General features: G+C 33.3%; 8 protein-coding genes and 1 long non-coding RNA gene across 13 annotated transcripts; 4 read left to right on the top strand and 5 right to left on the bottom strand.

The window, feature by feature from the left end:
- Positions 1-18,034: 18,034 nt before the first annotated feature.
- Positions 18,035-22,011, bottom strand: LOC146943869 (uncharacterized protein At4g04980-like). Of its 2 annotated transcripts, none has more exons than XM_085742164.1 (9): positions 21,825-21,992; positions 21,125-21,343; positions 20,937-21,032; positions 20,546-20,678; positions 19,561-20,458; positions 19,059-19,224; positions 18,802-18,966; positions 18,538-18,690; positions 18,035-18,444 (listed from the first exon to the last, which is right to left on the bottom strand). In XM_085742164.1, exons 2-9 carry the CDS (start codon positions 21,338-21,340, stop codon positions 18,265-18,267), a joined length of 2,007 nt encoding a protein of 668 aa, XP_085598290.1. In that variant the 5' UTR covers positions 21,341-21,343; positions 21,825-21,992; the 3' UTR covers positions 18,035-18,264. The 2 variants fall into 2 exon arrangements, with proteins under 2 accessions (XP_085598290.1, XP_085598291.1); XM_085742165.1 differs by having other exon boundaries at positions 18,100-18,444; positions 21,125-21,346; positions 21,829-22,011.
- Positions 22,012-23,502: 1,491 nt separating this feature from the next.
- Positions 23,503-28,354, bottom strand: LOC146943868 (disease resistance protein (TIR class)). Its single transcript, XM_085742163.1, has 9 exons — positions 28,106-28,354; positions 27,808-27,984; positions 27,472-27,599; positions 27,161-27,213; positions 27,026-27,075; positions 26,762-26,914; positions 25,923-26,158; positions 24,157-25,772; positions 23,503-24,028 (listed from the first exon to the last, which is right to left on the bottom strand). Exons 1-9 carry the CDS (start codon positions 28,162-28,164, stop codon positions 23,825-23,827), a joined length of 2,676 nt encoding a protein of 891 aa, XP_085598289.1. The 5' UTR covers positions 28,165-28,354; the 3' UTR covers positions 23,503-23,824.
- Positions 28,355-48,937: 20,583 nt separating this feature from the next.
- Positions 48,938-49,905, top strand: LOC146943867 (putative 2' cyclic ADP-D-ribose synthase BdTIR). The gene is made up of 2 exons (XM_085748777.1): positions 48,938-49,522; positions 49,664-49,905. The coding sequence occupies exons 1-2, from the start codon at positions 48,966-48,968 to the stop codon at positions 49,743-49,745; spliced, it is 639 nt and encodes a 212-aa protein (XP_085604903.1). The 5' UTR covers positions 48,938-48,965; the 3' UTR covers positions 49,746-49,905.
- Positions 49,906-55,587: 5,682 nt separating this feature from the next.
- Positions 55,588-56,905, top strand: LOC146943866 (putative 2' cyclic ADP-D-ribose synthase BdTIR). The gene is made up of 2 exons (XM_085748776.1): positions 55,588-56,131; positions 56,339-56,905. The coding sequence occupies exons 1-2, from the start codon at positions 55,695-55,697 to the stop codon at positions 56,409-56,411; spliced, it is 510 nt and encodes a 169-aa protein (XP_085604902.1). The 5' UTR covers positions 55,588-55,694; the 3' UTR covers positions 56,412-56,905.
- Positions 56,906-61,428: 4,523 nt separating this feature from the next.
- On the top strand, positions 61,429-73,372 carry LOC146943865 (S-linalool synthase-like). Its single transcript, XM_085742162.1, has 12 exons — positions 61,429-61,795; positions 62,852-63,047; positions 63,156-63,382; positions 66,383-66,506; positions 66,778-66,896; positions 67,129-67,334; positions 69,422-69,537; positions 69,813-69,911; positions 70,029-70,247; positions 71,596-71,731; positions 71,845-72,090; positions 72,567-73,372. Exons 1-12 carry the CDS (start codon positions 61,489-61,491, stop codon positions 73,011-73,013), a joined length of 2,442 nt encoding a protein of 813 aa, XP_085598288.1. The 5' UTR covers positions 61,429-61,488; the 3' UTR covers positions 73,014-73,372.
- A 3,443-nt stretch (positions 73,373-76,815) lies between these two features.
- LOC146943864 (uncharacterized) lies at positions 76,816-80,145 on the top strand. 2 transcript variants are annotated; one of them, XM_085742156.1, is made up of 7 exons: positions 76,816-77,091; positions 77,215-77,275; positions 77,388-77,453; positions 77,646-77,980; positions 78,102-78,275; positions 78,773-78,943; positions 79,064-80,145. In XM_085742156.1, exons 2-7 carry the CDS (start codon positions 77,239-77,241, stop codon positions 79,919-79,921), a joined length of 1,641 nt encoding a protein of 546 aa, XP_085598282.1. In that variant the 5' UTR covers positions 76,816-77,091; positions 77,215-77,238; the 3' UTR covers positions 79,922-80,145. The 2 variants fall into 2 exon arrangements, with proteins under 2 accessions (XP_085598282.1, XP_085598281.1); XM_085742155.1 differs by having other exon boundaries at positions 77,041-77,275.
- Positions 80,146-84,877: 4,732 nt separating this feature from the next.
- On the bottom strand, positions 84,878-86,227 carry LOC146943863 (uncharacterized). The gene is made up of 2 exons (XR_015028118.1): positions 85,991-86,227; positions 84,878-85,903 (listed from the first exon to the last, which is right to left on the bottom strand). It is a non-coding gene; the product is annotated as an uncharacterized LOC146943863 (long non-coding RNA).
- A 33,492-nt stretch (positions 86,228-119,719) lies between these two features.
- Positions 119,720-129,164, bottom strand: LOC146943861 (uncharacterized). Of its 3 annotated transcripts, XM_085742159.1 has the most exons (9): positions 129,130-129,164; positions 127,172-127,277; positions 121,892-121,971; positions 120,882-121,099; positions 120,591-120,755; positions 120,387-120,491; positions 120,227-120,296; positions 120,055-120,150; positions 119,720-119,958 (listed from the first exon to the last, which is right to left on the bottom strand). In XM_085742159.1, exons 3-9 carry the CDS (start codon positions 121,910-121,912, stop codon positions 119,863-119,865), a joined length of 771 nt encoding a protein of 256 aa, XP_085598285.1. In that variant the 5' UTR covers positions 121,913-121,971; positions 127,172-127,277; positions 129,130-129,164; the 3' UTR covers positions 119,720-119,862. The 3 variants fall into 3 exon arrangements, with proteins under 3 accessions (XP_085598285.1, XP_085598287.1, XP_085598286.1); XM_085742161.1 differs by lacking the exon at positions 121,892-121,971 and having other exon boundaries at positions 129,130-129,155; XM_085742160.1 differs by lacking the exons at positions 121,892-121,971; positions 127,172-127,277; positions 129,130-129,164 and adding an exon at positions 121,319-121,703.
- LOC146943862 (uncharacterized) lies at positions 123,259-127,277 on the bottom strand. Its single transcript, XM_085747742.1, has 3 exons — positions 127,172-127,277; positions 126,026-126,445; positions 123,259-125,722 (listed from the first exon to the last, which is right to left on the bottom strand). The coding sequence occupies exons 2-3, from the start codon at positions 126,424-126,426 to the stop codon at positions 123,259-123,261; spliced, it is 2,865 nt and encodes a 954-aa protein (XP_085603868.1). The 5' UTR covers positions 126,427-126,445; positions 127,172-127,277.
- Positions 129,165-138,291: the final 9,127 nt, after the last annotated feature.

The following is a 138,291-nucleotide window of genomic DNA, read 5'->3' as shown; positions in this document are numbered from 1 at the left end:
CCACTGGTTGACTTTCTTTCAATCCTATCACCAGCATAATCAGCATCACAGAATCCAATTAGCTTATAATCTAAGGATTTCCTATAAAGGAGTCCAAGATTGGTTGTTCCTTTCAAATACCTGAAGATTCTCTTGACAGCAGTCATATGAGATTCTCTAGGATCTGATTGGAATCTTGCACACAAGCATACACTGAATAAAATATCTGGCCTAGATGCAGTGAGGTATAACAAAGAACCAATCATACCTCTATACAGCTTCTGATCTACTTTAGCTCCTTCATCTTCTTTGCTTAAGGTGCACGTAGGGTGCATTGGAGTGTTCATCACTTTACAATCTTCAAGTTTGAACTTCTTCAGAAGCTCCTTTGTGTACTTTGATTGATGAACATAGACTCCATCTTTGCATTGATTGATTTGAATGCCCAGGAAGAACTTCAGCTCTCCCATCATGCTCATTTCAAATTCATCCTGCATTAACTCAGAAAATTCCTTGCAAAGAGATGCATTAGTAGAACCAAATATTATATCATCAACATATATTTGCACAACAAGAATATCTTTCCCAAGGGTCCTTCTGAAGAGTGTAGTGTCAACCTGTCCTCTCTTAAAGTTATTTTTGATTAAGAAATTACTTAGTCTATCATACCAAGCTCTGGGAGCTTGTTTCAAGCCATATAGTGATTTCTTCAATTTAAAAACATGGTCAGGATATTTAATATCCTCAAATCCAGGAGGTTGCTTAACATACACTTCTTCTTCTATGACACCATTGAGAAATGCACTCTTGACATCCATCTGATATAATATTATGCCATGATTAACTACATAGGAAAGAAGTAACCTGATTGCTTCCAATCTTGCAACTGGAGCAAACGTTTCAGTGTAATCAATGCCTTCTTGTTGACTATACCCTTGTGCAACAAGTCTGGCTTTGTTTCTTGTTACTTCACCTTGCTCATTCAGCTTGTTTCTGAATACCCATTTTGTTCCAATAATGTTCTTGTGCTGAGGTTTGGGTACCAGATCCCACACATCATTTCTTTGAAATTGATTCAACTCTTCTTGCATAGCTAGGATCCATCCATCATGTGAAAGTGCTTCATCAACTGTTGTAGGTTCAATCATTGAGATTAGTCCAATCATTGACTCTTCTTGTCTGAAATGTGATCTTGTTCTTCTTGGACTATCTTTGTTTCCAATGATTAGCTCTTCAGGATGTGAAGACTTGTGTTTGAATGTGTTTCTGGGAGGATCTTCTTGATGTGAGTCATCTTGTGCTTCATCAGAAGCAGCTTCATCTTGCGCTTCTGATGTGGGTTCAGCTTCTGGACTATCTTCAGACTCAGCTATCTGATCAGGTTCTGGAGTAGCTTCAGGAACCTGTATCTCTGCAGAACTTTCACCTTGCTTTGAAGTTTTATCTTCAAGCTCCTTGTCATCAAATTTAACGTGCATAGATTCTTCAACACAGAGTGTTTCTGAATTATACACTCTGTATGCCTTTGACCTTTCAGAGTAACCTAAAAAGATTCCTCTTTGGGCCTTGGCATCAAATTTCTTTAGGTAGAGCTTGTTGTTCAGAATGTAACATGTACATCCAAATTGATGAAAGTAAGAGATATTGGGTTTTCTTCCTTTAAAGAGTTCATATGCTGTTTTCTCCAAAATAGGTCTAATATAGATCCTGTTTTGAACATAGCATGATGTATTCACTGCTTCTGCCCAAAAATGTTTTGGTAAATTGTTTTCATGAATCATGGTTCTGGCCATTTCTTGTAAAGTTCTATTCTTTCTCTCTACAACCCCATTTTGTTGTGGTGTTCTAGGAGAAGAGAATTCATGGAAAATTCCATGTTTTTCACAAAAAGCTTCAAATGGCTCATTTTCAAATTCTCCATCATGATCACTTCTGATTTTCAAAATTTTTGATTCTTTTTCCGATTGAATTTGAGTGCAGAAGCTACTGAATACATCACACGCAACATCTTTACTCTTTATGAATTTCACCCAAGTCCATCTGCTGTAATCATCAACAATGACTAATCCATATCTACTTCCATATAAGGATGCAGTACTCACTGGTCCAAATAAATCAATATGGAGTAATTCTAAAGGTCTTGAGGTTGAAACAATGTCTTTGGTTTTAAAAGATGATTTCACAATTTTCCCTCTCTGACATGCACCACAGAGTGCATCTGAATGATAGTCAATGTCTGGTAGCCCTTTCACAAGTTGTAACTTACTAAGCTTAGAGATTAACCTCCAGTTAGCATGTCCCAACCTTCTGTGCCACATCCATTTCTTATCATTCACTGATAGTAGGCAAATCACCTTCTGATCAGCCAGTTCAGAAAAATTGATTTTATAGACATTGTCAACTCTCTTTCCCTTGAACACAATGGATTTGTCTTCCTTGTTGATTACTGTACAGTTGGGTTTTTCAAAAAGCACATCATAACCATTATCACAAAATTGACTAACGCTCAAAAGGTTATGTTCAAGACCATCTACCAACCATACATTATTAATTGAGGTAGAGGAATTACCAATAGTTCCTGTACCTATGATCTTGCCTGACTGGTTGCCTCCAAATTTCACATTTCCTCCCTCTTTCATTGTTAGGCTGAGGAACATGGACTTGTCTCCTGTCATGTGTCTTGAGCAACCGCTGTCTAGGTACCATGATCTTTGCTTTGGCGCTGCTCTTAGACATACCTGCATCATTGACATTTTTAGATTTAGGTACCCATTGTTCTATGGGTCCTGGAAGGTTAGTACTTAAGGCTTTACTCTTCACTTCTTGTACCTTGTGCTGTGAGTTGGGTTGCTTCTGATTAACCATCACCTTAGGTTTTGGTACTTCAGAAGCAGTAACTGTCTTCTTCTGAAACTTAGACTTCAGAACCCCAGATTTTGGTTTCACCAGACTCTGAGGAATAGGTTCTGATCTTTTCAGGATCCTAACCTTTGAAGTCTTGGAATCAGATTTGATCATAGCCTTTGACTTAGAGTTCTTTGGCTTTGAAGTAATCTTAGCCTTAGAACTAGAAGCTTCAGGTTCTGATTGAACAACAGTTTCCAATTCAGCCCCTTCTGGTACAAAGAATGTTTTCAGACCTTCCTTGATGCATTCACAACAAGACTTTAGATTGGTTTTATCAAGTTTCACTTCTGGAAAACCAATTCCTCTGCCATTGTTCTTGTAAATGCTATAAATCATAGAAGCTACTCTGCTTCTGTCAATGCCAGATATAATGAAATCTTCAAGAGCAATTTCATGATTACTTAAAGGTTTTTCATTACACTTTTCTTGTAGCTTCTGACATAAGAACCTGAGCTGATCTTCATATGTTTTACACATGAAATCAAAGCCCCTAAGTCCTTGTTCAGAAGCTTTCAGATCCAATAGAGTTGATTTTTGCTGTTGTACCAAATCAGCATATTTTTCTTTTAAATCCTTCAACTCATTGGTTCTTACTTCAAAATGTGTAAGAAGTTCTTTAAGTGACTCAACAAGTTCATCTCTGGGAATTTTGAAATATACCTCGTTTTCATCTTCTGAGTCTGAATCTGATCCAGCTTCTGAAGTTGCTGTTGCTACCAACCCAACAGCTACCTTTGCATCTTCATCAGCTTCCTCTTTATCAGATCCAGATTCACTACCCAAATCATCCCAGGTTGCCATTAAACTCTGTTTAATCTGCTTCTTGAGTTTGCTTGGTTTGAATGTAGACCTCTTTGACTTGTCCTTTGACTTTTCTCTTTGAAGATCAGGGCATTCAGCAATGAAGTGTCCAGGCTTCTTACAGTTGAAGCATCCCTTCTGATCTTCTTTCTTTGAGCTTCTGGAGTTACCCCTTCTGGAGAGAAACTTTCTGTTCTTCTTGGCCAGATATTGAAGTCTGTTTGAGAGCATGGCCATTTCAGCAGCATCTGGTTCAGAACCTGAACTTGACTGTTCTTCCTCTTCAGATTCAACCACTTTGAGAGCTTTTGATGACTTGCCTTTGGATGGAAGAGCTATTGATTTACTCTTCTTAGTAGACTCATGTTCATTAAGACTTAACTCATGAACTTTGAGAGAACTAACAAGATCTTCGACACTTAAAGTGTTTAAATCTTTAGCTTCCTCAATGGCAGTCACCTTTGGTCTCCATCTAGCAGGTAAGCTTCTGAGTATCTTGCTTACATGATCAGAAGCAACATAGCTCTTCTTTAGAATCTGTAGCCCAGAAACTAAAGTTTGAAACCTTGAGTACATCTCCTCAATAGTTTCATCATCCTTCATCTTGAATAACTCATACTGATGTACAAGCAGGAGAGCCTTTGCTTCTTTGACCTTCTTGCTCCCTTCATAATTTGAACAGAGAGAAGCAAACATAGCTTTAGCAGTGGATTTGTCACTCATCTTCATGTATTCTGCTTTGGGTATGGCCGTGACAAGAGCTCCTCTGATAATATGATGCTTCTTGTAGAGTTTCCTCAGTTCTGGAGTATGTTTCTTTCTATCCACAGCAGCTCCTTCTTCATCAAGGACTAAACCACCAACGCCGTCTTCCAGAATATCCCACAATTCTTCATCTAGGCTCATGATGTAACTGTAAAAATTGGTCTTCCACCAAGAGAACTCTTCAGCATCTCCATTGAACTTTGGAACTTTTCCAACACTGGTTTTCTTACTATCACTATAATCATGTGAGACATTTTTATAGCTAGTATCACCATCAGGAGGAGGAGTAGTCATGTTTTTCTCAGATCTTTGACTGTTGCACGGTTAAGTGATACACAACAGACCAAGGCTCTAGATACCAATTGAAGGTGAGAAAAAACACAAGAAGGGGGGTTGAATTGTGTTTTAGAAAAATTCTTCGTTTCTCCTAAAAAAACTGAACACACTGATCAGAAGCTAAGCGAGACAGCTTCTGAAGTGATAATCAGAATCTAAATGCAGCGGAATAAAACAGAGAGAGAGAAGAAGAACGACACAAAGCAATTATACTGGTTCCTTCCACAATCCGGAAGTAGTCCAGTCCCCCTTGCACTTCCAAGGAGATTTCACTATGAGTAATATCTGATTACAAATGCTCAAGCACACAAGCAAGAGACTTCCAATGCTCAAGCACACAAGCAAGAGACTTCCTTTGCTCAAGAACACAATCAAGAGACTTCCTGCTCAAGCACAACTGCAAGAGACTTCCTAACTAAACAAAATTACACAGAAAATTGTTTAAGGTTGAACACTTGATATACAATCAGAGGTGTTCACAATACAAATCAGATACAGACTCAATGGACTTAAGAATTTCTAAGATATGACTTTGAGACACAGAAATTCTAAGTGAATGCAGAACAATTTCAGCAGAGGTTTGGTACTTGTGAAAATCTTGTGAGTCTTTCGTTCAGCATTCTTACATTACCAATTCTCTAGGTCTTCACTCCTTTATATAGAGGTGTGAGAGAGACGTTGTGAAATTGCCAGCACACCAAAGAGTCGTTGTTGAAGCTTGATCTTTCACCAATAATCTTTTGCCTGATTTGGCTGTTGTCCTATGAAGAACAAATTTGAAATCCATTCCTTATCCAAAGGAACATCTATGCAGGCGAAACCGTATTCTGGAGCTGTTTTCTTGTCCTGTAGCGCGGACACAAAACAGAGTAGTGGAGAACGTGGTTGTACAATTCGTACAAAGTACAATGTCAACGCTTTCGTTCAAATTGCAAACACACGCCTTCAAACACCTTTGAAATGACCGTTGCAAACTCCACTAATCCTTTGTTTGTGTTTTCGAATCCAATAGACAGCTTTTGCATTGATAATTCTTCAATTCTTGATTCTTTGCAAATCCAGTTGATATTCAGCTTCTGGTGAAATGGCTTCTGATGATGCAGCTTCTGATGATGCAGCTTCTGATGATATGACTTCTGCAGCTTCTGATGACGCAGCTTCTGATGATGTGGCTTCTGGACCTCTTGTCTTCAGAAGCACTATTCTTCAGGAGCAGCCTACTTCAGGAGCGCTATTTCTTCAGGAGCAGCTTGACTTCAGGAGCGCTTTTTCTCTTCAGTAGCAAGTTGCCTTCAGGAGCGTCCAAGCTTCAAATTTTTGTTGTTTCCATAGCTCTTTATTTTCTCATTCAGAACCAATGATGATGTAACTTTATAATTATGGTCCTGTACACTTGAACAAATATTAGCTAGTCCAATTTACAATTTTTAATACCTTGTTATCATCAAAACCCTTTAAGGTTCATTGTTAAACATATTTTGTTCCAACATAGTTGATATAACTATTTTTCCATTAGTTGTTTCGATTGGAATTGCTTCCTCTCCTACCATTATTCCGAATTTTAGAATATTTTTTCTTGACAAAAATTCCTTAAGTTTACTAAACTTTCTTTTAAAATTTTCTTCAGCAGTTAAAGATAAATCTGCTTCTTCAATTTTATTATCTATTATGCTATCAGCATGATAACTAGATGTTCCTTCAAAATATGAAACTTCAGACATATTTTATAATAATTCTTGATAAATTCATACCTGATTTTTCTTCAGAAATATGGGTTGTTTTTGCTTCAGCAATCTGATCTTCTTCAGCAGTTTTTTCTGCTTGTGTTGAGTTTATCCCAACTCAGGGCGAATTCCTCCAGAGTATTACCTCAAGAATTCTCAGCTATAGTGTTTCACCACTATAGGACCATTAGTTTTAAAGAAAAACTAAGAGGCAAAGTTTATGAAAAACTTATATTATCTCAAAACATGGTGAATACAAATGAGCTTCGAGGCCCTTATTTATAGGATGAGAGACTCACAAGTTGGCCTTCATAGTTGGCACAACGTCTCTTTCCATTACAGCACACGGAAAAGAAATGACATGACAGAAAGAAGAAAACGACAAAGAAAATTATATTACATAATTTCCTTAGAGATAAGGCTTATCTCTAAATGGATCCCATGCCCACTAATTTTCTACATTTTCTTCGTTGTTTGGTGAAACGTCACTGTCATACAACAATTCTTTGTCTGCCACGTTATTTATGTCTTTTGCACACCACTTGCATTGGTGTCCTTTGTATTTTTGAAAGTGTCGGCAGCACTCCTGTTGGATTGGGTCGGGTAGATGGCCCAAGTCTGCTTCAAGCCCACTAAAGTTTTCTTCAAACTTTAGGATTTGCTGAAGATGCTCTTCTTTTGCTTGTTTCCTTGAATCACTATAGACTAGAAAACTTTCTTTTGCAGTAATTACCCTGAAGTTTGGTAATTTTACTCCAAATCTAATGAGAGCATCATAGAATTTTTCCATTTGATGCAGAAAACATTCTGGTCTTGGATCTACATCTCTTCCATCATTTGTTGGATATGAATGATTTGAAATGCCAATCTTGATTAAGTGTCTGGCTTTAATAACTTCATCGTCTTCAAACCATGGATAAGTTGAAGTAAAAGATAAAAAGAACTCTTTACCTTTTGCGAAGCTATTATTGAATTTATAAGCGATTTCGCCTATATCTTTTGGAAGAAGTTCTAGTTCATGAATTTTTCTTCCTGCATCTTCTTGAAGATACATTGTTTTAATCATTCCACAATCATAGAATGATCTGACTAACTCTTTACTTACGCCTGGGACTGTTACGGCTTTTACCTCTATCCCGTTGTTGCTAGGATAAAAACATTCTGTTTTTAATTCTTCTGAGTAGTTGGTTAACCATCTCCAGTTTTTGTAGTAGTCTCCAATGGTGACTTCTTTAACAAATTTGCTTTCTCCATAGATAATTCTATCTACAGATATTTTTTTCTTAGTCTCCATTTTTGACGGCTGGACTATATTGTTTGCTATTGCGACTTCCTTATAAACAGCGTTGTAGGCTGTTTTTGCTTCTTCAAGGGTCTCATACCCTTTGTATCTGACATTTTTGCCATTTGTATGTAACTTTGTGGTTTCCCAGTTTTGGTAGATACCTTTCATTGGTCCATCAAAAATTACATAAGCTTTCTTTTTACCTCCAAGTTGACTGTCAATCTTTTGACTTGTTTGTTGATCAATGGATTCTTTTTCTTTTCCATTTTTTCTTTCTTCTTCTTCAACTTTATCGGCCCAAGATGTTTTTGGTAAATCTGCATGGACAGTTGTTGGGTTTGTTGAAGATTTCCATCCTTTTGGTTCTATTGACTCAATTGGGATGTTTGACTCTTTTGGAGCTGAGTATTTTACATAGTAGTTGAATTTTCCAGAATCTTGACCTAGCAGATCCCAGTTTTCAGTATTTTTGGATTCTGAGACTGTTGATGTTTCTTTTTTGCATAGTTTTTCAAGGTTTTGAATTGTTAATATCATCTCCCCCTCTTCAGAAAGAAGAGTTTCTAGACGATTTTTTGCAGAGGCAATTTGCTCCTGCTTTTGCCTGAGAGAATTCTGTAATGTCTTTATAGCTGCTTCCATTCTCTTGTCAATGCATCTGCAAAGCAATTCTTTTCAGATTTTATATATTCAATATATGGGTGAAACGGTTGGAGTTTCATCTGCCATCTTACAAGTCTTCCATATTTATAATTGACGCGAAGGTCATATTTCCAAAATCCAGTTACATATTTGGAATCTGTTCTTAATAAAAATCTGGTTGGAATTAATTCCATTTGCCATTTTGTTAAAACTTTAACACAACTCAATGTTTCTAATTCATGAATTGGATATCTTGTTTCGGTATCTGTAAATGATCCTGAAACATATTTACAAAGTAAAAGATCTTCATCTTTTATCTTATTTTTAATATTTTCATAAGAATAATCAATCTTAGTATCTTTTGATACTAATCTTTCTGATGAATCAGATAGTTTGTCCAATTTCTCTTTCGAGCTACTAGACTTAGCGTACTGGGTTGCTCCAGTATCTTTCATTCCTTGTTGATGGGTTACATCATCAACATAGTTTCCCGAATCATCGAGATTCAGTATCGCTTTACCATTAGGTAGAGCTCTCATACAACCTGCCCAGGTTGTTTTATCAGCATCAATCTCAACAATTAAAAAATCATTTTCTGTTGGATTGTATAAGCTGGGTAAAACTTTAATTTTTCTTTTAATAGTTTTTACAGTTAGAGTATCTTGTTCAGTCCATGACCATGGAACTTTCTCAGATATCTTTTTCTGTAAAATCTTTCTTTCAGTTGCCAAATTTTTGAAAAATCCTTCATTGGCAATATAATTCAAACATCCTAAAAATCTTTGAATTTGTTTTCGATCTTTCAATTCATCAGGGAAAGCTTGGATCTTTTCCTGAACATGTGGAGATAAATCGAGGGTGCCATTTTCCTTAAAAATAAGGCCTAAATACTCGATTTCCTTTTTGGCTAATTGTGATTTCTTTTTTGAAATAACAATTCCCTTGTCTGAAATTCTGTTTAAAACAATTTCTACATCTTTAAGATGTTGTTCTTTAGTTCCTTTTGTAAAAACTAAAATGTCATCAATATATGCCAAACATATATGTTCTAATCCTCTAAGACCATTATCCATAAATCTTTGGTATATAGATGGTGCTTGTTTTAGTCCAAATGGAAGAACATTCCATTGATAGTGTCCTTGTGGACATGAAAAAGCTGTTAAAGGCTTAGTCTCTTCTGAAAGTCTGATTTGATAGTATCCTGATTTTGCATCAAAAGATGAAAACCAATCACATCCTTTTATTTTTTTGCAAAATATAATCCTTTCGTGGTAATTTATAAGAATCTCCGATTGTAGCATCATTGAGTTTCTTATAATTTATCACCATTCTAGCTTTTCCTCTTTTTATTTCATTGTGATTTGTCACATAAAAAGCGGGTGCTGAATGTGGACTTGCAGATGGAGTAATTAACTTCTTTTCTTGAAGTTCTTTTATATCCTTTTGAAATTCTAATTTATCTTGTACTGAATAAGGCATTTTATATTTTACATTAATCTCCTTATTAGGATCTCGTAATTTGATGGTAACAAGTTCATGATTTGTATTTTTCAGATTATCCAGAGGATCTTCTGAACATACAGTATCAAGTTTTTGTTCTATTTCTTCAAGATTTAAAAAGAATTTTCTATCCTCCCAAATACTCTTTAGATTTATAAGGTTTTCAGAAATTAATTGAATAATCTCATTTCTAGTTATAATTTTTGTTGTTATAACTTTTGTCTTTTCTTTGGGGTTTGCTAAATTTTTCCAAAGTAAAGAAATAGTTTTAACATTTTGCACAAACGGTGCATATAACTTTAAAAAGTTATTTCCAATGATTAAATCTAATCCTGAATCATGGAGATAAATTGTTGGTATGAAGAATTCATGACCTTCTATAGTAATTGAGATGTCTCTCAAAACAAACCATATTTGGTGTTTTGACTTATCTGCAACAATTATTTCTTTGGGTTTTCCTAATTTTTCCCAATTTCTTGATATGTTTCGTTTTCCAAAACATAATGTTGCGCCTGTATCTAAATAGGCTAAAATCTCCTTCTTACGAAGTTTTATTTTGATAAAGGTAGCACTAGGGTTTCCTTTACTCAAAATTTTGGTTTTGCTCATCTTCGGAATCTGTACAGAGTTCATAGAAACTTTGTTGCTCCCAATCAGAATCTGAATCTGATTCTACTGGTTCATAACCTATTCTATAGATCATGTTTAAAACTTGTTTCTTTTCTTTAGAAACCTTCTTTGGACATTCATTAGCATAATGTCCTGTTTCATGACATAACCAGCATGTGCATGATTTTTTACCTTTAGGACATGTTTTATTTTTTCTAGGATACTCTCTTTTTCTCCTATAGAATTTTTTCTTCCTATGTTTCTTTTTATCATAGGAAAATCTTTTAAATTTCTTTCTTCTAGGATATTTTCTTTTTCTCCTAGTTTTTTCACAACCATATGCTCCAATCTTTCCTTGGATTCTATCACAGCACAATCCTATTCGTGCATCTCGTTTTGATTGTTTCTTTAGGCATTGTTCTTGCATCCAATTTCTAAGGATAGAAATTCTAGCTCCTAAAGTATCTTTAACCTTTCCTGAAGATACTGCACTGTTAAATTCAGTTTGGATTATTTGGGACATTGCCATAGGTAATTTTTGGTAAAGTAATTCGACAACCTTTTGGTTTTCTCTAGTGTCTTTGTTTAGATCATAATATAATTGTGAGAATTCACAAATATAATTTTCTATGTAACAAGGATTACATATGGATAGATTCATTATTCTCCATAATTTTTCGGCATTAAAAGCGATATTTGAGTCTACCGTATCTTGCCATCCTTTAAACTCATTTAAAAGCCATTCAAAGACTTTATTAATCATTCCAATACTATTTTCTGCAGTTTGTTCCTCGTCAGGTTTTTCAGCTAAAAATTTATATGCATTACCTTCTGTTCTACACAAAAGATAATTAAAAATCTGTTTTGGAGTTAGATTTTTTAAATCACTGTCTAGCTGTATTTGGATAATGTTTTTATTATACCAACTTCTTATGGCTTGAGCTAGATTGTCAACACAATCAATGTTTAGAATTCCACTTCCATCATTTACACTATGTTTGGGAATATAACTCATAGGAATTCTTTGGAATTTAGCCTGAGAAAATTCTCTATGGAACTCTGTATTCCAATTATAAGAGGGTCCTCTTTTTGTTCCTGAGCTTTCGCCCATTTCTAATTGTTCTATTTTAACGAAATTTCCGTCGTCTTTTGAATCATCATCGGAACTAAAGTCGTAGACAAAATCTTTTAGATCTCTAGGTTCATTTTCTTCCTTAATGGAATCTTTTTCACTTATGTCTAGGGTAGCCATAAGTTGATCTAGTTTTTCGAGTTGGTACTCTATGTTTTCTTCTATACTCATTTTTTATAGTTAGTAAATAAAGATGCTTCAATTTTTTCCTCAATTTTTTCCTTATTCTTCCCCCCTTCTTTAAGTTGAGGAGAATGACTTTGCTTACAACAACAATTTTTTATGATATAATTAATCATATCAGTTATATTGTTTAACTGAGGATTAAAAGAATGATATATATGAGGATATTTATGATTCTCATTTTTGTTGTAGCACGGAAAATCTTTTTCCATATTTACCCAAGTTTCATGGGGTCTTTCTAATCCTTGCTCATAATCTTTTGTAAACATATTATTTTGTTTATAGATTTGAGGTAAGGTTTCAAGAAAAGAAATTTGTCTTTCAAATCTCTCATTTAATTTCTTTGTTTCGTCAAGCAAAGCTTTAACTCTGGTTGTCAGTGTATTATTTTCTTCACTCATCTAGCTATTTCTTTAAGTTTATTCCTTAAATCTTGAGCTAATCCTTTATATTCATTATATAAAAAATGATCTTCATTTTCATGGCTTTCATATAAATATTTGTCTAAAAAATATTCAGCCGTTGTATCACACCATCTAATTTGTGCTTTAACTAGGGTAATATCTTGATAATTTGGACATAATATAAAGGGTTGTAAAATACATTTCCCTGTTGGTCCTTTAATAAATTCCATTTTTTTTTATTTAGACTTTTAAAGCCGGTTTTCCACAAACTGATTTAAAATGTTTGACTTTATTGGAAAAGTCATTTGGGTGACTGTACCGTAGAATTCACCAGATATAAATTATAAGGCAAATTCAACGGCGCAGTCATCAAAAAGACTTTTCCAAAAAAGTCAAACCTTTTAAATCAGTTGGTTAAAAACTGGTTTAAAAAGTCTAAAATAAAATTTAGAATAAATCCAAAAGGAAAAATGATTTTATTACCATTTATTTTGTATCCAAATTATCAGAATATTACTTTGGTAAAAACACAAATTAGGTGGTGCGAAGAGACAGCTTGGTATTATCTAAAAGAAGATTTTGATTATTTTCTCTTTAAGAAAAATGTAGAATTAGCTGATTCTCTAAGGAAAGAACTTAAGAGAAATTAGCTAGATAAATAATGGATGGTCTTATAAATCCATTTGGAAAAATAATACCACAACCATTTATTTTGGAACCAAAATATAGTGATATAAAGAGGGTAAAAAATTAAATTAGATGGTGTAGAGAGACATCATTCTGGTTTTTAATTTTACATATTGGGAGTATGAAAACTTAGCAAATCTTTTAAGTCATAGATTACAAAAATTAACTAATGGCTAATAAAGGATTAAGTGAAAAAATACAAGATATTTTTGAGAATCTAATGGTACTTCAAGAACGATTAGATAAGATAGTAGAAACTCTACTAGAAAAAGAGTTTAAAGAAAAACTCGATGAAAAATTATCTAATCTAGAGGAAAATCAAAAATTGTTAGATGAAAAACTATGTGTAAAAATAGACGATTTAATCGATCTGATAAAACTTTTACCTAAAAAGGATAAATGTCTAACCCTAGAAGAATTACAAATCCGGTTCAAAGAAGAGGGGGGAGATATTATAAATTTTTTAGAAAAACCTGAAAAATCAGAACAAGAATTTCACTTTTTCGCTCCAAAACCATAATGGATGAAACAGAAGAAGAAATAGCCAACCAGCTACAAGAATTACAAACCCTAATGGCTACTTTAGACATTAGTGAAAAAGGGAAAAATATCAAAGAACCAGAAGATGAAAGTAAATTCATTTATGACTTCGATTCAGAAAGCTCACTTGGTAGCTTCGAGGAAGAAGAACCACAAGTAGGACTTGTTAAAACTGATGACCTAGAGTCATCAGATCAAGGTCGTAAAAGAGGACGCCGTGATGGTAAAGAAGAATTTATCGACCAACAAATCATTAAAGACAAAATGAATGATAGAAGATTTAGACATATACCACCTAAGTATATACCTACCATAAATCGTCACAGAGAAGATGATGTTTTAGACATCGACTGTAGCGACGATGCTGAAAAAGAGCTAAGAAATTGGTACCATAATAATATGGTAACTATCCAATTAGACTCTACATTAAAAAGTTTAGGTCCAAAAGATATTTTTAATTATCTAAAGACTAAAACTACAGGAAATGTTTGGAGATTCATGTCTGAAAACCCAGACCCAGCACTCCCATCAACAATTGAAGAAGTAATAAATTACGTATATTCAGTTTTAAAAAAGGAATTTGTAGGTTTTGATGCACCTGAAGCACAATCAGACCTAGAAAATATTAACATTCATAAAATCTTTAACTTAAGAATTTGTGATATGTGTCAAATCGAACCATTTATATGTGAATTCAGAAAATACTACTATGCTATCACCACAGAAAAGATTACAATATAATCTTTTAGGTCTATTTTATAATAAACTACCACCTGCGGTAGGAACAAAAATGGATAAGGTAATCCAAGAACACCTAGAGGTCATTGTAGGGCTAGAAGACACTCTAGGAACTAGGATAACTGCATTGCGAAGATGGATGTCTGAACAATGCATGAATAAAATCGCTAAAAGAGAAGCAAAAATAAACATCTGTTGCGACAAACTTCAAGATAAAGTAGGTAACTACGGTTGTAATAGGATCAGAAGAAAAAGGAAAATAAAGATCTTTAGGAAAATTGACCTATCAGAATACAAGAGGAAAAAGAAATTTCCTAAGAAATTTAACAGACAAAAATATTTTAGGAGAAAGAAAAAATATCCTAAAAAGAATTCATGCCCTAAAGGCAAGAAAACATGCACATGTTGGTTGTGTCATAAAGAAGGACATTATGTGAATGAGTGTCCCAAGAAGAAAGATTCTAAAAAAGAAACCTTAAAATTAAATTGGCAAGTAGGTTTCGAACCAATAGAATCAGATATAGATTCTGATGGAAGTAGTATCTTTGAATATACTACTGAAGAAGAATTTGAAGAATGACTAGGAAAATCTTGAAAAATGGAAATCCTAATTCAACATTTATTCAAGTTATCTTGAATAAAAAGAAAATCATGGGTTATATCGACACTGGTGCAACTCTATGTTTTGGAAGAAAATCTATATCCAATGAGTGGATTAGACTAAAAAAACCAAAAGAAATAATAATTGCTGATAAAACAAAACATAGAATATGGTTTGTTTTAAAAAATACTTCATAAAAATCGAACATAGATATTTTTATGTAAAATCAATTTATGAACATGATTCTGGATTAGATTTAATAATAGGAAATAACTTTTTAAAGTTATATAATCCTTTTATCCAAAAGCTTGGCACTATAACATTAAAATGGTTTAATGTCAATAATCCAGAAGAAAATGAACTTGTTACAACAAATATTGTAACAAAAAATGAAATTTTAAAAGCAATTTCAGAAAATCTTAACGTACTTAGATGTATGTGGGATAAAAGAAAGTTTTACCTAACGGTTGAACAAAATTTAGAACATCACTTAGATCAAGTTTGTTCTGAAAATCCATTAGATTTTGTAGTAAATAAGATACAGGATTTAGTTGTTATAAAACTTAAAGACCCTAAAAAGGAAGTTAAGGTTTTATATAAAATTCCTTATTCACCTGATGATAAGGAAGAATTCAAAAAAGAAAAAGCATAATTATTACAAGGGGCATATGTGTAAATGGTGTGCTTCATCAAAGGCGTCGGCACATGAAGACAAAGCTGAGGAAAAAGCTTGAAACGTGTCATGTAAATAGAAGAAGTGTACAGTGGAACCTTATCATCTGAGTCAGATGGGGACCACTTAGGGATAAGAATCTTATCACCTTATGTGATAATGCGTTTGCTTTTTCTTTGCATGTTTTAATTCTCTTTCTTTTTAGCTGGCTTGGAAAAGGACATGTGAACCACTTGTAAGTCCTTTCCGTCTATAAATAAGAGCTTCCAGCTCATTGTAAAATAAGAGTGAATGAACTAAGTTTTCTTTGTGTTAAATTGTTCTCTTAAACTCTTCCTAGTTTTTAACTAGTTGAGCCTTGAGCTTCTGCTCTGGAGGGTTCTGATTCTTGAGCTTCTGCTCTAAAGGAATCACGTATTTATTAGAAATACACCTTAGTTACTCAAAAATATAACCTCAGGTTATACTCAAAACAGATCAAAAGATCAAACACAATAAAAGCTTTGACCTAAAATCAGATACATCAACAAACCTTTTGGTTAATCAAAGGATCAAAAGCTTTCAAGTCATAGCCAAAACATCAGGTATGAATTTAAGTATGATTTCTAATAAAAATACTATTCAGTATTATATAATCAATTTAATTATTGTTAACACAAATAATGTTACCATAATAGTAAAATTATCAAAATAAAATGGAATTTAGCACGATAAAAGAAGCATCTGGATTCATAGCTAATGTATTGATAGATCATATAGAAAATGTAGATTTTACCTTAAAACCTGAAGAAAACTTCAGAGAAAAGCAAAAGAATATTTTTTCTTTAATAAAAGAAAAACTATCCAGAGAAAACATTCTAAAGTATGGAATGATGGTAGGAGAAGTACCCATACTAATGAAATCAACAGATGGATCTGTTGTTATAACCATGATAGATAAAGAACAAATAGATAAAAGATTAAAACATCTATCGATAGAAAAAAGGAAAAAGAGAGGATATATTCATATATCAACTATCCAAATAATCATAAAAAGTACTTTTATGACAGGAATGGATTCAGAACTAGAACTTCTAATAGAATATGCTAGAATGAATAAAAATAAATCACTAATAACAAGAGGTGAAGGAAATTTAAAATATGGGAAACTAAAATTCGACATAAATCTACAAATAGGTTTGAGCATAAATGATATAGATCTAAATAGATCTATAGTAATTCATTATAGACTCAAAGATCAAGATCTTATGAGATCAGGAAACCATCCTTTCACTATATGTTATAGGATGAATTATGCATTAAGTAACTCTCATCATAGTATAGAGTTTAGTGGAAAAGAAAAGATACAGATAGATGAACTATTTGCATCATTCTTAAAATTAGAATCACCAATTCTAAAACCATTAGAAAAATCAAAGTCAATTATGTCCATTGACAGAACTCCTTTATTGCGGAGTAATAGTCTAAAGCCAAGACAAAATTCCGTGACAAAGTTTTTGGCCCCCAGATCTTCATTTGGGAATGAAGAGAAAGAAGAGCTTAAAAAAGCTATTTTAGAATTAAAATCAGAAGTTTCAAACATTAATAAGAAATTATAATGCCAGGAATAACAATAAAAAACGAATTAAGTTTATTCAAAATAAAGCTAAAGAATTTAGCTGATAAAATAGAAAAAAAATTTCTAAGAATAGAAATGAAAAATACGCTTTGGGGAATCCGTGACCTAATAATTCTACATATTTCATATGTGGAAGAAATGTTAGAAGAATTGGAAGAAACATAAAATATTTCTACCACACAAAAAGAAAGAGCCACAACTCTGTTATGGCTTTCTCAAAACCTAATTTACCTTGAACAACTTTTAAAGAAAGTTCAAGAAAATTCCGAAAACCCCTCAAATAATTCTGCTCCCAACATAAAATGCTTGGGTTAACAATTAAAACAGAATTAGAAGTTTTAAAAGAAAGACTAAAAATCATAGTCAGTGATATTGAATGGTATTATGATTTAATAGTATTCAAACAAATTTGTTATAATGCCCAAACTATAACAAGAACCCATATAGATCTAATTGAAGATTTATTAGAAGAAATTCAAGAAAATAATCTTACAGAGATTCAAAAAAACAAGAGCGAAAATTCTCTTAGAACCTTTTCAAGCACTAACACAGATCGAATTGCTTTTAAAAGAAGATAAAAATTTGGAAAATTCCGATGTCGCAGACGCTGACCACAACCTGGTATCAGAGCCAGTAATACAATCCTAAGGGATAAAAATGAAAATAAAAATAAAAAAGAAAATAAAAATATCTTTTTTCCAAAAAAGACAAAAACTTTTTAAAATCGTTTTTCTAATTAACCGATTTAAAAAGATATCCACGTGACACTCTCTTATTAGCCCACATAAGTGACTTTTTCTAAAAAGTCATAAAAGTAACTTCACCATAGCCGTCCCCTTATTATAATCCTTCATCACATCAAGAATTTATTGGTTGGTTGAGCACATGGTTTCTAACAAACTTTAGCACATTTTGTTCTTCTTAAACTTAGTCTCCAATTTTCAATATATTCATTTTGGCTTTAAACAAAAAGGGTACAAAAATGGTTTGACATTTTTTTCATATAAAAACAAAAAACAAAAATCCGACTTTAGGTATCTCAGCACATGTCAATATTTAAATCCACACATGCACATATATATTACATGATTATTATATTGATATCAACAAGAATCATTGTAGAAGAAGATCAATGCATAGCTATGGTTGATTAGGGTCACTTTCAATTTCCTTAGCCAATTCTCTTGTGAGTTTGTCAGCACGATCATCATGTCCACCAGCAAATGTATAAACCCTAAATGCAAATTGGAAAGCCCTCCAAAGCAACTTACCACCACATTCTTTTCTTTTTCCATCACTACTATTATTAATGCGTCTTTCCTGCATTATATTTAAATGCAAATGTAATCTAAATTAAATTATCCTAATGAATATTAACCAAATGTATTTTTTTTTGTATGACATTTTTCTAACCTTAAGTGCTAACTCCATGCAATTTGAGGAAACATCCACCATTGCTTCTTTAATTTTTACAAGGATGTAGAAGTCGAATTCGATGTTATGGCCCTTGAATTTTTTCAATTCTTCATCTTTCGTTCGCTCCAAAGCATCTAATTCTGTTTTGATCTGTTTGTTTGATCTTGTTGAGTTAGTAACAACGATTAAATAAATTTATGCAGGCAAAGAAAATAGCTTATGCATTATAGCATATATTAATATGAAGGGATTGTGTATCACCTTATTGAAATAACGTTCGATCTTGTCAAGGACTTGAGTCACTGGTGTAACTATATTCACATTTTGAAGCTCATTAAGTATTGAATCCAATTTGTTGAAGAGTGCTGCTGCCATTCTTATAGCTTCTAGCTTCTTTGATGGGAAACCTTCAAACCTTGATAACACCTATGAACAGAATTGTATAATAATTAATGATTATTGAAAGAATCATTGATTGATATGATAAATGCATTAGATAGTAGTGCAATTAAGCTCACCTGTGATTCATCAGTTAGTTTCTCAAGAAGAGATTCAACATCTTTGTGGAACTTGATCAATTCTGTCATTTCCTTTGTCTTGAAATTGGTAATAGAAGATCTCAATTCCATGATGTGTTTTGTGTACTTTTGAACATCTTCTTCTATTTGTTGAAAGTAAGATGATCTAGTAAAACACAAACCAAGGAAATCAAAAATAAGAAATAGAGAGGGGTACTGATACATTTGATTCAACTTAGACATGGGCCCTGTTTGGACCAACATCTTAAAATTAAGCGTTTATCATACAAGTGTTTACGTATAAGTTATTTTTGTAACAAAAGATAAAATAAAGTCAAATTATTTTCATATGAGCTATAAGTTGCTTACAAAAATTGGTTCTCGTAAAAATATTAGTGTTATGAGTCGCCCCTACCACCCGCGCCCAGGGTCATCATTGTTTGTACCGGTAGATAAGTTCAAATAAGCCTTTAAAATACAAATGAAAAGTATATGAGCATACCTTTTTGTCATCTCTGCTAGAGCATCAGCCATTCCTTGTTTTCCACCAGTGTTTCTTGCTCCAATTGCAGTGTTTCTCCCACCAGACGATTTTCCTTTGAGGCTAGACCCTTCTACTTTTCCCTTGAGAGTTCTATACAGATTTCCTAATTGTGTTGATCTTTTCAGTTTTGTAGTTGCTCTAGGCCTTAAAGATCTCCCTGCTCCAAGTGGAGGTGGTGGTGGCGCAGATCCTCCGTTTCCACGGAGCATTGGCGGTGGAGGAGCTGGAGCCGGAGATGATCCAGGTTTCATGGACAAGGATGGTGGAGGTATTGGAATTGATCCTAAGCCTAGAGACGGTGGAGGTGGTGATGGTGGAGGTAGTGCTACTGAGCCTAAGGCTAGAGACAGTGGCGGCGGCAAAGGTGGTGGTGGTATCTTAACTGCCACTTCACTTTGTGGCAATTGATGTGTTGATGGTGGAAGTGGAGGAGGAGGTGGTGGCAGCGGCAGCGGCATTGTTTTATCCAATTTCTCAACTGTGTTTAAGTCAAAATCAAGATCCTCTGTTGTTTCCTTTTCATGATTTACAACTTTGTGATCCTTTTCCTTATCTATAGTTTGTTCTTTTTCTATCTTATTATCTTGTGTTTCAATCAATTGTGGCGACATATGATAAGATAAGCGCTTTAAATCAATCGGTTTTAGCTTTCCAAGAGCTTGAATTCTTAGAGACCAAAGTGTTGAAGTAGATGATGATATTGGACTTAGAAGGACAGATTTTGGTGTTAGAGGAGAAGATGTGATATCTGAATTGTAGGAGTTGCAAACTTTCGTTGGCGTATCTTCTTCCATGATATCAAATTTTTCACTTGCAATCTTAATTAAACAATCAAGTGTAGCCAACATAGTTTCACCTGCAAAACAATTCAAATGTTACTAGACTCAAATTAATCTGATTAATTCTTTGACAAGGAAATGAGAGATTAGTATTAATAACATACCTAATTGTTGCATATTGGTGTTATCCTTGCATGATGGTATTTGTAACTCACAATTTTTGTTGTACATAAAATCATTTTTCTTCAACCATGACTCTCCAAGACTCTTTAAAGCCTCACAGAAGAATGCCAAACCCTAATGAAATACTGTCTACATTTAGCATTTTGGGATACCAATAATCATCATTAGGATGGTTTAATTCGAGTAATGTTATTTGAACACAAAAAAAATTCAATATCATATTCTGACCCCGTATAAAAATACACCGCTTATAACCGGCAACTGTTGATGTAATTGAGAGAAATAGATAAAATAAATAATAACAAAAATCCAATAGTTTTATTGTCCAAATAACATTCCTAATTTTAATTAGGTGTAACAAAAGATTGAAACCTGATCTATAGGCTTGTCCTTAATATTTGTCAATTTCTTGATTGAGATGATCCTTGGGTAAAGCCTTTGTAGATCTTCCAAGGTAGTGATAACCATCTACAATATGACATATATATCATGAAAGACAATGTTATAAACGAGGCAAGAACATTTTGTGTTACTTCACCATGAAGAAAAGTAAAAATTACCTCACGTAAGGAAGCAGAAGTGTTCAAAGGAGCAAGGTCCATGATGTCTCTGAAGACAAAGATTTTCTTATGGACTTTCATCATTAACATCAATTGATCCATACCTATAAATGACCACTCCATTGACTCTCCCTTTACATCATTGTAAACCTTTGAAGGCTTCTTTGGTGGAGTAGAAATTCTCATTTTTTTGTTAGAAGAGTAAGAACTTCTCATTGACTGCATATTTGTGTAATTAATATTCTCATCAATACAAGAAAATGATTATTCTATCTCTTTCATTTATACATTTTTTTTAATGTGTGTGAACCAATCAATTAGATCAATTATTTTCGATTGGAGAAAAAACAATTATGTGTTAAAAAACAAACTAAATTAACAAATCTTAACTAAATACACTTGCAATTCATACTAACCACTTAACTTGTAACTACTTCATAATTAACTATCTCCAACTAATTCTTTTTGAAGGATCTCCAACTAATTCTGGTTGCTAATATTTTCTCCACTAGCAATATACTAACAACTAACATTTATCTATAAAAAGGAAATTCTAACAAATATAGTTATATATGTCATATTTTTTTAACATAAACATATGTCAAAATATTTGCACTGATTAAATGTTTCTAATTATCTTTGTAAAGAAAATTTCAGAAATGAAATGAAAATGAAAGTTATAATGACAAAAGAATATTACCTCAAAAATCACTTGATTTTCGACGAAAGATTGATGACTTCAAACCACAGAATCTCACAGTGGACATGCCGTAGTTAAGCTCTTAATTGTTTATATTGCCTTCAAACTCTTGAATAAAAGAAACAATATCATATCATGATGTGCCAACCATGAACATCACAAAACGCGTATAAGATTGATGAATTAATGTTTATTAGCTTATAGTCAAAACCCACAATGGATATTTAAAAATGTCTATAAAATAATTTACAAGAGAAACATTCAAAATCAATTATTATTATTTTGTGAAGAAAATGAAGGTTCAGAAACGAATATTCAAATTGGGTTGAAAATAGAAATATGAGACATGCATGCAATTAAGTGTTACATTTTAAAGGACCTAATGGTGGGCACCACATTTTTTTAATCATCAAAAAAGGAATTTTAATTTTATATGCTAAAAAAATAACTTAGGATGAAAGTGAAAGAAATAATCAATAAGGATTGTAAAGATACCTTTCCACTCATCTGTTGTGGATTAGGCATGATGGGTTTGATGTTTATGCTTTGAATGCAATGTTAATTCAAGAACACCACAATGGAGAAGCTAGTTATCGAGAATTGCTAGAAAGGAGAAGTTGTGTATTCTTTATAAATGAGTATTTTTGTGGGTTACTTATTCTCCATATAAAGAGGTGCCATTTTGTACCCAAAAAAAAGAGGTGCCATTAATTATAAAAACAAAATTAAAGTAAGTCAGAAAATTAACAAATTGTTTTGGGTGCTAAAACATATTACCGATACAAGGTATGGTCGTTTTTTAAACTAATTTCCTGTAACATGCTGCAGGAATTTATGGGCATGCTCAAAGATGAAAATATTTAAGAGAATATTGAACTGCTTCTAATTTCTTGACATGCCTCTACAAGGAATTGTTGTTATGTCTATTGATTTTTTCTATATATAATCAACTTCTCTATTATTCAGTTCTAACATCTAAGTATCTAACACCCCTCAAAATAAGTTTCTAACATCTAACAAACTACTTAACATTTTGGTTATTGTGTTAAATACACTTTTAGGCTCACCATTATTACCTTTCACGATTTTAATTTATCTATATCTTTTTTTGGAACTTTAGTCCTCATTTTAAAATTATGCAATTTTGGTTCACCGTATAGACTTACCATACAATATTTTATAAAAATGATGACGTGGTAATGGAGGTGTGACGGGCACAATATACGTGGAGCTGACTTGTTCATTGTATTAACATGGCGAGTACATGTGGTGCTGACTTCAGGATGAAGAAGTGGCAGAATAATTTTTATGTCTATGTAAATTTAAAAAAAAAAAAAAAAACTTATAACATTATTTACAAGGTCACAAGGTTGCCTCAGAGCCAAGTGAATGCTTGTGTACTTCTACGAAAACTAAACATATAGAACACATTTTGATACTACATACTACAAAACATGACTTCAAAATGATGTTATTATCAACTACTACTTATTTAATTATTTTCATAAAATATTCATAATGTTTGTTAAATACCACCTTTGTGTAAAGCTACCTACCTTTGGCATCAAAAGGTAGACAATCTATTTTCGTAAACACCATCATGCCTGCTCAACTTTTCTCTTTCTTTTTTTCTATTTTTAGTACAACTGAAACTTGAATCAGAACAAAAAAACACAAATTTTCATAGCTGTTTTCATAAAAACAAAGCAACAAAGGTTTCATACATTATACATTACAGAGAATAAAGAATACTGTGATATACAGCAATGAATCAAAATTCAAAAGAAATATCTATTTTGAGTAACTATATAGGTCTGAAAAAACTTTCAATAACCTAAAAGTTTATTTATACAAAACAAAATTATTCATTTCAATTTAATTTAATCACATCATCAATCTTTTAAATACACTTTACCTTGTAGATTCACCATGGCCTATACCTTATAAAAGCTGCATTGCATCCACATTGAACTGAATGACACTAATACCGACAAGTTTTTCTAAATTCCTCTGACCTTAACAGAACTGTTTCTGTTTGTCTCTTTAATAGTTTGAGTCTTATTCTTGTCAGTTTTTGAAGAAATCTTTGCTATTTGATCTTTACCAGGCACGGTTCGACCAACACCGGAAGATGCAGTTCTTTCAGTGATTCTCCTCTGTCGTTCCATCGCCTTTTCTTCCAATTGCTTCCTAATTTCATCTTCCTGTTAAACAGCACACATAAATAATCATTAAACATAAATAATCATTAAACAGAAGCTAGATTAATGAATGTTATGACCAAAAAAAAAAACTTATAAGTGTTCAAACCATAATAAAAAATTCACAATACCTTTTCCCTTTGGCTCTTTTGAACCATAGGCTTTCTTGGGAGAGATGGCTTTCTGTTTCTAGAAATCAGTTCAGGCGTGCTCTTTGACAAACGTGAGACTTTGCTTTTGATCGCGCTGGTTTTCTTTGGACTATCAGAAAGATTGTTGTTATTGACATTAACATGTGAATCATCAATAGAAGCTCTTCTATCAGGTTCTGTGTAAGAAAAGTCAATTTCATAGTCCATGGTCCTTGAGGCTTCAACAGAATCCAATCCTGAATCACGTTGCAAAACCATACAGAGGTCATTTGGCTCCTCTATCTTTGATAATGCATTCTTTTCTTTTGTGTCGGTTTCTACCTTGTTGGAAGATGTTAGATCTTCAACCATACTTATATCTGTCTTCCATTGGGAATCAGAAAGATTATTGTCTACAAACTGACCTTGAATCATGAAGGAATCATCAATGATAGGTCTATCACTTCTTTTTTCACTCACTGATGATAAAGTTCTATCACCATCAAATACTATAGGCACATTTGGGGAATCATGGCTTCTCATACTTTCCAAATTGTTATCAACAATAAACCAATCTTCTGATCCTCTTCCCTTGGGTTGTGATGAATCAGCAGCATAAGTATTTAACGGATCATCAAGTTCAATTTTGGGTTCTCTTGATGTGTTTGCTAACATCATATCTTCACCAATACTTTCCCTGATCTTTGTAACTGGGACACAGTTGTCTACATATTCATCCAGCTTCGATCCTCTTTCATTTCCTTCATCTCTTTGAGTCACAATAAATGAGTCATCCGCAATTTCACGATTCTTTGGAACTTCATTGAAATCCATGTTTGGAGCAGAACTAGCAGCGTATGACATTGTTCCTTCAGAGTTTCTCAACACAAAATGTTCATCCTGAACATCAATCGATTGCATCTGTTCTGATCCATCAATTCCAGTCTCCGCCGCATCTATCTTCAAAAGGCTCTGGAATGCATTCCAGTTCTCATTTTTGTTCCCTCCATCAGATGCATCTTCCTCAGCAGCATCATTTGATTTATTGTGTTTGGTCACTGACTTTTTTCGATTGCCACGTTTTTCACCTTTATGGACCTTCTGCAATGATTCAAGTGCATCACCAACCTTCTGTTTGATGGTTTCTTCATCGAAGATAGCATCGTCTTCTAAAGAAGATTCATCAGATACTCCACTCTCATTTCCATTTCTCCTTTTTGGAGTGATGTAGTTGATATTACGTATCACAACTGTTCCAGATGATTTCCTTCTGTTTTTTTTCCTCTTATCATCCTTCAAAGAATTGTTTGAGTCTTTCTGTTTATCTGAATCAGATTCACTCCCTGAATCAGGATCACTGGAATCTGTTTGCTGCTCTTCATATTCTTCTGATCCTTTCCTATGATGAGATTTCTCTTTTTTAGTTGCTCGTGGTTTTTGATTCACTCCCATGTTAGAAGACCAATGCATATTATTTTGAAGGTAAGGAGGATATCCTTGGTATGAAGGCATTTGCTGACTAGGATTTTGAAGATTATACATATATGGCGGTACGTTGTAAGGCCATGGCATATGCATTGGCATATGAACATTCGCCATGTGCGATAAGTTCACATCTGCACATAACATTCATCGAGATAAAATAACCATTGTGTGCAATCTATAAAAAATCAAAGATTTGACTTGGATGCTCAAAAGTTTCTATATTTCTCAGACTTCATAATACAATTAAGGTAAAAGAAAAGGAAACAAGAATAGAAGAATACCGTCTTTTTTGTTTTCTACAAATGCATTTTCGTCGCCAGAAGGAATACTGTCTGTAGAGCTATTATTCTTGTTGTTCTGGTCATGGGCGGCTATGTCATTCGCCAGTATAATTCCTGATGATCCAGAAAATGAGAGTGCTGGTGGTAAGTTTGATTGCATTGCAGCTACTTCTTGAACCCAAAGATCATCTGCATGCTTTTTCTTCCATAAATCCTTGAAATTAATGCAAGCTTCCCTACATACATTGAATACCAAGATTTAGAATTAGTTTCAAACTCTACTGAAGGTTTCATCTGGTAGAGGCAAGTTCCACCAATCAACATATATTGAATTCAAGTTTTGAATGATGTATCTGATTGTATGAAAACAGTTATATTTTATAGAAATTTCACCCTAATCTAATAGGCACACACATGCATTGCATAGTTCATTAAAATGCACTGTGTGCAGGATGACATTCAGATTTTAAGCGATGCTAAAAATTCGCACGAAAAGGTTCTCAGTTATCCTTAGATTCGCAAGGAATGAGAGAACTAACATCAAAAGTTGGTTGAACCTCCAATCCCCTTAGATAAGTGAAATTTCACAATCTACAAAGTAGGATCAATTGTCAAGATAACTTTTATGTCTGAAAAGAAAGGGAAAGGTTTTTGAAGAAAAAAAGTGCTCTCTAGAAACTGGCAAGAACAATATAAGCATATAAGAATCAGACACCTTTAACATAAAAAACACAATTTGCTGATTAAATAAATTTGCCATATTTAGTAAGAACTGAGGCTATTTTCCAATTTACAGTATCCATATAAGAACTTGTAGGTTGTATCTTTCCAGTTCATACCTTAAACGCGATGCTCCAAATGCATTTGCAAAATATACAAGATCATCAATGTTGTCAATATCAAATCCAGCAACAAGACTACGTGTATATGCCATTGCCTGCTCTTTTCGAAGTAGTGCTATTCGAGACTCCAAAAGGCGTTGCAGCGAAATCCTTAACATTGCAGCAATTGAATGTGTTAGGAACAGTTCCTAATGAACTAGTCAAACAAAGGGAGATTAGATTTCATCAACATAAACTATTTTTAAGACATCAGAAAGTTACTTTGAGTTTTCCTCTTCTTTAGTGTCAACTCCTTCAAGTGCATCATTTAACTGAAACAAACACGAATCATGAATTAACAAAAATAATCAATAGAGATCAGTAGGTAATTCTGTCATATTTTAAGAACTAAATTACCTTTGCAGAATCACTTAACCTCCTTGCGTTTCCATTTGTGTGTGGCAAGTTTCCTGATACACAATGGAAAATTTAGTAGAAAACTAGCTTCACTTAGGCATCTCATGATTAGGTGATGGAATTAAACTCTATACATAACATAGATTCATTGATTTATAGGCAAAAAGAATTAACAAGTGTTGTTTGTAGAAATTCAATTCTTTTTTTTTTTATGGAATCAAGGAATTTAATTCTAGCACCTAAAATAAACCTAATCAATTGATACAGAAACATTAACAAAATATGAATTAAGTTGCAGTTCCAAACCATACCTTCATCCGGGATTGCAAATGACATCGACAAGGCATTCGCTTCAAATTGACTTTCAATCTGCTGGATTTCTTTTTCAAGGCTAACAAACCTCTCAAGAACTGCAGGTGTGCTAACAAACCGCACAAATCTATCAAAAAAACAAAATCAGCTACACAATTAGTTTATCCCAAAAACACATATTTTGCATAAGTAGTAAATCCATAAAACAACTTAAATAAGTCAATCATATAATTGAATCAATGGTTCTTCAAATTTGATTGAAATCAAAAAACATATGAAGAATCATTAAGAAACCAAAAGATTAAATCAAAAAAGTTAAACTTATTGAAAATAACCTCTCAAAGGTGGATTTGGAGAACCAGAAAGCAGTGTTGGATGGAGGCAATAGCCTAATAGAGTATCCACCTTTAGAGATCTCATCTTTAACAAATTTGAGATGAGAAATGAAAGGTTCAAATAACCCAGAAGCTATTTTCTCACGAACAGCTCCATTAAACACCAAAAGCTCAAATCTGCAAAATTTATGAATCAAAAACAAAACAACCCAATAAGTAAATTGTGAAAAAGCACTGATTTTTAAGAAGAAAACAATGAAATAAGAGAATATAACAAAATGGGTTGTGAGAAAGATACCTTGTTCTAGTTGGTGTGAGTTGAAACAGAGCATAATCAAGAATGGTCTTGGAATCCATGGGTAGAAGATTGATGAAGAACAACGTTGGTGACAATGTTTGTTTAACAACGTTTTGTTTGAGTGATGTGTAGCGATAGTGGATGATGATTGATCAAGTGAGAGAGTGAAAGAAAGAAACAAAGACAGCAGGAATATGAAGAATCGCACATGGAGTGTGAACTGGGCAATTCTTTTATTGTTTCAACGCTATTGCCACATGCAATGCATCACTATTTTATTACTAGTAACCGTTTTTTTCATCATGTCAATATTTGTTTTTTTTTTTTTTCCTAAGGTTTCTTTTAATAGAAGTATAGACTAACAACGAATTATTTAAGTGGTATGAGATTTGATCTCCTTAGGCATGTGATACTCGTTCAATTTCTAACTTAAACGTATAGAGAAAATCTAGTTGGAAGAGGAGAATACACCTTGTGTGTTGTACATATTCTCTTACGGAGATTAATCACTGTTAAGTGACGGTGAAAATTTCATATCAATATTATGGTAACAAAAAAACTCATTTAAGTCGGAATTTGAATATTTGTTTAATATGGTCTAGGAAATTACTAGAATTTGGGTTTAATCTAATTTAATCTTATAAAATCAACTTATAAGATGATGATTGTCCTCACTTATAATAATATGTTCAAGTCATCTCTCATTGTCTTTAACGGCTCTTGCACCTGGTTATTTGGAACGCGGCCCCGGTGGACTAGTAGCAGAAAACATGATAGCAAGTGGTCCAACAGATCTTGGTGGTGCCCTATAATGTCATATTAGGATTTGAATTAGACCCAACTCTATACTACAATATCAATTTGTAAGATGATGATCGCTTCCACTTATAAAGTTTTTTTTTTTTGAAGAAATCCACTTATAAAGTTATGTTCAAATATTTTTCATCCAATGTGAGATGATAATGTTAACTAGTACCCCTACGACACTAGTTAAAGAAACAAAGAAAATGTTGATGGCCATTTATGACGTTGTACGTGAAAATATACACAAAAGATAAGTACACCACCTTATTTGAGATAGATACTTTGATGTTCGAACATCATTTTTTTTCGGAAAAAGAGATGAATGTTGAGGGTAGTAACCTCTTTTTTGGTTTTGTTTTTATATATTAATGGCGGCAGGTGAAAAAAAAAATGAAAAGTGTGTGATTATAGGTTATTTTTTGCTCATGACTTTGTTAGCTTTTTATTAATCTATGAACCATATATGTCCACAAGTATGTTTCCGTAACATTATCATTTGATAGAAGACATTTGGAAGCTCTATCTGTTTATTGGTTGGTCATATGTTATATCTTGCAAATGAGGATCATTAATTAATGAAAAATACTATTTGAAAAGGACGTCTTCATTTTATCATAAAATAGTAGTAAATACTAAATATACACTATTTGAAAAGGATAGGCAGCTGTTTGTCCTTGTAATTGCTCAATTAGCCTTAATTTTCCTATTTTCCTTTATAAAAATTGTCACGGTCAATTCTAATTTATATATATTCTCATCTAAAATACTATTACTTTCTCAATTTATTAACTTATTGATGTTAAAAATTACTAAATATAAAAAAAATGTTCAGCTAAAACATCATTCGTTAATATCTTAGTATATGTCAATGATTGTATTATTGAGTTCTTATTTCTTAATTTCTCCAACTAATTAAGGGTATATTAGAGGAAAACAATTAATTAGATAATGAAATTCTAGTTTTGAAAAGATATAGCTTTATATGCCATCTGTTTACAGCTAAAAAAATAATTATGATGGTATCCAAAATGGGTACATAGACAATTAAAGGTTTGATGAGTTTTCTCCCGGTTGATGAAAGGTTAGGTGAACGTTCTAAAATGCGAGTTAGGGCTAGTCGATTTTTTCTCAAATCTAGTATGTGGGACTTCAAGACGTCTAGCTTATTCAAAATTGAATAGAACTAGACAATGAAACATCAAATTCACGATCACAATTTATAGCGCTACTTATTGGAAATTAAGGTTGCACGTTAGGGACCATGTCAGAGGATCATGCCATGAATTGGGAAGTTGGTAGTCGAACACGGGGTGCCATGAACCCCTCAACAAGGGAAAACCAACACATTATCCACAAAAATAGTTGAGCAAGGCTAGACATTGTAGGTCATGTCGTTTCAGCCAATAGGAATAATTTGCCCTACAAATACCTATTATGTACAAGGTATTAAACAAACAGTCAATTAAACGCAAACTATTTTCGCTATTTTATACCTACATCATTTTGCATTTATCCTTATTCACATGCATTTCTTAGTCTAGTAGGAAAACACCAAAAACAACCGTACTTAAATCCCTATTAAGAAACACATGGTTGATGGATATGGTTCCTTTCTCGGCGTGAAACGTTTGAAGAAAATGAATCACTAAGAAAAGCAATTGGTACATCTACCTCTATCAACACCATCTTATGATTAAGATTTGCATGTCATATTTTCGTATCAATGTTAATGATAATCTTTTTTTATTGATAAAATAGTTTTTTTTTAGTTAGTGTTTCTCTTTTGTTCTTAATGGTTAATATGTATTTTAACCATTCATATCTTAATATCTCTCTATTGATTTGGTTTCTGTGTCAATATATATTTTTTTTTGTAAATTTATGATTGTCCCAAAAGTTATCACACCGATTGTTGTTCAAATAACACACCTCCAAAATACAAACCATTCTACTTTACGTAATAGCATAATAACAGATTATATATGCATATTAGTGAGGGGGTGGGGGTGTTGGAGGAATCCCTGTGAGCAACAACGAAATAATACTCTAAGGCTTTGTTTGAGAGTTTGGAGGGGAGGGGAGAGTTTTGGAAAAAAGGAAGGAGCAAGTGGAAGAAATAGAAGACATTAGGAGGAGAGAGCTTTGGAGGTTAATTTTTTACTCATAATAAAAAATCCCCCTCATTTGGGGAACTCAAAAATTTTATTGCGGGAGGATTTTGGGGGGTTATGGAGGGTTTATATGAATTTTTCAAATCCAATCTATGTTGTTATTATATTCTTAAAATTAAAAGTATATCAATCATAAGCATTAGTTTTTCATTCTCTAAAAAACTGTTCTTTCAAAAAATGTGAATTTTTTGTTCATTTTTCTATATATTTCCAACCCCCCAAAGCCCTCCTCTCCCTCCTCCTCCAAACTCCCAAACAAAGCCTAAAATAACAAGAGAGCAAGACGTCACCCCCTCTATTCGTCCCTGGCCCCTGGGCACTAGCAGGTTGGGACATACTCCCTCCGATTATAAGCAAAAAAATATCTTTTTAGGTTCATTCATTAAATGATGTATTTGGTCTATATTATTGACCAAATACATCATTTAATGAATGAACCTAAAAAGTTGATTTTTGCTTATAACAGTGACCGGAGAGAGTAGTTATATAGAAAACCGAAACACAATCACAAAATAAGAGGGAAAAAATAGCTGGACTAGAGAGACAAAATTCAAAGAAAAGTGAAGGTCTATTTTAATTTGTCGTAATTCTTTTGGCCAAATTTAGTCTTTAATAAATAAAAAAATACTCAAATTAATCGTTGATGTTTTTATACACAAGACAAATTAATTAGTCTCTAACTTGTCAAAAATAGTCTTTAACTCATTTATGACATGAATTAATTTGTTCATAATATGAAAATAACGTGGATTAATTTGAGTTTTATTTTGTGTCAGAGATTAAAGTGAATCGCAAGTAAATTAAGAGGGAATTCAAATTCAATTTTTACTCTTAAAATAACAAGTGCTAGAAAAAATAAATTATATGTTATAAATTTATTAATTTTTTTATTTAAAAATACTTATATAAATAATATTCCTAACCCATTGTATAATTATAGATTTATAATTTTCTATCAGATATTGTTACACATGAATTATTTTATTATAGTTTAAAAACATAGATAATTTGATATGACTCCACGAATATTGAAAAAGTGTAGAGTGGCCGTTGTATAAGATTATTAAAGGGAAATGTTAACCTGTGGCCTTAGAGCATAAGTTTAGAAACTAAACATAGAAACTTTTTATTGAAAATTGTGCATTCAATATATTAAAAGTTTGAAATTTTGTCTTTTCAATACAAAAGTTACTTTTTAATTCTATTTTTAGTTTCTTAACTTGTGCCCTTAGGGCACAAGTTAACATGACCCATTATTAAATTAGCTTTAATAATAAAAATAAAAAAGAAGATGATTTCTATTGGCTGAATTATTATTATAGAAAACAGAGGTAGATCTGAATCCAACTATGAAACAGATGTATAGCTCACTTTATTAGCTGGAAAAGGAAATGTTATGCATGTGTGGGGTTCTATGACTATGAGTTGTGCCATTGACAATGAAACACCTTCTAAAACAAGACGACAAAATTTATTCTACAAGTTTGATCATTTAATCATATAGCAGTATAGTACCCAATCAAATATTTGCTTGAAGACTCACTTTCACATAGGTAGATATTCTTTTTTTAAATCCAAAGGAACAGGGGTAGATTTATTGAAACAGGCAAATCCATCTTCTTTTAATCGGTAAATCTATCTATATATTAAGATTTTGATTTTTTATTTTATTTTTACTAACATGACACCTATATATATATATATATATATATATATATATATATATATATATATATATATTCAAATGCAGAGTTGAATAATATTTCAATAGATGATAAAACTTTTTTTTTTAAGAAATTTAATATCACAACATTTTCAGAGTTGTATTCTAGTTAAATTGGAAAAAAATTACTTATCATCTCATCCAAGTATTTATGGATAAAATATCTTTGGATTAGATTCAAATGCATGTTTCTTTTTTTTTTACAAGAGATGCTTGGAGTTCAATTAATAAAACCAAGAGAAGATATAAAATTGGTTTGATGGTTAAAACAAGGAGTTAAGAAGCGAGTTATAATAAAAAAGAGTATATAAATATATAAATCATTATTTACACTTGAATAGAAGGCAAACGGACAACAAGTTATGCCGCTAGACCTTTTTGAATGGAAAAATCAATCCTTGTGAACACAACATTCATGGAGTTATAATGAGTTTGATAATTTGATCATCGCTTACAACATATCAAATGTATCATCAAATACATATGCATATATGTATATTTGTAGCTTTCTTATTTTTACGGCAACCCTACCTAAGGACTGACAAATCCAAACAACCACTTATAATCTATTTGTTTCCACGTTTATTATTCACGTCCAAGTATAAGCTACATTTTAAAGCTTCATTTTTTTTTTACAAGATAATATATGTTATATTAATACCTCTACTATATATTGTTTGATCAAAATTTATCGTCAAATATTTTTAAACTCACTAACTATGCACATTTCGAAATCGTATTTTTAGTATAAGTTATAAAATTGAGCGGTGGACAACGGTCGGACTCGGACGGTTTCAGATCAAAAATCACGGTTCCGATCGGTTTCGCGGATGGAAAAACTGAGTCCATTTTCGTCCGTTTGAGTCATCGGTTATGTCGGTGACGGTTTGAGTCGGTACCGGTTTCGGATGGGTGGGTTCACACGGTTCTAAATCAACTGAAGTTAGAAATTGCAAGTGAAGAAAAAAGCAGAAACATCACAACAAAAGAACAAACATGATGGATGAAGATGATTCATGAATCCATTGAAACACCCTATGTATCTTTCGTTTATGTTCTCATTTTGTACAAAGAGACATGTCTAAAACATAGAAGACCAGATCTGAAGGATTTGGTGCTTGGTAAAAAAAAAAAAAAAAGAACAATTCTAAACAAGGGCAAGCACTTGTAAGGTGATAGGAAAATAATTAAAAACAAAGAAAAAAGGAACGAGAACAGATAACGTTCAAAGAAGAAGAAGAAAATATTAAAAGGAAATAATTAAATGTTTTTAATGATGGAACCATTTCAATTATAATATTAATAGGTAGGAACAAGCAACAGTTACTACTCCATTAATTAATTAATTAATTAATTAATTAATTAATAATACTTAAAAAGTTGTCAGATTTCTAGTGAGAGAAATAGTAAAAATATTGAATACAGCACTGAAAAGTCACTCAGTCAAAATTAATCAGTATTGAAAACATATATTAATGGGCAAGGTAATCACATTCTCGGACGGGTGTGGGTATCGTTGGTTCAGATTTTGACATCCGAACCGACCCAACCATGTCCACCACAACCCATTTTTTGAGACCATGCAACCCGCCGCCCGTCTGGACCTGCCCGTTTCGGTTTTATATGGGCCGGTTTACACGGTTTCGGGCGGATATGGATATTTTGTCCAGCCCATATCACCATTCTCCAATGATTATCTTTCTCAAACCATCACCACTTTATAACAACTATTTTTTTTTTTTTTGAAACAAGTTGTCCCTTTATGACAACTATTCTTTGGGAAGTAGGAATTTATATATGAACATAGTTTTTTGGCATTAGAAATTTAATTATAATATTTGAAAACTATTTTTTAAGATGTGAAAAATAAATATTTATAATGGTGTCCAAACGTCTTTAACCCAAGTATTTGGGTGTGTAACACTCGAATATGATGTCTAAAAATTTAGATTTTGAATATTGAAAATTAAAATACAACATATGAAAATTAGGCTTATAGATGTATATTCGTCGAAAAAAAAGATTATAGATGCATAAAATTCAGATTCAAATTTAAATATAATGTATGAGTCAAGTTTACAAATATGGAAACCTCAAATTACAAAATCGTGAAGAAAAAAATTTTGGACCGATGCAGAGAGCTTTGACACTATTAATTTTGCTCATACAAGGGGTGTGGATAGATATAAAAATCCCACATTTTTCTACTTTTTATATATGGATAGATAGATTGGACCTCGATGGGCCTTAATCCGTTTTTTAATATATTGTCTTTAGGAAATTGTTCTTTACACATCAAAAATTGCTCTCTCACACCTTAAAATGACCTAAATACTCTACGGTTCTTGTTATCAACAAACCGAAACCCCAAATTTAAATTCTATATTGAGATTATTTGAATTATTTCATTGCTTGTTTAAATTGAAATGACATAAGTTGAAATTGAAATGATTAAGCATCATACAAATTTAAACTCAACCAAAATCAGAACGATTAAGCATCAAACGACCCATTTGGAGTTGACCTAGTGGTTGGCTTAGGGATCTTGGAGTGCGCTTTTCTCAAGGTCTCAGGTTTGATTCTCTCTGGTGCCACTTTTGGTGGGCAAGTCCATACAAAGCTTTGCTCTGGCTTTAAACAGGACCCCTGCAAGTGAGTGGTGGGATTGGTCTCATCGGATTAGTCGGTCCTTGGATCAGATACCAAATTTTTAAAAAATAAACATCAAACAAAATTGATCCTAGAATAGACATACAATATAAGGACACAAAATTAATAGAAAAATATATAAAAACGTAAAAAAACGAACATTAGCATATGAACCTCAAGAATGCATACACAAAATACCCTTTTCACCAGTGGATTGATTTTAGGTTCTTAGGCTTCTATTACAAAAGTTTGTAGTACCCAATGAAAAGTATGAAATATGACTGCCCAAAAGATGAGATAGTTGTATTCTAGCTCTAGAAGTCTATTTATAACAATTTTAGAACCAAGTTTGATAATAGTTGGGTTTAGAATCAGCAAATCAACCTATTACATAAGACTAAGTGGAACAAAAACCTAAAATCAACTTTAATACTTTAGAGATTTGCAATTTTGAGTAGCAAGACGTCTAAACTAGGCTCCAGATGAAAAATAAAAGTTGTAGATCCATTCTTTCACTTTCTTACGCATTTTTGCACACCTTAATCATATAAACGTAGCCAAAGTTATGGTGTGCACCATTAATAGGGGTCAAAAACATATTAAACACGAAAATTAATCTAAGAATAACATTAAAGATAAAATCGTACCTAAAATATAGGAGTATGCCAACAATATGATACTAAGCACAAAAAGATCTCAAAATGTCAAAATTTCAGGCTATAAAAAAATGTTTCAATATGCACTTACCATACCTATTGGTGTCAATCCTTTGCTTCTTAGGCTTCGGATTCCTGATTTTCTTGTTGATAACTATGACCGACTCAAAGATAGTCACGTGGGTAACAAGTTTTTTCCATAAATGTCTGCTGAGGGGCATAAACGTTGCTCCACATATCTAGAACAGTCTGGGTCTCTGGTTGATCTTGAATTGTTCGTCGTAAGGAATACATGCTACATCCAACCTTCACCTTTTACCCTTACTCAAAACTATGAACATTCATCGGTCTTCATCAAACCTTTAAACGCATTCCAGAAAAAGAAAACCCACTTAGAAAGACGATATCCCAAACTCCTCGTTATACAATAAGCCATCATAAACTAGTGAAAATTCACAAATCTAGTTACCTATTTTATGCACTCTTAGCCAAGGCATTCAAAAAGATTGAAGAAAGGACAATTATGTAGAACCTAAACATAAACGTAAAAGATAAAACAGGAGAATCACGCAAAAGAGGAGAATCATGCCGTCAAAATAAGTTGAAGAAAGACAAAAGAGAGACCTAAAGTGGAGAGAATGCAAAACGCTTGAAGAGGGGATATTGGGACTTAGAGCGAACAAAAGAGGATAATCATGCCGTCAAAATAAGTTGAAGAAAGACAAAAGAGAGACCTAAAGTGGAGAGAATGCAAAACGCTTGAAGAGGGGATATTGGGACTTAGAGAGAGGGATTTGTGAAAAGAAAGAAGAATGTAAGACTTTCCCTTAAATAGGAAAAAAAAAGGGAAATTTTAGAAGCCTAGAGATCATGATCCAACAGTGGAGGATCAAGGAAAACCAAACATCACCAATCCAACAATCCTGACTGTCTTCCAGAACCAATGCCTCAAAAGCATAAACTCAATCATCATCATTAAACCTTTACGGAGAAGCGCAACTCATTTATAATATATGGTTTAAAACGAATCCAACAATCATGAACGTTGCGTCTGCACTGAACAAACACCACTCAAATGCCACCATTAGATACAATTTTCCATCAAGACTTGTCGCATCATGCATACTTGAACACAAATCTACTATTAACACAATGGTATTGTGCACATGGAGTCCACACGGGTATACGCCCAATGACTATGTGCGAACTATGTTTACCCCCATCCATTGCCCACAAGATATTCTTAGGCAATTCGATAAAAAAAATGCCTAAGACTGAACTTCACGTCACAAACTTATAACCCATAAACCAACGATACTAGGCTTGCAACCCTAGGTCCAAAGGCATGTGTACTGAAATGACGTTTGAACTGCTTAAACATGTTGGACTTCATACTCATCTCTAGCGGCTAGCTATTACTTGATTCCCTCAACTAATAACTTAGGAGGCAACTGTTCTGGTATGGCTCATGGCCCAAACTAAAACTAGGTCTGGTACCCTCTCTCGTAGGTCAAGAAGGACTATCATATGGAAATCTCCTTGGACCACACTGGAATAATGACCCCTTGGGACAATCTAGGCCATCTAGTTCAAATTCGATGATATCTTCTCATTATATACTTACGGCTATCCCTTGAGGACAACTACCCATGTAAAGGCTGAAGGTTCAAAACTCTAAACCCGCTCTATAAATACTAACACAGTGTCATTGAACCATGTACACACACATTTTATCCTAAACTACCTTATATTTCCACGACGCTTATTAACTTGAGCATTAAAGTGTCTTCGCATCTACCATCTCCCTCCGTCCAAGAAGAAGACTATTGACGAAGGTCCTACCCTCAAAGATCATTCAACACACCATCCAAAGATCTGAGGTCAGACATGATCAAGTAGACAAATCATTCTTTTGCTTTGTTATCATATAAACATCAATGAGTATGGTACTGTATTTGAACCAACTTGGTTCTAACCACAATGTGATCTTGCCTACTATCTTGGTACTCAACATTGATCTTTTACATCCAAAACTTTTTAGATTGTACCAATTTGAATTATTTTCGAACTCAATATCAACTTGCAAGAAGAAAAATAAACAATGATAGTAATAAGTATAAATAAGATCAAATAGAGGAAAAAATTCTCTTTTAATTAAAATTCTATAAATTAAACATGGAGTTTTCATAAAGCCACTATGAATTTCTAATGAGTTTCGAACCTTTATAACTAATGAAGGAAAATTAGTTTGCGTATATAGTCCTTTTGTCGACGTAGTCTTGCACAGTTACACTTTATTTTTTAATTAGTTTGCGTATATGTGAATACATATGACCGCCGTATTGTTCAATTGCATGCCAATAATCAATATTCCTTGTCCCCTCAAAAAAAAAAAATCAATATTCCTTGTGAAACATTGAATTGACGTTTGAAATAAAATATGAATAAGGACTATTTAGCTTCCTTGTGAAATTTCATAGGACTCCACTTGTGTAACATAGTGGATTTCTATGTTATATAACATTATCCAATTAGTGTATTTTGTCCTCTTAACCTTTTAAATCGGTTAAATAGAAAAGCGATTTTGAAAGACTTTTGTCTTTTCTGAAAAAATAATATCTTTATTTTTATTTTCATTTTTATCCCTTAGGATTGTATTACTGGCTCTGATACCAGCTTGGGGCAGGGTCGCCAGCGGAATTTTCTCGAACTTGTTTTAACATTTGTTCGATTCTAATTAAACCTTGAAATGGTTTTAAGAGTGTTTTAACTCTTTCTCTTTGTGTATTAGTAAGATTTTCTAAATCTTCTACTTCTCTTAGGAAGTTTTCAACATATTCTATATGGTACTGTACTAATTCTCTAGAATGAAAAAGCATTTGTCTTAGGATAATTCTTCTATGATAAAATTCTATATCAGAAACTATGTTCTTTAATCTTTCTTTAAAGAGTTCTAATTCTGTTATAAGATTTAATCCGGGCATTATTAATTGGTCACGAAGTTTTCCAAATCTTTGGTTTCTTTTAAGAGTGATTCGATTTGTGTTAAAGCTTGGAAAGGTTCTAAAATAATTTTCGCTCTTGTTTTTTGAATTTCGGTGAGATTATTTTCTTGAATTTCTTCTAATAGATTTTCAATTAATCTTATGTGAACCATTGTTATAGTTTGAGCCTTATAACAAATTTGTTTGAATACTATTAAATCATAATACCATTCAATATCACTAACTATGGTTTTTAGTCTTTCTTTCAAGGCTTCTAATTCTTTTTTAGTTGTTAACCCAGACATTATATGTTTGAGGAATTTTCTAAAAAAATTTCTAAGGATTGTTCAAATTCAACTAGTTTTTGGGATGGCCATAACAGAGTTGTGGCTCTTTCTTTTTGTGTAATAGAAACATTTTCTGTTTCTTCTAATTCTTCTATTACTTCATCTACATATGAAATTTGTAGAATCATTAAATCATGAATTCCCCAAATTGTGTTCTTCATTTCTATTCTAAAGAAATTTTCTTCTATTTTGTTAACTAGGGTATCTAGTTTTATTCTGAATAATTTTAGTTCATTTTTTATTGTTATTCCTGGCATCATAATTTTTTATTAATTTTTAAAAGTTCAGTTTTTATTTCTGATAAATTTTTATCAAACTTTATACTGTCTAATGAAGTTCTTGGTGGTAGGAACCTTGGTTCACTAGTATTTTCCTCTTGCTCTAAGAGAGGTGTTCTTTCTATTGTCATAATAGACTTTGATCTTTTTAGTGGTTTTAGAATTGGTGATTCTAGTTTTACTAATGGTGCAAATAGTTCATCTATTTGTATTTTTTCTCTTCCACTAAACTCTACACTATAATGAGAGTTACTTAGTGCATAATTCATCTTATAACTTATACTAAAAGGATGATTTCCTGGTCTCATAAGTTTTTGGTCTTTGAGTTTATAATGAATTACTAAAGATCTATTTAGATCTATATCATTTAGACTTAAACCTATTTGTAAATTTATATCGAATTTTATTTTTCCACCTTTTAGATTTCCTTCACCTTTGGTTATTAGTGAATGTTTTTTATTTAACCTAGCATCTTCTATAAGAAGTTCTAGTTCTGAATTTATTCCTTTCATAAAAGTACTTTTTATAATTATTTGAATAGTCGATATATGAATATATCCTATCTTTTGTCTTTTTTCTAACGATAAGTGTTTTAACCTTTCGTTTATTTGTTCTTCATCAATCATAGATATTACAACAGATCCATTTGTTGATTCCATTGGTATAGGAACTTCTCCTATCATCATTCCATATTTTAGAATGTTTTCTCTAGATAATTTTTCTTTTATTAAAGAAGAAATACTTTTTTGTTTGAAGTTTTCTTCTGGTTTTAAGGTAAAATCTACCTTTTCTATATGATCTATTAATACATCTGCCATAAAACCAGATGAATTTTCTTTTATCATACTATATTCCATTGTAAAATACTAAGAATTATAAATATAAAATCATACCTGACTTCTGGCTAGAATTGATAATTCTGATCTTTCGATCTTCTGGATTCTGAAATAATCTTTCGATTATTGATATTGAAAAATCTTTCGATTTGGTAATGACAACCTCAAATTCTGCGAAGTCCTTTCCCAACAACGTTTTTCACAAACTAAGGTACTTACTTCATTGATTTTTGTTGTAATTTACAAGTGAGCATCGAGGCTCTTATTTATAGGAGGAAAGGACTTACAGAGTAGGTCACATGTCACTTTCCTTCCAGCTAAAAAGAAAAACAAACAAAACACGTAAAGGAAAAAGTAAAAGCATTATCACATAAGGTGATAAGATTTTTGTCTAAATGGACCCCATCTGACTCAGATGATAAGGTTCCATTATTACAACTTTATTCCTACGGTCATCTATATGACACGTGTTTAGGCTTTTCCTTTTGCCTTATCTTCTTGTACTGTGATTGTCGGTATTTTGTTTTCTTCTACCGACACTTTCTTCTTTGCACACCATTTACAGATATTAGGGATGGGAATAGGCCAGGCCAGGCCAGGCTTTGATAGGCCTGAGCCTGGCCTACGAAAAAATTTACAGGCCTAAGCCTGGCCTATGGCCTATCATAGGCCGTTTTTCTTGGCCTGGCCTGGCCTATTTAAAAGCCTGGACTGGCCTGAAAGCCTACTTACAGGCCTACTTTATATTAAGGCCATCAAATAGTTCATTTAGCCTACTAAATAAGCTAAACAAGCCTTAAAGCCTACTTAAAAGCCTATTTAACTACAAGTAAATTTTAACTAGATTAAAGCCTACTTAAAAGTCTATAACAACAAAGCCTATTATGGGACTACTAGATAGAGAAAAAGATATTTATATTTTTAATATATGCAATTATTTTAATATAAAAAACATTTTTTAATAAATAGTATTAATAGGCCAGCCTATTAGGCTTAACAGGCTTTTCTGGAAGCCTAAGTCTGGCCTATTTAACTAAACAGGCTTTTTAAAAAGCCTAAGCCTAGGCCTATCTACTAAACAGGCCAGGCCAGGCCAGGCCAAAACAGGCCAGGCCGTAGGCCCCTGTAGGCCGGCCTGGCCTATTCCCAACCCTAACAGATATGCCCTTTGTATTTCGAGAAGTGTTGACAGCACTCCTATTGAACTTCTTCTGGGACCTGGCTAAGAGCATTTTCGAATCTTGAGAATAGTTCTTCATAATGGAGTGTTTGCTTGAGGTGTTCCTCTGAAACCTTCCTCTTTGAATCACAGACCATGAGACAGGTCTCTGTAGTGTAAAGGACCTTATAATTAATAATGGTAGAACCATATCTAATAAGGTTGTCATAAAAACGTTTCATTTGATAAATAAACGAATCTACTGTCCATCCGATACTTTCTGAATTTGGAGGTAGATAAGTTTTATTTGAAATTCCTATTTTGATGACTGTTCTTGGTTTTACAGCCATAAAATCATTTTCTTCAAAAAACCATGGATAAGTTTGTTCGAACTGGAGATATATTTCTCTTCCTTTAGCAAGGAAGTCATTAAATCTCTTTGCTGTATCACCAATCTCTTTTGGAAGATCAGCGAGTTCTTTTAATTTTTCTTTTAAAGATTTTACAGCCTCAGTATCCTTTTGTGTCCATGACCATGGCACTTTTTCAGATATCTTCTTCCGTAAAATTTTTCTATCATTTGCTAAGTCTTGAAGAAATCCTTCATTAGGAATATAATTTAAACATCCCAAAAATCTTTGGATTTGTTTTCTATCCACTAATTGGTCAGGAAAAAGTAAAATTTTTTCTTGAACATGTGGTGATAAATCGAGTTTTCCTCCTTCTCTTATAATAAGACCAAGGAATTCGATTTCTTGTTTCAAAAGTATTGACTTTTTTCTAGATAGAACAATTCCTCTATCTTTTATTCTGTTTAAAACAGTCATAACATCTTTAACATGTTGTTCTTTACTTCCTTTAGTAAAAATTAATATGTCATCGATATATACAAAACAAATATGATCAAGACCTTTAAGAGTGTTGTCCATAAATCTTTGATATATTGATGGTGCTTGTTTTAAACCAAATGGTAAAACATTCCATTCAAAATGTCCTTCTGGACAACTGAAAGCTGTTAAGGGTTTTGTTTCTTCTGATAACCTTAACTGCCAGTATCCAGATTTTGCATCTAAAGATGAAAACCAATTACATCCTCTTATTTTTTCGAAAATGTAATCTTTTCTTGGTAACTTATATGAGTCACTTATGGTTGCCTCATTAAGTTTTTTATAATTGATTACCATTCGAGCTTTTCCTCTTTTTATCTCATTGTGTTTTCTGACATAAAAAGCTGGCGCTGAATGTGGACTAATAGAAGGACTTATTAATCCTTTCTCTAATAGTTCTGCTATTTCTTTTTTAAATTCTTCCTTATCTTCTCCTGAATAAGGGATTTTGTACAAGACCTTAACTTCTTTTTTAGGATCTTTAAGTTTCACAACAATTAAATCTTGAATTTTGTTTACTATAGAGTCTAATGGATTTTCAGAACAAACTTGATCTAGATGATGTCCTAGATTTTGTTCAATTGTTAAATAAAACTTTCTCTTATCCCACATACATCTAAGCATATTGAGATTTTCTGAAATTGCCTTTAAAATTTCATTTTTTGTTATAATGTTTGTTGTAACAAATTCACTTTCTTTTGGATTATTGACATCAAACCAATTTAATGTTATGGTGTCAGTCTTTTGAATAAAAGGATTATATAACTTCAAGAAGTTATTTCCTATTATCAGATCTATTCCAGAGTCATGTTCATAGATTGATTTTACATAGAAGTATCTATGTTCAATTTTTATAAAAACATGTTTTAGAACAAACCATATTTGGTGTTTTTTCTTATCAGCAAAGATAATTTCTTTTGGTTTTTGTAGTCTAATCCATCCTTCCTTAATTATGGATCTCCTACCAAAACATAAAGTGGCACCGGTGTCAATGTAACCCATGATTTTCTTTTTATTCAGTGTTACCTGGATAAATGTTGCATTAGGGTTTCCATTTTTTAAAATTTTTCTACTCATTCTTCAATTTCTTCCTCAGTAGTATATTCAAAAATACTACTTTCATCAGAATCTATATCTGATTCTATTGGTTCGAAACCTACTTCCCAAATTAACTTTAAGGTTTCTTTTTTGGAATCTTTCTTTTTGGGACATTCATTTGCATAATGTCCTTCTTCATTACACAACCAACATGTGCATGTTTTCTTTCCTTTAAGACATGAATTCTTTTTAGGATATTTTTTATTTCTCCTAAAGTATTTTTGTTTATTAAATTTTTTAGGAAATTTATTTTTCCTTTTATATTCAGAACGATCTATTTTCCTAAAAACTTTTTTCTTTTTCTTTCTTCTAGGTTTATTACATCCGTAGTTTCCTACTTTGTCTCGAATTCTATCACAGCAAACATTTATTATTGCTTCTCTTTTAGCAGTTTTTTCCATACATTTTTCGGATATCCATCTCCTTAATGCGGTTATTCTTGTTCCTAGAGTATCGTTTGATCCTACGATCCTTTCTAGGTGTTCTTGGATTATTTTTTCCATTATTGTTCCTACAGATGATGGAAGTTTATTGTAGAATAATCCTAAAAGATTATATTGTAATCTCTCTTGTGGAGATATTGCATAATAATATTTGCTAAATTCACATATGAATGGTTCAACATAACACATATCACAAATTCTTAAATTAAGGATTCTATGAATGTTTGTATATTTTAGGTCTGATTCTGCTTCTGGCGCATCAAAACCTACAAATTCCTTTTTCAAAATTGAATAGACATGATTTATCACTTCTTCAGTTGTTGATGGAAGTTCTGAATCTGATTGTTCAGACATAAAACTCCAAGCATTTCCTATAGTTTTTGTTTTTAAATAGTTAAAAATGCCTTTTGAACTTAGTTTTCCTAATGTAGGATCTAATTGGATAGTTACCATGTGATCATGATACCAACTTCTTAGTTCCCTTTTGACATCCTCACTACAGTCAATGTTTAAAACATTATCTTCTTTGTGACGATTTATTGTTGGTATATATTTAGGTGGTATTTGTTTAAATTTTCTTTCATCCATTTTATTTTGAATGATTTGTTGGTCGATAAATTCTTCATTACCTTCTAGGCGTCCTCTTTTTCGACCTTGTTCTGATGATTCTGGTTTCTCATCAGTTTTTACAAGTCCTACTTGTGGTTCTTCTTCCATACTGAAAGAACTTTCTGATCCGAAGTCGTAGACAAATTTGTTTTCATCATCAGACTCTTCTGTTATTTGATTTTTTCTATTAATGTCTAAAGAAGCCATTAATGTTTGTAATTCATTTAGCTGATTAGCTATTTCTTCTTTTGTTTCGTCCATTTTTAGGGCAATGGCGCGAAAAAGTTAATTTCTTTTTCTGATTTTTCAATTTTTTCTGAAATTTCTACCATATCTCCCCCTTCTTTTTTGACAAAAGTTTGTAATTCTTCTAGGGTTAGACATTTATCTCTTATAGGTAAGAGTTTTAATAGATCGATCAAATCATCTATTTTAACACAAAATTTTTCATCTAACAATTTTTGGTTTTCTTCTAAGTTAGATAATTTTTCATTGAGTTTTTCTTCAAATTCTTTTAGTAGAAATTCTACTATTTTATCTAACTGTTCCTGAAGTACTGTTAGGTTTTCAAAAATATCTTGTATTTTTTCACTTACACCTTTACTAGCCATGCATAAACTTTTGTATTCTAAGGCTTAAAAGATTTGCAAAGTTTTCATACTCCCAGTATGTAGAATAATTGTTTTCAATTATTAGAAACCAATATGTTGTTTCTCTTAACCAATTAATTTGGTTTCTCATTCTAATTATATTATTATAATTAGGTTCTAATATGAATGGTTGAGGTATTATTTTCCCAAATGGGTTTATAAGACCTTCCATAGATTATTTATTTTTATTTTGCTTCGGACTTTTTAAGCCGGTTTTTATAGGAACTGATTTTAAAAGATTTCTGACATGTGTCAAAATTTGACTGGCCAATGGTACATGGTACCCAACTATTATGGTACGCAAGTGTTTTCCAATTTGATAACTTGCCTTTCAAGACCTTCACTCCTTCAAAAAACAAACGTTAGAAAATACTTATGGTATCAATTCAATTAAGAGCATCACAAGCTTGATTATTATTTATTTATAAACAAGTACTACTAAGCATTCTTCTTGGAGCACACTTCCAATTAAGACGTATCTATGCAATTACAAATGTATATACTTTTTCTCAAGTCATTTTGTGAGCCATGGTGGTACGTTAGAATATACTAGTATATTATATTATTAAGGGGTGAAAATGTACGAAGAGTTATACCAACAAGACACTCTTTAACACATTATGTTTCAAATTCCCTCAAAAAAAAAAAAAAACACATTATGTTTCAAATGTATTTAGTAAGATTGTGAAAATGAACGTGTGAAAACTATTAACGTGTTTATAGATAAAAGAAAACTATTAACGTGTGAAAATGAAATGACTTAAAATTATAATAAAAAATTAATTGGGTCGAAGATGCTTAAAGGCCAGCAAAATCAAATCACATATAAGAATAATATGGGCAACAAAAATAGAAAACAATATTGCTTAAAAAAAATAGAAAACAATATATTATTATATTTTTTGTTTTTGTTGATGTCCGGGGTTCGAACCCCGGACGTTGCATATATTATGCATTGTCCTTATCAATTGAACTTTTTCTTTAAAGAGGCTCCTTATCAATTGAATTTTTTCTTTAAAGAGGCTCCTTATCAACTGAGTTAAACTCACATGAACATATATATATTATATTATGACAATAGTACTAAGTTTATTATTTATAAATTTAATCACTTATATTATGAGAACAATATATATAGGGGCGGATTTAGACATTTGATACATGTAGGGTTAAAATAGTCTCTCAATATATCAAAATTTTAAATTGTCTCTGATTGTACATTTCATCAGTCAAAATAGTCCCTAACATTAAAATACTTCATTAATATTGTCATATTAACCCTTCAATATACTTGCTTAAGGTCACTTCAGAGACTTTTATGGCTAACAAAATACAAAATCAAGGGCTATTTTAGAATTTTAATACGTTGAGAGACTACTTATTACATATTCGAAGACTAAAATAGCCCTTGAATCCTAAGTATATAGTAACAGAAATCAACATAATTTAGAAGGAAATTATTATTGTATATTATATAAGACGACTATGCTCTGCTAAAAAAGAGAGTATTATGCTACCACTAAAAAAAGAGGGGTATACTATATTTGTTTTTAACATATAAAAAATAAGCAGTTGACTAGAACAGCACCGCCTCTTATTTATGGTTAAGTTCGGTACGGTCTTTTTTTTTTTTTTTTAAAAACACTTAATTTTTATTTTAAAAAGAAAATCTTAGAATAAACTAAAGGTGTTTGTCTAATATTTATAATATGACACATGTTAAAACAATTAAAGTATCAACTTTTTAATGAAAACAACTATAACTCTTTTTGTTCTTAACATGTGCAAATTTGCACATGATAGAAAAACCCTAAATTAAAATAGCACTATTTTTTTCTTGTAACTCTAATTGAAAATACTTTTAAATATTTGTTGTCGATTTTCTGAATTATTACATTAACAAATATAAAATTTAAATCATATTTTTCTTTATCATGGTCCATAAGCTAAATAGAATATTTAAGGTGTTAACTAGAAAGAGTTAATCAATTTGTATAAGAGTAATGCTATTTAAAGTGAAGGAATGACTTGTAAAAATTCGGATTTGTGAATAGGTGTTAAATTCGGATTTGGTTGAAATAAAGAAGGTAGTAGGGGTGTAAGGATGATCAAAGTAACGGGCCACATTATCGACACTATCGTGAAATTGTCGTGATGGTATAATTCGGAAAGTTTAGCATATTGGTAGTTCGTGTTATTTTAGTTTATCCTTAATTTTTCTTTAAAATAATATAAATCAAAAAGTGGGTTTCTACAATTTTATTAAAATGTTAAACAGTTGGGTGTTTTCACAACTGAACCATACAATTATCTGTTATTTAATATATCTTAGAGGTAGAGGTATATGAAATAATATAGAGAAGACGTGTGAATTATGTAGTCAAGAGGGTAAATCAAATGAATGACAGACATATATTTAGAGGTAGGAGTAGACCTAGAAAAACTATATGATAAACTATTAGGAAAAATTTAGAGATAAACTAATGAGTTGAAGAAAGACATAATTTTTGACAGAAGACTACGACATCGTTTGATTCATGTGGTTGATCCTATCTAGTGAGATAAGACTTTATTGTTATTGGTGTTGTTGCATATACCCTTTTCAAATTATTAGAAGAATGCATTACTTGTTATCTTACAAAAATACGTATGATTTATTTACTATCTTTTCAAATTAAAGTTGATACTTTAATTGTTTTAACAAAAAGAGTTATAGTTTTCATTAAAAATAATCTATTAATTGAAGGACAATTTTAGATAATCTATATATTAAATGGGTAAATTACCCATTTGAGATTGGTTCAGTGGTTGGCTTGGAATCTTATAGAGTATGCTCATCTCAAGTTCGATTCTCTTTAATGCCAATTTCGATCGACAAATCCATACTTTAAAAAAAAAGGACAAATTTAATATATTACTTTATTTTTGTACTCTATTAGTTAAATGATCAAATATAATAATAATAATAATAATAATAATAATAATAATAATAATAATAATAATAATAATAATAATAATAATAATAATAATAATAATAATAATAATAATAATAATAATAAGCATTTTGCTAACTAACAAGTGACTTTAAGACATTAGTTAAGAAGTCAAAAATAAAAATAAATTATAAATTTGATGTAAAAAAAGTTAATTTTTAAAGTTTTAAGACATTGAATATACATTATTTCTAAGATAAACTTCCTCTTTTGATCTTCTTAACAAGTGTCCGAAATATCTTCGGACACTTGTTAACATTTTTCAAATAATAAGGGATGTAGATAGTACTCCCCACTAATTTGATGGAAGGAGCCCGTTAATTTCCCCCCAAAATTTGATGGGAAAATGTATTTTCAACGGATTTGAATTGCCAATACCCCCATTAAACTAAATTAATTAACAAAATAGTGTAAGCTTATGGACACACATATACTTCCAACAAGAACAAGGTACGGTCATGTGTGTACGTGTAAGAAGGACAATACTCAAACATATGAACTACTCCTTGAAAGTCAGAAAATTCAAACACATGCATTCTTTTTTTTCTTTAAATTTCCAACGTATTTTCTTGGATGCCACTTATGGAAACGCATTTTCACCAAAATTACACAAAATCAATCTATTGCTATATATACCGCATAATACAAAACACAAACATAATTAAGAAACTAGCAAAGCTTATAGAAGAAGCCATGCAACGTTTCTACCGCAAAATTGTTCAACCAGCTTGTCAAGTTTTCATAAACCACCGTGGAATAGACACAAAGAAGAACGTTGCAGGGTTATTATACAAAGATTTAACAAACATGGGAGTGAGATCGTTTTTGGACAGTATGAACATGAAACCAGGAGACAAACTATTTCATCATATTGACAAAGCTATTATTGGTTGTAAGGTTGGTGTTACCGTCTTCTCTCCTCGTTATTGCGACTCTTATTATTGTCTCCATGAACTCGCTCTTCTCATGGAGACAAAAAAAAGAGTCGTTCCTATCTTCTTCGACGTAAAACCGTCGCAGCTTATGGTCAAGGACGATGGAACTTGCTCTCCGAAACAGCTTCGAAGGTTTAGTTTAGCACTAGAAGAAGCCAAAAATACGGTGGGACTAACCTTTGATCCTGTCAATGGGTAGGTCCATACATATTATAATGTACAACTACTTGTATATATTAATTCTCTCTCATTTCTTCACTTATTATTTTTTGGTTAGTTAAAGAGGTTGTTAAGTTTGGATTAATTAATTACTAATTTTGACATTGTCTTTTTCAGGGACTGGTCTGAACTACTAAAGGATGCCACGGATGCAGTAATCATGAACTTGGTGGAGGTAGAGACTAATAAGAAATGGTGAATGATAATTCAATATGTTCACCAATGGATAAAATAACAATATTTGTTTAATTTATTATTTTTTTTTGCATATAAGATCCAAATGAGATAATCATATGTTTCCGTTGACAACACTCAATTATTTGGCCTGAATTAGGGTAATTTATTGATTCAGGCATCAATTCTTTTGTTTTTTTAATCAATTGGATTGAACCAATTTAGGTTCATCTTTTGTATCTGATCCCATAATTCGGGATATAGTATATGATACTGTTTGTTTTAGAGTAAAATTCAATAAATTGTAGTTTATAAATTTACCTTCTTCAACAAATGTTATTTATCTATTTGTTTACTGACTACAATAAGGAAGTGTAGCAAAAATTATCAAAATTCCACTCATTTTGCACTGTACTTAATATGCACTCCCATGACGTCCCGTAAGTGTAGCTCAGTTGGTAGCTACCAGGGATAATTTGTGCAGGGGCCGGAGTTCGAACCCTGAATTCCCCACTTCTCCACACATAATGTGTGTGGATCTAACAACTAAGCTGCTTGACCAAAAAAAAAAAATATGCACTCCCATGACGCTAACTGAATAAACTGATGTGTTATTTACTAACTGCCATTATATATTAAAACAAATGTAGGTCAAGTCCAACTGATTTTTTATTTTTGTTTTTTTTTGTTTTTGCAAAAATTAGTGTGTAACATGTAGCATTACTCTAATAAATTTATTAAAAGAAAGTGAACAAAGGAAACTTACATAAGGGACTAGGTCAAAACCCAAAGGAAATGCCTTGTTAAAAATCTTACCTGAAAAAAGTGTAGTGCAAACAACAACAAAGTTAAAAACTAAGCTCTAAAGACTCCCGTAGTGTTGATGGAGCCTAGGCAAGTTATACCTATTTTGAAAAAAGAAGAGTAATTTTTGGAATAGTAATTTTTAGTTCATGACAAAAATAAATTGGACATATTAGTCATTATATCATGCCGGGTTTTCCTCGGCTCGCACCCGCACCCACACCTCTTGCCCTATATTATAACAATTTTTTTTGTTACATGAGAAAAGAAAAAGGAAAAAAAAAAGATCTAAATCAAACAAAAAAACTCAGTCATAATAACACACTCCTCGAGTGTTGGCTAAAAGCATCAATGTCAAAATAGGAGAAGACTCATTAACCATAATAATCAAAGAGTTTAAACAACTGGTTCTCATCTTTGCAATGATATAAACACAAGCATTCCCTTCACAAAGAGTGTGCTTCAAAAAGAAATTTCAATCTTTATTCATGAAATCTCTAATAATCTCCAACATATTAGCATAATAGTGATATAGATGTGTTCCTATAGTCACTAGCTCGATCCCATGAAAGGATTATAACAAATTACCTTTCTAAATCCCTCTTACCAACACAACTTGATTCGAATAAAAACACTTAAATCTCATCATGTAACACGTTCTACCAACGAACACTCTCATAAAAACCAAAGTGAAAGTTTCCCTCATGATTTCTCACTAAACCCCACAATCCTGATTTCCCATGAACTACCATCCACATTCAAATTGCCAATATACTTCATGAATTAAACCAAGTAGGAAGATAATGTTTTACAAATACTTGAAAAGTTACTTGCAACCGAAGAAATATAGATGTGACGAGAAAAACTTTCATAAGTTGAATATCATCAAAAATATATTTATTTCAAAAAATCCAGATGTTTCACATAAGAGAAATTTTCATAAGTTGAATATCGTCAGAAATATATTTATTTAAAAAAATCCTGATGTTCTACATAATCAAATTAACAAGGGTTCCGAAATCATACACACAAAACCGTTAAAATACACATGAAAACATATATCCAATAATCAAAGTATTTAAAGTCCAAGTCAACATGAAATCAAGCTTTTCAAACCGACCCGGTCAAGCTAACCCATTTTATTAACTCTAGTTGAAATCCCACTTTTCACATGTAGGGTCTTGCGTCATAACATGTAGGCCTTTGCATACTAAATTGGGAATCTAAATTTGTCCTTATTGGATCCAAAACTCTTTAGATATTTGTTGTACCAATTTGCATTATCTTCCAACTACCAATTGTTCATAGTGAGAAATAAACAAAGATAAAAGGGAAACCAAAACTATAAAATAAGATGAAAGAGATTATAATTACTCTTTTTAAAATCGTATAGAAAAGATGAACTTATCATAAAGCCACGATGAATTTCTAATGAGTTTCGAACCATTTTAACTAATATACGAGGGAAGTTAGTTTGTGTATACGAGGATCATTTTTCAACTTACTCTTGCACTTTAGTTTTTTATTCGAAACGCAATAGTGTTTGGGAAAGACTTTTTCATAGTGTTTAACTGCATGCCGCAGTTAAAGAAAAGATGAACAAGCACTAATAATTAGCTCCACCGTCGGCACCTCGTAACCTATGAAATTTCATGACTTGTCTTGCAAGACTTCCAATTCTTCGATATTCCGTAGCATACTAAAGAAAGAAACATTATGAAATATCAAAAAATACTTTTTTTTCCACTGATTTTACTTAAATAACAATATTCATTCTTTTAAATTGATATAATACATTGATAAGAGCAAATTAAAATTTGTTACAATTAAAAAGGATGAATATACTAACAAACTTAAACTATCCTAGTTGATAGCATGCAACGGAAAAATGTTTATAGATGTGACAAAGCTAACCAATTAAATATGATGAAATTAAGATGTCGATGACACCAAATTGTCATTGTTGAATCTGCACTGGATCAAAATTAACCAGTCGATCTGATCGAGTGAACACCACAACAAAACATCAAATCAAATTAATGGTGCATCAAGACGACAAACAAAACAACACATTGTATTGGATTTTAATACCCTTTGTTTTTGGTTTGACCATGAGAGGAGAGATATTCTAATAAAGTGTAAATGTAAAAATTAGATTTTTCACAATTTTAGTATATAAAAGGACATTAAATAAAAGGACATTTAAGTTCAAATGTGAAAGAAATGTTCTCCTCCCTCCAAATTCTCCGTATTGGAGAGGAGCTAAAATGAGCTTTCGGAGGAATTTTGCTCCCCACCCACTTTTAATATATATAAAAAGAAAAGAGTTAAGAAAAAAATAATAAAAACAAATAGTAATTTGTATAAGATCTGATATTTAGGGACAATTTTTTTCTCTTAAAAAATTGTTTATAATTAGGGACGAAAAGAGAACTTGTCTTCCGATTCTACACTTTAATTATACTTTCATCACTTCAAAGTCAATATATTTTATTGTGCATTTACAGCTGTGGGGATTACACCAAGAGGAATGCTATATAGTGCGACAGAATTGAAGCACGAATAACACACGATACATGTTGGCAGTTGTATTAAATTATTAAAATAAATAAAAGTCAAAAGAAATTACAGTTTGAGATATATCCTACGATCAATATCATTCGTTGTTTTTCGCACATGATCGTGTCGCACTAAGAAGCTTTTTCCTTACACCAATACACCATCTGGCTAGTCATTATTATAGGCAAAACTCTTCATTTATAATTCATTCGATTATATGGTCTTTATTATAGACAACATACATATATTTTTTTTAGGCGAAAGGAAAATTAACATAAATCAAACGAAAAAAGATACAAAGATTGGGGGGACATTAGACCTGACCCAGGTACAACCCAAACGGGAATACATCGTGAGAAAATAGATCAAGTGAACCAACCCTAATCTATCCTAACAAAAATTCACTAATCACGGTCGCAACCCAGCGAACCTGCGCACAGGCGCGAAACCTAGTTACAAAAAATATGAGTAGTGAACAAATGCAAGGACAGATCGGGGTTAACTGGCGAATGGATCGACCGCCAACACGGTAACAAAATCCAAGTGCCAACAGCTCCCTGAGCAAAGCAGCAAGCGTAAAAGCTCTTTCGAGCATACAACACCCGAGTGTGGCAAACATGACGACTTGAAACCTGCAGATCTCAACAGACCCGAAACATCAGAGAGTCGAAGAAGCCAGATCACCAAACACCACAAGTTTCAAACAGACGCGTAAGAACTCAGATCGAGGGATGAGTCCAATACGTTAGTAACCAAACCCTTTCGGGTTATTAACCATCACAAACAGACCCTTTCGGGTTAATGAATCGCAAACCGACTCACAAGAGGTCACGTCCAAAACCACCCAATCTCTGAAAGTACACAAAACAATGCACAAAACAAAAGCCGCCGAAGATCCACGAACAAGAACACACAAAACCCTCCGACGAGGAAGATCCGGCAAAAAACAACCGGCAACCTGCAAAAAGAAATAGAGCACAAAACACAACCATTGGAAAGGTGACACACACCACCACCAAGGCTAACAGAACCAGCCACCATCGCGGACCGAATCTGACTCGAAACAACCACCGACGCGGACTGAAATGGCCACCGGCGCGGACTGAAACTGCTCCACCATCCTCTCCAAAACCAAAACGGTGACGGCCAAACAAGCCATCACAGATCGCGACAGAGATAACACCAAGGCGGCGGCGGAGTAGAGGAAGAGAAAACCTGGTGTGAGCATGACGCAACCGGGTTGGAAGGTGGTGTCGCGAAGCCCAACACCTCGTTCGCACCACCAAGGAAAATGATCTACATTTTGAGGGTCAGATTTGGATTTTGGGTGGTAAAGACGATGGAGTTGGTAGCTTACGGTTGTTTCTTAGAGAGAAGGAAGAGAAAGTTTACTTTAGAGAGAGAAATGAATGAATCTAAAAAGTTGATTTTTGCTTATAATAGAGACCGGAAAGTGTGCACGCCAAAGGATAATTTAGAAAAAAAAAATATCATCTTCTCTCACACACATACATTTTTCTTAATCTTGTGAAATTATCAAAATGGTCACTCGGTGTAGGATGAAATTTTGTAGTGAATAATTGTTGTTTTAAATTAAAGAAATTACTATTTGTAATTGTCTTAAACTTGATAAAAATTTAATACTTAGCCATAGATCACTATATACAAATTATAGCATATCATTGGTAAAAGAAGAAGGAATAAGAAATTGTGTACATGTATATTTAGGTTTATGAAGGACAACCGTCAACAAGTATGAGAGGGATGACTACCCTCATCGTCGTTTAGGTTATCTAGGTTTTCACCATACTGTTCAGAATGCTTAACCGTCTGATGAGATGACGTTTAAATAATTAAACGGCTGAGTGCATTGACCTCTCATTGAGTTTAGCTAAATGGGACAACACATCACGGTTCATTTAGAAACAATAATCCAATCACATATATTCATCAATTGATTAGTTTTTTTTTATAAGCCCGAAGAAATTACAAACATCAATTTATTAATGCTTAACAGAATAGACCATAATTTATACAATGATTAACTTATAATAATTGATTATTTTCAATTTATAATTGATTAATTAAATAATTAATCCAACAAAACTAAGCATAGACAAACCCTAAACATTTATTAGCCTCCAAACTCAATTTCTCGTGAATTTTCTCATGGAAGCAGCCTGTTTCTTTCCTCCAAAGGTTGATGCAAAGAGGAGTGACCATTTGAGTGGATTTGAATCGCCGTTTCCCATTTAACAAAATTTAAATCAACAAAAAACTATAAGAATATGGACACACATACTCCCACAAAAAAGCCACGGGCACGTGCGCATACGTGTAAGAAGGATAGTTGCGGTTCCAAACATGACGGCCAGAAAATCAAATATTTGTACCCATTTTGTACTTTGGTTTTCTCCCTTTAAATTCTAAGTATTTTCTTGGATGCACCATACCCTTAATTTGAAGTGTAAAATTAAAATAATGAAACCCCATTTGCTCCAAAATTTACTCAAAATGATAGCTATATATATAACAACAGCGTTCAAATCAAAGCACAGCACAATTAAGAAACAAAGTTTTCAATTAAGATAGGAAGCTTATTGAAGAAGCCATGCGACGTTTCTGCCGCAAAATTGTTCAACCAGCACGTCAAGTTTTCATAAACCACCGTGGAATAGACACAAAGAAGAACGTTGCAGGGTTAATATACAAAGATTTAACAAGCATGGGAGTGACATCGTTTTTGGACAGCATGAACATGAAACCAGGAGACAAACTCATTCCTAATATCGACAAAGCCATTTTTGGTTGTAAGGTTGGTGTTGTTGTCTTCTCTCCTAATTATTGCGACTCTTATTATTGTCTCCATGAACTCGCTCTTCTCATGGAGACAAAAAAAAGAGTCGTTCCAATCCTCTTCGACGTAGAATTGTCGCAGCTTATGGTCAAGGACAACGGAACACGCTCTCATGAACAACTTCGAAGGTACCATTTGGCACTAGAAGAAGCCAAGGATACTGTGGCGTTACCCTTTGATTCTTTAAACGGGTAGGTATACATATATATTACTATATATTTTTTGGTTGCAACATATATTAGTATATATAATGCACAGTTGCACATCTAGATTATATATTAATTCTCTCTTATCTCTTCTCTCTCTATTTTTATTTTTTGTTATTTGATGTGGATTTTGAGCTTGGATTGGATGAATCAGTAGTTAATTTTGATGTTTTTTTTTTCTTTTTCTTTCAGGGATTGGTCGGAACTGCTAGGGAAAGCTGCGGATGCAGTGATCATGAACTTGATGGAGGTAGACCATGAGTAACACTCCCTCCTATCTTGTATAAAAGCAAAAGAAATTTTTAAATTTTTTAAATAATTAATATATCTGATTTATAACATAAATCAAATATATTATTCATTCATTAAATTTAAAAAAATATGATTTACTTACGTAAGAGATTGGAGGGAGTATACTAGAAATGGTGAATGCTAATTCAATGTTTACCATTAGATGTTACATATATAGCTAAAATATTGTATACATTTGTATATTTTTTTGCATATGAGATCCAAATGAGATAATCATATGTTTCCGTTGACATCACTCAATTATTTGGCCTGAATTAGATTAGTTATATGATGATTCAGGCATCAATTCTTTTATTATTATTTTTTGTCAAATCAATTCTTTTGTATTATTACTATATACACCCCCACATATGTAGTTTCTTCTATGTTAGAAAAATTGGATTGAACTTCTGTTGTATCTGATCCCATAATTCGGGATTTAGTATTTGATATCATTTCAGACTAAAATTCAATAAATTGTAAATTTACTTTCTTCAACGTATGCTATTTTTCTATTTGTTTGCTAATGGAAATCTCAATAAAATGAGATTCAACAGAATCTAATTCTAAACTGAATATTATTGAATGAATGTTTACACAGTGGCTCTCTTTATATAGATGAACTCACACTTACCGAAAACACTTACGTGGAACATTTACGGTGGTAGTAACCTAATAAGAAATGAATGTCACGCGTACACATAATTTATTTATAATTTTTTAATAAAAGTATCTATTAAGACTCTACGACTTCAATGGCAAAACACTAATAGGAACTCTAATAAAAAGTATCTTAAGGATATGAGAAAGATGAGTATCTTTAGGTTTGCAACTCAATGACTAGACTAAAACAATTTTCGAATAACACAAAAAGAAAATGTTAACGTATGAAATTACGATGAAATCGCGAACAGTGAACCCTTGATAGTGATCGAGAAAAGCTTAAACATAATAACAAACAACGAATCTAAATGTTAAAGTGAAATTGTAATTAGGGATCTAAAATTGAGATTGTAGTTTTTTTTTTTTTTTTTATAAAAGCAGACAAAATCTCATTTTCTTTCTTTTTTAAGGATTCGATATAAATAAGTACAGTTAAACCTATAATTTCAGGCTTTAAGACTCAATATATTGAATCGAATAACGGCCATTATACACATCCTCATACAAAAGTTCTTTTTTTGGTTACAATACAAAAGCTCTATATAGAGACAAAAAAATATAATACATACTAATATAATTTTTTTTTATGGACCATGACCTCTGCTGATCCCCCTTCTAAGTTCTAACTTCAACCGTGTTACCGTAGGCGGCTGTCCCTTTCTGGACCACCCCAGTTATGGATATTGTGTAGTGTTATCATACACATGTGCTTCATTGTTTTCTTTTTTGCCTGCCATCGTACTAAACATCATTTTCCGTAAAAAAAAAATTGGGACATCGATCTCTTTACGTGCTAAACCGACACTTAACATCTTGTACTAAAAAAAATGACACTTAGTAGGAAATTTCTCTGCATTTAACTCTTAAAAATTTGATTTAGCTGAAGAGATCAATCAACAACTTAAGTATACAACATATTTAGGACTCTGCACACGCATCACATTACGTTACATACATATACACAAACTATTACATGACTAGATAAAGTTCAAGTGGGTATATGACTGTGTGAATCCTCAAACATGCCTAATTTACGCCATACCAAAGAGAAATTTCAACCAATTTCTTAATATCATGTGCCTGGAAGTTTATCCTGCAAATTCTGGGCTACTTCTGAAAGATGATTTAAAAAGCAAAGTGGCCCTCTAAATGGTATAATAATGTTTAATTTTAATTTTAAAATTTAAGGTTATGGGAGATCCATTAATATACGGGCATATTCCGTATCGTATTATGCAGTGATAAAAATATATAGTTATTTTAAATATATATAAACAATCAATACTATAGTTATTTAAGTGTTATTGAATTACTAATATTATCAAGACTATATTATAAACATACATCAGTTATTCAACAAATCAAAAAAGTGATTTCTTGTTTATAATAGTAATCCGAAGGAGTATCTCATAACGGATGAACACATAGTTAATAAACTATCTGATTGAATTTTGTAATATTAGGTAAAATTAGTAGCTGAATTATCTTATAAATATAAAATGATATAAACAATATATGTTTAATTAATATTTTATTTTTTCAATTATAGTAATAAAGCTAAAATTGAAAGAAAAATATAATCAATAAGCTTTAAACTAAGCTACTTCAAGTAGCTTTTTTATTTCTTTTTTGAAAAAAAGTTATATGATATAAGCTCTTAGAGGGTCGGGGTTTCAAAGGATTGCGAAATTTAATTCGATATTTTTGGAGAAGTGGTTGTGGTGATTGCATGTTGATCAAGGATAGTTGTGGTTCAAAGTATTGGTTCTTAAATATCGGGTAAGGGTGGGTGTGTAAGAAGTAGAAGGAGTAAGGCGTCTGTTTGGTGGAAAGGTGTTAGTCAGGATGTTGACGCTAGCAGTGGGAGTTGGTTTTAGGATGGTGTGGGTTGTAGGGTCGGTAATGGTGAAAGTATTTCCTTTTGGACCGATCCTTGATTAGAAGGAGGTCATTTGCAGTCTAGATTTAGCCACATTTTTTTTATTTATGTGTTGATTGTAATATTTCTATATCTGAGATGAAGAGACTAGGTTGGAGGTTGAGGGTCACGGAGGAGGTAGAGAAGGAGTTTTATTACTTGGGAGAGGGAGCATGTAGAAGAGTGTGTTTTTTTGCTAAGAAGTTATATAATGAATAAGTTGATCTTATTTAATATATTTGAAGGGTATATTTTTTGGTATGAAGTTATTTAATAAATACGTTGAGCTTATTTAATATATAAGTTATTTATAAAACTTATATATATATATATATATATATATTTGGATATCGTAACAAATGAACAATACTTTTGGAATTTTCTTAAAAAACATATTGATAAACACTTGTGGCCAAAAACCAATTTCGATAGAAGTGGTTGATAAGAGCTATATTATATCCCTAAAAAAAAAAGAGCTATATTATATTTTATTACTCGATATGATTGCCGAACTTATTTATCAATAAACAAATCGGTCACAATAATTTTTTTTGATTTTCTCCGTGGTACGTCTTATTGTTCCAGAGATTACCAAATCTGTTCCAATGAGAAGAGTGTCAAAAGTAATCATTTTGCGTGTTGCTATTTTTCAGGTATACTGATTGTGCAAGAAAAACACCCATAGTTTGCTAGAATTTCTGATGTAAGCCCCCAAACCACCAAATTTTGTTGGAACAACAACCTTATCTCAAGCTACAAAGTCAATACCTTTATTAGTGATACCTTTCCAAATGAAGTTGTTAGTGTTTTTTTTTTTTTTTTTTGAATCAGCTTATATATTAAAAACGCCACGCACCAGAAGTGCAAAAAGGCTTTTGGCAAATACAAATGAAGTTGTTGGTTGTTCTATAAATTTGTCACATTTGCATGTAATGTATGAGTACTTGAAACCAGAGTTGGAAATGCCAAGTTGTGTTTTTATGAGGCTAATCCTGAATTAATTGCATCTTATCCTCACCAAAATTAAAAGGAAAATGCTACTTCTCAAGAAAAATAGCTTCAAGAATTTTTCAAGAAATAGTTGGCAAATTTTAATTGGATGATTTATTTGTCCACTTCCTATTTTTCAGCCACACCTCCTTGAATTGTGGCAAATAGTGCATTGTGATTGGCTATTCTTTATTCTTGAAGAATTCTTGATGTTATTTTTCTAGAGATATAGCATTGCTCAAATTAAAAATCTTTTTTTTTGGGCAGTCCTTTGAGAATTTAATAAAAAGAAAAATTCTAATTGAATACTTCTGCAGATTTATTTCAAAGCCTATAAATGTATCTCCACTAATTTGATGGCTTATAAGGTAAGAGAATCATTAAGTCGGTGATTATTGATCTTCTTCCTTTTAAAATTACTCATTCTCTTAATTCAGTATGCGTTAACTCACACATCATTTTTCAGTGTGACACTGACACTTTTAAAAACGGTTGAATCGACTAAAAAAAATGATTGAACCAATCTTTAAAAAACAAGCGTGAAATAACTCACGCTAAAAAATGTCGAACATGAATTAACTCACGTTGAATTGAAGAAATGAACAATTTTAAAAGGCATAAGAGCAATTTTCTAAGTCGGTCACTAGTAGTGGACCATAAAAATATACCATTGGATCTAGTAAAATAATTGAAGTTTCAGATCTCTTAAAAAAGGGTCTTGTTAACGAGTGTTCCCAAGGCACTCTTTAAGCATTCTAAATTAAGTAATTATTTTATAAAAATGTCAAAGTTTTTAATTTTCAATGCACTTTATTCAACAAACTTTCACAAAAAGTTACTATTTAAAGTCCTTAACCAGTGCCCCGGGGCACTAGTTAATGTTTCCCTTTAAAAAATTAGAGTATCCCATATGTCTTTCTCCACTCAATCCCTCCTCGTGTTCGTTAGTTATCAGGGCCGTTCTTTGGGGAATGCAAAGAGCTCAACCGAGTTGGGTCTCCCAAAGTGATGGGCCTCAAGAAAAAAATTATTGCTCCATATCCCCACCCCCACTCAAAAAAGAAAAAATAAACATGTTTCGATTTCTAAGTAAAGAACCATACTCCATGTTTCTATTTCTAAGTTAAAAAATACATCTTTAGTAAAAATAATTGCTAATTTTGATTTCGGTGGCTAATGATCATTATACGAGTGTTATTTTCAATTTAAATAAAAGATTAATTTTTTTAAAAAATTGTGCGATTTTTTATTAGGACCTATTTTTACTATGAGAGCCGATCCTCCACAGGGACGAGCCCTCATGGTTATCATATGCGAATGAAGTGACGTGTGAACACTTTCGGTTGTAGAATATTAATTGATGATTGATGCCAACGCAAAAAACATTATTATAAATACAACATATTTGCTTAACAATCTCATCAAGCTATAAGATTAGCAAGCAAAACTTTATTTTTCTATATCCTTGGCTTAATTTCCAATGGAACTTCCCTTATCATGCATCGAGCGTAGAGTTCAAAAAATAAAGAAAAACTTATTTTCATCGAATTTTGATCTTTATACTTTTGTATACCCTTCTACTTATGATACTGCATGGTTAGCAGTGATACCTCATTCCAAATATCCTTCACAGCCTATGTTCAAGAATTATTTAGATTGGTTGCTCAACAATCAGAAACCTCAAGGGTATTGGGGAGAGAGTGACACGATTGAATGCCTTCCAGCAACAATTGTTTCAATGGTTGCCCTAAAAAAGTGGAACACTGGCACATCAATGGTAGAGAGAGGTAAGATAAATGTTTTTCTGACACAAGTTTTTGACACATACAAATATATCTATATATTGTTTTTATGCGTTTTATATTATCTTTCTCTTTCATTTTTTTTTTTTTAGGGATTTATCTTTCTCTTTCATCTTGGGTGTTTGTTTTCTCAACTGGTGAATTGTCCATACCTAGTTAGTGATATGCAATGTCTATATACAATGTCGAAAATTGTGTATCCAAAATAACACACCTGTAAAGATAATATCTATCGATTGTTTCAGTATGAAAATACTATTGATTAGTTGACATGAAAAATAGCAAAATTATATAACAACTTTTGGATTGGGTTCTGATTTGTGTAGATAAACTAACATTAAATTTGTCACGAGTCACAATTAAAGTCTTTTATGGCTGAGGGGAACTTAAAAAATGAGGGAGATAATTTCTAATTTTAGAAGTTTAGTTAAATTTTTTGGAGTGTGTACATGAATGGAAACTACAATATTAGAGGGATGGGTATGGTTGATAGCCAAATTAATTGAGATGTATTTTGGAAACATGTATGGTTGATGTGATGTGACATGACAAAACATGTATTTTGGAAAATATAATTTTTTAGAGTTTTTTCATTTTTAGTTTTATTTATTTAAATAATACTTTATTGGTATTGGTATAGAAAATAAATAATAAGATTTGATCTACGTATCTATTGTCGCACAATCTTTTAACATCTTAGTTCATTATTATGTACATTAGCAAAAATAGGTCTCAACTTTAAAAATAGTTCATTGTTAGATTTATTTATTTCAAAAAAAAAAATTGAGGACTATACTTTTGAATTTTCAAATAGGATTAATTAAAATCATAAATCATAAAAAATAGAGAATAAAAAAATGCATATAGTCCTTTATTTTACTTGGTCGAAAATTGTGTTAGGAGATGAATTTGGAGAGTGTTGGCTAATTAATCAAATTACTTATTATTTTATATAGATAATTTTTCTTTTTTATGATATAATAATACTCTTATAAGCAAAACAAAATTAACCATACGCACTCTTCTTTCTTGAATTTGTAGGACGTTCATTTATTCATGCAAATGCAGATAAGTTGCTCGAAGAAGTGAAAGATGATTGCCCTCTTTGGCTAGCTATTGTTCTTCCTGCTATGATTGAACTTGCTGATGATATTATGGGTTTAGATTTGCTCTTCACAAAGTCATCAAGGGACACCATGTCCTACATTGCTAACCGTCGGAAATTTTTTCTTAACAAGTATACTTATACTTTATTTTATTTTTGAGGGAAAGTGTATACTTATATTATTTAATACATTACATAAAACAAATGCACTAAAACACTATCATTTCATTGCATGTGTAGGGAGGAAATTGTGGGGGATTTTCATTGCTACCCTCCATTAATGTCATACCTTGAAGCTTTGCCTCCATCATATTCATATGTTAATGAAAAAGATATATGTAAGAATTTGAGTGCAGATGGTTCATTGTTCCAATCTCCCTCTGCCACTGCAAAAGCATTCATGGCTTATGGAACTCAAGAATGCCTCGAGTATTTACAATCCTTGGCACAAAGATGCCCCAAATGCGGTTTTTTCTAGATTACCCTCTCTTGTTTAGAGGGTATTTACCCCCTCATGATATCAACCAATCAAAATGTAATATACATTGGCAACATTAAATGTCAATAAATGAGTAATTTTTTTTCTATAAAAAAAATCAATTTTAGGCAACTTTTAATACTTTTAATTTTTATTTAATTATAGACAAGATTACATTATAGGTCCTTTATCTTATTTATTTGTAACACTTTGGTCCTTTATCTTTATTTTTTTCCGTTTAGGTCTTTTATCTCTCATAAAAGCACATATACATCCTTTTTTCTCATTTTTTTATTAAAAAAATACATAATTTTATTTTTTAAAATATATTTTTATGAAAAATGAAAAAAAAATCCAGAAATATGATGAAGATGTACATCATCTCCATCTTCTTTCTTTGAATCTTCATCATCTTCATTGAATCAGAAAAATTATACACAAATATATCTCCAAATATCATGAATTAATGTTATGTTCACCTCAAATCTTCTTTTAAACACAAAAATCAAAACCCTATAGAAAAGAGATTTAGTTTCATCACAAAAAAAAATTAGTTATATAAATTGTCACACCGTATATTATTATTATTTTCTAACTCAATATTCAAACCCGGCATAAAAATAACCCCAAAATTGAGAGCAGCTTTGCACATCAATTTTGTTGTTTCCAGAACAATCTTAACTTTTGTAAAGCCTAACCCTTCCGTCAGTGACTAAGCCTCCACTATCCTCCTTGCAACATTTGTGAAATTAAGGTTTTGATTTTTGTGTTTAAAAGAAGATTTGAGGTGAATATAACATTAATTCACGATATTTGGAGATATATTTTAGTAGAATTTTTTTTATTTAAAGAAGATGATGAAGATTCAAAGGAAGAAGATGAAGACGATGAACATCTTCATCATATTTCTGGATTTTTTTTTTTCATTTTTAATGAAAATATATTTTTAAAAAGAAAATTATGTATTTTTTAATAAAAAATGAGAAAAAAGATGTATATGTGCTTTTAAGAGAGATAAAGGACCTAAACGGGAAAAATAAAGATAAATGACCAAATTGTTACAAAAAAATAAGATAAAGGACCTCTAATGTAATCTTGCCTTAATTATATTTAGGTGTTCAATCTTAATTAATTTACACTACAACACTGGCTTAGAACAATTAAAATTTCACATCAAATTTCTTTCATCTGAATGTCCTTAAATTTATCGGTTACATTCATAAAATTTCTTCTTCCCATTTTGATTGTTCAATTTTGTTCTAAACTGCCGCATTTTTCAATTTTCGTGAGAATCATCGTCGTTCGTTTGATTCCAAATATCGTGAGAATTACTGTTATTTCCAGAACCACGTCAGGTATGGTGAGTTGATTTTTCTTTTTGATTTGATTTTTCTTGGTTGTGAGGTAGTTAATTATAACAATTGAGTAAGTCATCTGTTATACTTTAAGGATTGCTAGCAGGTGTTGCCGCTGTGATGTTTTGGGAGTTTGCTAGCATCTTTTTCGGTTGCTGCTGAAATGGTTATGTCATGAGGCTTTTGTTCTTTTGTTTGGACTTAAAGGCTTTGGCTGATAGGCAGGTCTATGCGTGTTAGCAGATTTTATTAGGTTGGCTGCTTAAATAAAAAAAGTCACGATACCTGACGCGGTTCTAGAAACAACGACAATTCTCACTATAATTTGAACCTGCAGCAGTTTGGAATGACAAAATTGAACAATCAAAATGGGAAGATAACGGAAAAGAAACAAGAATTGATCAATAGGGAAGAATAAAGAAGAAATTTGAATGAAGGAGATGTTTTTGTTCTCATGTTCGGGGTTGTGGAATGGAAGAAATTTTATGAATGTAAGTGATGAATTTAAGGACATCCAGATGAAAGAAATTTGATGTAAAAATTTTATTTGTTATAAGTCTTGTAGTGTAAATTAATTAAGATTGAACACCTTAATATAATTAATAAAAGAGTAAATTACACTCTTCTCCCCTCAAAGATTCTTGAATTACACTCTCATCCTCTCATATGTTAAAATATACACTCCTCTCCCCCCTTATTCCAAACATATTAGAAAACATTTCATCCCCTCCCTTAAGAGAAGCTTGAATTACATTTCTCTCTCTTCTTATGTTAAAATCTACACTTTACTTCCTCAATATTTTTTTTAATAATCTAGCAAAAAAAAATAAAATAATCTAACACACTTAAATAAATAAAAAAGTACCGGGGGTCTATTTTAACATAATCAAAATTTGAATACATATTTTTCGCTATTTTTTATTCACAATTACATTAACATATAGTTTTAAACCCTATTATAAAATATGAAACAACCAAAAAATAAAATTACAATAATTACTAAATACAGTAAAATATGGTTATTTAAAAATTAGTTTTATATTATAAATTATAAACTTAATAGCAAAATATTTAAGTTTAATTACCATTGATATTTAAATTATAAAGAAATGAATTTATTTTTCTTAAATGGTGGTTCAAAATTAGTATATATCATAAAAATATTTATTTATGTTAAAATAGATTAAAGTGTAGTACATATTTAATTATTAAGGGAGATGGTTGTAATTCAAGCATCTTATAGGGAGAGGAGTGTAGATTTTATTTTTAAAGGGAGGGAAGTGTATATTTTAACATAAGAGTGGAGGGGAGTGTAATTTACTCTAAATAAAAATTAAAAGTATTAAAAGTTACCTTATGATTAAGATTAACTTTTTTATTTTTAGAAAAAATTGATTTATTTATTTGACATTTAATGTTGTCTATGCATATTACATTTTGATTGGTTGATATCATGAGAGGGTAAATTACCCCTTAAACAAGTGAGGGTAACGTAGTTCTCACCCCCTAATGCAGGTTTTCATATATAAGAGCTTTATACAATCATATTAAAGAACTTCAACTTCTAAATAAAGATTCTTCAAATTAAATGTTATTTATATTGATTAATATTCTTTTTTATTGTATCTTTGTAGTTCCACAGGCATATCCCATGGACGAGGATCTTATAAAGCTCTGCATTGTCAACCAACTTCAGAAGTTGGGTTTGGGTGAGTACTTTATGGGAGAGATAGAAGAACTTCTTGCACAAGTTTATAGGTAAAATCCATGTGAGCTTAAGAAAGAAATTTAGGACCAAATGCATATGCATTTGGATCATCTATGAAAATTGACTTGGCTGCAGAGTCGTCAGATCTCCGTGCAAGGTGTAACTACGTTTACTTGCACTTATATCCGACGAATTTGCAGCCAATGTATAGAATTGTAACAAGGAACATAATTGTGATAATTAGGAATATATTATTTGTCTTCACCATGTAAAATAAACTATATATTATTTAAGTAATATTTGAATGATATTTAATTTTAGGAATTATAATAAGGAACAAAATTCACGGGTACAACCATTGAATATAAATGCTTCGCAACTTCAGAAAGATAGTCTGGCATTTGAGCTCCTACGGACACATGGATTCGAAGTGTCACCATGTATGAACTTTATCGATTATTATTTTTTAATTTAAAGTTAAATTATTCTGTAAATCCTTAAACTATAAATTAATTTTTGGACAAGAAAATGAAACTGTGTCACTAAATTTTCTTCTTACATTTTATTATTACTAGCTATAGGTAAAATAAGCTTGTGTACTTATTTTTCACCGTTGTCATTTTACCCACGCGCATACAAAATTGACCATGTAAAATTTATTCATGCATGCAGTACGGTTTTGTTGGTTTCTAAATGACGATGAAATTCGAGCTGAAGTAGAGAAATATTATGAACACTTCTCAAGTGCTATGCTTCATGTCTTCAGAGCCTCAAACCTAATGTTCAGGGGAGAATATGAACTCAAGGAAGCTAGAACTTTTTCTAGGAAACTACTTGAGCAAGTTGTTTCAACAGGCAAAGGATGCTTATTACGACAGGTTAATTGTCTAAACTTTCATTAAATGATTTCCAATTTTGTGTATGTGATGCCAGTTCGTGTCTGAACAGATGATGCCAAATATCTTCTCTCTTTTTTTTGGCACATATGCCAATCATATTATTGAGACTTTTTTTTTAAGTTGAGACTTTTAATTATACAATGAATCTTCTGGCTTGGGAATGATCCAAGAATATCATTTAAAATGCTTTTTTAAACCAAATCATTGAATGTTTTTAAAGAAACAAACGTAATCTGAAAATGCACATAAAGGAGAGATTAGGGTTTGAATCCGAATAACCATCAAAAATATTCGACCTAACACGATTTTGACGGTGACAATTGATTTAGACAATATTTACACACACATAAGACTTTGGCATAGAGATCACAAGTAGTAAGAGAAAACTTGTTTTAAAATAAAAACTTCATTTAGGGGGTAATTTAGAGTACAAGCAGTAAGAGAAAACTTTAATCTAATTCACATACCTATTAATTTATTTATTATCTGGAAAACTAAAATTTAAGAGGAGGAAGTAGTGTCCTATCCAAGGAGGAGAATATATTTAAACTCAAAGAACACTCATGAAGCGATTTACATTTACCATTCTTCTTATTACAATATAGTGAGAATAAATTAGTGTTAGATGGTTGGTTAGTTAGTTAGGGAGTTAGGTACTCAAAATCACTGTAAATAAAGCTACACCATCGTAACATTTCCATATATTTTATTCATTTTTATCTTTGTGATGACTCTTAGAGAAAATTACACAATCTATCTCTCCATTGCATTTGACCAAGAACCATGGAATCCTTTGATTCATAATACTTTTAGAGTCAAACCTCCAGATCCAATCAAATACCAATTTAAATTTTAAAAAGGGGAAATAGTCACTTTGGTCCTTGAATGAGCGACGAGTAGTCACAATAGTCCCTCAATCTATCGAAATAGCAAAATAGTCCCTGATTGTGCACTTTGTTAGTCAAAATAGTCATTGATATTAAAATATTTCATTAATATTGTCATATTAGTCCTTCAATAGACTTATTTATTGTCATATTAGTCCTTATACGTACTTACTTATTATCATTTTAGTCCTTATATCAAAAGAGTTATTGTGAGTATTAAAGGGTTATTTAAGTTTTAGGGACTATTTTGACTAACAAAATGGACAATCAGGGACTATTTTGGAATTTTGATACATTGAAGGACTATTGTCACTACTTGCTACACATTCAGGGATCAAAGTGACTATTACCCCTTTTAAAAAATACCACTTTCAAATAGTTTTCTTAGACCAGTATTTTTTCTTTCTTATTTTGACCAATTTCAGATCGGTTCTCTATCAATTTGAAGACTATTTGATCTATATTTTTGGATTGACTAACGACTTGACCAGTTCACTAGTTTTTTTTTCTTATATAGTACAAGTTTAGAAAAACTTTATTAGTCTAGTGAGAAATGTAGTCTTGTTTTTTTTTTTTTTTTTTAATAGAAACATGTTAACTCTAACAAGACGAAAGAAAAGAAAATAAAAAAAACTAAAACTCCATATGATTATTTTAGGGTTACTTGTACTTTGCCTCCTATTGTTTGGGGTGAAAGTTTTTTTTTTTTTTTTTGGTTCGAACCTCAAACATTGCATATATTATGCATTGTCCCTACCAACTGAACTAAGCTCACGGACGGGGTGAAAGTTTACTGTTAGTGTTTGCCCATAATTAATAAACTTAGCTTTACAGTTTAATATTACTTTTTTAGAAAATTAACCATATTTTACTGTTAACCAAGAAAATTTAATAAAATCTGTTTGATAAGACAAAATTATCAAGACATTATTTAAGTCCAGGGTGCTCTGTTTTGACAAAAACCAAAAGGCAGGGGACCTCTGTTTTCCTACCTCTGGCTTTCAAAAAAATTCATATTGCAAACACTTTGATTTCATAGAATTATCCTAATTTTTTACAGAAATTAAGAAGAAATATATGTTGTAATGGAGATAATGTTTTTACTAGAATATTTATTGCTTCACAGTTATTATTATACCTTTAGCAATAATGTATACAGTAATAAAAATTCTATTTCAGATAGAGCATGAATTGAGTTTTCCATGGTTTGCTCGCATGGATCATTTAGAACACAGAATGTGGATAGAAGAAACAGAAGTCAATTCTCTATGGAAAGGAAAGATGTCATATAATAGGTATACATAATACAGTGGTGCAAATACAGATTTGAATTGCATCCGTGATTGTTGTGTTAAGATCAAACAGTGCTAGAAAAAAAATGATTTTGATTTTCTTTACATTTAAATATTGAGTTCGAATCTAAACTATTCAATCTTGATTCAACAACCACCGATATATTAGTGTATGAGATTCGGACCGCATGCAATCCAAATTTGGGCACATACAAGATCCTTCTAATTATTTATTCCTCATTTTGATATACAAGTAAAAGGCAAGTCTCTATTTGTAGGGTATCAAATCTCTATAACGATGAATTGCTACAACTTGCCACTCTAAACTTTGAGTTTAAGCAATTGCTATACAAAAATGAGCTGAAGGAACTGAAGAGGTATAGTAAAATTTCCAATTAATCTTTTTACATGATTGAGAAATTAATTTACTATTTTAAAAACTTGAAAATACTTAATTGACTCATAGTGGATTACATTTGATTTTTGATATGCAGCTGGGCTGAAAATTGTGAGATTAGTAATATGGGATTTGGAAGAGAAAAAACCAGTTGTTGTTATTTTGCTATTGCTGCTGCTTTAACATCCCTCCCTCATGACTCTTACGTAAGAATGCTTCTAGCTAAAAGTGCTATTATAATCACAGTGGCAGATGATTTCTTTGATAAAATTGGGTCTCTCAATGAACTACAAATTCTCACAGATGCAGTTCAAAGGTACATAATCAAAAATTGTTTTGAAGAGTTTATTTAGAGCTCATTTAGACTTATGATATAAGTATTTGTGTAAACAATGTTTTGAAACTTTTTAGAATTTTCAAAAATATTCAATCTATCTTTAGAATGTATTTTCAAAATTTTCTATAATGCCATCTTTAATGTTTAATTTATCAGTGGATAAAAGGAAATACTAGAAGTGACTCTTTAATCACCTTTTTTATAGACGAAATGACAATAACAATTTAAAACTCACACAAATGAGAGATCACATGTTTGAACTCGGATCACAACGTTCAGCCTAACAATTTTGGCATTTACCATTTGAGTCAGGACTTCCGGACAACCGCATTCTCTCTTTGATAATAGAAATAAGGGTCTTGCTAACAAGTGCCCTTAGGGCACTAGTTAAGGATTCAAAAAAGGAAATAATTGATAAATTTTATGTTGAAAAAATTACTTTTTAATGTTTAATATGTTCCATACACAGCTTCCAAGATAAATATTCCACTTTAAACTTCTTATCAAGTGACATAAGGACACTTGTTAGCATTTTCCTAGAAATAATACTCCCTCCGTTTCAAAATGAGTGTCGTTTTAGGTGTTTACGCACATATTAAGAAATGCAATAATTAAGAGAAAGAGAATGGTTATTTTACCAAATTATCCTTATTAACTATTGGTTAGTTTTAAAAGTAATACTTTGGAAGTAGTGTACAGAGTATTAATTGGAGGGTACAATTGAAAAGAAAAAGTTATTATTGCATTGGAAACTGAAAGCGACACTCATTTTGAAACAAATTTTTTTGGCTAAAGCGACACTCATTTTGAAACGGAGGGAGTAATATTAATTGTACTTTTGACATTCAAACTTTTACAAACCGATGATTTTAGCCCCCAACTTTCAAAATAGCACATTTGGCCTCCAACTTTAGATCCTTTTGCAAAAGTGACGCCTTCCATTGATTTTGACAAGCTCAAAGCCCGTGTCGGGGGCCAAAATCACATGGTTTGTGTAAGTTGAAGGGCCAAAATCGTCATTTTTAGTAAGTTGGAGGGCCAAAAGTGCAATTTAGCCAAATAATTAAATATGCATGCGATATGAGTCATTAAATTTGGGGTCTAAGTATGCGTTGATCTGGTCAAAATTAAGAGGCACGACACTTTTGCAAAAGGGGCTAAAGTTGGAGGGTCAAAAGTGCAATTTAGCCAAATAATTAACAATTATTCAATGCATAATTAATAAGTTGTTTAGCCAAAGGCACTAGTAGTTTAAACATTCAAGATGGTTGGTTAATCAAAATGTTAAAACCTCATTCATGTAAGCTCTTTCTTTTTGAAATAATAGATGGGATGCAAGAGGCCTAAGCAGCCACAGCAAAGTCATATTTGATGCACTTGATAATCTTGTGAGTGAAGCTACTACAAAATATCTCCAACAAGAAGGAACATATGATGATATCTCTGGCAGCCTAAAATATCTAGTATGAATTACCAAATTTATCTATCAATCTCTATCCATATAGTTTTCAAAATATTTTAATCATAAACTTTATAGCAAAGCAATAACATTGTAAAATGTGTTTCATTTGTGAAGTGGTATGAAGTTTTCCTTTCATGGCTCATAGAGGCAAAATGGAGCAGATATGGACACAAACCATCCCTTGATTGTTACCTCAAAACAGGCATGTCTTCAGCTGGCCCACATGTCTTGGTGCTTCCATCCTCATGTTTTGTGAAACCAAGCTTACCAACCGAGAAACTCAAGCTAACACCATATGAACACATAACAAAACTACTAATGGTCATTTGTCGTTTATTAAATGATGTTGTGAGTTATCAGGTAAATAAATTAAGTTGCCAAGAAAAAAGAACACATATTTCATATTAGGTTTAATTCAGTTTTTGTTTCTCTATTTTCACTTATTTATGGAATTGGTTTAGTTTTTTATCTCTCGTTTAGGCTTTTGATTCATAAGTGATGATGTGATAAGTTTTTTTTTATTGACATGGTATTAAATCTACCGATGTAGAATCGCTCAGAAGGATACATGCAAATTTTATGTCACGTCAGTATAAAATTTGTCAGGTCATTACTTTTGAATCTGAAAATCGATACCCCTTCCGTGTCAAAATAAGTGTCATGGTTTGACTTTCACATACGACAATGCACACTTTTGACTCTTAAATGGTCAAATGTGACACTTGTCGTGAGAAGGAGGGAGTATTTTAAAAAAGTGTGAACCATAGGGGTATTGAAAATGCAATTAAGCCCTTCATATTATTTTAACTTGGTATGATTTTCATGTTGTTCTACAGAAGGAAAAGGAAGAAGGGAAAATGAATTCTGTTTTGATAAACTTGATGGAGAACCCTGAATTTAATATTGAAGATTCAATTAACTTTGTGAGAGAAATAGTTGAGAAAAAGAAGAAAGAGTTCCTTGAACTTGTTCTAGTTGATGGATTGTGTGATTTGCCTAAACCTAGCAAACAACTTCATCTTGCATGCTTGAAAGTTTTTGACATGTTTTACAACTCCAAAAACAGATATGATTCTAATACAGATTTGGTTGAAGATATACACAAAGCAATATATCTTCCTTTGGGTAGAACTACAAAGTGTTTTTCACCTCAAACATTCCCAAAGAAGAAACATACTACTATATCAAAAATCCATAATAACTTCCCATTCAAACATAATATTAGGATAGATTTCACCAGAATGAGGTTCATAACACCTAAAGTTGGGCTTGGATTCATTTAAATCAAACAAAAGAAAGGTGAATATTGTACTATATGTATTCATGTATAGCTACCAATAATTGTTGTATGTTTGTTCACTTTAAATGTTAGGCAACTTGAAACCCTACTTGAATCAAATCGGAGCTACCATATTTGGAAGGGATTGTTTGAAGCATAAGGATCAGCTTCTTTCTTTTTTTGGAATAAATAAGGATCTTTTGCTATCGGTTAAAACGTGTATCGAAATTTGTGATTGATTGTTATCTAAGTCCAGCATTTCATCTTCAAACTATTGGAGATATATTAATTGTATATTGATATATTCTCATCGTCAACTTTGTATTGATATATTTCAAGCATGTATCAGTTTTAGTTAACAAATCTCAATAAATTCTTCAAATTAAGTGAGTAGATAACTTTGTCCCTTAATTTGTACTCACCGTTAGATTAAGTCTATGAATATTTCAAAATAGCACAATAATCTCTAAATTTGTATCACATTAAACATTTATGTCTTTCCATTAGATTAAGACGTTACGTATCCAAGAGCTTAAAAAGTAATCATAACACAACAAACTTATGTATGTTTAACGTCACACAACACATCATCATGGATAATGTCTGAAGTTAGCACACAAATAAAATTAATCGACACATAACAAATATACTAACCATTGGTTATCATATTACAGTATTTTTTTAGATTTGATGCTCTAACATTCAAGTTTCTTGTTTTTAGAAAAAAATAAATTTTGAAAAAATCACTAGGAATAGCTTGTCATTTCATTGTTAAAATATTTTTCTTTACAATTTTTTTAATCAAACACTATTAAAATAATTAAAGTGATTTTTCGGATAAACAGATAGATTTTGTTTAAAAAAAGTGCCAAACAAACGGATCCTAAATTATGTAGCCAAAAAAAATAAAAATTAAATGATGGATATAAATTTAATTTAGACTACTTAGTAAATTTAAATATTCCTTTATGATCAAAGGGGAGTAAATTTAAATATATCCATATCAAGATGTTATATTGACAAATAGGGAGGATGAAATGTGGGTGGCACTTTGGTGACATAATGTCACCGTGACATTAAATCTGGGTCACACAACACACACTTTTGTGTGGCTCAGATTTAATGTCACCCATACAGCACATCTGGACCACACAACACAACCCTTTGTATGGCCCAGATTTAATGTCACGGCGACATTATGTCACAAAAGTATTATCCATTAAATGTAGGATCTTTGAACTTTACACTACTAAAAACTGAAAGGATAAAATATTAATCGATCAAAAGCAATAGTAATACTCTTTTATTGACCTTGTCTATAAAATAAGATCCTGCGCGTACTCAATATTTTGATAAGATGGACAACCAGCATTGTCATCTCACAGCAAACATAGTACTTCATCCGTCCCGAATTAATTGAGCCCTTGGCTCATTTCATATTTATTAAGAAAAATGTATAAATAAAGGGGAAAGTGGAATTTATGAAATTAGGAATGATGAAAGTAGTATTAATTAGAGTTATAAAAGGGAAAAAGTGGAATATATTGAATTGGGAATGATGAAAGTAGTATTGAAAATTGAAATGACTCAGTTATTTTGGGACACTTTTTTTTAGTAAATGACTCAGTTAATCCGGAATGGAGGGAGTATTTTTTCTAACAAAAAAATCAGAGTAATGATTATCATTTTCTAGAAGGTAGTGACTCTCCTACAAGAAAGTAGGCACATCATGACCAGCTCCTCTAAATGTAGCAACAAGGTCTGTCTGATTTGAGTACTCTCTCCGGTCTTACATGCAAGAAAAAATTAAAAATGCATAATCCTCCTGTCACTATTATAAACAAAAGTTGACTTTTTAGGTTCATTTAACAAATGATGTATGTGGTCTATATATAGACTACATACATCATTTATTGGATGAATCTAAAAAGTGAACATTTGCTTATAATAATGACAGGAGGGAGTATCGTTTAAGAAAGTGGTCTAAATGCATATCATCATAAATAGCATCCCCTTTCCAATTTTACCCTTGAAAGAGCTTTGGAAAGTATAAGAGATTATGTTGCATATTCCCAGCAGCTTTAATTGATGGGTACATTTGGAATAATGACAATAAATTTAATAATATAGTAGATTTTTACTTATATATGAGATTATGAGAATTATTTTTTTTTCTTACATATAAAACCGTATGAAGTATAAGAAAATTTTTATGTGGATTTGGTCTGCAGTTTAATCCAAATACATCTATTTTTGGTGATCCAAATTTTTCTTATACATAAAACCGTAGGGTGTAATGTTTATACAACTAAGGTTATTTAGTATGCCCTTTATATATAGTTTAAATTAGTCTTTTTATTTCTATGGAAATAACTAAATATCATTCTCCTTAACAAATGTTTGTTAGATTCGTTGCCAATGTCAAATTTTATTTAACAAAAGTTGTTAAAAAGTCTAATAAGAAGACTTTATTTCAGAAATTGTGCTTTGATTACTTTTAAACTTTAAAACTTAACTTTTGTTTCGATAAACTTATCAATTATTATTTTTTTGTCCTTTTTTTTCCGAAGGACACATACCATTTGTTAGTATGACTCTCAATTTAATATCAATCCTCCAATATTAGAAAAATATTGATAATGGCTCTGATTGGTAACACCAGAAAAGAGCTTTTAGCTTTTAGCCCATAGCTTATAAGCTCGTCGGACAAAAAATAGCTCTGTTTGGTAACGCTTTTTACAACGAGCTTATAGCTTATTTCAGGAGCTTATAAACTATTTTTCAGAAGCTACTTCAAGTAGCGTTTGAGCTTATAGCTTTTAGCTTCTCATTTTTTCTTCCATTTTTACCCTTATTTTTCAAAGCAAAATTCAACTTTATCCTTTATAATTAATATTTTGGTAATTGCATCTAACCATTGCATTAAATTACTCGATAATTCTCCAATGTTTATTTTTTTTACGATAACGTAATAACATTGTGTATAGATTTTTTCGTACTTTTTTTTGTCTTACGATAACCTTTTTTTCACGATAACTTAACAACATGTGTTGGTAATTTTTTTTCCCCTTATGAAAGCTACATATTTTTAGATAATATTATTTATAGATAATACATCTTGGTAAGTCAATTAAAAAATATGATAATACATTAGGTGTTATTTATTATGTTTAACATTTTTTATAACGTATAAACACTTAATAGAATATAAATTTTAGCTAAGAAAAATTAATTTATATTATAAATTAAAATGTCCTTTTAAAATAAATTTATATTAATTGATATAGATTTAATTATGATTTTTTTCACAGAATAAATTTTATTATGAATTGAAAATAAATTTATTAGTATGAACTAAGAATGCCCTTTATGTTATTTTACATTTATCAGCTAATTGAACCGTTAGTGTTACCAAACACTTTAGTTAGCTTATCAGCTATAAGCTATCAGCTAGCTTATCAGCTAAAAGCTATCAGCTAGCTTATCAGCTATCCGCTATTTTTACCAAACAGAGCCAATATAATTTTCTTTAGTCGCTGTATTTGGTTTCACCACTCTTTTTGGCAACAACAATGCATGCAATACGAGCATTAGTTAGGACAAACTTTTAAAAGATCGAACAATTTTTAATCTTATACAATGTTTGATGGATATACCATAATTTTGATATTTCAGACAATTTTAGATTAAAAAGTTGTCACGTGGTTCACTTTAGAGACAAAATTTTTGGTTCTTGTCCTTAAGCCCCCAATTTATCCCGTCCCAAAACAGGAGTTTACAATATCTAACACAGGTGAATAAAGTTGTCTTGTCCAATCATATATGATGAAATGCACCCCTAGTGAATAGTGTAGGAAACATGATTTGAAAAGTTTGAACAAAGCGCATTTATTAAATTATGGTTACGGATGTGACTATCATTGTTAAATGTTTCGTTAATTATTAATTAATGGATACAAGTGGTGTTGGTATGCACTACTTTAATTGTGGTTTTTGGAATTGGAAGCAGTAATTTCATTGAAGAAGAACAAGAACAAGATGTTGGTTTGGTTTCACTTGTAGTACTTTCTCCATTGATTACAGTATTTATTTATTCCTTTTTGTTCTCTGTTGCATTTCTATTGTTGATGCTTCTTTGGATTAATAATAATAGTATTAGAAATTCGTAATGTGTTTTGTTATGTTGTTATTGTTTTGTGTTTCAGGAAATAGTTACTTGCATTTCATACATGGCTTTGAATCTATGGAGTTCATCTTTTGATCAAGGTTTCTTATTTTACCTCATCTTTGGTTATTAATTTTGTATACCAGTTTTGGTGTTATACACTTATATGATGAATGAGTTTATATCTTTTTGCATGTACTTTGCTGGTGTTAGTTTCCTATTATGGTAACTACTCCGAGAGTCTTGAGTGCCACTATGATTACTTTGGCTGTGGATATGGTATTTATTCTTATACTTTCTCACCCTCTATTTTGTTTGGCCTTTTTTAGGTGTCTCTATGTTGGTACTTTGTTTTTTTTTTTGTTTGTTGAAAATTCGGTATCCGAACCAAAGTAACGACTAATCTGGGGGCCAATCCCCCGTCCATGTTGATACTTCGTATTTACTGTGGCTTTCTGTTGAGTTTTGCAGATGAGATTGAAGAACATGCCTTGAATGTGGAATCTTGTGTTCAAGTTTTGAAAATTTTGAACACCAAGGCGGATATTGAAATTGTGAAACTTAAAAATGATCTCTTATGCCTTGAGAACGATTTGGCCTGTACTGAGCATGAAAACTGGCCTGAAATATGTTGTAGTGCTTTGACCAAAAGAATCGACCAACTTGATGCCGCGGTCACCACTTTAAAGAGTGATCATACCGATTATACAGCGATGCAGGTCCTGTTGCATAGTAAACCTGCCGAGACGCTTAATGAAATAGTGAAGGCTTTACATGAAGATCACCGGCACGATACACATGGCAAGGTTTGGCTTTACATGGAGTTCAGTGCTATAGATAACATTGGTGTTTCTTCTTGTACACTAATATTAATCTTATTCACACTTGGTTTCAAATTTAACTGAGTTTTTCTTCAATTTGAAGCAGCATCTAGATGAGAACATCTTGAATCCAATTGTGAATGTTGCTAAAGATGCGCCAGACAATGATATCATGAGGGAGGGAGGAGGAGAAGATTTTCAAACTTCAGAAAACTCTCAAATCTCAGAACTTCTTTTGGAGCTTCATGAAAAGAGATCAGATGATCCTGAAAAGACCGAGGTTGAGATAGCATACTTTGAGTTAGAGATGTATATGACAGCATACTTTTCTGCTATGATTTTATATCAAATGCAATAATGTTAGATTTTAAACCTCCAACGTTATGCTTATGATAATAAATCATAAATTTTTGTTGCACCCTTTTATGTATGTTTACTATCAGAAAAATCAAATACTCCCTTAAAGATGTAAATAAAAATCTATGAATTTAAAATTAGTGTTTATAAAAGTTAAACTTCAATTTAAAATCTATGAACTATCAAATTTATCTCTTAATGTGCTTTTATCTTGCAATGACAATCTGAATTTCCCCCCTTTCTTGATGATCATAGCTTTTCAACCTTTTTATATCAAAGACTAATTTCTGCACTGCTATATCCATCTATAGTAGAGAGGATTTCTATCTTCTAAGGTTACTAGAGGTTTAATTTTTACATAATCTGCTTTGAAAACTCTTGTTAAGTCATTGGACCTGATTAGATTTTTTTTTAATGAAGGAATTACTCGCAATATCTCCGGTGAGAAGTCCTGATGTGGAGATTGTTAGCTATGTACCTTACCATTCTGAGAAGATGGTATTATCTGATACATTAGACGAAGATGTCAGGCAAAGCCAATTCACTACTACAGATACATGTGATCAAATCTTGAATCTGGTTTTGCCCAAGGTGCAAGAAACCGTTTTCCTCTTTTAATCAATTTAAAAGTACTTGGATGTTGCAGTTATACTTTTATACTTTGATATTAATGAAGGTATTTTGTTCATTGTATTTTGTTAAATTGTGTAGGAAGAAAATGTCTGCTCAGATGATTATAGACTTGCAAATATCAAGGGGATGAAAATGTATTCTCATTCCAGATTTGGTACTGGTCAACAAGAAGAAAGCGAAAATTCTGATTTAACTAATAACCTGCATGATTTTGTTCCAAAAACTGCACGAAGAGCCTACGGGGAAGAATACAATGCTGCTCTGGATGAAGATTTGGTACCCCTACAAACTGTTTATTCTCTAAATTTTTGTTTTGCTGATACAGAATCAAAATTTGATGTTAACTTCAGTGAGTCCTACAAACATTTCCCTTCAAAGTTGAAAGCTCGCGAAAAGAAGAAACCTGAATTTGAGGCATATCCTGCCAGAGAACCACTTAACAGTCCCAGATCAGTTATTCCAAGTACATCTAAGAATGTATCAACCAAGAGGCAGCGTAAACCGGAAACATGGACTGCTGGTACAATCTTAAACGAGCCGAGGAATAGTGAAATTACTGCGAGGGCGATGCAACCGGGCCAAGATGAAATTGATGGTAATGATGTTGTAGCTTATGACAGTGACTACGTATCAACCAAGAGGCAGCGGACACTGAAAAGTTGTCCTGCTGGTACGATCGTAATTGATGATAATGCTATTGTTCTTTATGAAGGTGGCATAACAAATTCAGATAAGGTTCTGACGGATAATGGAAGCCAATATAATGGCAAGGCGCTTTCGTTGGTGGATTACCAAAATGAGAGATCACAAACCTTAATGCAAGAGACATTGGTTGTGTTGAAGTCCATGGCAAAGAAGCACAAAATAAAAGGCTACTATAAGCTTAATAAAGCTGATTTGGTTGAAGAATTAGTTAAGCAATTCAGTAGCCGTTGAACTTACCATCGTCGGGATTAATAGTGGTAGCTCATTTTGTCATGTTTTCTAGGCATCATTTTTTTGGTTAGGTAAGGTGCTTCCATGGAATTTGATTTAGGTTTCTAACATAGTTGTTGAAAATGTGTTGGCAAGCTAAAATGAATCTTGGGACAAGATTTTGTTCAACCTATTGATAGAATACTTTTTTTCCTTTTGTATATGAAAGAAGGTACAGATTTTCTCCCTTAAGAGAGTTACTGCAACTTTCTGTCACATTGATCTGCTCTGAGATCCAATATCATGATACAATTCAAAACACAATAAACAACTGAACATTTTTTGCTGAATAAGTTTTTGTGGTTTGAATGAAGACTAAATAAGACCAAGCTTGTCAATCTTCCCCAAATTTTAGACATTCACTTCTGCTCAACACAGAATAAATTAATCATGAAAGAATACCAGTTAAAAATGATTATAATTTAACTACACTTCGGTCTAGCCTAAATGGTTGGTGTGAGTGTTGCAAACCAAAAAGAAAAATTGATATTTGTACAACCATTTTGTGAGAATTTTTGGACAACCGCTTCTCATACTCTCATCATGTTTTATCTTCTCTCTTCTTTTTCTCTCTATTGTTTGAGACCATTAAGAAGAGGAAAAAATAAGGTTGTTCCAAAACTTCTCGCAAAATGGTTGTACAAATATTACAACTCAACCTAAAAATACGAAGTTTGATTCTTACTAAAAATAGTAAGGTATATTCTTAGGTTAGTTACTAACTAACTTAAGAATTTACTATTTTTTTTAGAGATCAAGAATTTACTAATTGTTAGATAGTGATAATCGCAGACAAATTTCATTCAAAATTTCATTTGATATTTAAATAATATAAAAATATGATATATATAATGATGAGTATATCCAATCAAATTTTATGGGTATCGTTGAGTTCGCAAAATAATCATCATAATTTGCATTTGCTTTTAATTTAAAAATATGTTTATGTTTTTAAATTGAATTGCTTCGAGAGACTTTGGTACCATGCACCACCTATCTCAATTGTTCACGGTAGCTATTGCCATATTTTACAATAACTTATTACATATATTTTTGTTTCTCTATAAAATTACTTTCGTTTTTCATTCACATAAAAAAATTGGCATATTGTCATTCCTGTAAAAAAAATTCTCCACCCTATAAAAAAAGTCAACATGTTATTATATATATAACTAGAACGCCGACCCGTGCGCCGCACGGGTCTTATAAGGTACTCCCTCCGGTCACATTTATAAGCAACTTTTGCTTTTTCAGATTCATTAAATAAGTGACGTATCTAGACTATATTATGTTTTAGATACATCACTTATTTAATGAATCTAAAAAAGTAAAAGTTGCTTATAAATGTGACCGGATGGAGTAAAAGTTATACTCCATCCGGTCTCAAATGTAAGAAACTTTTCTTTTTTTTGGTTCATTCAATAAATGATGTATGTGGTCTATAATAAAGACCACATACATCATTTTTTGAATGAATCTAAAAAGTGAAAAATTTCTTACATTTGAGACCGGATTTTGAATGAATCTAAAAAGTGAAAATTTTCTTACATTTGAGACCGGAGGGAGTAATATATAATTTTAAGAATAACAATAAACCGATACACCAAAAGTGTCAAATGTTTGGATAATATTGTCTTACTAAAACAACATAATAATAATATATGAAAAGTTTGAGATAGTCAAAACAACATGGATTACAACGCAATCATACCCTTAGAGTGTGTTTGGATGAGGTAATTTGAAAATTTTAAAGAATTTAGAATTCTAAGCAATTTAAATGATGCAATTAAATTACTTTTATTTCTCAAAACCTTTGTTTGGATAGAGTAATAAAAAAATTAATTGTCATCATTTTTGGGCAAATTTTATAAATATTAATTATTTTGGGCCAAATTTGAAAATTTAAATTAGGGGTCAATTTGTAAATTTCATAAATTTGAGGGGTCAAATTACAATTTTTGGGAATTTATTGGGGCCAAATTGAAAATTTTGGAAAGTTTGAGGACCAAAATGCAAAATTTGATAAATTATAACAATGAAGAATTTCGAAATTCTTAACTTTTAAGTGTCATTTGAAATTCTCTAAATTTAACTTGAACAAAATACTTCCTAAATTTCCATCATTTTGAAAATTTTTCAAATTATTATCCAAACAATGGAATTCACCTCAAAGTATTTGATTCCCTCAAAACATTACATTCCCTCAAAACATTCCCCCATCCAAACACACTCTTACATTTCGAAAAACTTATTCGTAGACTACGTTGGACGTCTCATCCGTATATACATCGTCTTCGTCAGTTATTAGTATCTTTAGCCCTTCTCTCGACGTAACTCTGGAAACAACGACATATAATTGTCCATGTGAAAATACAGGCGTTGGTAGGTATACACCAACGAAATTTGAAAGGAATTCGGACGTCTGAAGGTGATAGAGATAGTATATATACTTTGTCTCCAACATTACTATTGCATTATGCCAATTCGGCTGCTTAATATCAGCCATATTTATAGCTTTATACAATGTAAACGTTAGTCCAAATCCCATATATATAAGTTGTAATTTTACCCTATTTTATAAAACAAATTAAAATGCAGTTTTTTTGGGCCAAATTTGACATGTAAGCAGAAATAGCAAATTTTGATTAAGGAAATTGAAATTTTATGAGTAATACATTTAGCAAGCAATGACTTTCGTAAAAAATTGGAACTTAATGAGCAATACATTTTGGCCATACAAATAACAATGTCCATATCTCATTCATGGGATCACTGTAACATAAGAAAACTATAACATATATGATTTTTTGGGTTTTCTTTTAGATGCAAATTCACATAAAAATGCAAATTTCGAATAGGGAGATTGTAATTTAATGAGTAATACATTTAGCATTCATTCACTATCAGATTTATTTACACTTCATGCCTGCAGTGCGAAATTTGTTAAGGGTAATTCTCTAAATTGTGCGCAAACAGTGAATAAGCTTGAAAAATATTGGATGATTGATGTTTAATTGGCAATGTAGAAACATTGCTTGTCATGTAAAGACAGTTGCATGAAACATAACTTTGTACTAAACAATTAGAGTAATCCATTAGATTTTAACATAAAACTGGAATGTTTCCATTTCCATTTGATTAAAAGAAACCTTGATACCTCATTACATTGATAATTGGCAAAATTGAAGCATCAAAAGTTGGTAAAAAAAATTACAAAAGGGCACAATAACTCTACAATGACAACGCAAAACAGAAAGGTGCAAATTGATACAGCAGAGATCCCTCAGCAAAATTCATATGACACAAATTGAAAATTTAGTCGCGTATAACAGTAACATAGATAGTCTGGTTGCTTCCAGCAAACGGTGCGCCAATCCTGACCCTTACACCTTCATAAAGATTGCGAGCTTCAACAAACAGCTTCCACTCCCCGCCTACCTTGCAGGGCTCATAAGGAGTCGAGCCAAAAATCAAAACACAGTACCAACAGTTTCCACAATCATCCACCAGTTTCAGAGTTGTTGCATCCTTGTCAAATATCTGAGCACATATTCCTTCATACTTAAGCATCTGAAAGAGAGATGATAACTCATTAGATTTCGTTTTTTATTCGTGTAACTTAAACAAAAAGTGAAAGCATAAATTTATATACCAAGAACTCTTTGCTAAGATCATCATCAGTCAATTTTATCCCAAAATCAATATGGAGATTGTTGACAGAGTGGCGATAAGAGAGAGCAGCTGTAAATGGGGGAAGGTTATTGTTGAATTGTGGTTGTACATTAGATTTCTCAATCACAAATCACATGCTTGGCTCAAACACAGGACACCTCACATTATTCCCAAACCTGTCTTTCACAACCATGACAAACTGTCCAGAACCAACAAAAACCAAGGAAACCCATGCTCCCGGTCCCACGCCTATACTGTAAATATCACGCAGCGACTTCCATCCTTTGGAGAAAAAAAATTAACCCATCGATCTTCTCAACCAACACTTCGAAATGATTGTTGTTAGGGTCTATTAGGTTCACGACACGATTGATATTTTCACGGAAATCATGGGCGAACATCCTTGATAACATAACAGCACCCTACAAAAAAAATCAGCAATGATAATAAGTGAACAGAAGTAAAATGGTAATCTTGCTAAATGAAACGCTATAAACCTCCTCGTCGTCATATTCAATCATGTAGGTCCTGCAAATGGATGCCATCTTAAACAATCTGATTTTGAATCGATAAGGAAAATATATAAAAACAGTTGATAGTTTTAATGTTGTTTTATACAGGAAGGGGCACCAATATCCAAAAAAGGGGGGAGGAGGTATATTAAGAGACGTGCAAAAATACCATGTGAATGTTTGAATTAATAATGAAGGCATTGGGAAACCAAACGCATTCTGAATAACAGAGCATTGTGAAAATACATTTCATTATATATTAATAAGTAAAATACATAAATGTGCATAAAATGTCAGCTCCAATTACCTAATAACAATTACTGTAAAAAATAATAATTTAATAATTAGCTAATTGTTGAACACATCCCCTAATAATTAGATTACAGTTACCCACGCGATTTTTTTGTTAAAATCAAACAAAAAACTAAATAAATTAAAACCAGAAAATAATATAGAATTTTGATACGTGATTTTCAGTTTTCTAAAATGTAACAATGGCGTGCTAAAATTATGCTAATTCAAATAACTGAAATTTGAGACTGAACAACAACAGATGTTAACATAGTGCCAAATCCCCACTAATTTTTAGATATTCTGTTGAATAATTCCCTTATTTTAGATGAAGATCCTTAACAAATTTTATCTACAGCAAATGTTAAAAACACTAAAAATAACAGAATTGAATAGTCATATGAAATTTCAATATATGACGTGCACCTAAAAAGCCTAAAAATGAAACAGAATATCTGTCATGTATAGGTGAGGTTTAAAAATGAACAACACTTGATGCTTCATTACATTGACATTTGGCAAAATTGAAGCATCAAAACATGAAAGAAAAATAAACTAAAAACAAAGCAAGATGACAGCCAAAATATAAATCCTTTAACATAGATCCTTAAACCGCAACCACATGCAACAAATTGCAAGTTTAGTTGGGTATCACAGTAACGTAGACAGTCTGGTTGCTTCTAGCAAACGGTGCGCCAATCCTGACCCTTACACCTTCATAAAGATTTCGAGCTTCAACAAACCGCTTCCACTCCCCACCTAACTTGCAGTGTTCATAAGGAGTCGCACCAAACATCAAAACACAGTCCTAAAAGCTTCCACAGTCATCCACCATTTTCACAGTTGTTGCATCATGGTCCAATATTTGAGCACATCTTCCTTCATACTTAAGCATCTGCAAGAAAATATAAATTACTTATTAGATTGCGTTTTTATTTGGTTAACTTAAACAAAAAATAAGCATATCAATTAATATACCAAGAACCGTAAGCTAACATCATGATCAGTCATTGGAATATCGAAATAGGAAGGAGGGAATTTGAATGAGGCAGGAGGATTTTTGAATGAGAATAAACATGGTGTGTATGTTTGTTATATATAGTTCATAATTGAAGGAATAAGAGATGTGTTGGAAACAGAAACAGCATGGAGAAGTGGATAGCTGATTTACAGTGTATCGGGTATGGCAAAGGTCGAATTAAATAGCACACAAATGAATACATGCATCTCACGTTTATTTTTTAGAAGGCAGAACATCGTGTATTGGGAAATAATGTGGAACAGCTTGTATGGATATTTTGATGAAGGGAACAATTTGCAAGGGAACCTAAAATCTAGTAACTTTTTCTTCCTATATGGATATATGGATATTAAAATCAATATATATGGCAAAATATGTTTTTTAAAAGGAGCCTGGCATAACAGAATTCAATATCCATATCGTCAACAGGATTGTCCATCAAATCCCCTACAGAAAAACCAACAAAAACGTAATCAATATAATGAAGAAAAAAAACTGAATCGCTAATACATTTATGCGGTAATACATCCATACCAGTCAAGCTTTGAAGCGCCATCAAGAGTTCAACGCTGTATCCAGCCATTGCAAATTCGGAATAGGAAAGTGGATATTTGGAAGATGATAGACATGTTCTGTATTCAAGTGTATATATAGTGCATAATTGAAGGCATAATGGATGTGTTGGAAACAGAAACAATATGGAGAAGTGGGAAGCTGAATTAGTCTGCATGGGATATGTGAAAGGTCGTATTAAATACAAATGACCACATACTCCCTCCGGTCTCAAATATAAGAAAAGATTCCTTTTTTAGGTTCATTGAATAATTAATGTATTTGTTTTACAATGTATACCAGATACATTAACTACTCAATGAACTTAAAAAAGGAATCTTTTCTTATATTTGAGACCGGAGGGAGTACATGCATAATAGTGGAGGGAAAATAACAATTAATGATAGATAATGGGAGGGAAAAATTAGGTTTAGTAGTAGCATGACCTTATAAGCTTTTAGAGTAAGGGATATAACTTCGTACTCTAGTACGTGTACATGTACCTATTACAAATAATTTTTTAGGGTTTCGGTGAGCTGTGACCCACCTTAACCCATGAGTGGCTCCGCCACTTATTACTCATTGTTTTGTGAATCCAACACACCTACAAAACAAGGGACAATACTTGTGTGCCATTAATGGCACCGTGCCATTAAATCCTGGCCATTGATGACACCCAACACACACATCACACACATACACTTGGGGCAATGTGTGGCCCTGATCTAATGACATGGTACCATTAATGGCACCAAAGTGCCACCCCAAAAGAACCCATGTTTTTATAAAATTGGTGCGATATGTCGCACTCTTTCAGCCTTGAGTCTCACAACTTTCAACAACACTATAGCTCTTGCGGCTTAATGTTTATAATTGAATTCAGGAGCGATTAAATACATTATTATTGCGATTTGCGATAATATGTTCACATTATATTTGTATTATGACAAGATCGATTGTAATATACCCATATTGGTCAAACAATGCATGTGGAGTGAGTAGAAAAATATTACGATGAAATGGGACAGCACGCTTTCTTCAACAACGAGAGGATTCTAACTTGAGAAATAATAATTGTGTACAATTGAGGATCCTTTTCACAATTACAGGTCATGTTCCTGAATCTCAATATCAACCTCTAGCATGCCAAGAAGAAAAGAGTATATATGATTATTTAATTTATTTTCAGAAACTTAGTATTTAATCCAATCAACATCATCATTATAATAAATAAATTTGGTTGTTAAATCCAATGAGTAATTCATTCTGATGAGATTTTGTGACTTAGTCTGTGTTTGGATACCCGGTGGAAACAGTCAAAAGCGCGTCCTACCCATTGTTAGCCTATAATTTTAAAAGGCTATCATTAAATGCAATCAAGGAGAATTGACCTTATCATCGAAGAAATAGAAAAGTTAACTCTGAGGTTTTTTTTATCGAAGTTGGGCTTGCTGGGAGCACGTGTTCCGGTTCGACGAACGAGACTTATCGAGAGACGGTTATTTTGGATAAGGACATCTCCGAAGTGCATTCGAAATTCAAATTTAATAGATAAGATTTGTTAGTTTTCTATAGTTATAAGTTTGAATTCGAATTTAGGTAGTTACTTCTACTTGTATAAATAGTAGTTTTTCTGATGGAAAAGTGGTCACAATTCAATCATACAAAACTTACACTCAAATTATCCGTATGGAAGCGAGAAACTAGTCACAAGTTACAATGTATGAATCTGTGTACCAATTTACATTCAATCAATGCAATTTACATTTGTCCTTTTAAAATGTCTTTACATTTTACTTGTTTCTTTTGAGCAATTCAAAGTTATTTTACTTAACAAACTTCGATTGGATTCAACTGGGTTGAGTTCGATTGTTTTTATCTTTTTTGTTTATTTAAATCTTTCAAGAACATTTACAATTTCCTAGAAATAACAAAAGCACAAATATGCTCCTAAGATTTACTGGTTGATCTTGCAAGTAACTACGTTTAAACCAGCGGTTGTTTACCAAAAATCAGTGTAAACACCCATCAAACGTGGGTTCAACATGTTTGGTACTCCGCCGACACTCCACCGCCGTCGTACGTTTCCATCTTCAGAATTGATTTTTAGAGAAGCTGTTATTCCTAGCTTCTAGAAATCGAGTTTCTCTGCCGTGAAAGTACATGGTATCGATTTGTCTCTTATGCCATTGAGTTTCATCTTTTCATTTCACATACTTTTTTATTTTATATTTGACAAATCCTTTAACCTACCTGCGAAATCCGTGGCTCCATCTTACTGCCGATTGTTGTCTGCGTGGTTTTTTTTTTGCTGTGAAGTTTTTTTTTTTTTTATGTTGCAGAGATCTCAAAGAACAAGGTTGAAGAAAACACTATTGTGGGAGGAAATAGTTGTTTTCGGACTCTTCTGTTTTCTTGCTCCATGAAGCCCATCAAAAAGCATTTTTAATCGGCCCAATAGTTTTTAGAAAAAGTCTATACAGTTGTATAATTAATGATGAAACGTAAAATTAAATAACTAACTAAAAATGTAAATTAAAAAAAAAACTAAAAATGTGTAAAAAAAATAACTAACTAAAAATGGAAATGAAATTTGCAAAAGAAAATAAATGAAATCGTTTTAAAAAAAAAATGGAATCTGTTTTAAATGCACCATATCAAAAACCCATTTTGGTCATTTACACACCGAAAAGCAATTTTAACACAAAATGTCCAAACAATATCTTTCATAAAAATCACTTCTATTATAAAGGTATCCAAACATAAATCACTTTTCATTCAACTCACTTTTAACCATAATCAATTATATAAAATCAATTCAACCAAAATCAATTCCCACCACCGCATAACCAAACACATGCAACACTTAAATTGTATACAACTCTCGATGTTCAAATTGAGTAAAATTGACTTCTAATCCATTACCTACCATTCTTGGGATTTTTTTTAATAAACTATTTTTGAAAGGAAAAAAAATACAAAAGGGTAGAAAAATTAATACAACACAGCACAAGCCACTGAAGCAAATCTTACACGTGAAGGGTTTAACATATTATTATGATTTTACTTGGTTCACTACGTTGCCTCCTCATTCCATTTATAGTTGGAATCAATTAGAAAAGGCCTTTCATGAACAATTTTACATGGGTCAGTCTAAAATCAGTTTGAAGGAATTGGCCAGCGTTCGTCGGAGAACGCATGAATCAATCGATGATTATTTGAATAGATTCCGTCTTCTCAAGGCCATATGTTTTACTTCAGTACCCGAACATGAATTGGTCGAAATGGCTGCTGGTGGTCTCGATTATTATGTTCGAAAGAAATTGGATACCCAATATCTTAGAGACATGGCGCAATTAGCGGATAGAGTCCGACAGGTCGAAAGGCTTAAGGCTGAAAAAGCCCGGACGAACAAATTCCTTAAAAGGGAAAAAGTTGCCTATGTAGATGCAGGAGATAGTGATCCCGAATTCGATTGGGGATCTGATACTGTCAAAGAAAACGAGATTAACCTGGCAGAACTAAAAGATGGACCACCTTATACATGTAAATTGTTAAGGCCATCGAATGGAAAGAATCCAAAAGAGCCTAAAAATGACAAATACCCGCCTAAAACATATACTTTTGATGTTTCTAAATGTGAAGAGATTTTTGATCTCTTAGTAGCAGATGGCATAATTTTAGTGCCAAAAAATATGAAACTTCCCCCTTTAGAACAAAGGAAGAAGCGGGGTTTTTGTAAATTTCATGGTTTTTAGGCCATAACTTATCTCGTTGTACTCTTTTCAGGGACTCGGTGCAAAAAGCTCTCGATGAGGGAAGGCTGAAATTTGGAGATAAAACCAAACAGCCAATGCAAATAGATGCAGATCCTATGAAGAAAGCAGACTCAATGTACGCTGATGTGGTCGCCATAAACATGGTAGATATCTCAGAAGAGTTTGGCACTGAATCCCCTCCTTTGAACCCAGTTTCGAATGAAAGTTCAAAAACTGGAAAGGAGATGTTTGCTGAAGATCATCAATCTGAAAATGCAATGGTTACTGAAGAACAGTTTGCTGAAAAAATGAAAGTGGCCTATCCTAAGGCCGAGGAAGATTTAATTGATTTTCTTAACAGGTGCAAAATTTCCAACGCACACGCCATGCTTTGCCCAAGGTGCATCGCAGTTTTCGATAAAGAAGCTGCAAAATCTGTCGAGGAATTTCAATCTCACACTAAACGGAAAGGAGGTTGGGTTGATAACTGTCCAAAATTCGGTTTCAACAAACGAGGAGTTCCTTATAAGATGAAAACTTCAGAGAAGAATCCAGGCAAAAGTCACAGGCGGACTTTCAATCCTCCTTCTAAGGCTCCTACAGACACTTGGGTCTTTTCTGGGGGTAAGAAATCTGGTTACTCCGCCCCACCAACGAAATGGGTGAAAAGAGTAGCCACAATGTCTCATCAGCAGGAGACATCGAATTCCAATAAGTATGCCTACAACAACAATTACAAGGGTAAGAACCCCATGACAAAAACACAATGGCGAAGGTATCAACGCCAGAAAAAGGCAAACGTGTTGAAGGACATCACTAATGTTGAAAAAAGGGAAGAAAAACAGGAAACTATTTTCGAAATGGTCAAAAGACCAGCTACCGAGAGAATATTTCCCACTTTGTCAACTTTGAAAGAAGATCTTCCAAAAGAGGATGAGGAAATGACTTCAAATTTCTCTGAATCTGACCCAAGTCTCGATATAGTGTGTAATCTTGTGTCAGTGCTGCCAGTTGAATATGATGTACCTTCCGAGGTAAATGAAGTGGAAAGTGATTTCACTGAAGAAATGGCTATACACAAGCCATTGTGCTATTATGTTATGAACAATGGTTGTGTCGAAGATCAACATGCAGTGTTAGAGAGGCCTGATATCTCGATGCTGCATCACCTTAAACCTTTATTTATCCAAGCCAAGATAAATGGTGTGGGAGTAAATAAAGTATTGGTGGATGGAGGTGCTACAGTGAATTTGATACCCCAATCCTTTTTAGGAAAAATTGGACTTGTTGATTCTGATTTGAAACCACATAACATAGTTCTTACCAATTATGAAGGAACAACTGGCAATTCGCTTGGGGCTGTCGAAGTTGATTTGATAGTTGGAAGTGTGAAAAGAACAACTACGTTCATGATAGTCCCGTCTAAGGCTAACTTCAATGTGCTATTAGACAGGGAATGGATCCATGGTGTGGGGGCAGTGCCTTCTACTGTGCATCAAAGGATCGCTATCTGGAGAGAAGATGGTCTAGTAGAAAATGTAGAGGCTGATCAAAGTTATTTTCTGGCTGAAGTCAATACCATCACCAAGAAGAACTTCGATAAACAACTTGCAAACATTTCTCCAGTTCTTTCTTTGGGCCCCAAGTATGTAGTTTCTGAAGATGAAGTGTGCACTATGAAACTTCATCTAGATGGCTTTGTATGGGAAAGAGAGCTCATGGATCATGATTACATAATGGTGAATCATAGAGACGCTCCCCATGAGGAGGAAGATGTACTTAGAACAAGAAATTCAGCATACAAGAAGGTTACTGACGACCTCATCGATGGAGTATGTAGTCTCACCAAAGGGGTGAGATATCGAAAAGGGATCCATGATTAAGCCCAATTTTTGGGACAAAATTACGGCCTACGTGGCCGAAACTCAATTCAAAACGGCTAAAGAGGCCGAAATTTCACAAACAGATGTGATCGAAACTCCAGTGGAAGATGTTACTGATGACCTTCTTGATGACCAAAAACTGGATTGTATATATGACGACGAACCTTTGGGTTTCGAAGAAGATCCTATGGGTTCTACCATTAAAATGAAGGCACAAGATCCTCTCGAAGAAGTAAATTTGGGAGACGGCTCCGTCAAAAGACCCACTTATGTGAGCGCCAAAATTCCCAAAGAGTTCAAAGATCGAATCGTCGAACTTCTAAAAGAATACAAAGATTGTTTTGCTTGGGATTACAATGAAATGCCTGGTTTAGATCGAAAAGTGGTAGAGTTGAAATTGCCAATTCGCCTAGATAAGAAACCAGTGAAGCAGATTCCCAGGAGGTATGCGCCACAAATCTTACCAAAGATTAAAGAAGAGATCGAAAGACTCTTGAAATGCGGTTTCATCAGACCGGTCAGGTATGTAGATTGGCTAGCAAATGTAGTGCCTGTTAAAAAGAAAAATGGGACGATAAGAGTCTGCATTGACTTTAGAGATTTAAATCTCGCTACTCCCAAAGATGAATATCCTATGCCTGTAGCAGAAATGCTAGTAGATTCAGCAACAGAATTCGAATATCTAAGTATGCTTGATGGTTATTCAGGCTACAATCAATTTTTTATTGCTGAAGAGGATATTTCTAAAACAGCGTTTCGATGCCCGGGGGCATTAGGCTGTTATGAATGGCTAGTGATGCCATTTGGCCTAAAAAATGCTGGTGCTACATACCAAAGAGCAATGAATTCGATGTTTCATGACTTCATAGAAGACTTTATGCAAGTCTACATCGATGACATTGTGGTAAAATCTTCATCAGAAGATAGGCCCTTAGATCACTTACGCCAGTCATTCGAAAGAATGCGGCAATATGGATTAAAAATGAATCCATTAAAATGCGCATTTGGTGTTTGTGCAGGTGATTTTTTAGGTTTTGTTGTCCACAAAAAGGGGATTGAAATCAATCAAAACAAAACCAAAGCAATAATGGAGACTAAAGCCCCTTCGACCAAGAAAGAGTTGCAGTCTTTGTTGGGAAAAATCAACTTTCTTAGAAGGTTCATATCAAACCTAAGTGGCAGGACACAAGCATTTGCGTCATTGCTTCGCCTGAAGAAAGAGGATGTGTTCAAATGGGAACTAGAGCACCAGAAGGCTTTCGATGAGATTAAATCCTATTTGATGAACCCTCCTATTTTGTCACCTCTTTTAAAAGATAGGAAGATGAAATTGTATATAGCAACATCTGAAAGTACTATGGGAAGTATGTTATCACAAGAGGATGAAGATGGCGTAGAAAGAGCCATTTATTATCTTAGTAGGGTATTGAATGATGCTGAAACAAGATATCACCCCAGTGAAAAATTATGTCTTTGTTTGTATTTCTCATGTACAAAACTTAAGCATTATATAAAGCCTTTTGATGTTTGTGTTTATTCTCATTTCGATATAATCAAACATATGTTGTCAAAACCTATTTTGCATAGCAGAGTGGGAAAATGGGCTTTAGCACTTACGGAATATTCATTGACTTATCAATCTATGAAATCCGTTAAAGGCCAAATTGTGGCTGATTTTATTGCTGATCATTCGGTGGAAGAACCAATGCCTGGGGGCATCGAGAACCAGTGTTGGAAGTTGTATTTCGATGGGTCTAGTAATAAAAATGGCATCGGGATTGGGATGGTGATTGTTTCGCCAGACAACACTATAACTAAGTATAAATTTCGTATTAATCAATTTTGTTCCAACAATGAGGCTGAATATGAGGCCTTAATTACCGGTTTAGAGATCTTACTCGAACTGGGGGAAAAAAACATAGAAATCAAAGGAGATTCAGAATTAGTGTTGAGACAATTAACCAAAGAATACAAATGCGTCAAGGAAGGTTTAATCATATACTTCACAATAGCAAATGCGTTGCTCAAACGTTTTGTCCATGTTGAAATAAAACATATTCCCCGAATGGAAAATCAAGAAGCAAATGACCTTGCTCAAGCAGCTTCTGGGTATAAGGTTTCGAAAGATCAAGAACAGGAACCAATCGAGATTAGAAATAAGCGCAGTTCGACCGAATCTCTCCCTGGAAAATTGTCAACACCAAAATTTAGGGGCATGGAAGCATCTTTTAGTCAAGTACAAGGTACGAACTTGGTCGAAATTTTGGTTGTTAACAATTTATCTGATGATGATTGGCGAAAGCCTATTGTTAATTATTTGGAAAATCCCGATGGTACAACTTGTCGAAAAATAAATATAAAGCTTTGAGTTATGTGATTGTGGGGAATGATTTGTTCAAAAAGACTCCAGAAGGAGTTTTACTTAAATGTCTTGGAGAAACTGAGGCATATTTAGCCGTTTCCAATTGTTTTATCTTGGTTTTTCGAGTGTCAAACATTGATTAAGTTTGAACCTTTTTAACCTTTGATATCTCATTTTTTTCTTGGGAAGGGAAAAATAAGAAAAACCTTTGAGAATCGAGGTCCGGGAGTTGTTTTCGCTACGGGAAGGTGTTAGGCACCCATAACGACTATAGTATCCTATAGGAACCGTCTTTACTTTCTACGCGCGCGCTTTATTTTTAAATGCTATTTGAAAAATGATATTTACACCTAAGAGTTTTGATGACATGCTGTCATTACGTAATTTTTAGGACTTATTGTGACATTTTGATAGAGTTCTCATGCAATTTATACTGTTCTGGAGTGCAAAAAGCTGAAATATTGAAGTCTGTTTGAAGCAAATCGCGCCGCGCCAATTTCAAGCCGTGCTGCGATTTTTGAAGCGAAATTACAACCTCCCTGTTTGAGGGAAATCGCGGCACGCCTATATACATGGTGCGGCGCGATTTTGATGGGTCAGGCCCAAGACTTCTATAAATACTGCACTCAATCTGAAGAACAAGGGTTACGATTTTGGAGAGCAAAGTACGATTTTGAGACATCGGAGACGGCTAGAAGGGCGATTTCTTCATCCTTTTACCAATTCATGTATGTTTTAATTATTTCATTGATTATGCTATTTGTAAACTCGATTATGAGTAGCTAAATCTCTTAGAGATTAGATCCGAGATGAATCTTTGTAACCCTAATTGACACATGTTGCTGTGAAACTCTATTTTGTTTATGAATTCAATTCTAGTTTATTCAATTCAATTGTTCTTAATGCTTTTTATATCTTGATCACATATAACCTGATTTTGTGAGAACGAATGACCACTGACCATGGCTTTCGACTTAGACCTAATTGAATTGTTCTAATAATCAGGGTTAGTCTAGGAATAGATAATCGTTTGTTAGTGATAATAGGTTAACGTTCGGTAAAACCTTCAAAAATTATTAGACCACCTAAGGAATTAGGGGATGTAGTTTAAGAAGAGGGTCTTAACTCAAGGAATTGATTAGGGCTATTTTGTTAATCGTCGTAAACTAGAAGAGGATTCATAACAAATAGGTGCAGTAGACCAATTAGGGAAACTTAGAGGATTCGAAGGATCTGATCTCATCTTTCTCTCATATTTTCTTAATCAAATCTATTTTCTTTTATTTGATTTCATAAAATCAAACCAAATCTACTGCGCAGTGGCAAACTAAATATAAACTTTACACATCCTATTTCTATAACGCAATTGAATTATTGAAGTTAAAAACAGTCCTCGTGGGATCGATATTTTTACTACTTCGATAGTATTTGGTGCACTTGCCAAACGTCTATCAAGTTTTTGGCGCCGTTGCCGGGGACTGTTGATTTATTTCAACAAGGCAATTACGTTATAATCTAGGGTTTTTGCAATTTAATTTTCTGTTTTTTTATTTTTATTTTTCTGTTTCAGTATTCATTTGATTACTCTTTATCGTGCAGCGCTACTAAGGTATTTTGCTGTTTATGCGAGGTAAACAGAGCTCTGACGACTTGGAGTACGATCCGGAAATGGAAAGAACTGCTAGAGCACTTCGGAAAGCTGTCCGGTCGCAAAGGTTAGCTCATTCCGTTCCACCGGGTGTTCGAGAACAAATACCGGAGCCACTCTCAACTGAATCTGAAACATCTGCTTCTCCTAAATCTGCAACTCTGGAAGGTGAAGGAGTTGTACCACCAAGACCTAAGCTTGGAGATTACGGGTTAGCCACTCATCGCGGTCAACTGACCCATACTTTTCAACCAGCTAACCCCGTAGCCTTCAACATCAAGACAACTGTCCTCAACGGTTTGAGGGACAAGCAATTCGATGGGACTGAAGCTATGAGTCCTCATGAACACTTGAGCCGCTTTGCTGAAACTTGTGAGTTTTGTGTGCAACCAGCCACCGTGACTGAAGCACAAAAGAAACTAAGGCTATTTCCTTTCACCTTGACGGGAAGAGCAAAAGATTGGTTGCTAACAATACCAAACGGGACTGTCCAAACATGGGAAGAGTTAGAGCTGAAGTTCTTGGAGAAATATTTCCTTATGTCTAAATATTGGGAAAAGAAGATGGAGATCTCTAACTTCAAGCAAGGAGAAGATGAGTCATTATATGATGCTTGGGAGCGATTCAACTTGCTTCTTAAGAGATGCCCTAATCATGAGTTCACCGAGAAACAATACCTCCAAATATTCACTGAAGGGGTAACACCAAACACTAGGATGTTCTTAGATGCTTCCGCGGGAGGTAGTCTCAAGAGCAAAACTGATCATGAAGTCCAAGCTTTAATCGAGAACATGGCTGGAAATGAGTATCGTGCTGAAGCTAAGAAGAAAGAAAGAGGAGTGTTTGGGGTGAGTGAACAAACTGCTATCCTTGCTAACCAAGCAGCTATGAACAAACAAATTGAGGCTCTAACTAAGGAGTTTCAAGGGTTCACTTTGGCTCACAAGCAACAACAAGTGGCTGCAATCAAGTGTGATCTATGTGGTGACGAACATCCAAATGGTGAATGTGTGCCAGAAGGTTCTAGTGAAGAAGCTAACTACATGGGAGGATATCAAAGGCAAAATCAGTACTACACTCCAAGAATCAACAAGCATCCCAATCTAAGCTACTCGAATAACAACGCTTTGAATTCTCAGATGCTTACTCCTCCTCAACAACAACAAAGAAAGCCATCAGCTCTTGAGGAAACTATGATGAATTTTATGAAGATGACTCAAGGCAACTTTGAAGAGATGAAGAAGAGTCAAGAAGCTGAAAGAAAGAACAATGAAGCTTCTAGGAAGATGCTTGAAACTCAACTGGGGCAATTAGCTAAGCAATTGGCTGAACAAAACAAAGGCGGATTCTCAGGTAACACGAAAGACAACCCTAAGAATGAGTCTTGTAATGCTATTGAATTGAGGAGCAAAAAGGTTTTGACACCTTTAGTTCCAAAAGCTCCAAAGAAGGTTGATGATGTAGTAGTTGAGGTGGAGGAGAATGGTGAAGTTGAAAAAAATGATGAGGGTGTAGTTGAAAAAGAAGATGATCATGGAGTAGTTGAAAACGAAAGGAAGAAAAAAATAGAGGGAGAAAAAAGTGAGAAGTTAATTGATGAAGATTCAATATTGAGGAAGTCGAAGAGTCAAATCTTGAAAGATGGAGATAAACCACAAGTTATTCCATCATATGTGAAGCTTCCATACCCTCACTTAGCCAAGAAGAAAGAAAAGGATGAAGGTCAATTCAAGAAGTTCATGCAACTTTTCTCACAACTTCAGGTGAATATTCCTTTCGGCGAAGCTCTTGATCAAATGCCATTGTATGCTAAGTTCATGAAGGATTTGTTGACTAAAAGAAGGAAGCCTAAGGATGATGAGAACATAGCACTTTCTGAAAATTGTAGTGCTATTCTTCAAAAGAAGCTACCACCTAAGCTAAAGGATCCTGGAGCTTTCACTATCCCTTGTTCAATTGGACCGGTAGACATTGGTAGAGCTTTATGTGACTTGGGAGCAAGTATCAACCTGATGCCTCTTTCAATGATGAAGAAGCTTAAGTGTGGGGAACCAAAACCAACAAGAATGACCATTACTTTAGCTGATCGGTCAATCTCTTATCATTTCAGTGTGCTTGAAGATGTGCTAGTCAAGGTTAATGACTTGGTGTTTCCGGCAGATTTTGTGATCTTAGACATGGCTGAAGATGAAGAAATGCCACTCATTCTAGGAAGACCTTTCCTTGCAACTGGTCGTGCTTTGATTGATGTTGAACGTGGAGAGCTAATGTTAAGATTCCATAAGGAGCAGGTAGTTTTCAGTATCTTTGAGGCCATGAAGCACCAAGATGAGAATCCCAAGTGTTACCAGATTGACGTTGTGGAAGAGACAGTCGAAGATCACTCTCTTGAATCTCAACCTATTCAACCTATGGGAGGAGAAATTGTTAAGTCCAAAAAAATGGTTGAAGATGTTGGGGTGAAAGAGTGTGTTAAGAAACTTGAAGTAAGCACAGATCAAATGCAACAACAATCATCAGAAGACATCATTGACAATAAGTATGGGGGATTGGGAACTTGGAACAACATGCCTAAGACCACTTTCACTAATCCTTGTGGTGTATTTGCTTATAAGAAGATCCCCTTTGGAATGCGTAATGGGCCGGCTACTTTTCAATGGTGTATGCTTTCAATCTTCTCTGATACAATAGAAAGAGTTAGGAGGTACTATGACAAAGGGGTGGTAAGGAACAAGCCTTTTGATGAAGATGTGGATCTAAGGAAGTCTGGTGCACAAGGAACTTTCAAGGGTAAGGAACAAAAGCTGAAACGGTATCGTGAAGGAGGACTCCCAAACAATGAAGAGGGAGAGACATCAACTGATCCTTAGGGATCGTCATCAGTCAAGCTAGTGACGGTAAAGAAGCGCTGGGTGGGAGGCAACCCACTATTTAATTTTCAGGTATGATTTTATTGCTTTCAAAAACAAAAACACAAAAATATATTTTTTTTCTTTTCTTTTAATACAAGGCAGGAAAGTTTTAAAAATTTGTTCAAGGATACCTCTTGTCAAGAAAATCAGGCAAGGTACTGATGTCTTGCATGATTCTCTCCTCAAAAGTTTTTCAAAAATTCAAGGAACTCAGGCATTTTTCAAGAAAACAAAATTTTTGGCCTGAGAAAGCAAAGAATGCTCCCTGTACATTCAAAATCGCGCCGCGCCTATATATGGCCGCAGCGCGATTTTCACAAGCAGCAAAGGTGACCCGCTGTTTCGCCAAAATCGCGGCACGCCTATTATCCACCGCGGCGCGATTTTGGCTGTTATGTGAAAAAAATAGCCGTTGGAACTTATAGCCGTTACTAGCCGTTACAAATTTGCCCGTTATTGCCCGTTAGACTCAAAATCGCGTCGCGCCTATATATTGGCGTGCCGCGATTTTGTCCAAACAGCCCTATAAAAACCTCACTGTTCATCATCATTTTCATTCCATTCTTCATACCTTTCTCTACCAAAACTTCCCTAAACTTCCATTCACGAATTTTTCTCATCTTCATCTCCTTTTTCACTTCCTAAACATCATCTACCCACAATCCTATCACAAATTCATCAATCCAAACCACAATCATTCCCAACTTTCCCAAACTTCACAAAACTTTCCTTCCACCATCTTCCTAAACCACAAATGGCCTCCAACCAAAGAAACACCCGCTCAAAGAAAGCCACAAACCCCAAGCCATCCACAAGCAAATCCAAACGCCCTCGTACCGCATCCGAGCCACCAGAAAACGCTATCCATTTCATCATTGACCAAGCCCAAGAGTTCCATCAATCTATGAAGAGTTTCGAAGTTATAGGGGAGAGGAAGTTTGATTTCACAAAGCTTGTGAAGTATCCATTTTTTTAGGCTGAATTACGAAGGAGAGGGTGGAAGAAATTGAATGAGAAGATCGACGAAGCAAACAACAAAACGGTGATCGTCGAATTCTTTGCAAATGCAAGGGTGTCCGATACACCCTTTCAATCTTTTGTGCGAGGCAAATACATTGATTTCAGCCCGGATGCTCTCAATGCATGGCTGAATGTTCAAGCACCGGAGGAGTGTTGGGTCGAGAAATTGAGGTGGGAGAGATTAGGCATTACGGAGGATAGCTTTGATGAGATCATCACCACCATGTGTAGGCCTGGGTCGACTTGGAAAAAGTCTCGGATGCTTACCTATGCGGAGATGCTGCCGATACCCAAGGCGTGGGTGTCCTATTTGGTCCAAACTCTTGAGAGTGCATCTTGCACTTCTGAAATTCCTCTCAAGAGGGTGCTTGATGCCTATGCCATCATCAAGGAGTACCCTATAGATATTGGCCGCCTCTTGGCCAATAGTCTTCATGATCTAGCAACCGGTAACACCACACAATTGGGGCATGGAAGCTTAATTAATTGGTTGTGTGAGCAAGAGTTTATGCCGGCTTATGATAGTGATCTCAACACCAACAATATGAAGCCGATCACCGACTCAGTCATGGATGGATTTGTGAAGAAATATGAGGGCTACATAAAAGAGAGAGAGAGGGAGGCAGCAAGGCAACAACAAATGGAGCAAGGAGGGAATAGTAGCCAAGGGGGTTATGCTCCTCTTCACCCCAAGCTTGAGGAGTTCATGCATGTTCAAGCTAATTGGATGAATGAGACTTCGGACCAGTTGTGGGTGAACCGTCCTAGGTTCTCAGCTGCGTTTGCTGCGGAGGCTCAATTGCATATGGGTCCGATTAGTGGGTCTTATGAGAGATTTGGAGGCTCCCGTGAGCGCATGGAGCAATATTTTACACATCAAGAAGAGTATGGTCTGCGCATGAGGAGGGAAATCACTAATGATTTCAATGCCACCGAGCAAGATCAAGGGGATGGCATCTTTGAAGGATTGAGGACACCGGGGGCTGGACACTCGGATGATGATGTGAACATGGGCTGATCTACTGATGGATTGGCATTTTCTGCTTTGTATTTTATTTTCAGTCATTTTTCTTTTGATGTATTTTCTTTATTTTCTTTTTATGTCAAAGTCCATTGAACTTATTTCCCTATTGTAATTGCTCCTGCACTTGTTTAATTAATGAATTTGTTTTGTTTCATGTGACCTATTCCAGTTTAGTAACAGTTGTTTGATGAAACGGTATTCCAAAAGTTCTAAAGGAGGGGTGACTTGATTCAAAGGCGAAGTGTACGGCGTTGCTAGGTAGTCACATACTCCCAGAAATCTCAGCCATATGGTTCATTGCCAAATTTTGTTTTTCAATTTACTTATATTTAGATTAGTTTTCCATGCAACTACATTTCTAGAACTTGCATTGTTTCTCTATTATTGATTGGTCTTTGTTAATTACACACTGAGGCAAAAGTGCTTGGTCCTGTGAGCCTTTTTGAAGCCTACCCTGTTTTTAATTTGTTGAAATTATCCTTTCTTAACCAATTGTGAGCCGGTAAGGATTAGAACTTTTTGTTCGGTGACAAACTACATTACAAGCCTAGAGACTTTTAGGACTTGTCCCTTAATGTATTTTCTGAGTTAAGGCATTGTAGAATGTTGCTAAAGATTAAGTTTGGGGTTGCTTTTGGAATTTGCAACCAATTAAGTTTGGGGTGGGGGTACTAGAGAATAAGAGAACAAAGAATGAAGAATGAACTTTATCAATGAAAAATACACACAAAAATGGTGTATAAAAAAAATGAATGAAATTGAATGATGAAAAAAGGGACAAAACATTGAAAATCCGAGTAACTTCAAACTCGATTGTCCCTAAATGTTAAAAATATTCTCTAGTACCTTTGCATTGATTGTTATTCCACAAGGTGAATGAATGTGTTGTATTGAATTTTGTGCTTTAACTTCCGTAGGAATGCCTAACTCAAATTTTGTGTAGCCTACTTATCCAAATATATCCCACCTTTTACCTAAGCCCCGTTATAACCCTAAAGACCTCAAAAGTGTGTAATGATATTGACTTTGATTGATGTTTAGAAACTTTTCAAGCGTATGGTAATATGTAGACCTGCATGTCGACTGGTAGAACCCTATTTCAAATTGATGCGAGGAGTTATGAATTGGTGGATGCGAACAAGTCAAACTAGCTCATCTTTAGCTAGAAGGAGTATGAACTTTTGGGTACTATCGTTTTGTCAGGTAACTGTTATTTTACTGTCGTTGGTCACTGTTGCAAGAAAATTCCTTGAGGACAAGGAATGGTTTAAGTTTGGGGTTGTGATGACATGTTGTCATTACGTAATTTTTAGGACTTATTGTGACATTTTGATAGAGTTCTCATGCAATTTATACTGTTCTGGAGTGCAAAAAGCTGAAATATTGAAGTCTGTTTGAAGCAAATCGCGCCGCGCCAATTTCAAGCTGTGATGCGATTTTTGAAGCGAAATTACAACCTCCCTGTTTGAGGGAAATCGCGGCACGCCTATATACATGGCGCGGCACGATTTTGATGGGTCAGGCCCAAGACTTCTATAAATACTGCACTCAATCTGAAGAACAAGGGTTACGATTTTGGAGAGCAAAGTGCGATTTTGAGACATCGGAGACGGCTAGAAGGGCGATTTCTTCATCCTTTTACCAATTCATGTATGTTTTAATTATTTCATTGATTATGCTATTTGTAAACTCGATTATGAGTAGCTAAATCTCTTAGAGATTAGATCCGAGATGAATCTTTGTAACCCTAATTGACACATGTTGCTGTGAAACTCTATTTTGTTTATGAATTCAATTCTAGTTTATTCAATTCAATTGTTCTTAATGCTTTTTATATCTTGATCACATATAACCTGATTTTGTGAGAACGAATGACCACTGACCATGGCTTTCGACTTAGACCTAATTGAATTGTTCTAATAAACAGGGTTAGTCTAGGAATAGATAATCGTTTGTTAGTGATAATAGGTTAACGTTCGGTAAAACCTTCAAGAATTATTAGACCACCTAAGGAATTAGGGGATGTAGTTTAAGAAGAGGGTCCTAACTCAAGGAATTGATTAGGGCTATTTTGTTAATCGTCGTAAACTAGAAGAGGATTCATAACAAATAGGTGCAGTAGACCAATTAGGGAAACTTAGAGGATTCGAAGGATTTGATCTCATCTTTCTCTCATATTTTCTTAATCAAATCTATTTTCTTTTATTTGATTTCATAAAATCAAACCAAATCTACTGCGCAGTGGCAAACTAAAAATAAACTTTACACATCCTATTTCTATAACGCAATTGAATTATTGAAGTTAAAAACAGTCCTCGTGGGATCGATATTTTTACTACTTCGATAGTATTTGGTGCACTTGCCAAACGTCTATCAAGTTTACTAAGTCAAGAATTGGAGGGAGAAGAAAGTGTTTGAATTTTGTTTTATTGGACTTGGAGAAGTTTTGACTTCTTGCCTACATACCCTTTTAAGGGATCAAACTCCATGTAGTTCTCTTCCAAAAAATGTTTTTGTTTTTGTTGGTTGATTTTAATTTTGAAAATGGAATTTTGAAGAATAAGAGAGAGAGGCCTCGAGGGCATAAGACTTGGAAAATGTGAGGTGGAATTAGTTATTTTGCAAAAAAAAGTCTAAGTATTATTAAAGTTCATTAAGGTTTTTGTTTAAGAAAATGAAGGGAAAATTCAATGGGATTTTGATCCCAAGGTTTATTTGGAAAATTATTTGAGTGAAGTTGTTCATGTTTTTTGGAAAAGAGAATTTTTCTAAGTTTCAAAGTTCCTAAACATACATCTAAGCATACATTCCCTAAACATACATCTAAAGCATGCATACCCTAAAGATACATCTAAAGTATCTGTGTGACGTGTGTGCATGTGTCGGTGCTTGTGTCGGTGTACATCAGTAGAGTCCATTGTCCTTTACATCATTTGCCTAAATACAAACTACTTCTCTTGTGAGAACTTAATCTCACATAAAATGAATTAAAGCCAAAAATAAAGTGCAATAGAAAAGAAATGGAAAGTGAGGTGAAGATGATGAGGGATGCTTATGAAACAATGAATAAAGTGGTTAGTAATAATAGGTATAGAATGATAGAAAAATAGGCAAGGAAAAAGGCATAACAACATGGTAAAATGGCAAGAAAAAGTGACAAAATACACTTAGCAAAATACCAAAACCCCAAGCAAACAAAAGGCTCATAACCCTCACATTATGACATTTTTCAAAGAGTTTTAGGTTCAGCCCTAATATGAGAGTTACAAGAAAATCACAAGCCAAAGAGTTATGGTATATTCTTAAGTCTATTTTACACTAATTCACATATTAAAATTCAAGTAACTTGCCATATAAGAAACCAATTATCATATATCACAAACAGCACCAAATATTCCAAATTGAACAACAAACAAAACCTCAAAATTACTCAACAAGCAACAATTATTATGAGTAAAAGAATTGGAATCAAAACATGCAAGAAACTCCACAAAATTTGACAAAGACAAGAAAAAAAAACAACACAAAATCACAAGAAAATTCCACATATATTTTTTTTATCAATTTTCAACATACCAAAATATCATGAGAAACAAGTTTCAAGTGTCAAAATAGTTGCAAGAAAATTCCCAAAATTTTTAGAAGTTTTAATAAGATTTTTAACAAAGAATGAAAAAAGAATTGAATTAACAAAGAACAAATTATTTTCATGTATTTTCATCAAGATTAATATGTAAAACACATCAAAATTCATTGAAAATAACAAGAAAATATTGAAAAAATTTGTTTAGGAATTTTATAGTACAAAAACAAGCATGCAGGGGTTCAAACAGCAAGAAACAGTGTTGAAATAGCAAAACCAAAGCAAGAAAACGAAATCCAGTACAAAGAAGCCCAGGCCCAAGGTCCTTGATGGATCTGGACTATCCAAACGCGTCAGGAGCGTTGGATTGGTCCAGCTCCATCTAAACCTAGATCTAACGGTGAGGAAGCATCCCTGAGGCTTATATAAGCCTTGCTCCACCGTTGTCCTCATTTCCTCCCTTCTTTCTCTCTCTAACTTCTCTCCTAGTGAGAGAAGCTCTGCAACTCTCTTCTTCTCCGATCATCTTCTCCGACGAACACAACGGCGGAGGTACGGTGGTCCGCCGGTGGCGCCGCCGTACCTGAATACTTTTTCTGGAAATTTTCACATCGTTGTGTTCGTCTGAGTCTCCTCTTTATGATTCTGGAACTAGTTTTTTGAAATAAAGCCTAGATATGAACAGATCTACACTTGAATCTTACAGCTTCAACATTTTTAAATCTTTTCAGAACTTCTTGAAATGAAACCCTAATCTAAACTATTTTCTACACTGATCAAGAATATGAGCTTGGATTTACAAAATAAAAGGTGAATCTTCGTAGATTTACATTTTAGGGTTCGGTTTTCATTTTTTTGTAAAGTTTTCGAAGGAACAAGTCTTGAAACTTATTTATCTACCTTGATTCACCGTTTATCTGTTCCTATGGATCTTCGATGAGTTATTGCGATGAAAACGAAGAAGTTTTTGGTGATTACCTGGTTTTAATTGGAGATTCGAACGAAAAGAGTCTCAAGAACGCTTCAGATTCTTCTGGTAAGTTTGAACCGAAAATAAATCAGTGTTCTTCTCTTCTTCTTCTTCACTGGTTCAAAACTTGCTTTGATTCTTCTTCTTCTCTTCTTCAATCTTCTTCTTGTGATTGCCTTGAGCTTGAATTGCAAGAAGAGGAAAAAAATACAGTTCGATGATGATGATTTTCGCAGAGAATCACTGAGAACTAGTACGAAATTCACTTCAATTTGGTTCAATTTGTGATTCTGGAAAAAATTAGGGTTTGATGAAAGTTCTTTGTGTTCTTGGAATTTTTTGTGCTTTGATCGTAACTGAATGGAGAGAGAAAGTGTGATTCTGTTTGTGATGATTTGGCACTGAATGAATGGTATTGTTACTGTGCATTGATGAGTTGGCTTATATTTATAGGCCAAGTGTGATATCTGAACCAATGAGCTTGTGACATGTGTACTTGGACTAAATGGCTCGGCCTTACTGAGTTTCTTGCCTTAGGGACCTCTCTGCAATTTTTGGAACTTTGGGACCAATCTGCAATTTTAGTAAAAGGACTAAAAAACAGACTTTAAAACAATAAGGGACTGGACAACAATTTTAGAAAAAGGACTAAAAAACAAATTTGAAACCAAAAGGACTTAAATGCAATTTTCAAAACTTTGAAGGACTAAAATGCAATTAAAAATAAAATTGGGTAAAAAATGTAAATTGAAAACAACGTAAAGTGAAACCAAATAAAAAACACAAAAAGGACTAAAATGAACCAACTACACAAATGAGGTACTTCAAAGTAACCTCTCTCTGTCAAAATTTTATGTGAAATGACCAAAATGCCCCTAGGGACTAAACTGACTCAAAGTGACTCAGATGCAATTTTGGAATGGATTTTAACATAGAAATGAAACAAAGATTTATATAAACAAATTGAAAAGGCTCAGAGACAATTTTCAAGGACTGAAATGAATTTGGATGCATGAAATGACTAAAATGCCCTTTTTATGAGTTTTTGCAAATAACATTGAAATAAGATGCAGAGAAATATGCAATTGATCAGAGACAATTTCAAATGACTTGGAATGCAAGAAAGACCCTTTGGATGGTTCAAAATGCAAGAAAACATAGACAAAGTCACAATTGAATATTTCTTCAAAGCAAAGACAGTAAAACATGCAGCTAGAACATAGTAAAATATCAGAGTATCACATTGGCAATCATTCAATAGTAATAGACACATGTCAGAGAAAAAAACATTTTGAGCAAGTATTTTTAGGTCCAAAATTAGGGTATAACACCAATACTCACAGTGGAGTGTGTGGTACGCATCAAGCGGGCCATAAGATGAAGTCGTTTTTATTTCGACAAGGATTATATTGGCCAACCATGCTAAAAGATTTCATAGAATTTGCCAAAGGTTGCCAAGGGTGCCAAGAGCATGCTGGAATCCAACGTGTGCCAGCAAGTGAACTACACTCGATAGTCAAACCTTGGTCATTCAGAGGTTGGGCTTTGGATGTAATTGGGGAAGTAAAACCCAAATCATCGAAAGGCCACAAATATATTTTAGTAGGGATAGATTACTTTACCAAGTGGATAGAGGCAATCCCACTAAAGGATGTTACACAGGATGAAGTGATAAGTTTCATTCAAAAACACATCATATACAGGTTTGGCATTCCTGAAACTATCACTACAGATCAAGGATCTGTGTTTACTGGTCGAAAGATGGTAAAGTTTGCTGAAAATACAGGCTTTAAGTTATTAACTTCTGCACCATATTATGCGCAAGCCAATGGTCAGGTTGAAGCAGCAAATAAAAATATTATTTCGATAGTTAAAAGGAAAGCCAAGGGCAAACCCCAAAATTGGCATGAATTTCTTGGTGAAGCTTTGTGGGCATGTCGAACTTCTCCCAAAGAATCGACAAATACTACACCCTATAGGATTACATTTGGCCATGACGCTGTTTTGCCAGTCGAAATTTTGCTTCAGCCAACTAGAGTCCAAAGGCAATTCGAGATTCCAACGAATCATTATTGGAACATGATTCTGGATGAATTAGTGGATCTAGACGAAGAAAGGTTGATGGCACTAGAAGTTCTTACCAAGCAAAAAGAAAGGATAACGAAAGCTTATAATAAGAAACTCAAGTCAAAACTTTTTGCTCAAGGAGACTTGGCATGGAAAGTTATTCTGCCAATCGACAAGAAAAGTCGAGTGTTGGGGAAATGGTCTCCTAGTTGGGAAGGACCATGGGAAATTCGAAAAGTTTTTTCGAATAATGCGTATGAAATTAAAGAATTAAATGATGATCAAAGAGTTATGCGCATAAACGGAAAATATTTGAAAAAATATAAACCGATGTTGCAAGAAATTAAAATCGCACAAGAGTAGTTCGAAGCAAAATACGAAATATGGCATTAAAAGTTAGTGCCAACTAACGGGCAATTTACATTATAAGTCCCAAAATGGATAAACTAACCATTACAAAAAAAAAGTGCAAACAAAACAAACTAGATAGATTAAAGTTTAAACGACGATAGACTAGTGAATCTACCACTGGTGATTCATGCCAAAGACTTCGATAAACCATCGAACTTCGCTATCAAGGCGACAATCAATGCAGAAGTTGTGAAAGCTGTAATCTTCATCAGCAGCAGGAAGGAAACCACGATAGTGGCCTGCTCTCCCGTCTCCTGGGCAGTTAAGCCAGTTGTTGCAAAATTGTCGACGCAACAGGCTTGCAGACATGGCTCTCCTGTACCAAGTACAGCGGAATCGGAAAGGAGTACTGTCCCCAAGAATGTCCAGTCGGTAGCGCTCCATCTGCCTGGTCATCAAAAGCTCCTTGAAATCCTCGAGGAGTCCCTCATAGTCCAAAGGAGGTGGACCAAGAGCCCTCAAGAGGAGTTGGAAATATTCAGCACTTTTAAAGGGTGCAACATTCTTCAGTAAACGGTCTATGGTACCAAGATTTGGTGTTTCATGCAACATTTGTTGAGAACATCGAAGGAGGCAGAACATAGGATTGCCATGGTCCCATAAACGCACCATGAAATCAAGTTTTTCATGGGAAGGTTCCAAGTCAGTAAGAAGACGAATGCAGTCGTTACCAAAAGATTTGGTGACAATAGGATCCCTACAAAGCGCTACATGCCTTTTGTTGGTTCTTTGAAAGTAAAAAAGGTCGTACATACTACGCTCAGCAACCTTCTTAGCAATGTTGATGAGAAGATTGTCACCCAGAAAATCCATTTTTTGAAGGAAAGAAAACTTGAAAGAGAAATTGAAAACTATGGGAAGAAGATGATAGAACCTTCAAGAAGAGTTTAATATTTATAATGAAGGTAGAAGTTGAGGGGGTTACTTTTTACGGTTTTTAAACCTTTACAGATGCATACACGTGGCTTGATAACTGCAGATTGCCTTGGAAAAAGAAGGCTGGTTTAACTTGTTTGGTTAAACAAAAGAAACTTTTTAGTTTCTCATGATTACTTTTTCTTGAAACTTGTTCCTAAATAGTATTCTGGTAATATTTTAAAGATGATAAATTTGGCAAGGGAAATTTCTAAGAAATAAAAATTGTTAATGCCATTTAAACGGTAGGGGTACCGTCATGGAATACAAAATAAAGATAGATAAGAAGGAGCAAAGTGTTTCAAAAGGAAAATTATTACAAAAATATTTGTATTAAATGACAAATTCAGATAAAAGTTTGTCGAGTTGGCTCTTGAATTCTGAAAGCTTTCCATCGAGAGCATTGCAATTTTCAGTGAGGGTTTGAATTTGCTGTCAAGATCGTTGTGATTCCCTGGCCTTTTGAAGGACAGCCTGAGCCTCTTGTTTCATAAGTGCTTCTTTGTCTAAGAGGTTGGTCTTTTGGGTTTCCAATGCTTGGATTTCTGCCTTGTATTTTGCAATGGTAGCATCGATTTCTTCCACCTTCTGTTGAATGACTGGAGTTTCTTGTCGAAAGGCTTCAAATTTGACATTAAATGCGGAAATATCTGCCAAAAGCTGATCGCAGCGTTGCGTTTGCTCTTCGAGTTGGGCTTGATCAGTCTTCTTTTCTTGAAAAGTTGATGTTATCAAGAAGAGGCCCTAACACTTGAGAGAGGTCTTGGAATTTAGAGCCAGAAGGAAGCTCGCACAGTTTGTGAAGCAATCCTTTCACTTCATTAATGATGCTCTCATCTTGCTCGATAGCTTCCAATAAATTGACTTTTAAGACTTTGTTTCGAAATTTCGCTAAGAGATTTTCTTTTGATGTCTCTGACGGAGCATCAGTGGAAACATTCGAAGATTTACCGCTACTTTTCGAGAAGAGTGTATCATTCTTCATCAAGAAAGCAAAGGCGTCCAAAGGATTCTCTTGTTCAAGACGATCGAATTCCTCTTGGTTTATGGTGGCATCCGCCAAGTTTAAATTGGCCATCGATATGACTTTCTTCGATGAAGGGTCATTTTGGTCAGAGGCGTTCTTCTCAAGAACTGGCCTTTCTTCCTCAATTGACTTGTCAAAATCTAAACCCTCATCATGTGTTTTCGATGGTTGGTTAGGAGAAGTAACAACAACATCAAGAGAGCTAGTCTCAACACCTTCCTCTTCCTCAACAATTGGAGTTGGAATTTCCTTATCAGTTGAAAAAAGCTGACCCTGTTGAGATGTATCAACAATGCCATGTTCGATACCCTGAAAGACGAAATGATTGTTGTAAGGGGTTGTTAAAATAACATGAAATAGAATATGTTAAGTATGGCATTAGATAGATAAATTACCTTCGAGACATTGTCACCTACACAAGATTGAGCGCTGTTAGGATTTGAATTCTTGTGACCTTGTTTTCTCCTTTTTGGGCTCGATTTGACTGGAGACCCCTCAGTATGCGTAGTCTCAACAATAATCTCTTGGGCTTTATGCTTCCTTTTCTTTCGGCCTTCTTTGGTTTTTGGCATTTCTGAAGTTGTAGTAACTTCGATGGCCCCAGAAGTGGAGTCAGGCTGAAAAGACATTAGCAATAAGGGATTATCACGTAAAGTAATACTTGAAGATAGATCGAGATGAATAGGACTTACGTGATCTTCGGGACCAAGATCTTCAGTCTCCTTGGGAGATGGTTCAGGGGAGGGCGCAATTTGTTTCTTCTCTGATTTCGATGATTTTTTCTTCTTTGATGTTTTCCCTGATTTCGACCTCGATGGCTTTGGGACATCTTCATCATCACTTTGATCTCCATCTTTGGAATCCAAGGAAATAGCTGCAAGGCAAGATACAAGATACGTGGCAATAGTTTATTCTTTCTAAATTGCTCGTTCTTTCTTAAAAATTGATTGATAATGTCATACCTATTCCTATCGGAGAAGTGATTCGAATGTGAGGAAGGTCTAAGCCAAGATGACCTCTAAAAGTGTATAGATCACATTTCGATGCAGTCACTTTATCCTCATCATTCTTTATTAATTGTTGTTTCATTCCTAGTGAAGAAATACAAGGTAGCCATTTTTGATATGGTGGCCTAAAAGCTAGCGCCAATTTACTAGTTGGCAATGGCGGGAATTTCATTTTAAAATGTAACGCAAAAAGATATTTACTGGGAGTGTAAGGTGGAAATTTCATCGAAGGAAGTTTATCATAAATTTTATCCCTTAAAGTTTGGGCAGCATAACTAACTGTCCGTTTTAAATGTAAAGGGTCATAAGTGGTTTGGAAATATTTCTGAAAAGCTTGAATTTCTCGAATATGCGTACCTTTGTTCTTCTTTGTCCTGCTCTGCACAGTGGTAAAAGCAAGAATTAGTTGAGGAAGCATTTGATCGGGATTCACTCGATTGGTCTGGCGCTTATAATAATCTCGCCACCATCGAAAGAATGCCTCAGTGCATGAAGTAGATAAAGCAAATGAAATGGGCTTGAAAACAAGCGTTCGTTTCTCAGCTTTGCGTAAAGCTGACCTCCAAAGGTGTTCTATCATTGGTTGCTTCAGGTCATCTACGCTTTGGAACAAAGAAGTAGGCTTAGGCTGAACTAACCCAAATTGTCTGGCAACATGATTTGGCTGGTAGCCATATAACCCATAAGGACCACCAGCGGTGAGCCTGCTAGATAGAAGTGTGGAAGTCAAGTAGGCTTCCCAAATGGCATTAGTTTCTGCCTCATCCTCGACAGAAGTTGCTGGAAATTCTTTCTTAAACCAAGTTGGTCCTCGAAGTCTGACAGTAAATGGAGCCATAGAAGGAGTAAAAGTATCACACTCTAGAAGGGTATTAAAAGCAATAGAGAATAGGTCTTGAGAAGTCCTATTACCATATTGGAGCATAGCCAGACCTATGCCTTTGATAGGGCTATCTTCATATGCTTTCTTAAGACGAGTAGGGAGTGTAACAGCCAGTTTTGTCCTAAAAGTGGCCAAGAGCCACAATTGAAACAACCAGATAGGACCAGGAATAATTAGGCTTCCTCGAGATGAGTATTCTTTAATGTTAACCACTGCTTGGTTTAGGTTTTCATACAGAGATCCTAAAATAAGTTTGCTTAGGCAAATGTTTTTGCCTTCATGTAATCGAATGGCTAAAGTTGTTAATCTCTTGGGGATCTGGATAGATCTTGAACAGAAAATAAACCTGGATAACCAACAAGTTAAAAAGGCAATATGTTCTGTGTCAGAGACTTCGGTAGTCGAGGTGTCATGATGGTCTATGGCAAAGTTACCATAAGCAGGCCTGGTAAAATCGAAAGAGAATTCTGACTGTTGGTCATCGGGATTGAAGGTTTGGCCAGTAGGTTTGAGGCCAGTTATGCCTGCGACATCAAGCAGAGTAGGCGTAAGCATGCCACATTTCAAGTGTAGGCTGTTTGTTGAAGGGTTCCAGAAATGTAAGGCAGCAATTATCAGTTCATTATGGTACTTAGGTCCTTGCCTAGATAGCTGAATAAGGTCAAAGATTCCCATATCTTTCCAAAATTGACCTTTTTTCTTTTCTAATTTATCTAGCCAGCCAATGTAAGGGTCATTTTCACCAATTTTTGGCTCCGTTCTGAACTTAGACTTCAAGAAACTTAGGTCGTATGGACCTTTGGTAAAAATTAAAGGTGGTTGTTCTTCTAGACATGGAAAAACAACATTAAGACCTTTTGGGGTTTCTTTGTCTAGGGGAAGTGGCCCTAATAATGCATGCGGTGATTTAGGGCAAGAGATAATTACCTGGGATTTCCAGATTTTCTCTTCAGCTTCTTTAATGTCTGGTTCTTCGGTGAATACAGGAGCACCAACGGAAAATTCCTTGGAAAAATTAATAGGCTCGTTGCGATTAACAGCCTTTGAGGAAGAACTTTCTGTGTTCGTCATGATTAGAAATGTTTGTCAAATTAAAAGACGAATGGAATGGTGTAATTTTTCTGGGAAAATGAAGTTTTGAAAAAGGGGTTTTTCTTGGTTTCTTTTTGAAGAAGAAGATTGAACAGTAAAAAGGGAAAGCTTGGAAAGTGAGAAGGTAAAGGTAAAAACCTTTATGTTTTATAGCCTTTTGATCTAGACGTGTGTCAACATCTTGTGTTGACAGTTTTCTACAAAGTGGTAGTTCCCAAAGACTGGAACGTGGCCCACTAACTATGGTGGGGACACCAAAATCTTATTTTTTGAATTGTTCTCTGAACGGATGACGTCATTCGAGTTCGAAACGTCGAATAAATTGCAGTATATTCATCGGGGTCAGAAACATCTTTCTCTCCCTATCAATAAGATGAGTCGACAATGACGTTTCTTGGGGGCAATTTGTTAGCCTATAATTTTAAAAGGCTATCATTAAATGCAGTCAAGGAGAATTGACCTTATCATCGAAGAAATAGAAAAGTTAACTCTGAGGTTTTTTTTTATTGAAGTTGGGCTTCCTGGGAGCACGTGTTCCGGTTCGACGAACGAGACTTATCGAGAGACGGTTTTTTTGGATAAGGACATCTCCGAAGTGCATTCGAAATTCAAATTTAATAGATAAGATTTGTTAGTTTTCTATAGTTATAAGTTTGAATTCGAATTTAGGTAGTTACTTCTACTTGTATAAATAGTAGTTTTTCTGATGGAAAAGTGGTCACACTTCAATCATACAAAACTTACACTCAAATTATCCGTATGGAAGCGAGAAACGAGTCACAAGTTGCAATGTATGAATATGTGTACCAATTTACATTCAATCAATGCAATTTACATTTGTCCTTTTAAAATGTCTTTACATTTTACTTGTTTCTTTTGAGCAATCCAAAGTTATTTTACTTAACAAACTTCGATTGGATTCAACTGGGTTGAGTTCGATTGTTTTTATCTTTTCTGTTTATTTAAATCTTTCAAGAACATTTACAATTTCCTAGAAATAACAAAAGCACAAATATGCTCCTAAGATTTACTGGTTGATCTTGCAAGTAACTACGTTTAAACCAGCGGTTGTTTACCAAAAATCAATGTAAACACCCATCAAACGTGGGTTCAACATGTTTGGTACTCCGCCGACACTCCACCGCCGTCGTACGTTTCCATCTTCAGAATTGATTTTTAGAAAAGCTGCTATTCCTAGCTTCTAGAAATCGAGTTTCTCTGCCGTGAAAGTACATGGTATCGATTTGTCTCTTATGCCCTTGAGTTTCATCTTTTCATTTCACATACTTTTTTATTTTATATTTGACAAATCCTTTAACCTACCTGCGAAATCCGTGGCTCCATCTTACTGCCGATTGTTGTCTGCGTGGTTTTTTTTTGCTATGAAGTTTTTTTTTATGTTGCAGAGATCTCAAAGAACAAAGTTGAAGAAAACACTATTTTGGGAGGAAATAGTGGTTTTCGGACTCGAATTTTGCTCTCCACCCGGCACATTTTGCTCGCACCCTACAAGCCTACCAAAAATACCCTTGCGCAAGTTAACTTGTGCAAGTGTTAATTGTTGCGCAAGTTAACTAACGCTGCGTGAGTTAACATGCGCAGCGTTAGTTAACTCACGCTGCGTGCTTTCTTTAACAAGGCAGAGCACCTCATTTCCTCATTTCTCATCTAAAATCTCAAAAAATCTCAAAAATCTCTCTCAAATCACCCAACTCCAAAATTCCTTCAAGTTCAAATCAAACAACACTCCAATAACAAGTAAGTTCTCATGATCAAACACCATTGACCTTTTATGTTTGCATGTTAGATTTTTTCTCTTATATTAGAAATTTTTTAGATTTAGAGTTTGTTTAAATTTTGGTGTTTTTGGAAGGAAATCATACAATGTTAGGATGTAAATGACTTGTGTTGCTTAAAATGTTTAGATGTTTGCATGTTATGTTGATTTTTTTAGAAATTTTTTTAGAATTAGGGTTTGTTTAAATTTTTATTTTTTTTTGCAAAATATGATACAATGTTACATGCAAATGAGTAATATACATGCAAATGAGTAATATTGCTTAATTATTTAGATGTTTGCATGTTTATGTTGTAGTTATCATTTTTAGGGTTTATGTATAATATGCCCACCAAGTGTTTGATTAAATGTTTGAATGAGTTTTTCATTGATTATTTTTAATTTCTATGTGTGTAGATTTGAAACAATGGCCGGGTGGATCGACGTTCATGCAACATTCAACGGCGGAGAACCTCAGAGGTTGAAGGTTCGGTGCCTTGATGTATCGTTAAGAGATCTCCAGGATCAACTGAATGAATTCAACCAAGGAGTCAACCCAAGAGACACAAGGAGGGTGCAAAATGTTCGGTATAAACGTCCAAAGCTCGATGAGGGGAGCGTATCATTCACTTGGGTGGAGTTAAAGAACGACGAAAACGTGACGAGTATGTTTTGGGAGCACACCAAGTTCCAGTGGATCGATATGCGGGTGACGTTGCTGAGATCAACTGAAGATATCATCAACAGCTTGATTCCGCCAGAAGATCGTCATTAGTTAGGGTAAGGTGCATTTCAACTACAACATTTGTCTTACCTCTGAAATGGGGTGATTCAAACTTGCCAAACGGCCAGGACTCAAGCATTTCGCTGGGCATTAATGTTTTTCCTTTGAAAAGATTAAATTCTTGTTAGGCTTGCTTAGATGATGGTATTAAGTGTCAAGGAATGGACCTCATTTCGTTGGCACTTGAATACCATCATCTAAATCAAGTCTGACAAAAATTTATTCTTTTCAAAGGAAAGCATGAATGCCCAGCAAAATGCTTGAGTCCTGTTGTTTGGCAAGTTTGAATTTACCCAATTTCAGAGGTAAGACAATTGTTGTAGTTGGAATGCACATTCCAACTACAACAATTGTCTTCCACTGGATGGGGTAATTCAAACTAGTTAAATGGCAGGACACCGACATTCGCCCGGGAGTGTTTTTGTTCCATTCTAAATGTTAATTTCTGGTTGGCTTCGTTTAAATGATGGTATCGAAGTGTCAAGGTCTGGACCTCATTCCATTGGCTCTTAGATACTATCATTTAAAACCAAGACCAACTAGAATTTAACATTTGGAATGGAACAGAAGCACTTCTGGACGAATGCTGGAGTCCTGCTGTTTAGCTAGTTTGAGTTGACCCCATTCAGTGGTAAGATAATTGTTGTAGTTGGAAGGTACATTTCCGAATGTAATGTAATTATAGTTGACGTACATGTCTTTTACGTAATGTAATGTAATGATACCACAATGTAATGTAACGTAGATGAAATTATATCTAAATAAAATTGTCTAAGAATTAATGTTGTGTACTTATCGAATTTATTTATTCAAAACGCCAACGCAAATATTTATTCGAATTCACGCTATCGCAATATTTATTTGAATTCACGCTGTCGCAATATTTGTTCGAATTTTATTCAAATTTATTTTATTGACTTTATTCTTCTAATTTATTTTATTGAATTCACGCTATCGCAATTTTATTGACTTTATTATAAAAAATATATTGCGTTAATTAAGTCACACTGCGTGACTTAACTAACGCACCATATAAGCTGTGCGTGACTTAAGTCACGCACGTTATAATATCTGCGCAAGTTAACTTGCGTAAGTTGGCCGGTTCTAAAAATTGAGGCACAAACGTTTCTTGGACGGTAGTCAATGGTCTTCAATGGTTTTTGCACGTTTTCCTTCACATTTGACCACGTTTTTTGACTCATTAATTGCTATATACCTAATACCCCCTATAAAAACCCTCACATACTTCCTCTTTTCCTCACATTTTCTCATCCCACTCTTTCTCTTCTTCTTGCTCTTCTTCTTTGATTCTTATTAGTTTCTAGGGTGGTTATACCGCTTTAGGTATATACCAGTGGCTTCTGAGGGAAGTAATGGTCGGTCCGGTCGGGAAAAGGGCATCTTGATGTCGTTTTCCCCAGGGCTGATCACTATTTTCCCCAGGAGCTATTTGGCATATACCGAAGAGGGTATCAAATAAGTTTTGACCTCAAGAGGGCATTAAAAAAAAGTAAAAAATCAACCTTATTTGCGCGACTTAACTCGCGTAGTGCGTGATTTAAGTCACGCATAAATACAACGTACGTTAGTTAAGTCACGCTACGTGACTTAACTTGCGCAAGGGCATTTTTGGTACGCTTGCAGGGTGCGAGCAAATAGTGCTGGGTGGAGAGCAATAATCTTCGGACTCTTCTGTTTTCTTGCTCCATGAAGCCCATCAAAAAGCATTTTTAATCGGCCCAATAGTTTTTAGAAAAAGTCTATACAGTTGTATAATTAATGATGAAACGTAAAATTAAATAACTAACTAAAAATGTAAATTCAAAAAAAAAACTAAAAATGTGTAAAAAAAAATAACTAACTAAAAATGGAAATGAAATTTGCAAAAGAAAATAAATGAAATCGTTTTAAAAAAAAATGGAATCTGTTTTAAATGCACCATATGAAAAACCCATTTTGGTCATTTACACACCGAAAAGCAATTTTAACACAAAATATCCAAACAATATCTTTCATAAAAATCACTTCTATTATAAATGTATCCAAACATAAATCACTTTTCATTCAACTCACTTTTAACCATAATCAATTATATAAAATCAATTCAACCAAAATCAATTCCCGCCACCGCATAACCAAACACACGCAACACTTAAATTGTATACAACTCTTGATGTTCAAATATAAAATCAATTCAACCAAAATCAATTCCCGCCACCGCATAACCAAACACACGCAACACTTAAATTGTATACAACTCTTGATGTTCAAATTGAGTAAAATTGACTTCTAATCCATTACCTACCATTCTTGGGATTTTTTTTAATAACCTATTTTTGAAAGGAAAAAAATACAAAAGGGTAGAAAAATTAATACAACACAACACAAGCCACTGAAGCAAATCTTACACGTGAGGGGTTTAACATATTATTATGATTTTAATATACTTGGAAATGGTTCTTTAAAAAAAAAAAACTTGAAAATGTTTTTTTTTTTTTGCCAAATTAATTTGCTTCCAATGGAATTTGAACCTATACCTAAGGTTTTAAAGACCTTTATCCTATCTATTAGGCAATGTACGCTTTTTCGTTTTTCTTTCACTTTTCACAAAAAATTCGTGAAAAATGAAAGAGATCAAGGAGAGATAACATATTTTGTGTAGAAAATAAAAGGTTATTTTGATATCTTAGGTAGATTAAGACAAAAAGTTGTTATGTATAATTTTCTAGTCTCCTATTCTTCATTTTCAAGTCCTATGTATCGTTTTTAAATCAAACGGTACAACTAAAATTATGTTTTTCAGTCCCGCATTTGTTTAGCAAATCAAACAAATTTATGATGTCTAATTCTTACTACTACTTGTATTTGTGTTGATTGAGAAATTTCTTTCATACATAATGCTTTTTCTATTGATCATCTTGGTATTGAGTTTAGGATCATTCATACAATTGAGAAATTGGTTATTGAGTTTGAATATGAAGTGGTTTGTCATATTTATTATGAGCCTACGGACTGAAAGGAGTTCCTCTTTAGTTGGAGAGAGAAAGAAGGAGAAACATTAGCAATTATAGAAAATGGAATTGAAAGTACGTGAGTATTTTTTGGTGAACTTATGGATGGAAGAAAGAGAAATTTTCTCTTGATATTATAGCCAACCATTGTAGCATGCATATTCATTATAAATACTTCATTTTATTTCATTTTCTAATATTAGAGTGAAAAACCTTTTTTTGAGATACATATCCAAAAGAGAGTTTATCCACCATATTTGTTGGTGAGAGTTGTAATAATCATTTTGTATTGTTATTCATTTTAAACAGAAGATATACTTGTTGTTCCATTGTTATTGTTATTGTTATATTGTTATTATAGTGGGAAAAGTTTGATCCAGGGATAATCATTTATCCGCCGACCTTGTTTTAGGTGTTTGTTTTTGTGTTATCTTTCCCAACAAGTGATATCAGAGCTTCGGCTCACCACACATTTTAACTTTTATTATTACAATGGACGAGTCAACCTCTATGGGATCATCAACAATGATCAAGTTAACTTCTTCAAATTACTCCATTTGGAAACCCAGAATGGAAGACATACTCTATTGCAAAGAGTTGTATCAACCTTTGCAAGATGAGGGGACGAAGCCTACCGGAAAGTCTGATGATGACTGGAATGTCATGAACAGGAAAACTGTCGGATGTAACGCCCTATTTTATTATTTATTTATTTGATTGAGTTTAGAGTCTTTTTATAATTTAATTGATTTATTTGATGAGTGATATTTTTGTTGTGTATTGATATTTATTAGTAGCCCCTATTTTATTATTTAGTGGAGAAATATATTTAGTGGAAGAATATATTTAGTTGAGAAATATAATTATTTAGAATAAAGAGGCTTTGGGGCAGAATTGGAATTAAGAGAAAATAAATAGGTTAAGGTTTATATAAAAAGGAGAGCTAGAGTTAGAAAATTATATTACGTGCAAAACTGTTTTGGAGAAAGAGGAGAAACCTAGAGAAAGAGGAGAAACCTAGAGAAGAGAAGAGTCAGAGAAGAGAAGTATGTAGAATCCTTGCAATCAATCAATCTAAGGTAAGGGTGGGCCTAGCTTCTCTAATAATGGGTTTATAATTCTGAAATAGGGTTTAACATGTTTGTTGTTGTTTTATTTTGATGATTGGAGAGGTCACTAGTGCAGAAAACACTTTTTAAATCGGTTGAAAATGACTTTTTAAATCGGGTGAACATCCGATTTATAGGTGGCCGATTTAAAAAGTGGACTTGATTTTAAGTCTGCCCCCTTTACCCGATTTAAAAGCAATTAATTTAAATCGGTTGAACCGATCTAAAATCCTTTAATTTAAATCGGATGAAACGACTTAAAAAGGGTGAACTAAGATCATAAAAATTCTAGATTTTAAGTCTGTTCTTTGATCCGATTTAATAAACATAATTTAAATCTGTTCACCCCATTTAAAAACTCTCTCTACTTTTTTTTTTCCACGTTTACGGAGCAGTTTTTTTTCCACGATTACGGTGCAGTTTTTTTTCCCACGATTACGGTGCAGAATTTAATATAATAACTAAAAATTTCATAAACATAGCAGCTAATATGAAATATGATCAAATTTCATTACAAACCTGTCATTGTTACAGTATCAAACAAATCCATAGTTAAAATATAGAATTAAACAAAAGCTAAACAATGTTTCAAAGCATAGTTATTGACATAATTAAATTACATCAAGTCTTTCCAAAATCAAACTTCCACAACGTTCTTGAACTTTTGTCATTTCATCATCACTAAACGGAGTTTCGTCTCCAAAAATCTGGAAAAAAAGAAGTTAAGATAACATATTAGAATATGAAGTTAACTTTAAAAAAACATTAAGAAACACAAATAGTTGTAATATTTAGTTACACACCATATCCCATGAGTCGGTAATGCCAGCTGATACAATGTTCAGCATATGTATCATTATAAAGTAGCCACACTCATAATTGAATGGTTGTCTTTGGCACTACAATGAAATTATATTGAGTAAATATCATATATATAAAACTTATAATATTGTATGAATATAATTTTTAACTTACTTTGGGAATCTCCCATGTTGGCTTTCTCGCCTTTCTGACACCACTTAACTTGTTATACCCTTCTATAGCACTACAATAATAAAATACATTCATATATATAAATTGATGTGTAAAAAATCTTTATTAAATTACATCGAATTAGTTAAATATATATACTTACGAATTAACAATTTGCACAAGATTTTTATCTGGCTTCCAACCCATCGAACATAGGAAAACGACATTTTGTTTTTCTGGTTCAATAATAAGCAATTGCCAATGGCGACTACATTGGAAAGAAAAAAAAGATTTGTTAACTTTAGGGCTTTCTGATATATGTGATTAACTATAGAGAAATAATACTATGAACATCAAATACACTTACTTTTTCAGGTAAGGTGCAAAATAACAAGCTTTGTTAAGCTCGAACATCTTTGCGGTCATATGAGACTGAGAACTTTCTTCGTCATTTTCCGCGTGAATGAAAAATGGATCAACGAAACCATACACATCACTATTTCCCAACTGAGTACAGAGGCGTTCCATATACCTAAAATATTAGAAAACAATTCAAACTCTGAACATGTACAACGCAGCAAACAGAGACATTTTCTTTAATGATCTATCTACTTTAAAGCACATACAGAGGCATAAATAAGGGTGAAAATGAACTTACACCACCCATATTCGTAGAATCGTGAGGCATAAATCTTCTGTCTTTAGACACAACTCCATAATATCTCTTGTTGGGAGGTAAAAAAATTCATTCTCATTCAAATCGAACTTCACAGGATGTTTTAGATTCAATACCCTTAACATCAACTTTTCAATGCAGGATTTTTCAGGTTCTGACCTTTTGGATGGAAGATCATCTTTTGCTGTTTCTTTAACATCCTAAACAATTTAAGATAAAATATTAGTCAACATAATTAAAGACATACATAATGAAAAAATCCATAATATTGAATTAGTAACTTAACTAATATTTTGAAGAAAAAAAAAAGAGCAAAATATCTTAACAACCTAACCATCTTTGCTTACATAAACAAGCAGAATTCTGTCAGTTTTACTCATCGAATTTCACATAAAATGGCAAGCTGAAAAAATACAAACCCATAAGGCCACTGCCATAAAAAACCAGCAGGCACACAAGGCCAAAGCAGGAGCAAAACACGGCTACAGGAAGGACCCTATACATGAAAAACCCAAAACTAGGCCAACAGACCCTTCCTAAACCGAAACAGAAAAACAAAACCTGCACAAACAACCAGCAGATCCAAAAAAACAGAATATGAGACGTTCCAAAAAAACAAGCAGAATATGCCAGTGACAATACAATTGTACCGCATCACATCCCTAGATCACCACACACTAACTATGCATTCTCTCCTCTTAGAACAGCCAGCATACCCTTCCCCTTTTATCACCTAGTATTTACCAATTACAACTCATGAACCATGCGTATTAATCAAGCTATTTAAGCATTTCGCCGCAGTACCTAAGAAGACAAAACCACAGCCATAAACCACATTTATATACCAGAGAATTCATAGACAAAACAACAAATTATCAAACACAGCTGTCTGTTGCCTCTATCATTTTGATAATCACTTAAAGTACAAAACAAATTAATCACAAAAAAAAAGTTACACGGAAAAGGAGAAGGTCGAGGGACACAATGAATACCTTATTAGAAACTAGACGCATAAGTCTTTTTGGCCATTGAATGAAAGTGTTGAGGGCATCACCAACCTTTGTCACCTCATCTGTGGGCATGGGGACTTGAGCATTAGAATCTAACACTTTAGTTACTGCCACCCTCACCATACCATTTTCTAACAGCTTATTATGTATGGTTGGTCCCAACTTATATACATTTGCATATGCTACTATGTGTTGTTTATTATCAACATATAATTCACACTCTTCTGGGATGTCCTCATCATCATCCTCTGGTATAGGCGGCGCTGCAGAACAACTACCTTTTGTGCTTGCAGGTATATCGGTACTAGGAGAACATGTTGGGAAATTTGGGAAATGTTGAGAGAAAGCCGGAATAGATGATAAATCCCGCATCACTTGATCCCTGATCTCCTTAGTCAGGTCTGCTTTCATGCTCTCTATTTGTTTGCTATTTAAATATCTCCTTGTCAGGTTTGTTTTAAATGCCCTCCAACGTTCACCCGCATAGGATAGCCATTTGTCTTTCAATTTTGGAATATCATGAGTATCAGGAATATCCCATTGTTCCTGTGATATATAGCAGACAAAAGAGTTAGTGTATGGAAATAATATAATTAAGTGTTACAACTGACAATCATAAATAGTATTACCATGATATCTTCCCAGATCTTGTTTTTAACATCCTCGCTTACAAGATCCCAATGATCCACCAGAATACTGACTTTGCTTCTAGCAATGGAACCCACATGACTTTTGAATTTTTTTCTGTTTTCCCCTAAAGGCTTTTTGGTCCATTGATCGAAGTCAATTGGTATCTTTTCACCATTCAAACGTTTAAGCAAAAAATGTGCCATTCGCGTTGCACCTCTAACTCTCTTTTTGGTAGGCTGAGTAATTTTCTCAGTTTGTGGAGGACAAGATGAACTCACGAGTGTGTTGACTCCATTTTCGGTAGGTTGAGCGTTCATCTCACTTTGTGGAGGAGCAGATGAATTACCAATGACTCTATTCACCCTCTTATTGGCAGGCTGCATATTCTTCTTTTTGGCAGGTTGAGCATTCTTCTCGCTTTGTTGAGGAGCTGATTGATCGCCAATTTGTCTGTTCACTCTCTTTTTGGCAGGCTGAGTATTATTCTCTACGTGTTGAGGAGCTGATGAATCACCAGTTTGTCTATTCATCCTCTTTTTGGCAGGCTGAGCATTCTTATCGCTTTGTGGAGGAGCTGATGGATCACCCATGAGTCTGTAATATAAAAATATAATAATGGTCATTACCAATTTGAAAGTAAAAATATAATGAATAAAAATATAATGAATATTTATAAAATGAAAGTTACCAGATATGGTTAGAACTATTTTCTAAGATTTTTATGTTTGAATATTTTCCCATATCCCTTCATTATGATCATCACGAGTGGCATACTCATCGTCCACTATAGTTTCCTCTCCAAAAGTAGTTATCCCTTGCGAGAAAGAAGGAGTCTCAGAAATATCTAGGGAATCTTGACTATCATGCATGTTTTTACCTTGGAGAACCACTGACCACTTTTTGCTAGAGGGATCACGAACATAAAACACTTGTTTTGCTTGTGATGCAAGAATGAAGGGCTCATTTGTATAAGCTGCCTTTTCAAGGTCCACCAGTTTAGAACCAAATTCATCAGTTTTAACTCCACTGTTTATGGCAATCCACTTACATTTAAAAACAGGCACTTTAAATTTAATGAAATCGACATCCCAAATCTCATCAATGATCCCAAAGTAAGGTATGGATGCCATAACCGGATTTTGATCTTTTGAACTAGAGAAGTGCATGCCCTCAGCTACCACCATCACCCCACTGTTTTGAAATGCACTCTTGTCATCCTGAGTCTTTGTAGAGAATGAAAAATTATTGATATCATAACCAGTCCAAGTTATGACATCAAATTTAGGCTCCTCTGCTAGCCATTTTAATTGAACAGAAGCTGTATTGTCATTTAAAATGGTTTCTTTAAACCACTTTAGGAAAGTCTTGTTATGCTCGTTCAACAGCCATTTTTCATTCATTCTAGGATTTCTATCCTTGACAATGACTTTATGAGCAGCAAGGTAAGGTTGAACCTCGTCAGTGTTATTCAATATATACAAATGTGCTTGAAGTACTTCCTCACGCCCCATGGCTTTAAGTTTTAAACCTCGACCCTTACCTGCACATCTTCCCTCATGACGAGACTTTGGAATTCCTATTGCTGCTGCGTCTGACATATAGTCAGAAGACCACTCAATGGCTTCTTCTGCAATGTATCTTTCAATAATAGATGCTTCTGGACGGCGTTGATTCTTCACATACCCTTTCAAAATTTTCATGTATCGTTCAACTGGATACATCCATCTCAAATAAACAGGACCACATATCCTAATCTCTCTCACTAGATGAACAATTAAGTGAACCATGATGTCAAAAAATGAAGGAGGAAAATACATCTCAAGTTGGCACAAGATAATTGCACCCTCATTTTCCAATTCATCTAATTTTTTAGGATCTATAACCTTGCTACAAATAGCATTGAAGAATAAGCACAACCTAGTTAAGACATCTCTAACTTTTTTCGGCAGTATGCCACGAATAGCCACCGGTATGAATTGTTGCACCAACATATGGCAATCATGAGATTTCAATCCAATTAGTTTCGAATCTTTCAAAGAGACAAGACTCTTCACATTTGAACAGTAACCTTGTGGCACTTTTATATTATGCAAACACTCACAGAAGCTTTTTCTCTCATTTTTTGACAAAGTGTAACAAGCTGGAGGCAAATAAGTTTGTTTACCGTCTGGCCGTGGAGCTAATTGTTGTCTTATACCCATCTCAAGCATATCTAGACGAGCATTCACACCATCTTTTGTTTTTCCATTAATGTTGAGAAGTGTTCCAACTACACTATCACAAACATTTTTTTCAACATGCATCACATCGATACAATGTCTAACATCTAGTCTAGACCAGTAAGGAAGATCAAAAAACACAGACCTCTTCTTCCATATATTTTTCTCAACAGACTTTTTTTCTTTCTTCCCTAATGTAACATTGACACCTTTCAACTGTTTAAAAACTTGTCTTCCAGTTAATGCTTTCGGAGCAATTTTCCATTCTGGGTGTCCATTAAAAGCTTTTCTCAACCTACGATATGGGTGATTCAGTTTGAGAAATCTCCTATGTCCAAGGTAAATTGTCTTCCTTCCATGTTTCAATTGGTGGTAGCAAGTGTGTTTTTCACATATAGGACATGCTTTATGTCCCTTAACACTATAACCGGACAAGTTCCCATATGCAGGAAAATCATTGATGGTGCAAAATAACATTGCACGCATCTTGAAATAATCACGAGAATGGGCATCAAACACATCAACTCCTTCCTCCCAAAGTAATTTTAAGTCTTCAATCAATGGCTTGAGATAAACATCTATGTCATTTCCTGGTTGCTTAGGGCCTGAAATCATCATGGATAACATAATGTACTTGCGCTTCATGCAAATTGAAGGAGGCAGATTGTAGATAACTAGGAGAACGGGCCATGAACTATGGTTACTACTTAAGTTTCCAAACGGATTCATTCCATCTGTAGCAAGTCCAAGCCTAAGGTTTCTTTTCTCTTTCCCGAATTCTGGATATAAGTCATCAATTTTCTTCCATTGCAAAGAATCAGCCGGATGACGAAGATACCCATCACGTTTCCTCTCATCTGCATGCCATATTAAATTTTTTGCATCACTTGCATTAGCAAACAATCGCTTAAGTCTTGGAATTATTGGTAGATACCATAACACCTTCGCAGGAGGACGCTTTGAGCTATCATCACAATCGAAATCATTGTCCTTCACTTTGTAGCGTGATAGCCCACACCTAGGACACTTCTTCAATGTTTCAAACTCATTTCGGTACAATATACAATCATTTGGGCAAGCATGTATTTTCTTATACTCCATACCCATCGGACACAATATCTTCTTAGCCGCATAGTTACGATTGGGCAATGTGTTACCTTCCGGCAGCATTTCTTTCAACAGCTCAAGCAATTCAGTGAAGCTTTTATCTGTCCATCCATGTCTTGCTTTCAAGTTGAACAATCTCAGCACCGCAGCCAACAGTGACATGTTTGTGCACCCCGGATACAAAGGCTCTTCTTTGTCACGGCGCAAATTGTCGTACACATGCGCTTGTTGAAAAGACTCTTGGCCGATATCACGAATCATTTCCTCTAGCTGATAACCATCCATATCAACATCGACTTCCTTTCTTTTTGACCCACTTAAATTGTTTGCCGATTCACCATGCCATATCCATTTGGTATAATTTTGGCAAATCCCGTGACAAATAAGATGCTCTATTATTAGCTCGAAATGGAATGGGCCTCCGTTGAAACATTCAACACAAGGACAATAAAATCTTCCATTATTCTCAGGAAGTTTTTCAAAAGCAAATTGTATAAACTCTTCCACTCCTTTCCTATACTCTTCACTAGCGCGGTTAGCACTCATCCAACTACGATCCATAACTACCCACTGAAAAAACCTACATCCACAAAGACTACATTAAGGTGCTTACTTAGACTAACATAGTTAAAGAGCAGATAATGAAGGTATTCACTATGTTCTAGGAAAGGAGAGGAGACAGAAAGTTAAGAATAGCTAGTAAAGAGCAGTTTAATGTGAAAGTGACTCACGTAAGTCACTGGTGCAGCAACTCACATTAGACACTATAATTGTGGCGGGGATATTTGAATACAAAATCATACAGACGACTATCCTTGTCACTTCATGTATGTAATGACATCTTGAAAACAATAAGTGATTGATGTCTTTGTTGGATGATATTTGTAACATTATGTAATTTCTATAATTGCGTTCCATGTTAGGAATCTAGCAATTAAATTAATGACTGAAGAGTTCAATGTCGCAATTAACTTAATGGTGGAACACCGAGTACACACTAAAACCCCAAGAACCGGAAAAATAATCCCACCTCCCACCTAGTCCTGAAGCTAAAATATACAAGGGGTAAAAATATATCAGTAACCAAATTGGTTTTAATAGAACACTAAAATCCATATAAGCATACTATTAATTCAAACACTAGCTCCCAAACCAAAAGTAAGGCGCTGACAGCACAACATCAATGAACTAGAAAAACAAACCAAATTAGCTTAATTCATAATTTCTCCAGTTTCATAAATAAGCAATCCACTAAGTCAAAAATCACATGCTAAAGAAGATGCAAAGGGAAGGAGAAGGAATGAACCTGAAATTTGTTCGGATGTGGCACGACGACGACAACAAAATACGATTTTGCGGCGACGACAACGGAACACGATTTCAAGGAGGCTGTGAGATTTAGCACAAACCAGCTGCAATATAAAATGGATCTTTTTAAAAAAGTTAAAGCCAAAAATTCAACTTATGATTCTAAACATTGCATGATGACATTTCTTATGACAAAAATATTAAAACAATTTCCAACTCAACAAAACCTCCCAAACAATTAAAAATTAAAAGATTGAAGGTTCCTTTACATATTAGTGTAACTATGTTTTCTTAACAAATAAAGAATAAAATAATAATTCAAACTCAAAGTTCTCTAGAAAAACTCTGCTATATTTCCTTTGTATTATGGACTCTGACAATTAAGGGCGTCTACATGCTTCCTAACAAAGGCACATTTTTTATTCTACATGCTTCCATGTGGGGTTCAATATTCTGACCATCCACACATAGCATGATGACATTAACTTTGTTTTCATAACAAATAAAGAATATACGTTGCATGATGACATTGGCTATGTTTCTTCCTAACCATTTTTTGATTAAACATCTAACGTATAATAACTCTAAACCTTCCCTTTGACACACCATTTATGTGAATTTTTTTAACTAATTTGATTAATTGCTTTAATGACAAACCTAACTCTTTAATTGTAGACCAAATTCATGGTTCTATAAATTGGAGTGAATTTAGTTGATTGAATTTCACACAACAAATTATTGAGTTAAAAGTACGTGCATACTTAGTAGAAAAACGATTTCAATCTTAGTTTTGATGATGTTCTTGATATCAGTTCCAAATGCATCGACGAGGAAAGAACCTAAAAGTACAGTCGATTCTGTCCCCAACTTTCCGTTACATGGAACTGCAGAATAGATATATCAAAAACTAAAGCCTACAATTCTTTCGGGTAGGAGAACCCTAGTTTTTGATATATCTATTCCGCAGTTTAAAGTAAAGAAACAACACCAAAAGCAGTCGGAGACTGATATCAATATCAGTCACTTTGCTTGTTGGCTTATAGATATTTCTTACTTTCTCATAACTCATAACCATAGAAGAATTTGAATCAAATTTATATATAACATTTTTTGTGCTATAGTAAAGAATTGCCTTCAACTCTTTTGTGGACTTAGTTTTTTCTTGCTTGAGGTTTGTGGCTATAGTTATATATTTATACTCATTTCCAGCTTCCAATCACTAATAAATTTGTACTGGTTCAGCATTATGACAGGCGCGGCCAATATGAGACTTCTCTTTCTAAAATCGACGAGGCTATAGAGACACACCTACACCTACCGTCATTGAACTATATTCTATCAAGGTTTGTTCAGACTTATGAGCACCACTCTACTTGTTACTGGATTGGTTGATCTTTTTCTCGTCCTTCCGTTATATTATAAAGCTTCATATTATTGTAGTTAAGAGAATACTACTACAGATTAAATGGCTCTTAACTATTGTTTGGCTGATTAACTTTTCGAATATCTATGATACATAATTTGTGCAGAATTAAACCCTCGTTCATTGTTAGTATTAGACATTTAGTCAGCACAATATTGTTGAAATAGCTGCTGAGAAAGAATTGAAAAACGAAAATCACACAGTGGGATCAAAGAAAACACAATTGAAGTTAGTTGAAAAGAATTTCAGAACAAAAAAAAAACAAAAATCTAATTTCAGAACAAAAAAAAACGAAAATATAAAAAAAAAACGAAAATCATATTTCAGAACATGATTGAAGCAAGTTAATAATTTTTACATCATGACAACCGCTTCCCTTTCCTCTATCCCAATCCGCAAACAAATTCTAACAAACATCAAAGATTCAACCTAGATCTACAAGCTTCCCAAACGGTTTTTCCACAAATAAAACTCTCACAAAACATCATGAACGCAACGGAACTAACAGATTGGAAAGTGTGCGAAAATGTTACCTCTTATACAAATCGGAGATAGCAAAACTCGCGACGGGAAAAACTTCAATCTTCTCTGCTTATTCACTTCATTCTTCTTCTGCTTCACTGGATCGTTTGTTGATTCGAATAAAGGAAAAGGCGGTTCCGTTTCTTCTCTTTCACGCTCGATCTGGACTCGGCTTTGCTTCGTTTCTGGTACAGGATGAGTTCTTGCGATGAACACGAACAGGAAAAGAGACGGTGAAGAAGCAATTAGGGTTTCAGGTGATTTGGGTTTCACGATTGGGTTTCAGAGTGATTGAATTCAATTGGATTTCATGGTTATTGAGTTCGATTGAAATTTGGAGTTGTACGATGGAGAAGAAAGAATGGAAAAGGGAATTTTTTGGAGAGAGAAATTTTTGTTGCTTTTATGAGTTTGGCGCTTTTGGTGAGGGGAAAATTTTGGTGAGAGCCATTTTAGATTTTCAATTGCCGCTTTACATTTGGTTTTGGAACTATGTAGTTTGGCTTATATTACTTTTAATAAATAGTTTTTTTAAATTGGGTCAAACAATCTAATATCATTTGAAGTTAAAAGCTTTCCTTACACCTAACTTTTTAAGTCATGTGGATAGCCTCCAATTTAAATTCCTTGATTTAGTAAGTGTTTTTTGTACTAGTGGGTTAGAGTTTTGAAAAGAAGTTAGGGTTTTGAATTGCAAATTAATTGATGAAATTCATGCTCCAATTGTAGTGATATGTTTGGGAATCTTCCATGAGAGGCTGTTGCGAGAAAGATCTAGTGCTTCAAGGTTTAAAAGCTTCCCTAAGGAAGACGGAATGCTGCCAATAATTATTTGACAATAATTATTTTTGTTTTGTCTATTATTTAATCAAAACTATGTGCTGTTTAAAAGCTTCCCTAAGGAAGACGGGATGCTGTTTGCTATATTCTCGATGAACTTTTTCTTTCTCTTTTCTCTTCTTTTCGAGAGAGAGAGAGAAAGAGAGTGAATATAGAGAGAGAAAGAGTGAGAATAAAGAAAGGATTTAGGTGTGTTTATAAGAAATTTTTTTTACTGCCCTACTTTATGTCAAAAAACACAAAAATGCCCTACTTTTTTGGAAAATTGCAGAACTACCCTACTTTTTCAGGTGTCTCTGGTACCACTCCACTTGGAGTTGCGGGGTACCCTAAAAAGTGACAAAAATTTTGTCTTTATTGTACCCCTCTACTCCAAGTTGCGGGGTACTTTCCTATTTTTTTTTTAATTTTTTTACTACCACGCAAGTCCATCTTGCGTCCTATTTATGGGTTTTTTTTTCCCAGTACCTTAAGGCTTTGTTTGCGAGTTTGGAGGGGAGGGGAAGGGAAGGTTTTGAGGGGTGGAAAATATGAGGGAAAATGGAGAAATCTTTCAAAAATTTTAAAAGAGTAGTTTTTTAGAGAATGATAAATTAATGCATATGATTACTATATTTTTAATTTTTAAAATAAGATAACAACATAGATTAAATTTGAAGAACTCATATAAACCCCCCAAAACCCTCCTCCAATACAATCTTTTAAATTTGAGGGTTTAGTATTATGAAGAAAAGTTAACCCGCCAAAGCCCCCCCCCCCCCCCCCCCCCCCCCCCCCCCCCCCCCCCCCCCCATTTTCCTCTATTACTTCCACTTGCTCATTCCTTTTTTCCCAAGCCTTCCCCTCCCCCTCCAAACTCGCAAACAAAGCCTAATGCAAGAGACATTGGTTGTGTTGAAGTCCATGGCAAAGAAGCACAAAATAAAAGGCTACTATAAGCTTAATAAAGCTGATTTGGTTGAAGAATTAGTTAAGCAATTCAGTAGCCGTTGAACTTACCATCGTCGGGATTAATAGTGGTAGCTCATTTTGTCATGTTTTCTAGGCATCATTTTTTTGGTTAGGTAAGGTGCTTCCATGGAATTTGATTTAGGTTTCTAACATAGTTGTTGAAAATGTGTTGGCAAGCTAAAATGAATCTTGTGACAAGATTTTGTTCAACCTATTGATAGAATACTTTTTTTCCTTTTGTATATGAAAGAAGGTGCATATTTTCTTCCTTACAGAGTTACTGCAACTTTGTGTCACATTGATCTGCTCTGTGATCCAATATCATGATACAATTCAAAACACAATAAACAACTGAACATTTCTTGCTGAATAAGTTTTTGTGGTTTGAATGAAGACTAAATAAGATCAAGCTTGTCAATCTTCCCCAAAATTTTAGACATTCACTCCCGTTCAACACACAATAAATTAATCGTGAAAGAATACCGGTTAAAAATGATTATAATTTAACTACACTTCGGTCTAGCATAAATGGTTGGTGTGAGTGTTGTAAACCAAAAATACCATAGATGTCAGTAAAAATACCATTCTCTTTCTTTCATCTTTACACTTTTCTTAATCTGTGTGAAATAGTCAAGTAGGTCAAGTATTGAGGGACGGAGGGAGATTCAAAAACATCTATAATGTCCATTTCTTAATGTTAGTTGTATTTTTGTTGATTGAGCAATTCCTTTCATACTTAATGCTTTTTTTATTGATCATCTTGGTATTGAGTATAGGATTATTCACACAATTGAGAAAGAGTAATGCTATATGGTACGGTTAAATTTGCTTACGAAAATTAACGAATGCATAGCAGTTCAATTTTAAAAGAAGAAAAACTGGTTTAGTTTGTTGGAAGGCACACAAATCATGGGGTGGTGGCTAATGAAAAGTTTAGCAGTCACCACGTGGAGGATTGAAAATACTCCATTTACACAATTGCTGTTGACACATTGCATAAGGCTGTGTCACACATGTAAAATACGATTTTGCCCCCTCGGCAGTTAATTGCCGAGGAATTCAAAATTCGGCTGCAGTTAACTGCCGAGGAAATGTTGGAATATTTTATTATTTATTATATTCCAATATCATTATGTGGGCAAATATCGTAACAATAATTATATTAGCTGTTTATCAATTGTGCGCCTTAGTTGATTAGTGATCAAATTAAGTAATAAGGCTATTAGATTTCTAATTGGATAATTAATTAAATATTTAATTGGTTGATATGGACTCAATGAGTGGATGTCCGGATGGCCCATTAACGGAATAATGGGAAACCCTAATGGCCATCCAATATAAAAGAGGCTATGGTCCCAATACACCGTACATGGCAAACTCTCTCTTCTCCCCATCTGAAGAGAACTTGAGGCATAAAGGTACCGGTTGAGGAAGAACCAAATCAGCCACCGCTAACCGTGTTGATGTTGATGTTTGTTTCAGATCACCTCCTCTCTTTATCATTGTTGTCGAGAGGGTTGGCGCCATCAAAGCTTCAATCCAGATCACCTCCTCTCTTTATCGTTGTTGTTGAGAGGGTTGGCGCCATCAAAGCTTTAATCCAGGTATTCCTAATACCCTAATTCTTAATATCTTTGATAAATCAAACATGTCGTAGATCCGTTCATATTCATGTTCATTGTTTTGTCTTGCTTCCGCTGTTGATTCATAATTGTTGAACATGTTTTTTATGAAATCTGTTATAATTAAGACCTAAATTTCCAACAAGTGGTATGAGAGCGGTCTTCATGTTTGATTTATTTGGGTTGATTGTTTATCCATGTATGTTTCTTAATTCTTGTTTCGGTTAATTATATGAACCCTAACTTTTTAATTTGGGGTTATTATTTTCAAGAGTAACCGAAACATATAATTTTAGGGTTATTGCTACTAGAACCTATTAAGATTTTCTTTTGGAGTTTTCGTTTATAAATTGCAATTTTTCGGTTCATGAAATTGAAGTTGTGTATGTATTTCTTTTGAAATATTAAATCCTTCAATTGGTTTCATGTTACATTTTTTTTATTAATAGTGTGATACACAAATCAAACAATTTGGGGTTATTTTTCTTCTGTTTTTTTTTTTGGGATTGATCGATAATTGTCTGCATTCGATTTGGTCGAGATCACTTTTATGTGAAAGTCTGGAATTTTTTTTTTTTTTTGTTCTGTTTTCCCATTAGGTGACTTTCGTTTATTTGACCTTATATCAATTCTGGTTTTCTTTTGAACTAAAGATATATACTTGTTTAAGGCATATGGCTCCAACGATTAAAAGTGTTCTCCAAAATTGATTGGCCGTGATTGAAATTATATAATCTCCGTACGATCCTGCTTTCTACAAGTTTTTTGAATTTTCAGTTTTTGGGTCGTAAAGTCTTTGTAACATCAAAATTTGTTTTCTTGTGGGTACAGTAAATTGTTTTCACTTATACATTATTCATGTATATTTATAAAGTCTTTTAATCAATATTTATTATTGCCGGACGTGAATGCATTATGGTTTACATAATACCCATTATTCATGTGTATGTGAATGTTACAATTTGATTGATATTTAAGAAGTTTTGAATTAATAAAGAACTTGGATATTGATTTAATTTACATTTTATTCGAGTGCTTTTCAAATTTTCAAATCAAATATATAGGTTCAACTTGTTTATATTGTATTGTTATATCTATTCGGTCTTTGATATATCAAATACAAATATATTGTTAATAAATAAGTATTTAGTTTTGATTTGTTTTGAAAATTTGATTTGAGATGATTTTCAAAATTGTTATCATATTTTGCATCTTAATTTCTATTTGAAATTAGTTTTGATTCACAAAGATTTTGTACATAGAGTTTATTTTGAGAAGTAGACAAATAAAGAGTTAATATATATTTGGTTATCATATATTATTTATAAAATTTGTTGTCTCTTTTGAATAGTGTTTTACAACACATCTCAAATTATTATGAAAGAATTTTGCACTACATGATTTAAAGATTTGATTCTTCTAACTTTGGAAAAAAAATATGGAGCCTAGAACTGTTTGTTTAATTTTTTAAGCATACAAAGATTTGTTTTTATGTTCGAAATAATTGGTTCTAGAATTATTTGTTCATTTATTTAAAGAATCATTAAGTGTATATGTGAATCAAGTGTGACATGAATATTTTTGGCATATAAGATTCAATTTTCTCTTGACTCGAAATTGAATACTTGGTTTATAATATGATTGTTGTCTTTAAGTTTATTGTTATTAAGTTTCTACAATAATATATTTTTCTCCAATCATGCATTTTGGATAATTTTCATGCTATGTTTGTTGTCGCTTTTATGTGATATCTATAAATGTATTGTCATACACACATTGATGTGATTTTTTGACTTGCATCTTCTTTAGAATTATTGTGAATTTGTCTTCTCACTTAAGGGTTGTTGAGTGGCCTAATAGTTACACAACGACATAAAGAACTAATTCGACCTACATTATGTCAGTAGTGCCTTGTAAATTTAAGACCATTCCCATTTAATTTACTGTGAAATTTCTAGTAATTGCGGTTGTTTTGGTTGAAACAACATGTTGCCAAAGCAACCTCTGTTGTGTAGATTTGATTCAACTGAACTTACAAAAGGCGTAGCATGAAATTATCCATGTGAGTTGTCGTCGGCCCCAAGGAAGGCACAACTTGACCGGATAGTTACATACATATGATAGTAAATGTGTGGTGATTATAAAGTAATTTTCCATGTGAATAATAGGATACCCGAAGGTGACTATTATTTGACAGGATTTATCACCCCGTTTAATATATATTAAAATTGTCTAGTAAAATTAGTTGAGTCAGTTGAAACAATAATGTTGCCCAAGTAACCTCTGTTGTGTAAATTGATTTCAATTAAGCTTACAAAAGATGTAGTGTGTAATTATTCATGCGAGTTGTCGTCGGCCCCAAGGAAGGCACAACTCGGCCGGATAATTACATACATGTGATGGTAAATATGTGGTGATTATAACGTAATTATCCATGTGGATAACAGGATGCCCAAAGGTGACTATTATTTGACAGGACTTATCACCAATGTTTGATCATTACATTGAGAGTACCGCTTGCAGTTAATTCTTAGCAATCCAAAGATTGTGTTTTAATGGTGCGCTTGGTATCTTGTTAAGGTCTTTTATTTACAAATAAAGAAACATGTTTCTTTAATATTTTGCTGACATGTGTGATGATGTTGTGTTAGTGTAAACTTATTTAAATATTTAAGAGTTTACATTCACATACATTATGATAAACATATGACAATTATAAGAATTTATTCTTTGTCAAAGTAAATTGTCATTGTTTGATCAAAATTGTAAAATACCGCTAGCAATTGATATTATCGTTTAAAGACTTGATATTGATGATGCACTAGGTATTTTGGTGAGTACATTTTGCTACTCTTGTTCTCTTTAAACTAATATAGTTTATGTATCTGCTAATTTGAGTTAAATTCTGATATAGGATTTAAAGAAGAACATTAACATTGTTCTAGGATCTAGACCTTAAATAAGGTTGGTGAAACTCACATTCTCTCACAAACTCAGCAACTAATGTGAGAATTAAGTTTGACAAGTGCGTATACACCAAATCTCATAGGTCACGTGAGATCATAAAGCTAAAATATCATATGTATTAGAGGTGTTATTTAAGATGACAAATTTGTTGTCATATTTTCTTTGCTTAAAGTGCTTTTAAAGCAATATAGAGAAAGACAAGCTCTCATTGGAGAGTGGGTATTTCACTAAGGTTATTAGGCAAATAAAATGTTAAGAGCACATTATGTAACCATTTAATCTTGCTAAGACACTATAATTTCGACTATCATATGACTTGTTCGAAAATTCAGTAGTTTCGACTATCATATGACTTGTTCGAAAATTCAGTATTTAGTATTCTCTTTGCACAATTAAGTTTATAACTGTTCCAGTTAGAAATGATCATTTAAATGATCAATTCATAAAGTGTGCAAATAAGGAAAAGTTGAAGCAAGAGAAAATAAAATAGTGCTCATTCGGAAAATACCTCAAAAGACAAGGGCAAATAAAGGAAAGTAGTCTTGACTAACTTATGTCCAATGATGTTGAAAGATATATCAATTTAGAATGGACAAAGTCGATAAAGATTGCTTTATTCATTTTTTGAAATATTTTTGGATTGTCATTAATGGATTATTTTTTGTATTTAAAAGACAATTTAGTGAATCATTACTTGGATTGATTTTTGTCTTAATTTCTCTTTGAATGAATCAATATATTTTTATTTTTTTTTTATTTTATGATGATTCAATGTGTCTTCTAAGTTCAATTATTAGAGTCAATTCAGTTATGACTTGTGACATTCTATATTGTTTAAGGTTTTAAATACTTTTAAGTTTTCGTCCCACAAATTAAGAAAATTTTGAGACATAAATTGTTAAGTTTTCTTGAGGATATTGAGTTTGGGGGAGAGATATGGTAATAGAACAAAATTAAATGAGGAAGAATTAGTTCTAAATTAATTCATATAGTTACTATTATTATTATAGTATATTTTGATCCTCATGAGGACATTTTTGTGTCAATTGATACAAAATAGATGGTTTGCAAAGTCATGAAATCCACTTATAAGTTAAGAAATTTGTCTCTTTAGTGTTACCACAAATTCTCATAAAGTAATTGTCTCATTTGGTTTTGAGATAACATTATGGAGAATTGTGGTTTTATTAAGCTCAGTGGGAGTAAATTTATAGTTCAAGTTTAATGTGTCAATTATATTTTGTTTAGTCAACATTGATATATTAGTTATGTGAAACCAAGAATATCTCTAATGAAAGTTTAGCGATGAAAGATCTTGGGGACACTTCTTTTGTATTAAGTTTTAGATACTTAGAGATTACTCTCAAAGTATCCTTCAGATGCCACAAAAGGTTTATATCAATAAAGTTGAAAATAAATTGACATAATAAATTATAGGTGACAATCACTGAGAGAGACTTTCAGTCTCAAATATTGCCCATTAGAAAATTTATAAATTCAGAAAATTAAGTATTTTCTTACGCTTTGTCTATAGGATTTTTATGTATGATCTTATTTATATGCATTTGGAAATAACATATATAATCAGATTGTTTGGCAGATACTTGAGCAATTCAAAGTTTGAATTGTTGAAAAGCAACCTTAAGGATTATTAAAGAGAACAAGAGAGCTTATGCTCACATCAGAGATCTGACAATTTGGAGATCATTTTGTGTCAGACTCTTACTTTTGGATGTCAGTATATGACATACATCCTAACTCAGAAAATGACTGTAAGTATTTATGTCACTTGGTTGCATATCGTTAAAGGCATTGAAAGACCACTCAAGTTATATAGTGACATAATTCAGTCGTATAGTTATTTGATAACAAAGTTTATAAGGTTCATTACCTTATAGATTATTGTTGTTGAATGATAGAACAAGTAGAGACAAACTTTATGCTAGCTGATCCGCTATTCAAAGACATGACACATAAGGTCTTTCATATGGTTGTTGTCATTAAGGATGTCTTGGATTAGTGGGAGTCTCTTTTACTTTATGTTCTATACTTTTGTTTTGGTATTGATACTGACTTTATGTTATGATTTTCTGCAGAAATAAAGTTCATGAGGTTATATTTATTATAACCATTTCTGTATCATTTTGTGCAAATATTGAATTTGCAAACTTCAGTTTTGATCTCACTAAAGTTTTCAGTTGGATCAGTTGGAAATAGACATGATTTAGAGATCACATTGCATGAAATTTCCATGTTACTCATCCATATCGATCTATGTCATCAAGTGCATTGATATGGTGGTCATCGGGGTTCCGTCACGTTATACGTCAGTGGCGACAGCCGCGGTGGTCCCATTATTAATGTATGAGGTGGACCAGATTGTAAAGTTGAAATCTAAAGATAAATAGCATTCAGTTGCGCGCCTAAAGAATTCTGATATAATTATTAAGATATGTAGCCCAAGTGGGAGATTGTTGGAATATTTTATTATATTCCAATATCATTATGTGGGCAAATATCGTAACAATAATTATATTAGCTGTTTATCAATTGTGCGCCTTAGTTGATTAGTGATCAAATTAAGTAATAAGGCTATTAGATTTCTAATTGGATAATTAATTAAATATTTAATTAGTTGATATGGACTCAATGAGTGGATGTCCGGATGGCCCATTAACGGAATAATGGGAAACCCTAATGGCCATCCAATATAAAAGAGGCTATGGTCCCCAATACACCGCACATGACAAACTCTCTCTTCTCCCCATCTGAAGAGAACTTGAGGCATAAAGG

The sequence above is a fragment of the Medicago sativa genome, chromosome 2 (genome assembly GCF_051527215.1).
Source record: "Medicago sativa cultivar Bolivia chromosome 2, Bolivia_mono, whole genome shotgun sequence".
Taxonomy (NCBI): Eukaryota; Viridiplantae; Streptophyta; class Magnoliopsida; order Fabales; family Fabaceae; genus Medicago; species Medicago sativa.
This window is presented reverse-complemented; position numbering and strand designations above follow the sequence as displayed.

Coding starts and splice junctions, on each gene's coding strand:
- LOC146943869 (XM_085742165.1), bottom strand. CDS start 21,891: ATGTCCACTGTGAGATTCTGTGGTTTGAAGTCATCAATCTTTCGTCGA. Junction 21,347..21,828: donor GTCGAAAATCAAGTGATTTT/TGAGGTAATATT, acceptor TACACAAATATG/CAGTCAATGAGAAGTTCTTA. Junction 18,691..18,801: donor TCGAACGTTATTTCAATAAG/GTGATACACAAT, acceptor TCAAACAAACAG/ATCAAAACAGAATTAGATGC.
- LOC146943868 (XM_085742163.1), bottom strand. CDS start 28,164: ATGGATTCCAAGACCATTCTTGATTATGCTCTGTTTCAACTCACACCA. Junction 27,600..27,807: donor TCCAAATCCACCTTTGAGAG/GTTATTTTCAAT, acceptor TTTTTTTGATAG/ATTTGTGCGGTTTGTTAGCA. Junction 27,076..27,160: donor GGTTAAGTGATTCTGCAAAG/GTAATTTAGTTC, acceptor TGTTTGTTTCAG/TTAAATGATGCACTTGAAGG.
- LOC146943867 (XM_085748777.1), top strand. CDS start 48,966: ATGCCACTTATGGAAACGCATTTTCACCAAAATTACACAAAATCAATC. Junction 49,523..49,663: donor ACCTTTGATCCTGTCAATGG/GTAGGTCCATAC, acceptor TGTCTTTTTCAG/GGACTGGTCTGAACTACTAA.
- LOC146943866 (XM_085748776.1), top strand. CDS start 55,695: ATGCGACGTTTCTGCCGCAAAATTGTTCAACCAGCACGTCAAGTTTTC. Junction 56,132..56,338: donor CCCTTTGATTCTTTAAACGG/GTAGGTATACAT, acceptor TTTTTCTTTCAG/GGATTGGTCGGAACTGCTAG.
- LOC146943865 (XM_085742162.1), top strand. CDS start 61,489: ATGGAACTTCCCTTATCATGCATCGAGCGTAGAGTTCAAAAAATAAAG. Junction 63,048..63,155: donor CGGAAATTTTTTCTTAACAA/GTATACTTATAC, acceptor TTGCATGTGTAG/GGAGGAAATTGTGGGGGATT. Junction 71,732..71,844: donor CTGGCAGCCTAAAATATCTA/GTATGAATTACC, acceptor TCATTTGTGAAG/TGGTATGAAGTTTTCCTTTC.
- LOC146943864 (XM_085742156.1), top strand. CDS start 77,239: ATGGCTTTGAATCTATGGAGTTCATCTTTTGATCAAG. Junction 77,981..78,101: donor GGCACGATACACATGGCAAG/GTTTGGCTTTAC, acceptor AATTTGAAGCAG/CATCTAGATGAGAACATCTT. Junction 78,276..78,772: donor ATGATCCTGAAAAGACCGAG/GTTGAGATAGCA, acceptor TTTTTAATGAAG/GAATTACTCGCAATATCTCC.
- LOC146943861 (XM_085742159.1), bottom strand. CDS start 121,912: ATGCGTCTAGTTTCTAATAAG. Junction 120,151..120,226: donor CAACATGGGAGATTCCCAAA/GTAAGTTAAAAA, acceptor ATTTCATTGTAG/TGCCAAAGACAACCATTCAA. Junction 119,959..120,054: donor TTACCGACTCATGGGATATG/GTGTGTAACTAA, acceptor CTTTTTTTCCAG/ATTTTTGGAGACGAAACTCC.
- LOC146943862 (XM_085747742.1), bottom strand. CDS start 126,426: ATGGATCGTAGTTGGATGAGTGCTAACCGCGCTAGTGAAGAGTATAGG. Junction 125,723..126,025: donor TATCCGGGGTGCACAAACAT/GTCACTGTTGGC, acceptor TTGTGATGATAG/CTCAAAGCGTCCTCCTGCGA.